Genomic DNA, 144,179 nt, shown 5'->3' with positions numbered 1-144,179 from the left:
TGACCATTATATGGTCTGACCACGAATCTGGTCCACAATTTTATAAAAACAATCCAATTCTAACATAATAACAGAATATGCAATAATAAACAATAACCAGAATCATTAACAACAATGAGTTTTTAATAATGAAAGGGTTTCAATCTTTGTAAAGATCAATAAAGTAGTTTAAAAGCTTGAATGCTGGGTAATGAAAGAATTGGATAACAAAAGAATCAATATTTCAGGGTTTCAAAGATTTGGGCTCTCAAAGCATAGGATACAATGGTTGAATGTACAAGTAATTCAGTTCAGTGTTTGGGATTTTGTTTGCATGTATTTATGGAATAGTATCGTATACTTGAGATTCGAGTTTGGGTTTACAATAGTCAATGGTTTAAAAAGAATATGGTTCATGGCTCAAGAACAATAACTGAAATCAGGGTTTCGGTTTCCGTGCTTCAAAGCACTTGCAATGTCAACAAGACTATCAAGAATTACAATATCTCGAGAAAGTTCAGAACACTTGCCTGGAATTAGCTTACTACTCTGTACTCGCTTCCAATCACAATCGTCTTACTCCTCAACTATCTGTTTCCCTTTCCTACGCCTTGCCTCTTCTGCTCACATATCATAAGCATCTATCAATTATCGACTCACAAGATTCTATTCAACGCACACTTCTATCTACCCTTCGTTTTACCCAAATCCGATTAACGGATTGAAATCTATGCAATAACCCAGTAAATGTCGAGTATATAGACCGATAGTCAAACAACATGTCACGTATAACACATAATACATCACGTAATCACTGACATATCATTTATAAAGAAGTCTCGGTCATAAATGGGCTTTCTGGTATTTAAAAATAATTTTTAAAACATTTTTCGGAATTAAAACGGGTCGTTGGATCAATTTCGGGTTAATAAACAGGGTTCGGTTGGCCAATTCTGGCTCCGAAATAATTTTAGAATAATTATCGAGCCTTGAAAATAATTTAGAATAATATTTTAAAGCTCGAAACTATTTTTCAGAATTTTTAAATCATTTTTAATAATTAAATCTAATTAAATAATTAATTAAAAATCAATTAATAATTAATTAAATCAATTAATCAATTAATTTTCGAATTAATTGACTAATTAATCAATTAAAAATTAACTGAAATTAATTAAATAATTAATTCAGATTTATTTGTGAATTAAAAATAATTTTCGAAATTAAAATAATAATTTTTAGAATTTTCAGAAATTAAAAACGAATTTTTATAATAAAAATAAATGGGAAATATGATTTTTAAACATTTTTAAAACAGGAATCCTATTTTTGCAAAGTCTGGAAACTACAGGGACCAAACTGCATCGTGTTCAAAAGTTCAGGGACCAAACTGCAATTTTTACAGTCAATCGCCGGAAAATACAGGGGTGGCCGGAGAACACGATTCCGGCCTCCTCACCTTACCACAAGCTCCAGATCACATCTACACAACACCAGGAACACAACCATGCAATCAAAACAACCTAACAATCCCTGAGTTGGCCGGAATTTGGCCGTGAAATTTCCCAGTTTCCGGTGAACATCGGAAAACTTCAAAACACAACTCCCTTCTCTACAGACCTCGTTGGTTCATGAAACTTATACGACTGGATTGCAAATTTCACAGAGAACACAATCCACTATATCACAACATCAATTTATCACAGAATAAGAAACCCCCAAATTTCAATTAAGAACATTCATACGGGTTATAAACCCTAATTTTAAAATTCGAAAATCAAACTCAAATTTGAACATGTTATTGAACTCCAAATCAGACGTATGACATATGAAAATCATCAGGAAAACAAGCTCTACAACATGCAATCATCAAATCATACAAACAATCATCCGAACAAAAATTCATATTTTTAATAAAATAAATTCGAAAATAATTAAATTTTTAGAAATTCAACCTTTGATTCTGCAGGTGTATGGATTACAGATTCTGATAGAGCTTCTCAAGACCTTCAAATCCAGTACTCGAGCTTTTCAAACAAAGATCACTAACACCTTCAAAAGTTGGTTTGATTCTCAGAAAGGTTTATGAATATATGATTTTTCTCTGTAAAATTATATATTTATCTGTCTGCAATTGATTTTGATACGAAATAAAATACGGTAAAAGGCTATTTATAATTACGGAAAATTAGTATCCCGTTGGATCATTCCGGATATAAAATGGTACGTTTATTTATAAAAACTGATCCAAACGGTATCGGTTTTCGGGATAATTATCCAAATCAGTACAACTTGTACTACGGTCTTGGTCTCAGCACCCAGTTACACGTACTACGAAGTGATAATTGGGATAGTTTAATAAAAAGCTCCCGTTTATCAAAAATACGGGTTTTATTAATTTACCGAAACGAATATTGTATCGAAAATGTTGTGTCGGGACCCGCGCAGGACAAACCGTACGCCGGATCGAAAAAGTCGAAACATGGAAAATGCTCGGAATATTACAATTAGGTTAGGAAGGAGTTCTCGGAAGAGTTTCGGGTTCCAAAAACGTAACAACGGTTGAAGTCGGTTGGTTCCCGTTTTTATAAAATAGATTTTAATTACTCGGAAAAAGATTTTAAAAATTTCATATGATTCTTATAAATCTATAAATCAACATAAAAATAATTAGGAAGATATAACAATTATCTATATTTTATTTGGGACATATAAAAATTAAAATACTCAATTAATATTATTTTTGAATATTCAAGTACATATATCACTTAACAATTAACTCACAGAATAGATACTGAACACACATATTAATTATTTAATAGTAAAATAATTACACGTTATATCCCGGATATTACAGGAACCTTTATAAATATCATGATTGTAACATAGTTCGTGATCATATAGGGCAGCGGGGCACCGAACCCTGAGGTTCAGGAGCATCAACATGAGGATGTTTTATTACATGTTGGAGATCAAATTGTGAATCCGATAGAGTACCCTAACGAGGGACCGGATGAGATTCATATTGAGAATATTGCAGTTGAGGATGTTATCCCAGAAGGGATTGCTGCTGAGGAGGATCTCGTGGAGGGTCCTGACGAGATTAAAGAGAGGACCGCTGAGGAATTGATGACCGTAGTTAGGGCGACTACCAGAGCTAGAATGGCCGCGATAGTGGCGCTAGAGGATGAAGAGTTACCAAGGGCACAAAGGATAATGAGGGCAGAAGGAGTGGGGCCTTCCATGACACCAATTATACCAATATCAGACCCTCTTCCAGAGGTTCCTGTAGACATCCATGAGGCTCCACCAAATCTTGTTCCCTCCCCTGTACAGAGCCCATCACCAACTGAGGAAATGCCACCTTTATCTCCTGCACCATTGTCACCTGATACCGTGCTTGGTTATCCATTTGGATCTCCTGGGTCTGCACCACCTGCACCCCATGGACTGCTAGATGCTACCACTCAGGCTTCTCTTATCGCCGATTATCATATGACTTTGGGTGGCCTGTCTGAGGCCCGTAATGTTAGGAGTGATCTATTGGATCGACTTACTGCATCAAGGATTAAGGGCGGGGTACTTCCGGCAGGATTAGCTTATAGCATGGAAAGGATTGAGGCTACCATCCGAATTACAGCTAGAGGCCATCTTGAGGGTCAGATTGATCCAACTCTACTTGCGACTATCTTAGACCTCATCACCGCTTTAATGGAGCAGGTTAGGGATGTCGTGCGTGCCCGCATTTCTTGATCCATAATAGTGTGCAGAGTCTGAGCAATCAAACAAGAATTACATGCAGCACCACTTTTGGAGGATTAGCCTAAGTTATGAATGATTAGTGTTTAATGACTAGATGATTATCTGTGGTAGTACTTTTGGGATAGAAGCGATCAGGCCAAATGATGTAATTCTCTTTCATGTGTTCAGTTGTTGTACCCTCGAACAAATGGTTATGTATATATTCGTTCCTTTCAGTTCAGATCAGTTTGTTTGTGATAAGTTCATATTGTTAATTGCACTATTAACACTTAAGAGTGTCATGAAGTTTATAGAACTTGAGAATTCATAATTTACGATCATGTAAGGACTGAACGAGGGAAAGACTTAAGCAAAGTAAGTAAGACAAATATCAAGAGATTCTCAAAAAAAAAAATTCTCTCAAGCATTATGCCTCCACGAAGAGTAAGATTTGGGGCAAACCTTGAATGTGATAATCAGGGAGGTCGCAATTAAGATATAAGGGACCCGGAACATAATGAAGTGGAAAATGAGGATTTTAAATATAGGATGACCCCGATTACGGGGAGTAGGAAGAAATATTTTAGACTGAGAAAACATAAGTCGAGCAAGGAAGGGAGCACCAAGACGGTACTCCTATACGAAAATTCATGGACCTGTCTAATAGAACTTAGAATTTTAACCCCCCCCCCAAAAACCACCCTGAGGAAACAATGTAGTGGGAAATTCTTTTAGGACCTTTAAGTCGCTAAGCTCTCAGTTTTCCAAGAAACAAGTTGACCCAATCGAGGCAAGAGCCTGGCTAAAGGAAATAGAGGAATGGTTTTATATTCTAAATGATTGATGAAGCACAAAAGACTGTTTTGTCACTTACCTTCCTAAGAGAGAGGCCACCCGCTGGTGGAAGGCTAAGGAAGACAGAGAGGTAGTGTAAAAGCTTTAGAGCCAGAAAAAAGGGGGACAAGTAAGATGAATTATTAATCTAAGTTGTAAAAGTTGTAAAGATTCGTTCTGAGGACAAGAATCCCAGAACGATGTGATGTTTGAAGTCAATGATTAGTGGGTTCATGAAATGATTGTAAGAGAAAGGAAAATAAAGAGAAGCTGAAGTGGGAAAAAATAAAAAGGCAATACAGTTTGAGGAATGATAAGGGAGTTGGGTATGAGGAAACCCTAAAGACTCGTAGCAATAGAAATAAAAAAGTATGTAATCGTCAGGATGAGGGTGATTCACTATGAGTTAAAGTTGGTTGAAGGCATAAGAGATACATATATTTTATCCCCTGTAAGTTGGGAGGATTCGAGGAAACCTTGAGATAGTTTGAAGGATAAATAATGAGACGTGGATAGACTGAGGAGACAAGAAGGTAAGAAATTAGGAAAATTGAGTGAAGGAAGTGACCTTCAAGAATGTGAAGTGTAAGACCGGTGGCATGATACCCAGAAAGGGAGACGCCAGGTATGAAAGATATCCCAATATCGAGATGACTGTTGAGATAAACAACAAAATTAAATGAGGAATTATTAAGAAGAAGTTCACGTTGAACACGACCAATATCTTCCAGAACATCCTTGTTATCGTTACCAAATTAGGCAAGAAAAGCAGATAACTGTTGTTATCTTTTGAAGGCCATATTGATTGGCCTTATTTTGAATACAGATGTTATTGTAAAATTAGGCATATACTATCGAGGTGGGAATGATTGAATAAGACACCCTTATCAGGGATATATGACTTGATTTATCCATGGAAGGATGCATGTACCTTTTTAAAGGTGGACTTAAGGATAGAACATTTGTAACTTAAAATGAATCCTAGGGGAATGCATAAAGGTTGGCATTTCACCCTTAATAGGGATAGTATGAGTTTTCACAGTATGAATTGGAAAGGATTAAGGTAACAACAACCTTTAAGGATCAGTGGAGAAATTTTTCAGAAGTACATAGACAATGGTTCTAGTATTAGTAAATGGTATTTTGATATGCCCTGTATCTAGGGAATACAGGAGGAACGATTTAAGGATAACCTTAGAGGTTTTATAAGGAGGAAGGTAATATTCAAAGTTCTGAAGAATAGAAATTTTGATAAAGGAAATATGACGTAATTGTAATAATGCCAGGTGGGCACGTATTGAACCATAAGAAAATATAGATCGACCCAATGAGGGTCGAGATTGGTGACAACGAGAAGTACCGAAGATAAGAGATGTTCAAAGTATGATCGAGAGTCAATCGTGACAATGTTCACATTCAAAGACCGAGGAAATAAATTATGGGAAAATTATGATATATTTTTTTTCTCACCAAAGCTTAAGGGAGAGCATTCCCACATAAGCAATAATTTGAAATGAGGTAGAAAATTTAGTTGAAGGTGGTTAAAATGACATTGATTATGAGGAACTATTACTATTAGGAAAAGCCAATGAGGTGGCCGACACTTTGAGTGTAAGAAGACAATTACCGGCGCTCGTGCTAGAGGAATACAGTGACGATGGTTAAAGCCGTGAAGGTTGTATTATGGTTTGAAATATTGACATTCCTTCTGATGATTGTGCGATACTCAACCGCAATAGTAGTTTGGTAACGATTTAATTCATGTAATCGCTGTGAGCGGGCTATCTATCTTAGAAGGTCATATCTTGAGAATAAGCCAGGACCATGTTTCAAAAAGGACTAAATGAACCTTTGAGCTTCATGTCTCCTAATATAGACATATGATTAAAAATGGTATTAACCTGCTATCGTTGCTTTTATTGAAACTCTTCAGCAATTTTATCTGCTTCATGTCATATGTACGCCAAGTTCAGGAGTGTTCTTCATGAATCATGGAATGGCGATTATGTTTCCTCTCTAGAAGATTTCGGTACGGCAGGAATGGACTCCGTATGATTAACTATTAAGATCCAAGGAAAATGAATGACTATAGTAGGTCTGTGGTGGACTATAGTAATGCATTAACGATTCCTTGAATAATGAGGCGATAACAACCGTGAGAGTTGTATAGGAATGGATGTTGAGATTGAGTACCACTAATCAGGTTGTGGTGATATATAATTCATCATTGATAGACTAATTAAGTCGATTATCTACTTATGATATAATTATTCCTTCTTATTGATAAAGAGTAGTATTACTATACAAAGAAGGTTGTGGTATAGCAATGGATTCTAGTAGCGATGATGTCTAGAATGAAATCCCAGATTCGATTTTCGGTATCAAGGTAGTTTCAAAGGTGATTGTTTATAAGCTCGAGCAAGAGCATGGGTCCATAGAATGATGGACGGAATAATAAAAATATTTAGGAATGTGAAATGCGATGCTATAATACTTGATGCTGATATATATACGTATATGTTTTGTTCTCCTATTACAAACCTCTATAGCTCAGAGGTAGATTCCAAGCCAGATATTTTGTGGCAGTATTTTTATATATATACAATTTTCTTCAGTTCGTTCTTTTCTCTTCTTTTCATTTCATGTAAGCTGAGAAGAAAAACCCTTCCAGAAGGGGAGGTATTGTTGAATGACTATCTATCTGTCTGATAGAAGCCTAGTAGGATACCACATGTTATTTAATTGCTTGTCAAGTACTAAAGGCTGGCCACCTTCTGTACTAACTTATGCAATAGAACAAGTGTTCATGATCATAGTGATCTCTCAACAAATTCCTTTACTTCTATATGAGTGATCAACCTTTGGAAAATAGAAGCAGCCGAAAAAGAGTAGTAAGAGTATGGTGGTATTCGGAATGGAAACGCATTCGTGATACTAAGGTTGACGCATTTATTAAAAGGTTATAAAACTCTAGTGAGTAAAAGTATATATAGAATAGTATTATGTACGGAAGATAGTAACGCTTACGAACAAGAAAAGAAGGAGTATTGAGAAGCAAAAGCTATAGTACTAGAAGCTATGATGAGAGTCTGTGCAATAGACTTGAAAGAATTTGGAATGATCATTTATCGTGAATTGAATTTTCATATGACAATAGATCGTATGTCAGTATCGGGATGTCTCCTTATGAGATCCTTGAGGGAACACAATGTCGATCTCCCTTATGTTAGGATGAAGTTGTAGAGCGCAAGATGCTCGGACCCGCAGTAGTCCAAGGCACCAGGGATATAATAGATCTAATCAGAGGACGGATGGTAGTAGCCCAAGATGGACATAATAAGTATGTTGATTTGACACGAAAGGACAAAGAATAGGAAGTAGGGGACCTAGTGCTGTTATAGGTATTCCCTTGGAAAGGATGGATGAGGTTCGGAAAGAAAGAAAAGCTAAGCCCACGAATTGTTGGACCCTTGGATATATTAAGACGTATTGGGAAGTAAGCATATGAGCTAGCCCTACCCCCGAATATGTAGCAAGTTAATAACATGTTCCACGTATCAATGTTAAGGAAGTGTAATCCGGATGCTAGACAAATAGGGGCATATGAGCGCATAGACATGCAACCAGGAAATGTTATAGATCGAAAAGGAACAAGTGCTTAGGAGAAGGGTTACCAAACTAGTCAAAGTTTGGTGGTGGAACCACAATATGGGAAAATTTACTGGATAGTTAGAAAGTGCAATGCTAAGAGAGTCTCCCTATTCATTTTCTATCTGATTCCGGGGCGGAATCCTTTTAAGGAGGGGAGACTGTAATAACCCCAATTTTTGGAATTTTTGAAACCCTGATGAATAGTAACTTTTGCTGATGATGCTGATTAAGGAAAATTATCAGACCACACTATATAGGAGTACTGTTATGGAAATTCTAAGATCGTATTAGTATTCCATAAAGTAAATAAGTGTATGTAAAGATCGTCAGAATCCAAATTCGAACACTTTGATTTTTCCCGAAAATCCACCAGATACCGAAAGAATTGAGTATAAGGTAACATGATTAAAAGGATTTAAATTCAAGGATTATAAGAGAGGATCATAAAAGGAATATAAAATATTGAGAAAGAATTAAGGGAACCCAAGTAATAAGATCCCGGGTATGATCCCTCAAACGATAAACGAGAATGAAAGTTAAGAAAACCGTATAACAGATAAGTAGTCATTAGCCAAGTAATTAGGGGTTAATCAAAGAGGCTAGTGGGTGATGATGTCATCACACCAATAAGAAGAAGACAAGTGTAAGAAGATCACATAAGAAAGATGATATAGGCATGGTGACATAAGCATGACAAATGGAGGGATTGGTTGGTTGATTGTGAGCCATTCATTTTTTGCCATGGTAAAAAGTTAATTAACAAACAAAATAATATCAACCAAGCCAAGCAAATCATAACACAAAACTTGACTTTTCATTTCAAGAAAGCAAGCTCTCGGCCCTTTCTCTTTTTCAATGAGAAAAAAAATCAATTTCCAAGATCCAAGCTTTGATAATTTGTGAGGTAATTATCCAAGGTTCCTTATGCATAGATATAGCTATCCTATGAATCTAAGCTTCCATTTCCTTCACAATCTCTTTCAATAAATCATTGAAGAAGAGAGTGAATAGTGTTTTCAAGAACTTGAAACTTTTGATCTTGTGTTTTTGTTTAGATATAGCTTTTGTAAGGATTTTCAAGGGTTGTTTCAAGCTCCTTAGTACTCCTACTCACCAAGGAAGGTATAATCTTATAACCTAGCCTTACTTTTTAATGTTTAGAGCTTGTTATATTTGGTATAGTTCATGAGAAGTATGATTCTTGTATATTTAGAGTTTGGTTGGATTTGTAATGAGTTTGAGTTGTAAATCTTGGATTATTTGTTAATGAACTTAAGTATAACTTTTAGTTCATGTTTGGGGGTAGTATAAATTGGAAATCTTGAGATTTTGGTGCTGTTGTAGTACTCCTACTCACCAAGGAAGGTATGAATGGAGTTTGTTGTAATGTTGACTGTGGGTTGATTTGTGGATTGATTGGAGTAGTTTAAAATTTGGTATTCACGTAAACATAGCCGTCGTAATGCCCGATTTACCTTAGACTGTTTTTGTTCTTAACTTCAGGACCCGTGAACTCACTGTTAGATTCTTACCATTTCCATGTTTAGATAGTTCATATTATGATCTTCATTTTGATATGTGGTTCACTTGAATCCGATGCACGGTTTAGGAGAAACAACCGTTTTAAGTAACGGCATTTCGCGAACGAACTATTACGCTTCGCCTTACTTTAAAATCTTGGTTAAGGCCCTTAAATGACTAATTGGAGTATAAAATAATTATGTAAAGTGGATTAGGCAGTTGGTAGAGTACTCGCGAAAGAATCACCTTAAAATTCTTAATGGTTAATTTATTAAAAATGGTGGAGCCGAGGGTACTCGAGCGACTTACGTGAATCGTTAAGGGTATAAGCGACCATAAGAGAACGTTAGAGTCTAATTGGTTAAAGTCTAGATTCTTAAGCGACTTTGGTTTAATTCCAACTTATATGTTGTTTATAGGTTACCAGACTCGTCCCAGGCCTTTTACCACCCCCAGTCGCTCAGGCATGTTTTCTACCCGTTATACTGTTGTTGTGATGTAAATATATGTATGTGCATTATCTTGGGATAAGTGCATGATTGTTATTAGCAAATTTTACGATATATTGGAGCATGTTGATATGGTATATATGCATGTCTGTTTCGTAATCTTGATATCTAATTGTTGTTTCAAATGCTTATAAGTTGCATAATACCTATGCTAGAGATAAGCAGTAGTTGCGTATACCCTTAGTATAGGGGACCCAAAGGTGAACATTTTCTAAAACCGGGAGTCGATGTTCCCGAGTATATTATATATATTTATATATATAGATATAGTTTTCAAAACTATTATTCGAATAAGGTTTATTCGATAACTTTATTTTAATTAATGAATATTAGTTTGAATATTTATTCGAGTACTTATGACTCCGCTTATTTTATTAATGAATATTATTTTGAATATTCATTTGAGGACTTATGACTCCGCTTATTTTATTTTATGAATATTATTTTGAATATTCATTCGAGTACTTATGACTCCGCTTATTTTATTTTATGACTATTATTTTGAATATTCATTTGACAACTTATGACTCCGCTTATTTTTACTAAATAATATTCTTTATTTTACTAAAGAATAATGTTTCGATAATCAAACTTATTTTCGATTATTCAAATAAAGATCGTACTTTCGTATAAGTATATCTTTGGTTATTTATTATTCATTTCAAGTATAAGTTTTAAAACTTCTACTTCAATCATTTTTACAAGGATTATCCTTTATGGGAATATTATTTAAATAATAATATTCAGATATTTTCTAACATATCGGGACTGATTTATTTATATTAAATCAGCATTACTCCAAACATTCTTAAAAATGTTTTTGAGTCTTCAAAATGATTTTAAAAGTTAGAGCGGATCCCAAAACTCGTTTTCAAATTTAAGATCTTCCTTTCGAAGGGGATTTAAATACTCGGTTAAAAATCTGAGGGATCCGGCTCTGTGGTGTATTTTATATTCGCAACGAGGTTGCTCTTTTGAGAAAACATTTTGATTACTTGCCCAACGTTCGGGAAGTAAGTCCATCTATTTGAGTCGGCATAAGCAACATGGGCTCAATGGGCGTCCATAAAAGTGTAAGTGGCTCAGTGGGAGTCCATCGATGCGTAAGTGGCTGAGTGGTAGTCCATCATAGGTCCTAATGCGGCCAGGGTGATGACCAGTGGGAAATTCTTCCATCTACTAGTAGAAAAGGTTAATTATTGGTATCTTTGCCTGATCAGCAAGATAACAGGTTTATGCCAAGGTTTTCTTTTTCCAAATTCATTGGATATTGCAACTCTGTTCATACTTTTCATGACAGAGGTTTCCAGGGAATGTATGAGATATATATATAGGTGTATATATATATATCGGGACTTAAATGAAGTATTTCATAACTTCATTTCTTTTGAATGATATTTCAAAGGTTGAATCTATTCAAATCTTATCTTGTAGTCTCATCTATGTGATGAACTTTTGAAACTGATTATAGCTTGAACGGTGGTAGTTTGAGTAGTATTCGGAAAAGATATAAGTACATTGGAGTATCTTGTAACTTCATCGTTTCAACTTATATCTAGTAAATGATTATCTTATGCATGACAAATATTTTCAGAAAATTTTGAGACAAGGTTAGATATATGAGATCACCTTGCAACGATATTTTTATACAGTTATAAACTTGAACTCTGTGTATATTATGCATGGAAGAGGAATTCCAAGATTTTGAAAAGTATATGTACATATATACTGAATATTTTGCGAGTTGGTCGCGTTAAGATATCAAACTTGGTTCATTTCTTCTTGACCAAGACTTTCATGAGTACTATGAGAATGCTCATATATTGTTAATTATTATACATATTATTTCGGTGGGCTTGTTGCTCACCCTTGCTTTCTTCTTTCATCACACAACTACAGATAGAAAAGATGAACAGGACCAAGCTCCCAATTCGCAAGCAGTTAGGAAACGTTCCACAGTTTTCTGGAGGCGTTGATGTCGCAGTAGCTGAGGTAGGAATTACCAATAGGCTAGGCTTTCAACTTTTGATGCTCCAGACTTATGTATCTATATGAACTGTAATAATGGCAAGGAAATGTAAATTTATTCAGAAACCCTTTCGAGGTATAACGACTTATAATTGTGGAATGAACTGACTTGTGTTATTTTTGGCATTCATCTCTGAGACTATAACTTGTGGTGTGTGTGTGTGTATATTGTGGGGTCACAGTACGCAGTAGTCGATTGTTTATTAAGATTAAGTGTTATTAAGGTAAATGGAACTTGTGACAACCCGGATCCCCGACCCCGGATTTGGGGGTGTTACAGATCTCATCAGGATTTGTCACCTGAGTAGATATTCGAGAAGGAAAAGGAAAGCAGGAATTCAAGGCGGTGAAGGACTTTGTCTAAGAAGCAATCATACATGGATAGGTTTCCTTATTGTAATAGAATATGATTTCTTATTGATTGTGTAATTGTGCTTTATATAAAGCACAGATTAGGTTCATGCTATAAGCATTGCGAACATTGTTATATTATTCGCATAACCTAGAATCTTTCAAGGATATATGTTCATCCTTTTGAGAGAGTATGTTTGTAATCAGTTTTAATCTATTAATATAAAAATTGTTGATTCTATTGAAGCTTTGTCGAATTAGCTGCATAAACTGTATTCACCCCCCTCTACAGTTAATTACGGACCTAACATTATTTATTTAATTAATCAAGTCATACTTAATTAATATTATAAATAATTCGAATAACTTTAATTTAATTTAAATTCACTTTAAATTAAATAATCTTTTAAGCATTCTTTGTGAATAATTTATTCAAAGAAGAAAGTGATTGAGAAGAAAGCTACTGCTACAAACTATAATTACAAAATCTGAACACGATTGAGAAGAACTTCTCATTTTTTAGAACCCCAATTTACTTTATGCCCCTAACTAATAGAAACCTAAGTTACTTCAAACCTCTAATTACGAGAACCCAAATGAACTCCAAGGTCTGAAGCATTTTGTTCAAGATTGTGAGATTGTTTTGTGTTTTAAGAGGGTTTGAGATTTTGTTCGATGAAGAGGGTTTGAGAGTGTCTTTACTGAAGTCCCGATTTAGTGAAGAGAATGGCGTGAATAAATAGTGTAGTGAAAAGGGGGTAAGGGATGAGATTTGTGTTTGTTCTGAGATTTTTAATTTTTTAGATTTTTAGCTAGTCTAAATAAATAAAGGCGGGTTAATTTTCATTTTCTGGCCGCCCAAAAGTTTTAGTCAAAGTTCGACCTGCCAGGAAATTTTATAAATTGCCGCCTAAATTTTTTTAATATTAGTAACATATTTTGAAACATCAATTGCAACAGTATAATTTACGTTACAACAGAAGCTTAATCTTGTCTAAGGTAGCACTAGATAACATCAATGGCAACACAAATAATAATGTTGCCTTATATCCAGTTTTAGTCATTTAAGGTAACATTTTTACTTGTAACACAAAAAAGTGGTTTTAGAGCCCATATATTGTGTAGTGTACCCGAAATACACTTTTATGATTACCCGGTCAAAGGTAACTTTTAATGTATTCAAAGTACATTAATTATCTTACAAAAGGATAATGATTTCAAGTCCAAGGACCGTTACATTATTATCACAGTGAGAATTACTTATGACACAACAAACATGTAGAATCTTACATTGAGTCTATCCAACACCATGTATATTTATATATGCCTGTCTTTTTGATTTTGGTATCACTATACCTATGATCAATGAGATGTGATCATCAGTGAACAAACACACCAGTCTTAATCCATTATTATTGCCCCTTAATAATATTTGACTAGGGACCTTTAAGAATATTGATACTATTTTCATAATCTCATTTCGAAGTCACATACTTTGAGATATATAATTCATATCATATTTCAAGGATATTTATTAATCTAACATTTATATTGTAGTAAATTCAGACATAATAAATTATAAAGGGAATAATCAATAGAACATAAATATTAATAATCCAAATATCCTAAAATAAATAATTATAGTGTTGTCTCTAGGGCACAAACACTGACAATCTCTCACTTGCACTAGAGCCAATCACCCATGTATCTAATACTCATAGAACTAGTATGACCATCATGCTTCTGTTGTGACAAAGTCTTAATCAGTAGCTCTGCAACATTATCATTACTATGCACTTTACATATATATCTCTTTGATCATTAATCTCATTAATAAGGTGATATCTCCTAAGCACATGCCCAAACAGTATCCTTGGCTGTATCGAAAACATCAATATATTCAGCTTCTATTATAGAATCATCAATGTTTTTGCTGTGAACTATTCTAGCTAATATCACTTATATTTAGACAAAACACAAATCAGACATAGGAACATAATCATCCTTATATGTCCAAAAATTAGGTTCAGAAACTAGCATCAGTGTAACCCTTTACAACTAGTTCCCTATCTTCTCTATACATCAAAAATAAATCTTTAGTTCTTATTAAGTACTTAAGAATATTCTTGACAACTATCCAGTGACCTTCACCTGGATTAGAATGGTATCTACTCGTCATGCTCAAAGCATACGAAATATCAGGACATATACATATCATTGCACACATTATAGATCCAATTGCTGAAGCATATGGAACTTTCTCAAACGGCCCTTATCATCTAATGATTTAGGGGAATATTAACCCTTGAGAACACTATCCCATGAGACATCAAAACATATTCTTTCTTTGCCTCCTGTATCCTAAAATGATGCAATAATTTATTAATGTATGTACTCTGACTAGGTCGATTAATCTCTTCAATCTATCTCTATAAATCTTGATCTCTAATATATAGGTAGCATTGCCTAAGTCTTTCATCGAGAAACTATTTTTCAACCACGTCTTAATAGCCTGTAGAGAAGCTATGTCATTTCTTATTTGTTATATGTCATCTACATATAATATTAGGAATATCACATGGCTCTCACTACCCTTCTTGTAACAACATGATTCATCTTCATTTTGAATAAAGCCAAAGTGTTTGTTCGTTTCATCAAAATGAATATTCCATCTCCTTGAGGCTTGCTTCAATCTATAAATAGATAGAAGCAACTTATAGACCATCTTAGCAGACTTTGGATCGACAAAACCCCTAGGTTGTATCATATATACATATTCTTCAAGGCTCCCATAAAATAAAGCGGTTATGACATCCATTTACCAAATCTCATAGTCAAAGTAAGCATTTATTAGTAGAAAAATCATTATGGACTTGACCATTACAACTGGTGAAAAAGTCTCATCATAGTCCATATTGTCACATCCCGAAAATAAAACTAACAGATAACAACTGATAAATATAAAGTCATTACAAACTGATGTTTACAATATAATCCAAGATCGCAAAGGTTCAATGTATGAACAGTCCAACACCATAACTATTATAACTTTTACATAACTATCGGTCCTCACACAGACGCCAATTATACTACCTGAGCACTCACATAAGCCTCGGCATCTTCACCAGTAGACTTACGAGCAGTCTTCTTGAATCTAACCATACTTGCTAGCTGAAATAACATGAATAAATAGCAAGAAGTGAGCCAAATGCTCAGCAAGATATATTATAAGACATAATTTAACAACATAGCAATTCATAAATCAAAATTGGGGGTGGATGGCATCATTATTCAAGTCAAATCATTTATAAACGTAATCATTGCTCAAATATCATTTTATGACGCTACGGATTATAGCCGATGATCAGCCGCGAAGTAATCCCGAACTTCGCTGGGTTCTAACAAATTTTAATTGGGATCCCTAGGTAATTTTAAGCCTAATATAATAAGTGTGAAATGGACTTATGTCTTAGTCCAATCCACCAATCTCAAGAATTTTTTTTTATTTGAAGAGCAATTATCTTTTATAAAACTGATGCCAGAGAGAAATTACGAGAATTCTAAATGATAGAACTTCAATTATCAATCAAGGATTGGAGTTATGGAACTCTTATCAGAATTGAATTATCTGCTCACTAGCAGGGTCATCAAAGATGAATATCAATTGTTTATCAACCAAGGAAGAAAGTATTAAATTTTGAGTGTAGTACAAGGCATATATCCAATTACAAAGTTTGGCTATGATAATAAAGAGTAATGAAGTAGTATGAAGTTGGATTATTGATATCTAAGGAATCAAGAGTATAGGGATATAGTATCAAATCAATAGGGGTTTATGATCATGGAAATTGATATATTGGAGCTTACAAAGGTATTTTGATATGGTACGAGCAATCAAGCTATAACAAATATACGTACTAAGTCCAGTTGGGGCAAAATGTAGATAAGCGAATGATCTTTATTAGTGCATAAATAAACTTGGAACAATCACAATAATCAAAGGCATAGAACAACAGTTGCAATAACTCAATTTAAGATTTTGGTGCTCGCATCAATATCTCATGGTGATAACAATATTAATAACTTCTAGCTAGCATACTATCATTGTTCAAAAAGAATAGTTCGGAATACTTGCATAAAATAAGTTTGACAAGGGAGGGACACTTGCATAGAATTAGCTATAAAGGGGAGGTGCACTTGCAATATATCTTAAGAAAGGTTTATAATAAACTTGTAACATATCACAAGAAGGTTCAAGGACACTTGCCTTAAATAAGGCTTTATCTAGAACTCGACTTGGCTTAGGAGCAACCGAGAGCACTACTCGACCCTGATGGCAAGCTTCCTATCTTCACTTGATCCTACATAATAATAATAACTCTCATTATCTCATTATCTCACTATCCCAACTAATTTAGTTTACAACTGATAATGAAATTATTCTTACAGTCTTACTATCTCACTACCGTAGTAAGCTCCTGCTAGCTCGATCCAACTCAATCCGGAATCCTAGCTCGTACATTGAACTGGGAAACCCCGCTATTAACCGTATCCTTCTTAACTGTATAATACATAAAAAGATTCACATGAGTGAGCTAACTAGCTCAGCAAGTCAAAATAACAATAACTGAGGTTAATCAATGATCAAATGAGATGATTCAGAGGAATCAAGTTTCTTGTTAAACAATCATTAAAATTGGATATTCATTTTTAATTTTAAAAAAAAAACAAGGTTAGGTTGTTGATCAGTCACGCACTAACCCCGAGCAAGGCACACGGCTCTGCTCTATAAACTGGATCCAAGGCACACATTGGCCTAATTCGACCACGAATCTGGTCTGACCACGAATCTGGTCTGACCACGAATCTGGTCCATATAAAGAACACTATCCAATTCTAAAGTAATTCAATATGAACAACAATATAACTTAGTAAAACAAGATCATAATCAACAGTGATGAAACATTTGTATAAAGGTATGATGCATTTCATGAGTATCACAAGGGTGTATCAAGGTATGCATAAGAAATGGCCTTCAGCCTATAAGAGAATCGGGTGTTAGATCAACAATGATTTTACAAGGTTTAGTTCTTTGATGTCACAAGGTATGGTTGAGTATAAAAGTTTCTGTATTTTCAAACAATTTTGTTCCAATGTTTGGTATAGGATGGGTATATATTTGTGGAGTACTATCGTATTTGTGTGGTTTAGTATCTGGTAAACCAAGAAGAAATGGTCCGCAAAGTGTAAGGCTTACAGCTCAAAAATCAAATGATGTGGCTCAGGTGCAAGGTTGAAGGATTCAAAGTACTTACAATATAAAACAGAGCTATTCTGAATACTTAACAATATGTAATGAGAAAATTTAGAAATATTTGCATTATATCTCGAAAAAGGTTTAGAAGTACTTGCCTTATCACAATCGATTCCAACTTCACTTGTACTTGTCTAATGACTTTATTCAACAACCACTCGTCTACTTTTCTATGCCTTGCTTCTATTCACTGATCACCTGCTATATTTTCTACGCATCGATTCCACTTTCTGATCACATGCTTTCCTTTTCTACGCCTTGTCTACTCTGATAGGCATCATAAGTATCCATCAATATTCATCTCACATTATTGTAATCGTCACATGAACGTCATAAGGTTTCATCTACCCTTCGTTCCACCCAAATCCGATTTACGGATTAAGAGCTATGCTAAAACAAGTAAACACTGATCACATAGACCGACAGTCAAACAAATAAGTTACATATAGCACAGAGCACGTCAAACAATCAATGAAATTTCATTTATAAGGAAGTCTCGGGCCATAAACAGGCTTTCGGGTATTTAATATGATTTTTAAAACATTTTTCGGAGTTAAAACGGTTCGTTGGATCAATTTTAAAACAATAAATAGGGTTCTGTTGGCCAAATCTGGCTTCAAAATAATTTTATAATAATTATCGAGCCTTGAAAATAATTTAAAACAATATTTTAAAGCTCGAAACTATTTTTCGAAATTTTTAAATCATTTATAAATAATTAAATCTGATTAAATAATTAATTAAAATCAATTAATAATTAATTAAATCAATTAATCAATTATTTTCAAATTAATTGACCAATTAATCAATTAATTATTAACTAAAATTAATTAACTAATTAATTCAGATTTATTTTTGAATTAAAAATAATTTTTGGAATTAAAATAATAATTTTTGGAATTTTCAGTAATTAAAAACGAATTTTTATAATTAAAATAAATAGAAAATATGATTTTTAAATACTTTATAAACAGGAATAAAAAATATGCAAAGTCTGGAAACCTGGTGGGCTAAACTGTTTCGTTTTTAAAACTACAGGGCTAAACTGCAATTTTTACACACCTCACCGGAAAATTCCGCTATCTCGCCGGAGAACTCGATTCCGGCATCCTCACACCACCATCACCTCCAGATCACAACTACAGCTCACAAGGAACACAAGCATGTATTCAAATCATTCTAAAAACCCCTGAGTTGGCCGGAAATTGGCCGCGAAGTTCGCCGGTTTCCGGTGAACTCGAAGAAACTTCAAATGACAACTCCCTTCGAACCAGGGATCGTTTGTTAACATACTATACACCAATCGATTGCAAATTTCAAGGGGAACAAAACCCACCCATCTAGAACATCTGTTAATCCCTAAATAAGAAACCCCCAAATTTAATCAAGAACATTCATACGGGTTACAAACCCTAATTTCAAAATTCGAAAATCAAACTCAATTTTGAACATGTTATTGAACTCCAAATCAGTCATATGACATATCAAAATCATCAGGAAGAAAAGTTCTACAACATACAAGCATCAAATCATTCAAACAATCATCCGAACAAAAATTCATATTTTTAATCAAAATAATTCGAAATTAATAAAAATTATAGAAAAATACCCTTTGATTATGCAGTTGTAAGGCTTATTGATTCTGATAGAACACCTCAATACCTTCGTTTTGAGTACTCAAGCTTTCCTATCGGAATCCGGTAATGCCTTGAAATTGCAGTTTGATTCTCAAAAGTTTATATGAATATAAGTATTTTCTCTGTAAAATTATATAATTTACTGGCTGCAAATGATTTTCTGTACGAAATAAAATACGGTAAAGGCTATTTATAATTATGGAAAATTATTATCCCGTTGGATCATTCCGGATATAAAATAGTACGTTTATTTATAAAAACGGATCCAAACGGTACCGGTTTTCGAGATAATTATCCAAATCTGTACAATTTGTACTGCGGTCTTGGTCTCAGCGTCTGGTTACACATATTACGAGGTGATAATTATAATAGTTTAATAAAAAGATCTTGTTTATCAAAAATACGAGTTTTATTGATTTACCGAAACTAATATTGTATCGAAAATATTGCGTCGGGACCCGCACAGGACAAAACGTACGCCGAATCGAAAAAGTCAAAACATGGAAAATGCTCAGAATATTACAATTAGGTTAGGAAGGAGTTCTCGGAGGAGTTTTGGGTTATAAAAACGTAAAAACGGTTGAGGTCGGCTGGTTCCCGATTATATATAATAGTTTGTAATTACTCGGAAAAAGAAATTATAAAATCCATAAATGTCCAATAAAATCATAAATCATCATAAAAATAAATAGGAAGATATGACAATTATCTATATTTTATTTTGGACATATAAAAATTAAAATACTCAAATTATATCATATTTACATATCCAAACACTGATACCACTTCATAGATAATTACCAAAATTCATATAATAATCACATAATATTTATTATTAACAAAAATAATTACACGTCATATCCCGGATATTACATCCTTCCCCCCTTAAAAGGATTCTGTCCTCAGAATCACTTAAGCAATAACTCAGGGCAGTACTTCACATATATCACTTTCTGAACCTTAGGTTATCCTTTCAAACCTTTGGTTTCCACAACAATCTTACTAACTTTATAACTTTCTTTCTTAATACTTTCTCTTTCTTTTCTACAGTCTCCATTGAATTCTCAATATAGGACAATTTTGCCTGAAGTTCTATCGGCTCACATCCTATCGCATGTCTAAAATTCTATACCGTACTTTTCTAACCTTATCACATAGAAACATTATGAATATGCTACCCATGCTGGGTAACGCTAATTCGTATGCTATTTTACCGATACATTTTGAAATTTCAAAAGGTCCAACGTATCTCGGACTCAACTTTCTTTTCTCTTCTGATCCTGGATGATCCCTTTTCACGGTAACACTGCTAACAATATTAAATCTTCTTCTTAAATTATGTACTCTTTTTAGCTTGATCTACACATTTTCTATAACAATCCTACGTGGCACTTATCCTTTTCTCAATAATCTCAATAGCTTCCTTTATCTGTTGTAGCAACTCTAGTCCAAATATTTCACGTTTGCCAACTTCATCTCATATACTGGTGATCGACATTTACGTTCATAAAGAGTTTCGTATGGCGGCATCCTACTACTGGCACGATAGCTGTTGTTGTTGTAAGCAATTTCTACTAAGGCAAATGCTCGCCTTAATTTCCTTTTGAAATCAATGGCATAAACACATAACATGTCCTCATTGTTTGGATCATTTTCTCGCTCTTGGCCGTCAGTCTGGGGATGATAAGCTGTACTCATGTTTGACTTGGTGCCTAACATTCCGGAAGACCTTTTGTAAAATCCTGAATTGAATCGTGGATCCTGACTTTATACAATAGACGCAGGGACCCCATAACAAATTACTACTTCCTTCAAATACATGCGAATCAACTTATCCAATGAATATCTTTTATTAATAGGCAATAAATGAGTAGATTAAGCGAACTCGTTCACCATAACTTAATTAGAATCGTGGTTTGCTTTCGTCCTTGGTAATCTGACTATAAAATCCAAAATAATATACTCCTATTTCCATTTTGTATTTATAATGGTTTCCATAATCCACTAGGCCTCTGACACTTTCCTTATTTATTTAATATGCCTAACATCTCCTGATCCGTTGAGAAATTTCCTTTAGGATCTCATTCCTTAATTCTGCCACTTGTAGCATCCAAGTTTTGAAAGAAATTTGAGGATACCGTGATCATTCTTTTAAGTGCATAAATTTCCTCTCATTAAACTGTTAATATTGTGATCCATTATCTTCTCTTACTAACTATTAACATCCTGATCCATCATCTTCTTTTGATATTGTTTTATCCTCTCTTAACAACTTCAACTGAAAGGTCATACTATCCATTCTTGCTCCTTTTGGATCATGAACCCTGACTTCCAATTTCAGCTTCTAAAATTCCATAGATAATCCTTCTGGTTCAGTCTCCATGTTCGTTTTCTCCTTTTTGCTTATCGCTTACCACTACATTTGCTCTTCCTCGTGAATACACACTTCAAACTCTTATGGTCCGTATGTATCTCACATCTTTTTCCATACATATAATGTTTCCCAATCTTTCAAAGCGAATATTATTATTGCTGCTAATTCCCAATTATGAGTAGGGTACTTCTGCTCATAGGGTTTCAGTTGTCTGGATGCATATGCAATAACTTTATTGTGCTGCATCAACACACATCCTATTCCCCTATGAAAAGTATCAGTACAACCTACCAACTCTCCTTGATACTTTCAAAATGATAAAATAGGTGTTGTAACCATTCTTTCCTTTAACTCCACAAACCTTTCTTCACACTTTACCATTTCATATAAGCTTCTCGCTATTCCTAGTAAAATTCATCAAAGGTATTGCAATTTTCAAGAACCCTTGAACAAATTTCCGATAAAACCGGCCAATAATAAAACTTCTTACTTTTGTTGGTGCTTTTGGTCTTTCTTTATTCAAAATAACTTTAATTTCTTCTGGATTCCCTTTTGGTCTTCTTCTCACTGACTATTTATGCTAAGAATTATACTCCCTGCCATTAAAGCCTTCACCTTGTAAAATTTTCATACCACTTCTTTCTTTTTTGACTTCCCAGCTATCATTAAATAATTTGCATGGTTCTCCTTTGACCTTAAGTAACACAAATACATCTTATCCAGATCCTCCTTCAAGATTCTGCTCATCAAATTTAAATATTACTGGTATATCAGTTCATCCAAATAACATTACTAGAATTTTATAACAACAATACTTAGTTCTAAAAATTATCTTTGATATGTCCATAGGTTCAACCTTCAATTGGTAATATACCCAGTCTTAAATCAATCTTATAAAAATACTTTGCTTATTTCATTTGATCAAACAAATCATTGGTTCGAGGTAACAAATATCTGCTCTTCAGAGTAAACTTGTTGAGCTTTCGCTAGTCGACACATAATCTCATACTTTCATCTTTCTTATTAACCAATTATATCGGTGCACTTTAGGGGGTACGCTAGGTCCAGTTGCTTTCTCTTCTAATTATCTCCTGTATTTGCTCTGGTAACTCCTTTATTTTGTCTAGTGCCATTCTATGCGGGGCTTTGGACACTGGTTTCATTTCAGATGCTAAGTCAATTATAAACTCACTTTCTCTATCTGAAGGAAATATTGGTAACTCGTCTGGAAACATATCTTGAAACTATAAAATCTTCAAGTTCTGTGTGCTCCTGACTTTTATTTATAATCACCATAGCGCTTACATCTTGGTCACTATAACCTTTTTAACTTAAATCATTGTTAACAAGTTCTTTACCTTTCTTCGTCCTCTAAACCTCATCATATTCTCATTTGGCATCTTCAGAATTATCTTCTATCACGATGGTCTATCTGGGCATCACTCTTAAATAGTTAATCCATTTCTTAGAATAATGTCCAATCCTCTTATCTCAAATGATATCAATTCTTCACAACTTATTGCCAGAAATCTCAATTCTGCCGTTGGTACTTACTTATTTAATAATTACACATTCTTGACTTGCTAGTCCTTTAGTCATAATCTTATCAATTCAACAGGGTAATTCATCTTATCAACAAAACCTTGAGAGATAAATGATCAAGTTGATCCCACATCCTTCCATACTTTAACGCATAAGGTATCCGCAATAATCATTCCCATCATCACATCTGTATTCTGGATAACATATTTCACAGACAAATCGTAAACTCTCGTTCTTGGAGACGTATTCCTTATTGAAGTAGATTCCCTTGACTCTTAGTGCATCCCTGGCTAGGGCCAGTGATTTGTAATCCTTGCCATATGCCCTTGTTTCCTTTTCGTGCATGAAAGGTAGATGGAACTTTGCCCGCTTGGTTCATAATACGTTGGCTTTTATTTGAAAACCCCTTGCAAAGAATGACTGTACGACGAAACAACTAGAAGGATTCACAATTTTAATAAACTTAGAGTTGAAAAGAAAGAAGTAATCATTTGAATATGAATGAGACAACCAGATTGGTACTTAAGATGGCCAGTCTTTCATACCATATGGCATACAGCACATGATTAGGTGGCGTCCCACCTGACTCTTCTTCATTCCGACAAAGCGTCTCACCATAACACTGTTTATCCCAATCAGAGAGTAAGACTTGAGGGGAACAATTAAACTTGAAAGGAATGCAATATCCTCCTTTTTGATTTCATCAGAAAGAATTTATTAAGAAAAGAAGTTCATACATTTCTAGGAATTAAAAAGGAATATACGCTGTATTATTGAGGACCAGAATGATACTATTGGTTACCATCCACATTTCACTTGTATTCATCTTTCGAGCTTGTTCGATCATATCCCAATTATGTCATATAACAACTTTAGAAGGTACGCTGGCATGCCTTCGCAAACTAAGTATTATGGTAAATTCTTACTTGTTAAGTCATGCATCTGTAACATCGTATCTACACGTATAATACTTTAACAATTCGATCATAATGGCGTTCTTATCAGATAACCTCGAGTATCCTTTTTTTTTAATTTAGAATAACCATGAATCATTTAACATAACGATCCTTTTGTTAATAATATTCTTCTTTTAGAAAAGTCTGGAAATCTTCCCAATCTTCTTCGCCCATGCTCAGGCTTCCGTTAAATCAATGAATTCCTTGAACTCTGATAGTCCCAGTAATTGGATGAATAGGTACTCCGTACGCTGATTCTGTTGTTAATCTTATCAAACAATACGTGTACCTCCCTGTTAGGAATAATCAACTTCTTCATAATCGCGGGTTACTTCGTTCTCTAAATTAGCAATACTAAGTCTGAAACAGTATACTTCCAAGTAATCCGAGTCTTTTAACAAACAAGAAACTCAAGTAGTAACTTGACAACCAAGGTTTAAAACTTATTTTATTCTAAAAAGGCTTTTAGAAAATTTTGTAAAGGAAAATCTTTTTCGAAAACTTGTTTAAAAAAATATTGAAAATCACACATCTGGTTGTCCTTACTATATGAGTTGGTTGTTTTCCTTCTTATAACTAGATACCAAGTTAAAGAAACGATCACACAAAGGTCCATTCACTTCCATTTATCTCCTCTCCTTCATTGGGTCTATTACCTTCCTTAATCGATGAAAACTTCAGCTGTCGTTGTATATTATCTTATTCGTAGCTTCATTTCAAAGCTTCCATACTGGTAGTACTCCCATCATCTTTGCAGTCATTAAGTAGGATAGGTCTATCCAACAGCCAACAAATCTATTTCATAGAACAAAGTTTGCTTATATCACGTACCATCATCATCTAATTCTACAAAAATTCCAGATCTGTACTTTTCTCTCTAATTCTTTCAAAATTGCTCTAGTCCATCACACAAGCTAATCACGGTTGGTCTATTCACTAGTGGCTCCATTTAATCTGGTAACAACTATCCTCCGAAACACGTGAATCTTCTTTCTAAACTCCTTCTCACCTTTATTAATATCTCATGTACTTACCATTTACTGTAGCTATCGCATCCCATCTCATAAATACTATTGTTCCATAAGACAGGTTTTTAAACTGAGGGTATAGAACATGGTGTAGAGTAAACTGAAAAGATACATTCATAGTTGAATGTACATAAGAACAAGAATAAGCAAATGGAGGTTCTTGAATAGGTAGTCTCATATCAAGAGGTGTTAGAATAGCGTAGAATAACTTGGAGAGGCGCAACTGTCATAACAGAAGGTAATACCATTAATACCGATGGAAGAACAAAGTGTAAATCAAATCTGGAAGAAGATGACGATCCTCAAACGGAAGGCTCCAAACGATCAGATGATACAGGGAAACCAGGATCTGCCATTGTCATTGTCTGGAAATCACGTCGTAAGCTAAAAATCATGAATCGCAACATGAACCGTGCTGGAGACCTACTATACAGTCGCACTCAACCTCACGATGACTTATCTTTCTATTTCCTATTCATAATCCTAACCCTCTACCCAATCCCGACAATCTAGGCTTGTTTCAGTGACTTATAACCTGTAGCTCTGATACCAACCTGTGGCGCCCTCCAAACCTGGGTCAGAAGTTTGGGGTCCATAACACATACACAATATATAAACCTGTATATGGAATATTCTTTGCAATAACCCTGCTTTACATAACCATGGATCGCAACAGGTTAAAGTATGAAAACAAGCCACAACCTTAACTTTTATTACAACGTACCAAATCCCAATTAATTTAATTTACAACTGATAATGAAATTATTTTTACAATCTTACTATCGCACTACTATAGTAAGCTCCAGCTAGCTCGATCCAACTCAATTTGGAATCCTAGCTCGTACATTAAACTGGGAAACCCCGCTATCAATCGTATTCTTCTTAACTGTAGAATACATAAAAAGATTCGCAAGAGTGAGCTAACTAGCTCAGCAAGTCACAATAACAATAACTGAGGTTAATCAATGATCAAACGAGATGATTCAGAGGAATCAAGTTTCTTGTTAAACAATCATTAGAATTAGATATTCATTTTTAATTTTAAAAAAAAAACAAGGTTAGGCTGCTGATCAGTCACGCACTAACCCCGAGCAAGGCACACGGCTCTGCTCTATAAACTGGATCCAAGGCACACATTGGCTTAATTTGACCACGAATCTGGTCTGACTACGAATCTGGTCCATATAAAAAAAACTATCCAATTCTAAATTAATTCAATATGAACAACAATATAACTTAATAAAACAAGATCATAATCAACAGTGATGAAACATTTGTATAAAGGTATGATGCATTTCATGAGTATCACAAGGGTGTATCAAGGTATGCATAAGAAATAGCCTTCAGCCTGTAAGAGAATTGGGTGTTAGATGAACAATGATTTTACAAGGTTTAGTTCTTTGATGTCACAAGGTATGGTTGAGTATAAAAGTTTCTGTATATTCAAACAATTTTGTTCCAATGTTTGGTATATGATGGGTATATATTTGTGGAGTACTATCGTATTTGTGTGGTTTAGTATCTGGTAAACCAGCAAGAAATGGTTCTCAAAGAGTAAGGCTTATAGCTCAAAAATCAAATGATGTGGCTCAGGTTCAAGGCGGAAGGATTCAAAGTACTTACAATATGAAATAGAACTATTTTGATTACTTAACAATATGATATGAGAAATTTAGAAATATTTGCATTATATCTCGAAAAAGGTTTAGAAGTACTTGCCTTATCACAATCGATTCCAACTTCACTTGTACTTGTCTAATGACTTTATTCAACAACCACTCATCTACTTTTCTATGCCTTGCTTATATTCACTGATCACCTGCTGTATTTTCTACGCATCGATTCCACTTTCTGATCACTTGCTTCCCTTTTCTACGCCTTGTCTACTCTGCTAGGCATCATAAGTTGAAGGGTTTTTAGCATATAAACGCAACAAAAACGTAAATTTAAATCTTAAAAAAAAACCGAAACCCTCCGCAGGATCCATGTGAAAAATAATATTTAATTTGTAGTTCAGTATGTTTACCTTAAGAAGCTTTACGTTAATGGAAAGATGGAGGTCTTTAATAGCGATCCAAGAATGATGAACGGAAATCCCTAGTAGCTGCTCCTCAAGTGTGAAGCACTCCACCGGTATCCACCAAGAGTACAATGTGATGGAGGAGGAAGAGATTGAGAGAATTAGTTGCCTTCCTCTTGTTCTACTTTAGAATTAGGGTTAATTATTTGGGTTTAAGGCAAATAGGGTTTATAATAGTATATTTATAGGCAAAATTTTCAGCGGAAAATTTTCCATAAAATATTATTATTATTAACCCTTTAAATGATTATTCTTATTAACCAATTAACTAACAATTAAAACACCTTTTAATCATTAATCCCTTTTCTAAACACTTTAGAAAAATAATTCTCTCACTTGATTTAATTTCTAAAATTAAATTCTTAATTAATAATATTAAGAATTAATTAAATCTCATTTAACCAATTATTAAATCTGCTAATTAATTATTTATTTCACAAATAAATAATTACCAGCCATTATTAATTAATTCCTCCACCATTAAATCATTCTCTTTTATGGTGTGACCCTGTAGGTTCAATATTAAGCTGGTAGTAGAAATAAATAATAATAAAACTATTTTATCTTTATTTATATAAATTCTCTAATTCATTAAATATGATTAATTAATAAATTAATCATATGTATTCTACATCGTGAGGAATACTTCTCAGCATATCGTGACTATCCAGATAATACGAATTCACTACTTAGAATATCAAGAACCTACTCAGTGAGTAGTTACCGTACAATCAATTCCTTCTACCCTGCAATGTCATGATTAAATACAAGGCATGAAACTTGTGTCAAGCCTATCTTATTTAATCATTTACTTTCCCATTCACTATGCTTAGTTCTATTTAATGTAAATTAGAAACTCCTTTCTAATTTCATTCACTCTGGCCAGAGCTTCCTGAACTAGCAGAAGTGGATCAGCATTGAACATTCTCTTCCTTCACTGGAAGGGGTAGATCCTTTATTGATCATACACTATCTTCGTGTACAAATTCCTATACCCAGTAGAGCCCTTATAATTATCTCTGGAGACTAAGAACTAAACCAAAACATAGTTCAGTGTACACAAGATGACTATGATAACCTCAAGTCTAAGGATACTTGTATAACTATCACTATGTTAACAATTGCTGACACGTGAGTGAACTCCATCAGTTGTTCAGCTGTGTGAGTCATGTTCAGTGAATTTATTCTATAATAAGCACCTACATACTAGCTATAGTGTCACCACACAAATGTCTATGATAACAGACATCCTTCATAATGAAGCAAGCATAGTATGTACCGATCTTTGCGGATTACTAATTACCAGTTAGTAATCCTACGACCAGGAAATATTTAAGTTTAGAGTTATCATTAGGTCTCATTATTATGATCTCATCATAATCCATAAAAAGCTTTACTCTAAACTATGGTATATCTTATTTAAACACTTAAATAGATAAAGTCCGCAATAAAACCAAAACAAGTCTTTTATTAATATCAATGAAATCAAAACAGATTACATAAAAGTTATTCCTAAATCATCATACATGATTGGACTTAGGACACATCTCTTTCATAAGTATCTATCAATATTCATCTCACATTATTCTAATCGTCACATGAACGTCATAAGGTTTCATCTACCCTTCGTTCCACCCAAATCTAATTTACGGAATAAAAGTTATGATAAAACAAGTAAACACTGATCACATAGACCGACAGTCAAACAAATAAGTTACATATAGCACATAGCACGTTAAACAATCACTGAAATTTCATTTATAAGGAAGTCTCGGGCCATAAACAGCCTTTCGGGTATTTAATATGATTTTTAAAACATTTTTCGGAGTCAAAACGTTTCGTTGGATCAATTTTAAAACAATAAACAGGTTTCGGTTGGCCAAATCAGGCTTCAAAATAATTTTATAATAATTATCGAGCCTTGAAAATAATTTAAAATAATATTTTAAAGTTCGAAACTATTTTTCAGAATTTTTAAATCATTTATAAATAATTAAATCTAATTAAACAATTAATTAAAATTAATTAATAATTAATTAAATCAATTAATCAATTATTTTTGAATTAATTGACCAATTAATCAATTAATTATTAACTAAAATTAATTAACTAATTAATTCAGATTTATTTTTGAATTAAAAATAATTTTTGGAATTAAAATAATAATTTTTGGAATTTTCAGTAATTAAAAACGAATTTTTATAATTAAAATAAATAGAAAATATGATTTTTAAATACTTTATAAACAGGAATAAAAAATATGCAAACTCTAGAAACCTGGGGGACTAAACTGTTTCGTTTTTAAAACTATAGGGGCAAAACTGCAATTTTAACACCCCTCGCCGGAAAATTCCCCTGTCTCGCTGGAGAACTCGATTCCGGCATCCTCACACCACCATCACCTCTAGATCACAACTACAGCTCACAAGGAACACAACCATGTATTTAAATCATTTTAATAACCCCTGAGCTGGCCGGAAATTGGCCGGGAAGTTCGCCTGTTTCCGGTGAACTCAAAGAAACTTCAAATGACAACTCCCTTCGAACCAGGGATCGTTTGTTAACATACTATACACCAATCGATTGCCAATTTCAAGGGGAACAAAACCCACCCATTTAGAACATCTGTTAATCCCTAAATAAGAAACCCCCAAATTCAATCAAGAACATTCATACGGGTTACAAACCCTAATTTGAAAATTCGAAAATCAAACTCAATTTTGAACATGTTATTGAACTCCAAATCAGTCATATGACATATCAAAATCATCAGGAAGAAAAGTTCTACAACATACAAGCATCAAATCATTCAAACAATCATCCGAATAAAAATTCATATTTTTAATCAAAATAATTTGAAATTAATAAAAATTATAGAAAAATACCCTTTGATTCTACAGTTGTAAGGCTTATTGATTCTGATAGAATGTGGCGCCCTCCAAACCCGGGTCAGAAGTTTGGGGTCCACACACACACCTTATTTATAACCTGCTTATAACAATAATAAAGATAATAATAATATATGCAGTAACCCTACTTACCAACCACCACGGACCGCAACAGGTTAAAGTATGCACACAAGCCACACACACTAATATATTACAAACCGTTCAAATCCCAACTATTTCAAACTCAAACTGAGTATTAAACATTATTACAAACTTTTACAAACTTAAATTATCCCAAAAGAAGCCTACTAGCTCAACTTTCTCAACCTGAACCCCTAGCTCTCGCGCTAGACTGGGGATCCTCGCTACCAACTGGTTCCTTTTTAACTGGAAAGAATATAAACAACATCGCATAAATGAGCTAACTAGCTCAGCAAGTCACAATGACAAAACTGAGAATAATGATCATCAGGTGAATATGATTATGATATCAAGTGAACAATGGATTATGATTTAGAATTGGATATTATACTTTTAATTTAAAAACCAAGGTTAGGCTGCTGATCAGTCACACACTAACCCCGAGCAAGGCACACAGCATTGCTCTAACTACTGGATCCAAGGCACATATTGGCCTAACTTGACCATTATATGGTCTGACCACGAATCTGGTCCACAATTTTATAAAAACAATCCAATTCTAACATAATAACAGAATATGCAATAATAAACAATAACCAGAATCATTAACAACAATGAGTGTTTAACATTGAAAGGGTTTCAATCCTTGTAAGGATCAATAAGGTAATTTAAAAGCTTGGGTGCTGGGTAATGAAAGAATTGGATAACAAAGAAATCAACATTTCAGGGTTTCAAAGATTTGGGCTTTCAATGCATAGGATACAATGATTGAATGTACAAGTAATTCAGTTCAGTGTTTGGGATTTTGTTTGCATGTATTTGTGGAGTAGTATCGTATACTTGAGGTTCGTGTTTGGGTATACAGCAATCAATGGTCTAGAAAGAATAAGGTTCATGGCTCAAGAACAATAACTGGAATCAGGATTTAGGTTTCAGTGCTTCAAAGCACTTGCAATATCAACAAGACTATCACGTATTACAATATTTCGAGAAAGTTCGGAATACTTGCCTGATATTAGCTTACTAGACTGCACTCGCTTCCAATCACAACCGTCTTACTCCTTAACTCTCTGTTTCCCTTTCCTACGTCTTGCCTCTTCTGCTCACATATCATAAGCATCTATCAATAATTTACTCATGGAATTCTATTCAACACATACTTCTATCTACCCTTCGTTTTACCCAAATTCGATTAACGGATTGAAAGTTATGCAATAATCAAGTAAACACCGAATATATAGACTGATAGTCAATTAACATGTCACATATAGCACATAATACATCACGTAATCAATGATATATTATTTATAAAGAAGTCTCGGGTCATAAATAGGCTTTCTGGTATTTAAAATGATTTTTAAAACATTTTTCGGAATTAAAACGGGTCATTGGATCAATTTCGGGTTAATAAAAGCGTTCGGTTGGCCAATTCCGGCTCCGAAATAATTTTAGAATAATTATCGAGCCTTGGAAATAATTTAGAATAATATTTTAAAGCTCGAAACTATTTTTCAGAATTTTTAAATCATTTTTAAATAATTAAATCTAATTAAATAATTAATTAAAATCAACTAATAATTAATTAAATCAATTAATCAATTAATTTTCGAATTAATTGACCAATTAATCAATTAGAAATTAACTGAAATTAATTAACTAATTAATTTAGATTTATTTGTGAATTAAAAATAATTTTCAAAATTAAAATAATAATTTTTAGAATTTTCATAAATTAAAAATGAATTTTTATAATAAAAATAAATAAGAAATATGATTTTTAAACATTTTTAAAACAGAAATCCAATTTTTGCAAAGTCTGGAAACTACAGGGACCAAACTGCATCGTTTTCAAAACTATAGGTACTAAACTGTAATGTTCCAGGGGGTCGCCGGAAAACAGTCGGGGATGGCCGGAGAACACGTTCCAGGGATGCTCAGGCCACCATCACCTCCAGATCACATCTACACAACACCAGGAACACAACCATGCAATCAATTCATCCTAACAATCCCTGAGTTGGCCGGAATTTGGCCGTGAAATTTTCCAGTTTCCGGCGAACATCGGAAAACTTCAAAACACAACTCCCTTCTCTACAGACCTCGTTGGTTCATGAAACTTATACGACTAAATTGCAAATTTCACAGAGAACACAACCCACTATAACACAACATCAATCTATCACATAATAAGAAACCCCCAAATTTCAATTAAAAACATTCATACGGGTTATAACCCTAATTTTAAAATTCGAAAATCAAACTCAAATTTGAACATGTTATTGAACTCCAAATCAGACGTAAGGCATATGAAAATCATCAGGAAAACAAGCTCTATAATATGCAATCATCAAATCATACAAACAATCATCCGAACAAATAAATTTTTAGAAAAATAATCTTGATTTCTGCAGGTGTATGGATTACAGAATCTGGTAGAGCTCTTCAAGACCTTCAGATTGGTTACTCGAGCTTTCCAAACCGAATTCAATAACACCTCCAAATGCTTGTTTGATTCTTAGAACAGTTTTAGGAAATTAGGGTTTTTCTCTGAAAATTATATAATTATCTGTCTGCAAATGATTTTGATACGAAATAAATTACGGTAAAAGGCTATTTATAATTACGGAAAATTAGTATCCCGTTGGATAATTCCGGATATAAAACGGTACGTTTATTTGTAAAAACTGATCCAAACGGTATCGGTTTTCAGGATAATTATCCAAATCTGTACAATTTGTACTGCGGTCTTGGTCTCAGCGCCTGGTTACACGTATTACGAAGTGATAATTGTGATAGTTTAATAAAAAGCTCCCGTTTATCGAAAATACGGGTTTTAATATTTTACCGAAACGAATATTGTATCGAAAATGTTGCGTCGGGACCCGCGCAGGACAAACCGTACGCCGGATCGAAAAAGTCGAAACATGGAATATGCTCAGAATATTACAATTAGGTTAGGAAGGAGTTCTCGAAAGAGTTTCGGGTTCCAAAAACGTAACAACGGTTGACGTCGGTTGGTTCCCGTTTTTATAAAATAGATTTTAATTACCCGGAAAAAGATTTTAGAAATTTCATATGATTCTTATAAATCCATAAACCAACATAAAAATAATTAGGAAGATATGACAATTATCTATATTTTATTTTGGACATATAAAAATTAAAATACTCAATTAATATTTTTTTTTGAATATTCAAGTACAGATAACACTTAACAATTAACTCACAGAATAGATACTGAACACACATAATAATTATATAATAGCAAAAATAATTACACGATATATCCCGGATATTACATCCTTCCCCCCTTAAAAGGATTCTGTCCTCAGAATCTCTAAGAAAACAAATGAGGGTACTTTTCTCTCATATCACTTTCTAACTCCCAGGTTGACTCTTCAACCTTTGGGTTTCTCCACAATACTCTTACTAACTTTACCACTTTATTTCTCAATACTTTCTCTCTTTCCTCTAGAATCTCTATCAGACTCTCTACATATGATAAATCTGCTTGAAGTTCTATTGGCTCATATTCTATTACATGCCTGGAGTCTGGATTATATTTCTTAAGCATTGATATGTGAAAAACATTGTGAATGTGCTCCATGTGCGGAGGTAACGCCAACTCGTAAGCTACTTTGCCAATACGCTTTAGGATTTCAAAAGGTCCGACATATCTTGGGTTTAGCTTCCCTTTCTTCCCAAACCTCGTTAGTCCTTTCCACGGTGATACTTTCAATAATACCAAGCTTCCTTCTTCAAATTCCATGTCTTTTCTTGACTGGTCTGCATATTTCCTTTGACGATCTTGTGCGGCTATTAATCTTTTCTGGATAATTTCAACAACTTCCTTTGTCTGCTGCACCAATTCGGGTCCGAGTATTTTGCGTTCTCCTACTTCGTCCCAATATACTGGAGATCTATATTTACGTCCATAAAGGGCTTCATAAGGTGGCATCCCAATGCTGGCGTGATAACTGTTGTTATAGGCAAACTCTACCAGGGGTAAATGCTCGTCCCAACTTCCTTTAAAATCAATAGCACAAACACGTAGCATGTCCTCGATTGTCTGGATTGTTCTTTCACTTTGGCCATCCGTTTAGGGGTGATAGGCCGTACTCATATTCAATCTTGTTCCCAAACATTCTTGAAAACTCTTCCAGAATCTTGACTTAAATCTTGGATCTCGATCAGATACAATAGACACTGGAACTCCATGACGAACTACGATCTCTTTCAAGTACATATGAACTAACTTGTCGAGCGAAAATCTTTCATTTATAGGCAGAAAATGAGCTGACTTGGTAAGTCTATCTACTATAACCCAAATGTCATCATGATTAGCCCTTGTCCTTGGTAATCCAACTATGAAATCCATGGTAATATATTCCCACTTCCACTCTGGAATCTCCAATGGTTGTAGCAATCCGCTTGGTCTCTGATGCTCTGTTTTAACTCTCTGACAGGTATAGCATTTGCTAACCCATTCCGCAATTTCCCTCTTCATATCTGGCCACCAATAATTCTTCTTTAAATCTCTGTACATTTTGGTACTCCCTGGATGGATGGAATATCTTGAACTATGTGCCTCTTGTAAAATTTCATTTTTCAGCTCCGTTACTGGTGGAATCCAATTTCTTAAAGAAAACCTAAGAATACCTTGATCATCTTGTTGCGTGCATAATTCCTCACCTACCAAACTATTTATATCTTGATCCATTACCTCTTTCTGGCATTTATTTATTTTCTCCAATAACTCCGGTTGGAAAATCATACTGTACACTTTTGCTTCCTCAGGCTTGTAAATTCTAATCTCCAATTCCAATTTTTGAAATTCTTTATATATCTCTTCAGGTACGGATAACACATTTAACCTTTCCTTCTGACTTAACGCATCTGCTACAACGTTCGCCTTACCGGGATGATAATTAATCGAGCAATCATAATCCTTGATCAATTCTAACCATCTCCTTTGTCTCATATTAAGTTCCTTCTGGGTAAATATATATTTCAAACTTTTGTGATCCGTGAAAATCTCACATTTTTCTCCATACAAATAATGTCTCCAAATCTTCAAAGCAAATACTATGGCTGCTAACTCCAAATCATGAGTAGGGTTCTTCTGTTCGTGTGGTTTCAATTTCCTTGATGCATATGCAATCACCTTGTCGTGCTGTATAAGAACACATCATAATCCTTTGTAAGAAGCATCGCTATAAATTATGAAATTCCCTTGATCGCCTGGAAGTGACAAAACAGGTGCTGTGATTAATCTCCGCTTCAATTCCTGAAAACTTTCTTCGCACTTGTCATTCCATATAAACTTTTCATTCTTTCGTGTAAGCTTTGTCAATGGTGTTGCAATTCTTGAGAAATTCTGAACGAATCGTCGATAATATCCTGCCAATTCCAAGAAACTTCTTACCTCAGTGGGTGTTCTCGGTCTTTCCCAATTCGTAATTGCCTCGATCTTTGCCGGGTCCACTTTGATCCCTTCATTACTGACTATGTGTCCTAAGAACTGAACTTCCTATATCCAAAACTCACACTTCGACAATTTAGCATATAACTTCTTTTTCATTAAAATCTCCAAAGCTGTCCTTAAATGTTCCGCATGATCCTCCTCCGTCTTTGAATAGATCAAAATATCGTCTATAAATACTATAACAAACTTGTCCAAATATTCCTTGAAAATTCTGTTCATCAGGTCCATAAACGCTGCTGGGGCGTTGATCAATCCAAAAGACATTACTAGAAATTCATAATGCCCATATCTTGTTCTGAAAGTTGTCTTTGGTATATCTTCTGGTTTGATCTTCAGTTGATGATATCCCGATCTTAAATCGATCTTGGAGAAATACTTGGCTCCCTTCAATTGGTCAAACAAATCATCAATTCTGGGTAACGGATACTTATTCTTGATTGTCAACTTGTTGAGCTCCCTATAGTCGATGCACAGTCTCATGCTTCCATCTTTCTTCTTGACAAATAATACTGGTGCACCCCACAGGGATACGTTGGGTCTGATTACTTCTTTCTCTAACAGCTCTTGTAATTGCTTTGCTAACTCTTTCATCTCAACGGGCGCCATTCTATACGGGGCCTTGGACACTGGTTCGGTTCCAGGTGCTAAGTCGATTGCAAATTCAATTTCTCTATCTGGAGGAAGTCCTGGTAACTCATCGGGAAACACGTCTGGAAATTCCTTCACAACTGGAATATCTTCAAGTTTTGCTGGCTCCTGACTTCTGTCGATCACATATGCTACGAAATGCTCACATCCTTGTCGTAGTAACTTATTGGCTTGAATTATCGTTAAGTACTTCTTTACCTGCTTCTGTCCCTTGAACGTTACTATTCTTTCGTCTGGCGTTTTTACCATTACTTTCTTATTTCGACAATCTATCTGAGCATCATGCTTGGATAACCAATCCATTCCTAATATAACGTCAAATTCTCCTAACTTAAATGGTATCAAATCTACCCAAAACTTACTACCAGAAATCTCAATCTCACAATTCCCACAAACTTGGTTAACAGTTACACGTTCTTGATTTGCTAATTCCACAGTCATTATTTCATTTAAATACCCAACTGGATAATTTAACTTACTAACAAAATCTTGTGAAACAAACGATCGAGTTGCTCCCGAATCTATTAACACTTTGGCACATAAAGAATTCACATTAAGCGTACCTGCCACGACATCCGCATCCTGGATCGCATCCTTCACCGACATGTCAAAAACTCTAGCCCTCGGAGTCTCATTCACTGTTGGGGTAGATCCCATAATCCTCAATGCATTACTGACTGGGGCTGGTGTCTTGCAATCCCTGACCATATGTCCTGGCTTCCCATATTTAAAGCATGTAAATCCAATGACTGGAACCTTCACTGCTGGATTTCGGATAGGCTGATCCTTATTTGTTGGCTCTCTTGCTGGCTGATTTCGGCACTCCCTCGAGTAGTGCCCTTTCTGGTTGCATTTAAAACATACCACATTCAACTAGTTACAAACTCCTCCATGCTTCTTTCCACATACTTGACAATCTGGAAAAGTTAATCTCAATTGATTCGGCTGATTCACATTAGCTGGACGATTGCCCTGGCCTCCGTCTCCTGCATTTTGTCTCCTGAAATTAAAATTTCTTCCTGGCTGAAACTTGCCCTTCTTAAAATTTGGAAACTTCCCTGTTTGTGACTGACCCTCACTTCCCTCAACTTTCCTTTTCTTGCTTTCCTTTTCTTTCTGGAACATCTCACTCTCTGTCTCTGCGATCATAGCTTTCTGTACAACCCCGACATAGGTATCCAATTCAAAAATAGCTACCTTCCCTCTGATCCATGGCTTCAAGCCTTGCTGGAATCTCTTAGCTTTCTTTCTATCAGTATCAACATACGATGGCACATACCTTGACAATTTCTCAAACTTCCCCTCATAATCTGTTACCGACATGTTCCCTTGCTTTAATTCTAAAAACTTCAGCTCCATTTGATCCTGAAGTAACTGAGGAAAATACTTTTCTAAAAACAATTCCTTAAACCTTTCCCAAGTAATAACATCTGTGCTTTCCAATGTCTTCACCATCTCCCACCAATAGGTGGCCTCATTCTTCAGATAGTAACTTGTAAATTCAACCTTCTGCTCCTCTTTCACTTTTACCAAGGCAAATGCCTTCTCTATTTCCTTTAACCACACATTTGCTTCAATTGGTTCTAAGGAACCCTTGAATTCTGGTGGGTTTACTGCCTGAAAAGTTTTGAAAGTTACCTGGGGATTGGTCTGTCTCTGCTGTTGTTGTGCCAGGTGAACTGTTTGTTGGGCCAAGATTTGAAGAATCTGGGCTATTGCTGGGTCCATGGGTCCTGGGTTCACATTCTGGTTTGTATCATCTTGGTTGTTATTGTTGTTGTTGTTGGTTTCTTTATTCTGGGGGTTGGTGCGGGTATTTCTTCTGGGAGGCATTTTCTGTAAAGAATCAATCAATTTATTTAGCTTTTGAATCAAATCTTTGTATAAAAGAAAAGTTTTGTAAAACAGGAATATCTCTTTTTGAAAACAGTTGTAACTAAGTAAATTGCATGCTTCTTTACAGAATATAAACAGTTATGGAAAACAGGGTACATGGTATCACAGGGTATACTGGTGCAATAAATAAGGTAAAGTAAAACAGGTGCGATAAAGTAAATGACAGTGTTGGAAAGGAAAAAGGTACTGATATATATAGATCAAAAGTTTTAGGTAGTACAAGCGTAAAGACGCTTCGAAAGTAAAAGCAAAAAGGGTACAATAACCTACTCACTAGTCAACATCGCTAGTCTATAAATACAACTCAAAAGTCTACTGATACACACTACATACTACTGTACATACTACATAATCATAACAACACTGCTCAGCATCTCCATCTCAGAATCTCTAACTCAGCTCCAAGGAAACTCTGGTCCTGCCAGCCTCTCAAAGTCCTCCGTCACCTCAGTAGCCCAGCCCAACAGTGCATCAGGGCCTCTGCCAGGTAGTGTAGTTCCATGTAGCCTAGCCTCAAGAACCCTCCGTGTCACATGAATCTCCTCTCGAAGCTCCCTCACACCACGATCAACATCTGTAGTCCTGATGATATGCTATAACTCTCTAATCTGAGCCAACAAGGAATCACGCTCCAATAGAAGAGCCTCATACCGGTAATAAGGAACTGGGGGCAATGTAGACTGGAATGGGGCACTCGCTACTGAATGCCCAGTGGAATCTGAATCAGCTGGTGGGGGTCCTCTGACAGGTGGCCTCATGCCTGGAGGTGGAATAGCCTGCAATGGTACGGGCTGCAATACCGGTGGAGGTAGAATAGCCAATGCTGGTGGAATAACAGGACGTGGATCCGATGCTGGTGCTCCAACTGAAGGCTCTGAGTGATCAGCTGATACGGGAATAAAAGAGTCGGCCATCTCTGCTATCTGAAATTTTATCATAATATAAGAATCTCATACCATGACGCAAACTATACTAATACCGGTTATACCATAACACTCAACCTCTCGACGTTCTATCATCCTATACCTTACTTCTAATCCTATCCCTCTACCCATTCCCGTCAACCTAGGCTTGTGTCAGTGACTTATAACCTGTAGCTCTGATACCAAACCTGTGGCGCCCTCCAAACCCGGGTCAGAAGTTTGGGGTCCACACATACACCTTATTTATAACCTGCTTATAACAATAATAAAGATAATAATAATATATGCAGTGACCCTACTTACCAACCACCACGGACCGTAACAGGTTAAAGTATGCACACAAGCCACACACACTAATATATTACAAACCGTTCAAATCCCAACTATTTCAAACTCAAACTGAGTATTAAACATTATTACAAACTTTTACAAACTTAAATTATCCCAAAAGAAGCCTACTAGCTCAGCTTTCTCAACCTGAACCCCTAGCTCTCGCGCTGGACTGGGGATCCTCGCTACCAACTGGTTCCTTTTTAACTGGAAAGAATATAAACAACATCGCACAAATGAGCTAACTAGCTCAGCAAGTCACAATGACAAAACTGAGAATAATGATCATCAGGTGAATATGATTATGATATCAAGTGAATAATGGATATGATTTAGAATTGGATATTATACTTTAAATTTAAAAACCAAGGTTAGGCTGCTGATCAGTCACACATTAACCCCGAGCAAGGCACACAACATTGCTCTAACTACTGGATCCAAGGCACACATTGGCCTAACTTGACCATTATATGGTCTGACCACGAATTTGGTCCACAATTTTATAAAAACAATCCAATTCTAACATAATAACAGAATATGCAATAATAAACAATAACCAGAATCATTAACAACAATGAGTGTTTAACATTGAAAGGGTTTCAATCCTTGTAAGGATCAATAAGGTAATTTAAAAGCTTGGGTGCTGGGTAATGAAAGAATTGGATAACAAAGAAATCAACATTTCAGGGTTTCAAAGATTTGGGCTTTCAATGCATAGGATACAATGATTGAATGTACAAGTAATTCAGTTCAGTGTTCGGGATTTTGTTTGCATGTATTTGTGGAGTAGTATCGTATACTTGAGGTTCGTGTTTGGGTATACAACAATCAATGGTCTAGAAAGAATAAGGTTCATGGCTCAAGAACAATAACTGGAATCAGGGTTTAGGTTTCAGTGCTTCAAAGCACTTGCAATATCAACAAGACTATCACGTATTACAATATTTCGAGAAAGTTCGGAATACTTGCCTGATATTAGCTTACTACACTGCACTCGCTTCCAATCACAACCGTCTTACTCCTTAACTCTCTGTTTCCCTTTCCTACGTCTTGCCTCTTCTGCTCACATATCATAAGCATCTATCAATAATTTACTCATGGAATTCTATTCAACACATACTTCTATCTACCCTTCATTTTACCCAATTCCGATTAACGGATTGAAAGTTATGAAATAATCAAGTAAACACTGAATATATAGACTGATAGTCAATTAACAAGTCACATATAGCACATAATACATCACGTAATCAATGATATATTATTTATAAAGAAGTCTCGGGTCATAAATAGGCTTTCTGGTATTTAAAATGATTTTTAAAACATTTTTCGGAATAAAAACGGGTCGTTGGATCAATTTCGGGTTAATAAACAGGGTTCGGTTGGCCAATTCTGGCTCCGAAATAATTTTAGAATAATTATCGAGCCTAGGAAATAATTTAGAATAATATTTTAAAGCTCGAAACTATTTTTCAGAATTTTTAAATCATTTTTAAATAATTAAATCTAATTAAATAATTAATTAAAATCAACTAATAATTAATTAAATCAATTAATCAATTAATTTTCAAATTAATTGACCAATTAATCAATTAGAAATTAACTGAAATTAATTAACTAATTAATTTAGATTTATTTGTGAATTAAAAATAATTTTCAGAATTAAAATAATAATTTTTAGAATTTTCAGAAATTAAAAATGAATTTTTATAATAAAAATAAATAAGAAATATGATTTTTAAACATTTTTAAAACAGAAATCCAATTTTTGCAAAGTCTGGAAACTACAAGGACCAAACTGCATCGTTTTCAAAACTATAGGTACTAAACTGTAATTTTCCAAGGGGTCGCCGGAAAACAGACGGGGATGGCCGGAGAACACGTTCCAGGGATGCTCAGGCCACCATCACCTCCAGATCACATCTACACAACACCAGGAACACAACCATGCAATCAATTCATCCTAACAATCCCTGAGTTGGCCGGAATTTGGCCGTGAAATTTTCCAGTTTCCGGCGAACATCGGAAAACTTCAAAACACAACTCCCTTCTCTACAGACCTCGTTGGTTCATGAAACTTATATGACTAGATTGCAAATTTCACAGAGAACACAACCCACTGTAACACAACATCAATCTATCACAGAATAAGAAACCCCTAAATTTCAATTAAGAACATTCATACGAGTTATAAACCCTAATTTTAAAATTCGAAAATCAAACTCAAATTTGAACATGTTATTGAACTCAAAATCAGACGTATGACATATGAAAATCATCAGGAAAATAAGTTCTACAACATGCAATCATCAAATCATACAAACAATCATCCGAACAAAAATTCTTATTTTTATTAAAATAAATTCGAAAATAAATAATTTTTTAGAAAAATAACCTTGATTTCTGCAGGTGTATGGATTACAGAATCTGGTAGAGCTCTTCAAGACCTTCAGATTGGTTACTCGAGCTTTCCAAACCGAATTCAATAACACCTCCAAATGCTTGTTTGATTCTTAGAACAGTTTTAGGAAATTAGGGTTTTTCTCTGAAAATTATATAATTATCTGTCTGCAAATGATTTTGATATGAAATAAATTACGGTAAAAGGCTATTTATAATTACGAAAAATTAGTATCCCTTTGGATCATTCCGGATATAAAATGGTACGTTTATTTGTAAAAACTGATCCAAACGGTATCGGTTTTCGGGATAATTATCCAAATCAGTATAATTTGTACTGTGGTCTTGGTCTCAGCGCCTGGTTACACGTATTACGAAGTGATAATTGTGATAGTTTAATTAAAAGCTCCCGTTTATCGAAAATACGGGTTTTATTGATTTACCGAAACGACTATTGTATCGAAAATGTTGCGTCGGGACCCGCGCAGGACAAACCGTACGCCAGATCGAAAAAGTCGAAACATGGAATATGCTCGGAATATTATAATTGGGTTAGGAAGGAGTTCTCGAAATGAGTTTCGGGTTCCAAAAACGTAACAACGGTTGACGTCGGTTGGTTCCCGTTTTTATAAAATAGATTTTAATTACCCGGAAAAAGATTTTAGAAATTTCATATGATTCTTATAAATCCATAAACCAACATAAAAATAATTAGGAAGATATAACAATTATCTATATTTTATTTTGGACATATAAAAATTAAAATACTCAATTAATATTTTTTTTTTGAATATTCAAGTACAGATAACACTTAACAATTAACTCACAGAATAGATACTGAACACACATAATAATTATATAATAGCAAAAATAATTACACGATATATCCCTAGATATTACATAGAACACCTCAAGACCTTCGTTTTGAGTACTCGAGCTTTACAATCGGAATCTGGTAACGTCTTGAAATTGTAGTTTGATTCTCAGAAGTTTATATGAATATAAGTATTTTCATCTCTAAAATTATATAATTTACTGGCTGCAAATGATTTTCTGTACGAAATAAAATACGGTAAAGGCTATTTATAATTACGGGAAATTAGTATCCCGTTGGATCATTCCGAATATAAAATAGTATGTTTATTTATAAAAACGGATCCAAATGGTACCGATTTTCGAGATAATTATCCAAATATGTACAATTTGTACTGCGGTCTTGGTCTTAGCGCCTGGTTACACGTATTACGAGGTGATAATTATAATAGTTTAATAAAAAGATCATGTTTATAAAAAATACGAGTTTTATTGATTTACCGAAATGAATATTGTATCGAAAATAATACGACGGGACCCGCACAGGACAAACCGTACGCCGAATCGAAAAAGTCAAAACATGGAAAATGCTCAGAATATTACAATTAGATTATGAAGGAGTTCTCGGAAGAGTTTCGGGTTATAAAAACGTAAAAATGGTTGAGGTCGGCTGGTTCCCGATTATATAAAATAGTTTGTAATTACTCGGAAAAAGAATTTATAAAATCCATAAATGTCCAATAAAATCATAAATCATCATAAAAATAAATAGGAAGATATGAAAATTATCTATATTTTATTTTGGACATATAAAAATTAAAATACTCAAATTACATCATATTTACATATCCAAACACAGATACCACTTCAAAGATAATTACCAAAGTTCATATAATAATCACATAATATTTATTATTAACAAAAATAATTACACGTCATATCCCGGATATTACAGCCTCCCTGGGCCTACCTTCAAATTTGACACAAATCTGCTTGGTGACTTAAAAACTGCCTTATTTTTTAACTCACTTTTAATTATTGATTCTAACTCTAAGACAATATATTTCGAATTGAAAACCTTCGCTAGACTTCCTAGTATTAGTACTAATCAAGGTCTAATGAGGTCCTACACATAACACCACTTTATGACCTCCAAACTACATTAAACCTAAATTGTCCCCTGTTCCAGCAGATTTAGTGTTTTCGTGTGTGCACCTCACTAAATGGTAAGTTTTCTTAAATATATTGCTTCTGGACTCAAATATATATCAAGTCCCAACTCTCTAGGAGCTTCGGTCCTACCAAGGCCTAAGAAATGCCCATGCAAAACTCACCTACAACAGGTGCGCAAATCTGGAAAATCAAAATGTCTTACTCTAACCCTTCCACCTTAACTTTCACTTTAAAACCAAGTACTCAACCTTTAACCAAGCAACCCTACTGCACTAATACCCTCAACTAATGCCTCAACAAATATGGAGATCATTCATACCCTAATGCACCTTCATGCAAATAATTTACCAAAAATAATTCAAGTGAACCATCAACAAGATTTTGACTAAGCAAGAGAGATAATTTCTTACCAAATTTGACTTTTAGCACTTAACCAACAATAATAATCATGCATACTAACTCAACTTAACTAATTTAAGAAAAATAACGTGGTAACTACTCCTATTATGCACAAACAAATTCGAAATTTAAGAGTTTAACCATACATGCATGCTTTCGAATATAATGGCAAAAATATCATGGTTTTCCATCGAAATCTCATCCTAAAACTAACATGCAAGATTAGAATTAGCTATATCAAGAATGATCACTAACATGCAAAGAGTTTTATCAAGTTTCCTTTACACAAATACATATTACTAGCACATAAGTAATGTAACTCATGGAGAAACATTGGATTCACAATAATCAAAGGTTTTCTCTTTGAGTTTGAACAAAAACACCACATGCAACCATAAATCATCAACTTTTAAACATAAGAATCTTTGGAAAGTGTAGTAAACTAATCATAGAAGTGGAATTACACTAAAAGAAAGTGGAAAATTGAATGAAAAATGGAAGGGAAAGTGGGGGGCTTCGGCCGAGAGGATGAAGGAGGAGGAGGGAGAAGAGAGAAAAAAATGAGTGGAGTGTGGTGTGTTTGAGTGTTGGTTTAGTTTTGATCATTTTATTCTATCTTTACCCACATGCAAATGTGAGTGGGCTATGCAATTACCAAACTCTCCCTCTTCTTTTAGGAAATAAAGTTTGCATGCAAGGGTATCTAGGTAATTTGGCTAGTGTAGAAGTAGTTAGTGGGGTTAGAAATTCTTATTTCGCTCTTATCTTTGAATTGTGGGTTTACTGCATGCATGGGTAATGGAGTAATTTGCTAATTAATAATCAAATTAATAACAAGAATAAATTTTATAAATAAAAATATGAATCCATTAATTACAAGAGTGGTATCATAAAATAGCTTAGAATTTTAGAAATTATGTAAAATCACTTTTGAAATTTTTTGATAAAAATATTTTTAAAATGATTTTTCTCAAAATAAGGAATACACTCTAATAATCACATAAAAGAGCAAATAATACATTTCTTGCTTTCAAAATTCTTAAATAATTTAACACAATTATTATGCACCAATACAATTACACAAGCACATATCCATATAATTTTATAAATGACTCAATTATAATTATAGAATACTCAGTTAAAGATTAAATGGAATATCTGTCATAACATATACCATGAATTTGTATGAAACCTTTTGCTACTAGTCGCACCTTATAGGTCTGTACTTAACCATCCATGTCAGTTTTCTTTTTGAAAACCCACTTGCACCCTATAGGTTTTACCCCTTCGAGTAGATAAACTAAATTCGATACATTATTTTGATACATGGATTCTATCTCAGATTTCATGGCCTCCAATCTCTCGGAGTCTGGACTGTTCATAGCATCTTGGTAGGTGAGAGACTCATAATTATCTGTAAGCATCACATCACCATCTTGAGTCAAGAGAAATCCATATTTTTTCTCGGGCTCATGATGAATCTTACTTGATCTATGAACATCCTATATTTCCTGAACATGATTACTTTCAATATTTTGATGTACATCCTGATCTTGTTCCAACTCTAGTTCAAAATTATCATGTGGTTCTCGATCTTCACCGAGATATATTGTCCTCCCACTAATTTTCTTAGAAAGTAGTTCTCCCTCAAGAAATACAGTGCTTCGAGCAACAAACACTTTGTTCTTGGAACGATTATAAAAACTATACCATTTAGTCTCACCTGGGTATCCCACAAAATAACATATATCTAATTTTGGCCCAAGCTTGTCAGAGGATAAACGATTCACAAACGCTTCACATCCCCAAGTTTTCATAAATGACATGATATGACATTTATCTGTCTAAATCTCATATAGAGTCTTTTGAACCACTTTTGTTGAAACTCAGTTAAGTGTATATGTGGTCGTTTCAAGAGCATAACCCCATAAACTAATTGGAAGATCCAATTCACTCATCATTGATCTCACCATGTCCGACAAGGTACAATTTCTTATCTCATAATCTCTATTACATTAAGGTGTTCCAAAAGGAGTAAGTTGTGATACAATATCACACTCCTTCAAGAAACTCTTGAATTTGAGGCTTAAGTATTCTCCTCCACGATCTGATCATAGAAATTTTATACTTTCTCCTATTTGCTTTTCAACTTCAGCCTTATATTCTTTGAACATATCAAAAGAATAGGGTTTGTTCTTCAAAAGATATACATATCCATATCTACTGAAGTCATCAGTAAATGTTATGAAGTAGTAAAATCCACCCCTTGCCATCGTCCATATTGGACCGCATACATCACTATGTATAAATCCTAATCATTCGATGGCCCTTTTACCTTATCAGGTAAAAGAAACTTTCATCATTTTGCAAATGAAACAAGCTTTGCATCTTCTGTATGATTCAAAATCAAACATATCCAAGTATCCATCTATATGTAACTCATAAATGCATTTCTCGTTAATAAGGCTTAAACAATAATGGTAGATGTAATGTTTGATTTGAGTCATTGCAGAACATATAAATTGTTAACTAATTGTGCAACACTATAACCCTTATCATTGAAATAGAATAAACAACTGTTGTTTATTTAATGAAGATGAAAAACCTTTCTTGTCTTGACAAGAAATTGATATAACGTCTCTACTAAAGGCATGCACATATTAACAATTTACCAAGTTCTCAAATTCACCTTATAGGAAAAATTAGGTATCGAATTCCTTCAACTAGAGCAATAACTTTTGCTCCAATTCTAACCCGATACATGAAGATTGACCATTGATGGTCTTCTTCGTTCGATCTTCCAAATAAGCACGACAGTTTAACTTTTAACCATCTGGTTATTAACATATAAGTGATAATTGTCCTTTTTAGCAACACCGCTAATAGGCTTCAAAATCCCCCTTGGGATTGGCCTGTGGTTTGGAACTGAATAAAATCAAATATTAACCTTGCCTGTCCACTTTCCTTTTCCATTTGCATTCCATGTGTAAACCATCAATATGGACGTAGTTCATGCCTTTACCGTATTGTTTTCATCAGTTCTAAACATGTCTCACAACTCAATGGGTGCTTTGTCTATATCATTCATTTTGTTCATAACAAACTGAGAATATAATTTGTTCAAAGATTTCTTGATCAAATCAAGCCGAGTCTCTAGAACAATCTTGAAACCCCAAATATCAAGGTACATATACCTATCATCTTTAGAACATTCGGTCTAACCGAATCTCGTTCTCCCATTTATGCAAATTTATAGTGTCTTATTATTGTCAAATCTTTCTTGACGAACCTATCCTTCAAACATCCTTTAAAGGTGTTCAATCACATCATAAGTATTAATATGCTCCTGTTGCTTCTAAAGCTCGGCACTCATAATTGCAAGCATGAGACATGAAACATCAGTTGCATAATCAATTTACTTTAGGTAAGCATTTTGTTTAGCACATGTTTCATTCTCAGCTAAAAAATAAGAGAGGGGTTCGAGTGACATCCTTGAACCTGAGGACAATCCTCAAGTTCCCATGTCAATCGAGGAAATTATTTCATGTCAGCTTGTCTTGATAAGGATCTATTATATAAATAAGTTATTTGTGTTATTTGTCATTTAATATCTACAATATTAAAGTACATAAAATGAATTATTTTACAAATGATCATTAAATTATGTTCACGTGATTATTCATATATATATTTCCATAATATATATCTCCCACTTTTTTATCAAATCAATAGCTCTAACTATTAATTCATAAAAAATATCTTATATATCCTTTCTAGTGAGCCAAGATCCATATTTCACCATGCGTTAGGTCAGCTTTGACTTTTCTCCTAAAACATGATTATTTAGGTAGACAACATTTTTCAATTATATCAACTATATAACTCTTGGATAGCTTGGTGGAAAAACATTTGTTCATATTTATATAATAAATCTCTCCAAACTCTATGCCTCTAAGTTCACAATCCTATTATGGTGACTTAGTTAAGTCAAATGCAATAGTAAAAAAGTATCAATATACTTCAACACATCTCCCACGATAGATGGTAGTACTTCCCTTTGGCGAACCCACTCCTTACTGATCTAGGGATTAACGAATTAGACTCATTGGAAGGCTTCTGATCAACTTAATATTAAATCTAGGGTTTTGTTAATTTTAAAACGATCATGATCCCATCATAAAGAGATTTTTCTTGAATAACATACTTTAAATCAATATTTATCAATGGTTTGATTTCTAGGTAGTGAGGGAGTCATAACGGTCTCGTTTAAAACCCACAACCTTACGAGTTCAATGAACCCGCTTTTGACAAAATTGCCCCATGTCGGAAATAAAGAAGATTAGTATTTTATTCCGTGTTTCATAAACATGAGAATCTCATAATTATTTTTTCATTTTAAAATCTTGAATCTTTACAGATTTTATCTTTTTTAGAAAACATGGCATGGGTGTCGTATCTAATACATACATCATTAATCTAATTAACCATGCATCATTAAACTACTCTACAAATACATTCATCGTATGAGTGTATATATGTAAAGTGCAATAAAGTAAACGTGGTTGGTTATGGCTTCATCCAATGTGATCTTCATCAAGCTAATGATAAAGATTTAGGTCAATCTAAGATGGAAAATAAATATAAGATAATTTTTACATGTCTTCTTTCTCGAATTGTCTCTTCCTTGTATTGCTTCTTTGGATGACCTCCATGTGAGATTACCATTCCTTGATATTTAATCTTCATGTCTACATGTATATTACAAGAATGAAATATAAAAACTAATCTAATGAACTTACAAGAAGAACTCGAGTTACATTAGAGATTTAATAATTACAAGATCAAATGACATGCAAGCCGTATTAAAAAAAAAAACAAAACCATTAAACTGTGTTTATAAGCCATAACTATCCATCATTCTCAATTAACACATAAGAACATGTTGGAACACATAATATGATCTTAACATATCATACACATCATGATCTAATCATAAAAATCAAATACGTCAAAATTCAGAAAATTCAAAATTAATTCTGATAACATTAATTCTAGCATGCATATTCACCTTCATAGCCACATATTTCAATTTAGAACCAAGGGTCACACAATTGTGTTCAAACTCCTTTTGCGTTAAATCAACACACAAATAAGCACAAATAATAAAGCGCCTAATTACTCCTTATAAGCACTCAAACAAGAAGAAAAATTGAGAGTACCCGACAAAATGTCGAATCGAGCAAGAAGAAATCCCCAAATTACTCCTTATAAAATCCTAATTTACTTTAAGAAGAAAGTGATTGATAAGAAAGCTACTGTTACAAACCATAATTACAAGATCTTAACCTGATTGAGAAAAAATCCCCAATTTCTAGAACCCAAATTTACTTTATGCCCCTAACTACTAGAACCCTAAGTTACTTCAAGCCCCTAATTATGAGAACCCAACTGAACTCCAAGGTCAGAAGCATTTTGTTCGACATTGTGAGATTGTTTTGTGTTTTAAGAGGGTTTGAGATTTTTTTCGAAGAAGAGGGTTTGAGAGTGTCTTTACTGAAGTCCCGATTTAGTGAAGAGAATGGAGTGAACAAATAGTGTAGTGAACAGGGAGTAAAGGATGAGATTTGTGTTTGTTTTGAGATTTTTTAATTTTCAGTTTCTGCCCGCCCAAAAGTTTTGGTCAAAGTTTGACCTGCCAGGAAATTTTGCAGATTGCCACCTAAATTTTCAATTTTAGTAACATTTTTCAAACATCAATTACAACACTATAATTCACGTTACAACTGAAACTTAATCTTGTCTAAGGTAACACTGGATAACATCAATGGCAAGACAAAAAATTGTATTTCCTTATATCCATTTTTAGTCATGTAAGGTAACATTTTTACTTGTGACACAAAAAAAGTGTTGTCAGAGGCCATATATGGTGTAGTGTACCCGAAATACACTTTTATCATTACCTATTCAAAGGTAACTTTTAATGTAATCAAAGTACATTATTGCTCTTATAAAAGGATTATGATTTCAAGTCTAAGGACCGTTACATCATTATCATAGTGAGAACTACTTATGACACACCATACATGTAGAATCTCACATTGGGTCTGTCCAGCATCATGTACATTTTACATCTTCCTGTATTTGTGACTTTAGTGTCACTATACCTATGATCATTGAGATTTATCATCTATCAACAAACACACCATTCTTAATACATTATTATTTCCCCTTAATAATAATACTCGAATAGGGACCTTTAGAAATATTGATATTATTCTCATAATCTCATTTCTAAGTCATATACTTAGAGATATAGGATTCATAACACATTCCAAAGATATTTATTAATCTAACATTTATATCGCACTAAATTAAGACATAATAAATTATAAAGAGAATAATCGATAAAACATAAACATTAATAATCCAAATATCTTAAACTAAAACATTATAATATTGTCTCTAGGGTACAAACACTAACAGTTGGTTCTATAGAATTACTAACTGTTCAGATAAGTGCCTTGAGACTTAATTATACCAAAATAATGCACGAGAAGTTCAAATGCATATTTGGAAGCCAAACACTCTAGCCACAGTTACACAGACTGATTAAATTGACTCTAAGGTCATGCACGTGTGGATATTTCGATGGTGATATTTATTACTATTATATATATATTGTTATTTTCAGTCGTTGAAAGCTTGAGCATTTAAGCATATTGAACATTGGTTTATATCCAAAGATTATCCGCCTCTGAGCGAGTGAAGTTACGTTTTTGATATTGGGATGAAGTTAATATGCACATTTACTCATCCTACATAGAGATCATTGACGTCCTATAATGTTACCAAATGCATCAGGAAAGTGCTATTAATTTGGTGGCTATCATAATGGGGTGTAGTTTTTATCATCATCAAAAATCCCTTGATTATGCATCATATTATTTTCCCCAGAGTCCTTCTGAATCCAAGAAAATATATGAAATGACCTGGTAACTGATATTAGACACAATATCACTTCTGATGTCTACTATGTTATAATTACATATCTATACTGTTTCCTCCATTTTTTCGGGAAGTAGGCGGGAGAAGGCATGGCGATTAATAGTAGTTTATGGTCATTATTTCAATTAAATACATTATATTGATCTACTCCCTTAGTGTTCATGACGGTAGGAGACTCAATAATCTTATGTTTAGATAGTATGTATTAAATTATCTTATGCTCTCTTGCAAATATTGATGAAAATCAGCTTTATTGAGAAGTTTACTAGTTCAGCGATGCTTTCAATATTCGAAAAAGGGAGGATTGTGAGGGGCCTTGAGGAGTGACATCCAAAGGCCCACTAGTTTTAGTTGGGTATCGCATGATGGTGGGGCTTGAAATATTTCCTCTAATAAGTTGTTTTTGCATTGACGAGCATATACATCTCCGAGCAATAACTCATCCGTTCATGTTCGAAAAATTGAAAGAAAAGAACATTCTTGATATATCAGAATATGATTTTGTAAGAGTTATAGGTTATGGGTGTTGTTCATGTATCATCAACAAACTTTTATAGACTTGTGTATCTAAATTCCCATGAACTACAGTAGACCTTTCTCCTGAAGGAAACTATGCATGCATGAAGATTAAGATGGGAACGGTAACATTCGTATATGATACTATGTCTTAGTCTGATTTACTAACATGTTGTACTCTGACTTAAATATTCAATTATTTATGATGTAAAAATTGTTGTATCTTAAAAAATTGGGTTTATCACAAAAAATTTCACCGAAAATACACAGAAACTCTCAAAGTACAAAAATGTATTTCCGCACCATTGAAAAATGGCTTTTGTACGCATCACCCTATTTCCGGTTCTCGGAGAAAAAATCATCATATCGGGGGTCAAGAAGAGGGGTAATTACGAAATGTATGTGTTAATATGTACAAATATGCATACTTTAAGGGCTAGTCTGTTTTTTCTACAGCTTCTTCTCCTTTTTTTTCTTTCTCAAATAATGAAGACTTCTTTAGTCATTGCATCAATTAAGGCTATAGTCCTTTTTGAAAAGTTATTTTATGTTATGGTTTACTACTAGTAAAACTGAATTAAGGTTATAGGCCTCTCATTTCAGCAATTTCTTTGGTCATTCCACATGAAGAAGCAAGTGGACAGTACCCTCCGTCTACTGATTTAGCAGATAATTAAGCTATCAGACGGGGCTGACGTTCTTGATTGTCATGTTCAAATGACGAAGGATGGAACACCATTTTATTTAGGCTTTATAAACCCTTTATTTAAAGATGGAACACAACAGCTGCTGAAACTTTCATTAACCTAAAATAAAACATTCCAGAACTTCAAAATGTTAACATATCTTATGGCCGTAGCTTTTAACTTTTATTAGCACATTGTACACTCATAATAGTTATGTTTTTAAAAAAATATTATAGCCGTGATATCAAAGTCTCATCAAAATGCATCATTGTCGAAATCCTAGAATAAAATGTTAGAAATTATTTATTAATTTTTAGCTTTGAATTAGGGGTCAAACATAAAAATTTAGTTAGATTTCGATGTTAATAACTTCAACAACTTAATAGTCAAAATCTATAGCATATAATTCATGGTCCACCACCTTATTAATTTCCCCCATAGTATCTATAATGAGCTTGTTAATTTTCTCTAACTCCATCTTTCATAAGGCATTCTACCGAGTATTAAAGAAGAAATTGGATGTGATAGATGCTATTGTCGAAGACTTGAGCAAAGATGGTTATAATTATCAAACATGAAAGTCATGATTCAGACTTCAACAAATGTGGTTCTTATGAAACTGAAGGAGTTGAAAGACAACTATGAATTTCTTTATGAGATTGAGGACGAAATCAGCGACATTCAACACCTTAAATCCGTAAATTCCTCACTAGTGCTACAAAGGTTATATCAAAGATGTAGGCATTCAAGCTACATGTCTATGTAAAGCTTTTCCAGAATGAGTTCACGACTCAAGCATGGGACTTCAAAGCTGATCTATATGTGGAACTGAACCAATTTCCTGTTGGTTATGAAGTTAATGCAACTGAACCTGTATTATACATGTTATTCCCAAGGAACTAACAATGAGATTTATAGAAGGGGGTTGAATGTAAATCTCAAAATTTTTTCAAGTTTTGAGCAGTTTCAAAGGCTATGTGTTTTGATGAACAAGTGTGTGTGAATTGCTTTGAGCTAATACAGACAGATATATATTCAAACACAAATGTAAAGAACACAAAATACTTAAAAACTTTTCTGGTGGATTTGTTGTTCCACCAGAGATGTGTTATTTCAGAAAATCTGTGATTCAAAGAATTGATCACAGTTGGGTTCTAGTACAAACTAGATGATTTTCTCTCAATGTTTTTCTAAACAGCTCTGGAAAATTCACACTCTAATTACTAGCTGCAACTTGGTTTATATATCACCAAGTTTACAAGTGAAGACAAAAATATAAAATATAATTAAAAAGATTCGTCACATGTTTCTTCTTCATTTCTCTGTCCAATGCAATCTAGGATAATCTGTGAATCTTTGAATACTTCCTTGTTTGCACCAGAATGGAAATGCTGCATTTTCTTGATTCCCCCAAGAGGCTGCCACATCCCAATTGTCTCTATCAACCCATGTGCCTCTGTCAGCTTATGAATTGTCACTCTCAACTGCTATTGAACTTAGCATCTGTTGAAACTTTCATCCGGTGATGGCTTTATCTGTTGATGTATTAGCAGTTGAAGCTTTATCCATTGATGCACTCATCCGTTGATGGATGTTATCCGTTGAAGCTTTAGAGACATCCGTTGAAGCTTTGTTTCTTATCCGTTGAAGACCTTTAACTTATCAGTTGATACTACTTCACTTATACAAAATTACAAGGCATGAAATATTTATAGTTAGCCCTCCTATTTGCATATCCACTAGTAGTCAACATGACTAATAATTTCCCACAACATCTAAGAATTATAACTTGGATACAGAAACTGAAATGTGCTGTAATACTAAACTTATTTCTAAGTAGAGCTACTCCATCAACGGATAGCCAGAATGGTCTTATCCGTTGAGGCTACAAACACCAGATTTCTACTTAAGTGTTTTGTTTAACCTATCATCAAACTAATACACATATTCCTAACAATCTCCCCCTATTTATGTCTACTAGAATTGTAGGCATAAATTTGGGTTTAACTTGATGATAACAAAACACTTAACAAATATATGAATTGAAATCAAGTAGAAATTCAAAAGTGCTGCAAAAGTGTATGTACTGAGTTAGAATTGAAGGATTACATTATTTCCAATGATGCTCCTTTAGGCTGAGCAGATTACATTCTTTTCCTTTGATCCCTTGTTTTCTTCCCTAGCCTCCTGTTATTTTCCTCTACTTGGAGTTGAAGTTGTCTGTAGAATTCAGCTTCATCTTCTTTACTGATGTCCAACTTAGATTGCATGTCCTTGAGAGTTTCATTACTGGAAATTTTAAGCTGGTCTTCAAGTCTGAAGAATCTTCTGACTCCTTTATTGTCTCTGAACTCCATCATCCAATGAGGTGATTTGTGAATTGTAAATCCATGCTCAGGGATGAGTAATGTTCTAGGCAAGGAATTGGGCTCCCACCAAGTTTTCCTTATGCTGGCAATCTTGTTGAGAATCTCAGTTTTGGAAATCCTGGTAAAGCCATAATCCCTTTTGATAGCTGAGTAGACTCTAACCAAGGTAGAATAGCCTTCATCCAGAATTCTGTAAAGGGGCCAAGTCCTTTCCCCATTTCCTTTGTACTTGAACACTAATCTTTCTGATAGCTGTCTGTAGGCATCTATTCCCCTTACTTCCTCCACCTCATCCAGGTAGAGTTCAATGTATGTCTGTTCCTTTATGTCACAAATGTGAACATAATCATCCTTTGAGGCTTGTGGCTTAGGCTTGGGTTTCTGAGTGAATTTTATTGAGGTTAGGGGAGGTGTTGATTTGGTTTTTCTTTTCTGTTTCTTTGGTGGTGGAGAAGTATTTAAGAAGGTGGGCAATTTGATGGTGTCCCAATCAATGGGTTCCTCCTTAGGAATGATTATTTCACCATGGATATTTAAATAGGGATCAGGCACAATGGGTTCAGGAATAAAAGGTAGTGGTTTAGATTTAGATTGAGTTTCTTCAGTGTCATCTCCACTCTTCCTTTTTACATTGGCCTTCTTTCTGTTCCCTTTCTGCCATTCCTTTCTTTCTTCTACACTCTCACCTACCTCATTCCCCATATCCACATTTTTGCTTTCAATCTTGTTTTTTTCACTCTTATCTTCAATCTTCTCCCTTTCTTCAGTCTGACTTGACTCTACCTGTTTTTTAAGCTTTGCTTGTGCTCTTTTGTCAGCCTTCAGCTTTTTAGCTTCTTCCTTCAGCCTTTTGGTCTCTTCCCTCTTGGCTTTTGAGAATTTGGGATGTCCTTGCATCACACAGATACTCTTTCCCTCTCTATAAATGATATCCATATTCATTCTTTCCACTACATCATTGGTCTCTTTGTGCTTTATGATACTGCCACCCAGAACTTTGTCTTCATCAGGCTTTGGAAGAGGAAAGTCCACTTCTTTCAATTGAGCAAAGTTAAGGGGATTCTTTGTAGAGTCCTTGTTAAGTCTAGTGTTGGGCTTGAGTACCACAGGCTTGAAGTTCTTGAAGGAAGTTTCTCCAACCATATTCCTCCTTACTGGCTTGTATTCCCTAGTGATTGGCTCAACCTTTGTGCTATGCTTCACAGATAAGGATTTTGTTGTTGTAGAGCCAAACACTTGTTGCATCCTTTCATCAATTCTTCTCATTTGCTCTTTGACCTGCATCTCAACTGCTGCTTGCTGGATTAGATCAATTCCATCAAGCTTTCCTTTGATCTGAAGTGTTGGAGAAGTGGTGATGGCAGGAACTAGCACTTTGGATATTTGAATGTTGGTAGATGGCTCTCCTTCCCTTTCCCCTTTATTCTCCTCCTTTTTGTTATCATCAAGGAGAGGGGTCAAGCCTTGTGCTTTTTCCAGCTACATGAGTAGACTTGTTTGAGACTGTTGATTCTGAATAATGGTGACCACAGAGTTTTCAATGACTTGAACTCTGTCTTCCAACTTGGCCAGCCTCTTTTCAGCATCTGATTCTCTTCTCAATCTCAGTAACAAGTCATGCATGGTACCATAGGGCATGACTAAATCCAGCTTCTCAGAATTGTAGGACTTCAAGTCAGCTATATCCTTCTTGAGTTCATCCACACTTAGATTCTGTCTTAGTTGCTGTAGCTTCATGAGATGTAGAGAATCTAGGTGGGCTTGAAGAATAGCCTTGGTACCAGCATCTGAAGTTTCCTAAAGGGCCTTTTGAATAGCCATAACTTGTCTAACCAAGGAGACACTGAACTGTCCTGGTGTAGATTCCTTAGTCAATGCCCAGTCAGGTAGATTTGGAACTGAACTAGGGCCTGCATCTCCCCCTAAGTTCATGCTTCCATCAAATGAGACAGAGTCATCATCATTAGAATTTACTCCAAATTCTCCAGATGGTTCACCAGCTTGAGAAGGTATCCTATTGAAAGCAGCTTTATCCCTTTGTAGAGATTCTGAAGTATGTACTAGGTTCAAAGTCTGTTCTGCCTCCACATTGCCCTGAGCAGCCAACAGTTGATAGGCTGACACAGGGTGAGTAAAAGTGTCAGCATCCAAGGAAATGTTATCATTTACAGCTTTGTAATGTTGCTGAAATTGTCTTTCCTTTTCAACATCATCCACAATCATTGACCCACTAGAAATGGCTGGATCCACCCTTATACCTTCTGTACCTGCTTTTCTCTCAATTTCTCTATATTCTTGCATCAGGGGCTCCCCTTGGCTCACACACCTCACACCCTCACCCTCACCTACTAAGGTGGCACTCCTCTCACTTTCTTTTGCCATGCTGGAAGAAATAGCATACATATTTAGACTCTCAAGCTCTCCTTTTTCCTGGGCGCAACCCAACCTCTCACTCAAATTTTCACTCCCTTCCCTCAATCCTATAAGTGATTGTACAGTAACCATGTCTTCTACACTTGGAATTGATTCAGTTATTTGTGTAGAGACTATCAACGGATACGGAGTATCCGTTGAAGTAGGAACTGATGGTATCAACGGATAACTATTGTTAAGCTTATTCGTCGAAGAACAAGCACTTGTCAACAGATGAGTAATATCCGTTGATGAAGGAAAAGAAGTAGAAATTGAAAGGGACATGATTGTTGAATCTGTGTGGATTGATTTTAATTTAGGAGACACATATTCTTCAACCAAGTCTGAAAGAATTGGCTGATGATCCAATAAATCATCTAATAGATGATGATCACCAGTATTTGAGTGGGGCTCCTCCCTGAGTTGTAAAGAGGGAGAATCAGGAATTGATGTGAAAATCATGTCCACATCCAGAGATAGTGATGGAGAATTTGGTGATTGATGTGTGTCAATTTTGAGAGAATGGGACTGTGACTCCACATTTGTTGGAGTCACATCAAGCTGAATTTGAGAAGGCATTGATACAGGTAGGTGTATCTGTGTAGTGTGTGCACCCTGTGTGGAAATTAAGGTTTTAACTTTCTTTCTTCTTGTAAAGGCTTTTACAGGTGAGTGTTGGTTTCAGTGTCCCTCCCACTTTTGTTCTGTGTCCCTGGTTGGGGACTATTTTCAATATTTGCACCCTTTTGAGAGGATGCAACTAGGGATGAGTTTGAATCATTTTCAACCACCACAGTCTTTTGAGAAACTGTGGCTTGGCTAGCTGAGGTACCACTCACCCCTCCTACCTTATACAGGGTGGTTTCTTGATGTTCACCCCTCCCCTCACCACTCACACCCTGTTCACTCTCCTCAGGGTTGATGGTAGTTATTACAACTGTTGTCTTTTGAGAAACAACAGAGGTGGCTTTCTTTGACTTTGTTCTTGAAACTTTAGGTTTGGTGGCTTTGGTAGGAATCTGTAGGGACAAAGGCACAGGTTCCATGGCCACACTTGAAGGCAAAGAAATAATGGGGTTGGAAGTAGTAGGAGTTGAAGAAGTATTTACGTCACTTACTTGAGGTGCATTCATTATTGGCAAATATACCAATGACACCTGACTGTTGAGGTTAATTCTCAAAAGGTCTGCAAGGACCCTTTTCTCTTGTGCCCAACACTTGAGTTTATTACTCTCATTGTTTATGACCAAACCTTAAGCAACATGATTAGCCAATAACATAAAGAATCTAGCATAGTAGATGTTATGAGGTCTATTAACTTTGTTACCTAACCTGGAACCTAATTCTAGCATGACATAGTTGCTAAAATTAAAGTACCTATTAGAAACTAGCATATAGAGCATATTAACAAGAGATGAAGTTATGGCATCAAAATTACTAATTTTCCCAGAGAAAACCTTGATAAAGGCATCACCAAGAAAACTCCATTCTTTCCTAAGGCCTTTTCTTCTAATGCTCCCTAAACTAGCAGAATCAAAAGAATAGCCTATGGAATCTAACATACAAGATACATCATTATCAGTGTGTGGTGTCATGGCATTGTTCTCAGGTAATTTAAAACAAGACTGTATATCATCACAATTAATACAGTAATCTTTACCTTTGAGAGAGAAAGTGATGGTCATATCTGTGGGATTGAACTCTGCAGTTGTCCAAATCTCCTCAATTACCTCACAGTAATTTGTTGGGGCTTCCAGCATTGTATAGCTTAGTTTGCAGTTTTTGATGAAGTCCATCATCTTGTGATAATCTGAGTGGGCTTCATTTTTTTCCACCAAAGCTACGAAATTGTTCTTCTCATAGACAAATCCAGACTGGGACATTATCTTTACTACTGGTGCCATTGTAGTGAGTAGAGGTTGCAGAGAAAAGTTGAGAGTTTTGGGAGAGAAAGAGAGTAAAAGCTTTTGAAAGATTGCAAGAAAGCGTAAAGTGAAAATTAGAATTCAAAAGGCTTTTATACTTTCTCGAATTAAAATGTAAGGAGAATGATTAAATAATACTTTTAAGTAAATTACAGCTGTTTGAGAATAAAGAAAACTGTATGAATTCTAAAACTGCCTTTAATACAAATACATACAACTGTGTATATATATATGTATCAACGGTTAAGTAAAAGAATCAACGGTTGTGACTTACTTAAAACAACTGATGTGACACTTCAACGGATAAGGTAAATGGTTATCCGTTGAAGATTAACACTGTTTTATCCGTTGAAGGATAAAATTACCAGAAATGTATGTGTCTTTCAACGGATAATGGACATTCGTTGATAGAACAATTTTGGCTTTCAACGGATAGGGAATATCCACTGATAGAATAAACTTTACTTAAAGCCAACTTTGTTCTTGTAGCAAATTTATTTCAGGCTTCAAAGCAGATTATAATAAGGACATGAATTTATGAATAATTAAGCATACCTAGCTCACTTACTAATCTTGTGAATGTTGATTCATCAATTGGCTTGGTAAATATGTCTGCTCTCCAATCATGCTCATTTCATATTTACTTTGCATTAACTTAGCAAACTTTTTACAAAGCTTATCATCTGTAGAGCCAAATATAATATCATCTACATAGATTTGAACAAGTATTGTAGAGCCATTAACATTTCTAAAGAAAAGAGTTTTATCAACAGTACCTCTTGTGAAGTGATTATCTAGAAGAAATTTTGACAAAGTCTCATACCAGGCTCTAGGTGCTTGCTTTAGTCCATAGAGTGCTTTCAATAGATAATACACATAGTCTGAAAAATTTGGATCTTCAAATCCTGGAGGTTGGCTTACATAAACTTCTTCCTTCAATTCTCCATTCACAAATGCACTCTTGACATCCATTTGATACACTTTGAAATTGGCATGGGCTGCATAGGCTAGAAAGATTTTGATGGCTTCAAGTCTTGCAACTGGAGCAAATGTCTCATCAAAATCTATTCCCTCTTGTTGAGAATAGCCCTTGGCAACCAATCTGGCTTTATTCCTTATGAAAATGCCATTTTCATCCATTTTGTTTCTGAATACCCATTTTGTATCAATAGAGCTCTTGTTCTTTGGCTTGGGTACCAGCTTCCATACCTTGTTCCTCTCAAATTGGTTTAGTTCCTCTTGCATTGCTAAAATCCAATATGGATCCAATAGAGCTTCTTCCACTCTCTTAGGTTCCTCCTGTGATAGAAAACTACTATATAGACATTCATCTTGAGTAGCCCTTCTAGTTTGCACTATAGATTTTGCATGACCAATGATCAATTCAAAAGGGTGATTATTGGTCCATTTCCTTTGAGGTGGTAGATTAGCTCTAGATGAGATTGCCTCAGTATTGTCATGATGTGAGATTGAGTGTTGATTGGCTAAAACTCCCCCTGAGTTATTGATCCTTTGAAAGGAACTGGGAGTTCTATCAACTGATGAAGTGAATTGATTATCCGTTGACAGACTATGATCAACGGATGCTTCATTATGTACTTCAACGGATGATGCATTTTGTCTTTCAACGGATGCTACATTACTTCTTTCAATGAATGCTGAATTATGACTTTCAACTGATGCAGCACTTTGTGCATTATCCAAAGGCAGATTTTGAATTCTTTTCGAGGTGCCTTCTCCATCATTCTCATCTTCACTATCATCACAATATATCTCAATGTTATCAAATTTGAGTCCTTCATGATGTCCCTCATCTGTTAGTCCATCAATCTTTGTATCATCAAACACAATATGCACAGATTCCATGACAATGTTGGTTCTTAGATTGTAGACCCTATATGATTTTCCAGCAGAATAACCAACAAATATTCCTTCATCAGCCTTTGCATCAAACTTCCCTTTGTGATCAGGTTGATTCCTTATAATGTAGCATTTGCAACCAAAGACATGAAGAAAGTTTAAAGTTGGTTTTCTTCTCTTGAACAATTGATAGGGAGTCATGCCTTTTGCCTGATTGATTAGAGAAATATTTTGAGTGTAACATGCACAGTTAACAACCTCAGCCCAAAAGTATGTTGGGAGTTTTGACTCTTCAAGCATTGTTCTTGCAGCTTCAATTAGTGATCTGTTCTTTCTTTCCACCACACCATTCTGTTATGGAGTCCTTGGAGCTGAGAACTCATGCATGATCCCATTTTCTTCACAGAACAACCTCATGGTAGAATTCCTGAACTCAGTTCCATTGTCACTCCTGATATTCCTTACTTTGAAATCTGGATGATTGTTGACTTGCTTGATATGATTGATGATGATTTCACTAGCTTCATCCTTTGATCCAAGAAAGTAGGTCCATGAAAACTTTGAGAAATCATCTACAATCACTAGGCAATATCTTTTCCTTGAAATTGACAATACATTGACTGGTCCAAAAAGATCCATGTGTAGCAGTTGTAATGGTTCATCAATTGTTGATTCAAGCTTCTTACTGAATGATGCTCTCTTTTGCTTTCCTTTCTGACAAGCATCACACAGTCCATCCTTTGAGAATTCCACTAGAGGCATTCCTCTAACTAAGTCCTTTTTTACTAGATCATTCATTGTCTTGAAATTCAAATGAAACAGCTTCTTGTGCCATAGCCAACTTTCATCTGGACTTGCTTTGCTGAGAAGACAAGTAATTGATTCTGCATTTGTAGAGTTGAAGTCAACCAAGTACACATTTCCTTTTCTAACTCCAGTTAGAACCACTTTGTTGTCCTTCTTACTTGTGATAACACAGGCTTCAGAATTGAAGGAAACAGTATTCCTTCTGTCACATAGTTGACTGATCCTCAATAGATTGTGTTTGAGACCATCAACTAATGCAACTTCATCAATGATGATATTTTCTTTTGAAATCAAGCCATATCCCATAGTGAACCCTTGCTGTCATCTCCAAAGGTTATGCTAGGGCCAGCTCTCTCCTTGAACTCTGTGAGCAGGGTGAAATCTCCTGTCATGTGCCTTGAACAACCACTGTCCAAGTACCATAGATTCCTTCTTTTTCCCTGAACATAACAAAATCAATCTAGTCGATTTTGGTACCCAAGATTCCTTGGGTCCAACCTTGTTACTCTTTTTCCTAGACTTCATACCTCCTGCATCTTTTGACTTTGGTAACTTTGGGTCAACCTTGGTCTCAGATATAGTTGGTTGAAGTGTAGGGTTAGTTACAGAATCATTTAGCACATTTGGTTGAATATGATGAGGCATAGATTGTGCAAACATATTATTCCACATAGGCATGTTGTATGGCATTTGAGGCATACTGAATGCAGCAAAATAAGGATTATTAACATATGGCATGTTTGCAAAATGTGCATGACGATTCTGTTGAGACACAATAGGCATAACATGCAGAGGTGACATAGACATGTTAGGCATGGAAGAACTTAAAGGCATGGGAGCATTCTTAACTGACTTGCAGTTTCTTAGATAGATGATTAACACTTTTGCAATGCACACAACTTTTTCTAGGAGCATATTTATCAGGTGTGTAGTTGTTATGTTTGTTAATCCCTACCTTCCCATTTCTATTTGATTTTCTTTTAGTTTCCTTTTTATCCTCAACCATCTTAAGCCTATTTTTCAACTAATCTAAAGTCATGTGTCCTATATTCACCTTACTGGCATCTTTGGATGTGCTAGCTTCTTCTTTGACAAAGTTCTTGGATGTTGAACCAAACTTTTTATTGAGATTTTTCAAATTGTTCTTTTTAGAATCACTTGCCTGTTTTAGTTGATGAGCCTTCAACGGATGCTCCTTTTCTTCCTTCAATGGATAACTTTCATCATCCGTTGATTACACATCCGTTGATAATCCATCAATTAATTCTACTTCCTTTTTGTTTTTCTTCCAGGCATCTCACAGAGTGATTCAATTCCCCGAACCTTGACAATCTGAGCACTAACATCCCTAGATGTTATCCAGGCCTTGATTACCTCTTGCTCACGTTCTAGTTGTCTAGAAAGAATTTCTACTTTCTTAACAGATTCTTCTAGTTCACTTTCAACAGTTAAGCATTTGATTTTAATCATTTCAAGATCAATTACCTTACCCTCTAACACAGCATTCCTATCACTTAAAAACAAATTATTCTCTTTGATTCTTGTGTTTTCTTTAGCTAGTGATTTAAGGGAAACACGCAAATGATATAATTCATTGGACATACCATTTATGGCTTCATTGCATTCAATCTTAGAAGGCTGAGAGAGGTCAGTAGTAATTACCTGGTTGCTTGATGAACTAGTTTCATTTTCATCAAAATTAGCCATCAGGGCTAGGTTGACATATTCCATATCATCATCTTCATTGGCTCCATCTGCTGCCCAATCATCTTGAGTCAGAAAGGCTCTTTCCTTTTGTTTGAGCAAATCGAAATATTTCTTTTTGTAATCAACTTGCTCAAATTTCTTCTTATCAGAGGTTGGCTTTCTGCATTCATTTGCAAAGTATCCACTTATGCCACAGTTATAACATTTGAACTTAGATTTGTCCACCATGTTCTTGTTTGACTTAGTGAATTTAGCATTTTTTTTAAATTTCATCTTTGCAAACCTCCTGGACAGAAAGGCCAGATGTTCATCAACATCATCAGAGTCATCTTGACTGGAATTATCTTCAACCTCAGCTACTTGCTCATTTCCCTTACTTGATTCTGATTTGCTTGTGCCAATTTTGAGACTTGGCATTGTCTTTTCTTCATTCCTGGCTTCAGTCTTCTCATTGTCAGCTACAAGTGCAACTGATCCACCTTTTCTCTTTCCCTTTTCTAACAGCTCATCTTGCTCCATCTCAAGTTCATAGGTCTTCAAAATTTCATATAATCTTTCAAGTGTGAAGTCCTTATAATCTTGAGAGTTCCTTAGTGAAACAGTCATAGGCTTCCATTCCTTTGGTAGAGACCTCAGAAATTTTAAGTTGGAGTCCTTGACTTGGTACACTCTGCCATACAACTTCAATCCATTCAACTGTTTCTGAAATATATTGAAGGTATCATTCAGTGATTCTCCTTCTTCAAAGTGAAAGTATTCATACTGTTGAATGAGAAGTTGCATTTTGCTTTCTCTAACTTGTTCAGTACCTTCACAGATAAGTTGCACAGTATCCCAAATTTCCTTAGCAGTTTGGTTGTTAATGACATTATCAAACATATCTTGATCTAAACCATTGAACAGAATGTTCATGGCTTTCTTGTCCTTGTGAACCTCTTCAATATCTTCACCAGTCCATTCTGCTTTTGGCTTGGGAATAGACTGTCCAACAGCAACTGTGGCAGTTGCAGCTGTGGCCACCTTGTGAGGGATGTGAGAACCATTTTCAATGCAGTTGATGTAGCTTTCATCTTGAGAGAGAAGATGTAGATGCATCTTCACTTTCCAGTGATGATAATTATCTCTTTCCAGGATTAAAATCTTTACACCAATATCCTTCTTACTCATGATGTTAGTAGAATAGATCTTTAAACTCTTTGTAAGTTAAGAGCTGGCTCTGATACCAATTGTTATTTCCAAGTAACTAACAATGAGATTTACAGAAGGGGGGTTGAATGTAAATCTCAAAACTTTTTCAAGTTTTGAGCAGTTTCAAAGGCTATGTGTTTTGATGAACAAGTGTGTGTGAATTGCTTTGAGCTAATGCAGATAGATATATATTCAAACACAAATGTAAAGAACACAAAAGACTTAAAAACTTTTCTGGTGGATTTGTTGTTCCACCAGAGATGTGTTATTTCAGAAAATCTGTGATTCAAAGAATTGATCACAGCTGCGTTCTAGTATAAACTAGATGATTTTCTCTCAATGTTTTTCTAAACAGCTCTGGAAAATTCACACTCTAATTACTAGCTGCAACTTGGTTTATATATCACCAAGTTTACAAGTGAAGACAAAAATATAAAATGTAATTGAAAAGATTCTTCACATGTTTCTTCTTCATTTCTCTATCCAATGCAATCTAGGATAATCTGTGAATCTTTGAATACTTCCTTGTTTGCACCAGAATGGAAATGCTGTATTTTCTTGATTCCTCCATGAGGCTGCCACATTCGAATTGTCTCTGTCAACCCATGTGCCTCTGTCAGCTTATGAATTGTCACTCTCAACTGCTATTGAACTTAGCATCCGTTGAAGCTTTCATCCGTTGATGGCTTTATCCGTTGATGCATTAGCAGTTGAAGCTTTATCCGTTGATGCACTCATCCGTTGATGGATGTTATCCGTTGAAGCTTTAGAGACATCCGTTGAAGCTTTGTTTCTTATCCGTTGAAGACCTTTAACTTATCAGTTGATACTACTTCACTTATACAAAATTACAAGGCATGAAATATTTACAGTTAGCCCTCCTATTTGCATATCCACTAGTAGTCAACATGACTAATAATTTCCCACAACATCTAAGAATTATAACTTGGATACAGAAATTGAAATGTGCTGCAATACTAAACTTATTTCTAAGTAATGCTACTCTATCAACAGATAGCCAGAATGGTCTTATCCGTTGATGCTACAAACACCAGATTTCTACTTAAGTGTTTTGTTTAACTTATCATCAAACTAATACACATATTCCTAACAATACACTACAAATACGTTCCATTATAAAAAAGAGCAATTGTAACAGCCCACACTTCTCGGACTATTAACTCTAAATCAAATCCAATATAAATAAAAATTTTAATCCAAAATTCAATTACAAAGGTACCTATTACAAAAGCGCAGCCAACGGAAGTCCAAAAGTCAAAATACCACAATTCTAAGTCCTCGAAACTCCAATAATGTCCAACTCGAATTTTAGACGAAACCTGGAAATTGTAAGTAAAGAGCTATACAGCCTGTCAAGAAACCAATCGATTCAACTAGTTGGACAAGTACACATATAACAAAATACGATGATCTATATGATATGATATACGAAATAAACGCTTTCGAAATACATTCTTATTTGATACTACGATACACATAGCACATAAAAAACAATAATTCAAAATCCATAATCCATGCCACGACCACAACAACCCGGTGATAACGGCTCTAAATTTTTAGAAAAGTGTCACTACAATCCGGTGATTACGGTCCTAAGTCTTTATTCGATATTTTCACAAACCATGGAACAAATCAGAGATCTAAAATTATCATTTAGATACCACACATATACACATTACATATATTATAACACATAATACTTTTCAAATATTCAATCATCACTTAGCCAAAATTTTGATAATTAAATATACACACATAACACATAATTTTGAAAACACTGGCTAGATCGATCGAAAACATACCTCAAATACTATATAATGTACTCTTTTTGACCCTCTAAATGATGTTATCTTGGAAAACACAAAACATGAAAATTATAGAGAATGAAAATACCTTTCAAAACGGTCTAAAACCAAAAAATTCAGACTTACGATAAATTTTCTACGAATTTTACAAGATTGCTGATTTGTAAGTATAAAGCCCTACAAATTTTGTTATTAAAGACGGCGAAAACGAATAGGATGTATTTATAAACTTATAAAAACCTATTTCTTAACCTACAAGTTATCTATATTAAAATCCAATCCACATTTTAGGCCCATTACTCTAATATAAATTTGAAATCATAATCCTTATTCAATTTTAATCTTTTTTTTTCTATTATTCCTTTCATATATTATTCTAAACATTATGGGATATTACAATAATGAACATTAGAATAAAATATTTTTGCTGAATGTGTTAATGTGTAAAATTGGGCATATTTCAGTGGCTAAGTTATAAGAATAAATAGGAAAATTACTTTTTTACCCTCAGCGATACAGCTAAAAAAATTTCTAAACAGAAAAGTGTCGAGATGTACAAAAACCAAACTTTATTGGCCCGAAGATACGTGTTTGAATTTTGAGGGTTCCTATGTATTTTTGGTGAAACTTTAAGGGTCAAAGTGTGATAAACCCTGATAAATTAGACTATACTTTAAGCAATTAAGCATTTACTCTCAAGGGCCAGGAATACAAGTTATTTTGGCCAGAGCAGTCGAAGACTCGGAGTTCATCAGGATGGCTGCTAGGTTTGGAGACAAAATAATACCATTTGGTGTTGTTGAAGAAGATGATGTTTCTTAAGTAAGCTGAGGCCGTTTCAGAATCCAGTTATATAAGATTTTAATCATGTTAATATGTGAATTATTTTAAAACAAATGACTGCCTTTCTGAAACTTGATTCTTTTGATGGCTTTAGATATTTTTTTTCAAAATTTCATCTCCATTGTAACCAAACTTAATCTGAGAAACTTTATTTTGCTGATGTAGATTACGTTATTATTAGGAAAATGTGTCTACTACATGTTCAAAGGAATGAGAACTCTATATGTTAAAATACTAGTTTTGTATTAAGTTAAAATTAATGAAATATATCATTTGGTAGCTTCACTATCTGATATGCAACCATTAGTATTTAGGGATGTCAAATCTTCAATAGATTATGTATGAGATTTGTATTGAATTCAGTTCTCTATTCCGAACTAGAGATTGTGATGAATGCCAACATTTTATGCTAATGCAGTTGCTTCTTAACTATGATGACCAACTCTAAGATTCGCTTTCTTCAGTCATATTATAAGAAATTCAACGAGTCTTTTATAAAGTTGAGGTACGTTGTTCATCTGTTAGATATTATGTTCTTTTATTTTTTTTGATTGATAATAGTATACATTTTCATATCTTGGAACTATAAGTGGCACAATATATTTAGTCATAGTAGTTCTTACTTATACAATTTCCTGTCAACCTAAACAGTGTTCTTTCTCTCTAGTATTGGTGAAGGCAGAGAGCTTAATATGAATATAGGCTCAGGAAGACCAACGGTGGAAGCTGGATTCTAGGAGACTCGGGGTTAAGGAAATTAATCACTAATTTGAAGGTTAGTAAAGGTTTAAAACAATTCTACTGGTTTTTGAAGACTAATCAGGAATAGAGATTTTTTATTTATAATTGAATTCAAAGGCTTGTTGGGAATGGAGCCTATATCAGTCCCCTAGTTCTGCACTGAGAAAAATATAAAGCACCCAGGAAAATCACATTTCTCAATTAAACAAAGGCAGAAGTTGACTTAAATTAATGGCATGTTAAACTAAAAATTTGGATGTAATATTCTTATTATGTATATTTCTGTGTTTCATATATGGACCATCTAAGTAAATATATCATATGTCCATTGTCTATAAATAAATAGTGAAGAAGATTAATAAGAAACTTATTTGCAAAAATTAGTTTTAGGATAAATTGCTAAATTTACATAATAATCGAGGTTAATTCATTGTGTTATTTTTAAATTGTGCTGCTGCGAGGAAATACTAGTTAATAACTTAATAGTAATTTGTTCATAAAGTTTGATTCATTGTCTTATTTTTTTCATGGTTGTTCACTAAAAAATCATATTCTTGAGATTACAGGGCTGACAGCTCAGGAGAGATTGCAATGCAAGAACTGCACCGTTTGATATTACTACCAAAAATTGCAGGCTGTTTCCACTATTTATCTGGAAAGCCAATTGAAACAGAAGGTAACATTACCAAAAAAAACTCATCTAACCTCCCCCCAATATTCTACTTTGCATCATGTTTTTTTAATCCGGGGGCATGTAATATGATCAATGAGCTTTCCTAGTCCACTCTGTAGTTATTTACACTCCTACCAAGTCCTCAATTTATTTTAATCTAATTGGGAAAAAGAAAAGATAATATGAGCTATGATATCAAAACCTCTGTTAAGGTCTAAATGGTTAGCAGCCTGTATACTCAATAATGTAGATATTATCAGATCATAGCAAGTCTCATTTTCTTTTCCTTTTGTGTTAATTAAAACTGAGTGGTTATAGCAAGGTCATTTTGTTTTTATTTTGTATTTCTTTATATACAAGTTTGATAAGCTGACCGGATTTGTGTTGCATGGAAAAATTATTTTTAGTTCCGAGAACGTGGTTTTCATAAAAAATAAATAAATTAGAATCTAATATTATTTTATTAAGGTTTATATATATGTTCATTCTTTCAAATTCAAATAAGTTTACTTTGGCCCAACTGTTCAAATGTAATCACACTTGAGCGCTTGTTGTTTGTCATGATTAGTTTAGTATGAGTTACTTGGATTATCAGATATCGAATTACAAACATCATTAGTACTTGATCTCTAAACCAATAGTAGAGAGTAACGTTGTCATAATCTTAATAAAGACTGTCAATTTATGATTTAGATTTCATGTTTATATCGTCTCACCTGTAGCTAATGCTTATGTTTTAGACTGCCTGTTTATATTGTGTGTGACTAAAGTAGAACACCCAGTTTTCAGTCTAATATACATTGTATTTGGAGTGCAAAATAAGTGTACTATGTTAGTAATATAGTACTCCTGATCGCTTACATTTTCTCTATTCTGCATTGTTGTAGGGAGGAAGCAAGAACTAAGAACTAGAGAAAAATCAAATGAACTATATCGAGAAGTGAAATCCGAGGTTGAGAATTGTCTTGCATATCTGAAGGAGAAATGAGAAAATGACCCATATAGGATGTTGAAAATAAATAAACTTTATTTTAGATTATGTCTGTTCACTTGAAATAATTGTTCAGTTATAAGGTTTGATTAAATTCAGGGCATGAGAAGAATTGCGTTAGAAGAGGAAACAAAGGTCTTGTTTTTAGTGTTATTAATGTTCCTACTATAGAATCCACGATATATATGTCTTGCTTGCTCTATAATAGGTTGAACAAAAAAACACTATGTATCAGGATTTTAGCATATTATGTTTGTTTTATGCCAATAGAGTGGCATCAGAGCCTCGTTAATAAAGATGAGTTATTTTTTTTTGTTCTAAAACTCATAAAGGAGAATTATGGACATTGGTGTCTTCGGATGAAAGCATTGCTAGGGTCATAGGAGGCATGGGAAGTTGTTGACAAAGGATATGAAGAACCTGAATCTGAAACCGGTTTAAATAAAAATCAGAGAAATGCTTTGGTGAAAGCTCGAAAACAAGATCAGCATGCTCTTTCGATCATACATATGGGCTTGGATGAAGCCATGTTTAAGAAAGTTGCATCGGCAACAACAACAAAGGAAGCATAGGGAATTCTGTAGAATAATTTCAAGGGAATTGATAAAGTAAAAAAGGTTTGTTTTCAAACCTTACGTGGTAAATTCGAAACGTTGCACATGAAGGAAACTGAATCAGTCCAGGATTACTTCACTCGAGTTTCTGCCGTAGTCAATCAAATGAAGTAGTATGGGGAGACGATTGTTGATGTTCGTATCAATGAAAAGATACTCTGATCATTGAATAAAAAGTTACAGCTTGTTGGTATTTCTATTGAAGAGTCAAATAATCTGGAAACTATGATCGTTGATCAACTCATGGGATCCTTGCAAGCATATGCAGAAAGACTAATGAATAAAGAAGAGTCAGATTCTTATGCCCTTAAAACTAAGGTGTCTATGGAAGAAAATGAGAAAGGACAATAACAATTTCAAGGTAGAGGACAAAATCATGAATGAGGAAGAGTTCGAGGCAGAGGGAGGGATTCTGGTCGTGGTCATGGACGTGGACGGTCTACAAAAATACAGACTTATAATAATGAAAGAAGGATAAACTATTCAAGAGGATGTGGGCATCATGGAACTGCAAGAGGTGGAGATATATATCATGATAAATCAAAAATTAAATGTTATTCTTGCCAGAAATATGGCCATTATGCAAACAAATGTAGAAGTTCCTGCAACAAAAATGATGAGCCTGCAAATTATGTTGAAACAAAAGAAGATGATGAACTGTTGTTGTTGATGGCAACTGATGGAGATAAAAATAGAAAAGCGTGGTATCTTAATTCAGGTGTTGCAAATCATATGAGCGGAAACAAAGAGTTGTTCTCAATGTTCAAAAAATCGGTGATGGGGAACATTGTATTCGGAGATAACACTAAAGCGCCAATCAAAGTCAAAGGTGACGTGCTTATTCGTTCAAAGTCAGGAAATCATGTTTCAATTTCAGGAGTTTATTATGTGCCTAATCTCAAAACAAATTTTTTGAGTTTGGGAAAATTTTTAGAGATGGGTTATGATATTCACATGAGAGATAAATATCTCACTTTGAGAGATGGCTCAAATATGCTGACTGCAAGATTTCTAATGGAGAACAATAGAATTTTTATGCTTAATATCGGAGTTGATCATCCAAGATGCCTGTAAATATGTGTTGAAGATACTTCCTGGCTTTGGCATTTACGACTTGGGCATCTCAATTTTGGAAGTCTTAAGATGCTGTACATGAAAATATGGTATACGGATTGCCAAAAATAAATCACCCTAATCAGTTGTGTGAAGGATGTCTTTACGGTAAACAAGCTAGAAGGAGTTTTCCATAAAATGCGAGTTTTAGAGCAACAATGCCATTAGAACATGTTCATGCTGATGTGTACGGACCGATCAGACCATCTTCACATTGTAAAGCAAATTTTTTTTGTTGTTCATTGATGATTTTTCTCGCAAGACTTGGGTCTATTTTTTGAAGACAAAAGATGAAGTGTTTGAAGCTCTTAAAATTTTTAAAGCTTTAGTTGAAAAAGAAAGTGGTTGTTTCATAAAAACATTAAGAACTGATCGTGGTGGAGAGTTCACTTTAAGTGAATTTAATCAATTTTGCATGGAAAATGGAATCCGTTATTTTCTCACTATTCCAAAAACACTGCAACAGAACGGTGTAGTGGAGCGGAAAAATAGAACCATTTTAAACATGATTCGGAGCATGCTTAAAAGTAATAATATGCCAAAAGAATTTTGGGATGAGGCTGTAGCATCTGCTATATATCTATCAAATCTCTCTACATCAAAAAGTGTTCATGGTATGACTCCACAATAGGCATAGAGCAATAAAAAGCCCACCGTCTCATATTTGAGTGTTTTTGGAAGCATCGCCTATGTACATGTTCCTAATGAAAAAAGATCAAAACTTGAAGCCAAAAGTGAAAAGTTTGTCTTTATTGGCTATGATTATCATACAAAAGGTCACAAGTTTTATATTCCTCCTAATGGAAAAATTATTATTAGTAGAGATGTTGAATTTGATGAAAGTAGATCTTGGGATTGGAATGTTTTGCAAGATGAAGAGTATACTATTTCTTCTCAACTAGGGGTAGAAACGATTGAAAGAGAAGATGTAAATACTCCGCCTCACTCCCCTAGTGGTTCTCAATTATCAAATACTGAATCTTCAGAAGGGCCACATCATACAAGAAGGATTTCAGATTTGTATAATGAAGCAAATGTGGTGGACAACCCAAGTTTCTATATAGATGATAATCCAAGTTGTTTTAGCTTGTTCGCTCAGACCGAGCCGTTGAATTTTGAAAATGCAGTTGCTGATCTAAAGTGGAAATATGCAATAAATGAGGAAATTAAGGCTATCAAAAGGAATGATACCTGGGAGCTCACAACACTTCCTGAAGGACACAAAGCGATTGGGGTGAAATGGATCTACAAAATAAAGAAGAACGAACAGGGAGAAGTAAAAAAATACAAAGTGAGGCTCGTTGCGAAAGGATATAGTAAGAAACTTGGAATCGACTATGAAGAGGTATTTGCCCCTGTTGCGCGTTTGGAAACCATTCGCTTAATTATTTCCTTGGCAGCTTAGAATAACTAAAATATTTTTCAAATGGATGTGAAATCAGCCTTTCTTAATAGATACCTAAAAGAAGAAATATATATAAAACAGTCTCCTGGATGTTGAGCATGCGATTAAAGTTTTAAAATTAAAGAAGACGTTGTATGGTCTGAAACAAGTACCCAGAACGTGGTACAACAGAATTGACAAATATTTTAGAGACCGTGGTTTTGTGAGATGTCCACATGCACATGTTTCATATGTCAAAAGTGATAAAAGTGGAGGTTTTATGCTCGTATATTTATATGTATATGATTTAATCTTTATGGGAAATAATGCACAATTGATTGATGAATTCAAGAAGGCCATGGCACTAGAATTTGAGATGACTGAGCTTGGTCTTATGTCCTATTACTTGGGAATGGAAGTGAAGTAAAATGAAAATTAGATTTTTATTTCTCAAAGAAGTTATACAGAGAAAATCTTAAAAGTTTCAGGATGGAGAATTGCAAGCCGATAAACACACCAATTTCCCGTGGAACTAAACTAACAAAGTTTGATGAGGTTACAAAAATTAATCCATCACTTTATAGAAGCCTTATTGGAAGTCTAAGATATCTCAAATGTACAAGGCCTGATATTTTTTATGGTGTTGTGAAAGACATATGTCATAGCCTATTTGTTTATTCGAGGATTTAACTCAACTCAAATAAGGATGTAACAAGTAAATAGTGGTTCTATCGTCAGAGAGATCTCTCAAAGTAACATATGTCAAAGGATTAAGTAACATTGTTCGTCTACAGACTTGAGAACTTAATTCACTGGAAGAAGCTCAAGAAATTGATCAAGCCTCAGTGATATAAATCAAGATTGTGGATTTAATCAAGTGACAGAGATCTTGTCAGGGTATTAATTAATTACAAGGATTTAGTCTGAAGAATATCAAGAGTATCAAAGTCAAGGCATGAAGAAACGTCACGGAAGTTAGTCAGTCATGAACCAGATAGTACATCGAGTGTCAACATTGAATTGGTGGAATTGATTCATAATTGACAGTGATTTTCAGAAGATTTTCAGAAGAATGGTTGCTGCTCAAGATTAGTATTAATTCTTTATTAATTAATTAAGTCGTATAATTTAATTAAGAGAATAAATTAAATCTGCAAAGATTAATTTATTGATTAATTGAATTAATTGATTAATTAATTCAGAATTATTATTTGATTAAAATCTGTTTTAATCCAGCAAGACTATCTTTTGTATTAGCAAGACAATCGGTATGACAATCAATAGTCATACCGAAAGTCATGCTAGTTCATTTAGATTATCTTGCCGAAAGTTCTATCAGTTCAATGGATAGTCCTACCGAAAGTCCTACCAGTTAAAAGGATTGTCATGCTAAGCAGAAAGGATTGTCTTGCCAGTGAAATCAAGGATTGATTTAATATAAAAGAACTGAATCTGATTTTAAAAGAGAAGCAGTACATTGAATATCAAACACAGAAGAACACAGAACAAAAGAAAACTGCAGAGAACTTATTACAAATTCTCAGATCGTTTATTTCTAGTATTTATTGTTAAATCTAATCCACTAGAAATCCTTTTCTTGTTCTTGTGTAACTATCTAGCGGATCAAAATCCCTAGAACTTAATCTCAAATTACATTTAGCATTTGATCCTTTTTATTACAAAAATAGAAAAAGTTCATGTCGAATTTATTCTAGATTTAGAATAATTTATTTGAGATTAATCCCTTGTAAATGATACCGTTGTTGTAACACCTTTCAAGTTTAATAATAGTTTTATTTAACTTGAATTTTGTTTTACTTTTTTATTCCGCATTTTATTCGATTAAACGGTATTGTTTGTATTCAACCCCCCTTCTACAAACATATTGAGACCTAACATGTTGGACTTGTTAGTAGGTATATGGAAGCACCTACAATTGCTTCTGAGATAAAGTCCTTCACCGCCTTGAGTTCCTGTTTCCTTTTCCTTATTGAAGATAAACTGATGTAACAAATACTGATTTCATCATCCGTCGGTATCCTTATCCATCGTTTATCAACATCCGTCGATGTCATCATCATCCGTTGATGTAAGTTCTGATATAAACTTCTGATAGTTTCTGCTTGATATCATTAATTGCTCCTAAAAATCTCCCCCAACTTGTTCATTATGGAAATATGGACAAGTTCCAATTGATGATGTCAAAACTATCTAAATGCAGGAATCAAGTATGCATATTCAATCTTGCTTTAGTGAATATCATACTTTACTCTTTATCATGAACTGCTTCTTTAACTTGAGCAATGTCGGAGGTTAATTCCAGTTCTTCAGCTCAGAATGCTTAAAAAATCTTTCTTCTTCATGATTTCTTCTTCTTTACATTTTTCTTCAGTATCATAAGCTTGTACTACTGTATAGATTGGATCTATCAGTGTTTGAGATTTAGTTTCCTTAGATACTGTTTTCTTCTTCTCAGCAGCTTTGGCTTTAGACTTTGAAATCTTTGACTTCTCTCCTATCTTCTCTTTTCCTTTAAGCTTCATGTCAGAAGTTACAGTAACTTGTGATCTGAGATCTTCTACCTGACTGATTTCTATTATAACTATACCTCTGGTTGGTCTATTAGAAGGATCATCTTCATAAAGTACTTGAGAAATAACAGCAATATCAACATTTGCTGTCTTCATGGAATTCTTGAAGTCTTCCTCCATTTGCCTTAGTTGTTCAAGATCAACTCCAGGATTTTCTTTTGCAAATATTCTTATACTCACCTCAGAGTCAAATAATTGAATCTTTGGATCCTTGTAAAACAGAGTTGTCTTTCTTTCTTTAACTTTCAGAGTTTGAAGAAATTGACTTGCTTCAGCACCAGCTTCTATCTCCATAATGCCTTGGTCTTCATCAGTAACAATTGTGACTTGTGAAGAATTTTGCATTTTTGTATTCACAGTTAAATATTCTACTCTTCTTTCATTCCTCTTACTTTCTCCCCCTTGTCTAGACTGAAATCGAGTTATTAATTTTGATGAACCACTAACTCCAACTAGCTCTTCACCTTTTCTTCTTTTACTATCCTTCTGTCCCACCTTATTACCTCCATCAGGATTTTTGTCATCAGTACTTGTCAATGTCAGCTGCTTGTATTTAGATTTAACAATTTTCTCCCCCTTTTTGGCATCATCACCAAGCAGTAGAGAAAGAATCAGCTCCATTGAATTATGTACTTCTGTAAGTTAAGAAGACATCTGAGCTTGTTTAGCTTCAAATCTAGTTTGACTGGCTTCAATTTCAGTTTGCCTGAAAACTATTGGTGAAATTTGTTTCTGAATTTCCTGATGAGTAGTCAGCCTTGAAGCAATCAATGATTCTTTAATCTGATTGATTTAAGTAGTAGTTACTTCATGAGATGTGTGTAAGGATCTGGCAACTAAAGTTGATGCTTTCAGATGATTCAGCATATCAGGATTTGTAATCTTCTGTTCTATTGTTTCCAAATGTGAAAAAGCTTGAGTTCTGGAAATAGGATATGTATCATCTTTCCAATGAGCATTCCAGAGATTATCAAAATAATCCTTTTCTTTCGTAGCATCTAACTCTTTCAGTTTCTGTTGTCTCACATGCATAGGCGTATCTTCAGGGAAGAAAAGATCATCCTCACGATCTATAATAGCAGTAGAAATATTAGCTTCTTCACTATCATTAGATTCTTCAACAACAACCGGATTTTGCACTAATTGCTGAACTTCATCACCAGCTTCAACATATAGAATAGGATTAGAAATTTGTGCAGTATGTGATCCAGTAGCTTCAGAAGCTTCCACACCTTCAGCAGTTAACTCCACATCTTTAAGTATTATATATAAATGAATTGGAGCTTCGAGATTAACTTCTAGAACCTCAGTTCTTGTAACATGTTTTGGTGATTCTGAAATAGATGAAACTTTATGAATGGACTGTTGTGCTACTACATCTTCAGCAACAACAGGGATTTCCTCAAATGATGGAAGAGTAGAGTAAATTGACTATTTTTCAACAAAAACAGGGCTTATCTCATTTGGTGGAATAGTAAAATGTATGGACTACAAGAAAGTATCAGTACTTAGACTTGCAGGGAGATTAATAGCCCTTGGTACAACAGAGTTTTCTTGATGTTCAACAGACTGTTGTTCAATATTTGTTTCTTTAGTACTCTGAGCACCTGCAAACATATAGGAAATAAAACTTAATTTCTCTATTCTTTTAAAGTAGTCTCACTACTCCTCATACCACACATCTCATGACTTTCAATAGTCAGAGTTTCCTCACAAGGATTACTAAATCCTATCTCTCATCTACCTCTCCTTTTTCCAGGAAGGATCCTGCATCTCTTAAATTATGTTTTTCTCTCAATCTTTTCACATATCTCACTGAAAAAGGCTCAGAAAGATTATCCTACAGAAATAAGATGTGGCTAAAGAAGGGTGATATATGGTCATACAACTAGAGGTAGTCCTTAAACAAGATCTAGAAGTAATCATGCCAACAGGATTTATATCATGAAAAATATAATAAATGCTGAAAGAACTAGATCAATATTTAGAATAAATGTTGATAAAGTAATAACAATATGTATACCTTATGAATACATAATTAATCTCACAGTTAATACTGTGCTTATGACAGTTGTTGTTCATCAATAATGAGAACCTCCATTTGAATTGGAGAGGATTTGATCAGGTTACTGTCATGTACCATTATCTCAAACCTTATTTTTCTTGCAAAGAACTAACACTTGAATGTGTTTAATGAAAGCTATCATAGACTCTTCAGTAAAAACTGATGAAACCTCTGTGTCTCTGTTAGTATCATTAAGATCTACCTCAGCAAGTAGTCTCTAACCAACTAAATGTTATTTCTGAGTAGTGAACACAATTCAAGAATTCTGTCACTTGAGTTTTGGAAACATTTGAGAAAAGAATTCAAGTGTTTCAATTGTTAGAAGAAATTTAAGATTTAAGATGTGTAATGTTAAGAAATGAGTGTTAACAACTTTCTTGATGAGAAAAAGATAGTTTCAAAGATTTTAAATAAAATGTAACACTCAAAGATAATAATCCTTATTGATTGAGAATTAAATCTTTCATAAATTCCTTCTTTAACAACAATTACCTCCTGCAGTGTGCTCAATCTGTACTGAAGTGATCACATGAACTTAAACAGAGATTAGTTTATTCACATGCACTATTAAAAACATCTGAAGTTTAGCATGCAGTACTGATTTGGATATAATATTTAAAAGCATTCAAACATACACAAGATAATAAACAAGTAATCTCTTAGATAGAAAAGAAGATAACAATATTTCATTCAACATGAAGAAGATGAATAAAAAGTAGAATCATAAAATAGTCCTAACACAAGCTAGAAACTATTCCGAGAAACTATCCCATCTTCAACTTTTTCAGAGATTCTTGCTTCTTCATGGCTCGGCGGTGATAAATCCTACTCATTGTGTTTGCAAGAGAGATGATATTCTCTTGTAGCTTAAGAGTTGCTTGACGAGCACGTTCCACCAGTTCAGCACAGAGTTCTTCTTTAAAAAAAACTTCTGCGGTTAAGAAATGCAGTTCCAACTGATCATCCCAAGAAATATGATTATAGACTGAAATTAGAACTTCAGTTGGGTGGTAGACTTCACCACCAATACGAACCTTAAGTTCATAGGGATCAAAGTACATCTTTTCATCACTAGGATTAAAGATCGGTAGATAGCATCCACCGCTGCGTGTGTAAAACTGGGGTTGAACCATTTTTGATGAGTAAGGTTGTAAAAATAGTATTGAGAAGATGATGCGTTGAGTATAAAAAAGACAGTGAGAAGTTTTGAAAGTGGAGGGTTGTATTTATAGAAAAGAAGTTAGAAACTGAAGAGACTCTTTGATTAACCATGTAATAATTGACCATAATACAAATACACGATTACACGTATCTAGGTAAACAAAAAGTAATCGCTCTCTTCAGATTCCTATTCTCAATGTAATTACTCAAGTATTACAAGATACTTGCATCAGTAGCTAACCCATTTAAATAATTAAAGATATTCCACTATCTCACTGTATAATTAAAAATACTGCTTAACCATTTATTCCGACTAAATTCAGAATAATCAATGAAGTATAATAATAAATCATGTTTTGATCATTATCAGTATTTTAATTACGAATATCATGACTTATTAGTCAAAAATGGGTTGACCAATATCAGAATTTATCAACTACTGACAGAGCCTATTAGTCAAAATAAGTTTAACTAATAACAGAACATGTAAGCATAACTTGTAGTTCAACATGCAGTTTTCACATAAAATCATTTAGCACAATTTTCATGTTATCATGACATCAATATTTAACACAAGAATCAGTATCTAACAAGTACTGACAAATAATAAGATACCATGCTTCAATAATATTAGCAGACTTAATTATCAGAGTTTAAGAATTGTCCTGAAATTATTCCCAATTCATTCACCAATCTTGTGAATGTAGCTTCACAGAGAGGCTTGGTGAATATATCTGCAATTTGTTGATATGTTGGAACAAAGACTAATTCCACTATACCAGCTTCCACATGTTCTCTTATGGAATGGTACCTGATATCGATTTGCATAGTCATTGAATATTGCACTGGATTTCCTGTCATTGCAATAGAACTTTGATTATCACAATATATAGGAATAGAAGAATAGTCTAACCCATAATCCAGTAATTGATTCTTCATCCATAGAATCTGAGCATAACAGCTTTTTTGCAGCAATGTATTCTGCTTCTTCAGTTGATGTGGAAATTGACTTTTGTTTCTTTCTGTACCAAGAAACCAATCTGCTACCCAGAAATTGGCAGCTTTCCAGAAGTGCTTTACCTGTCTATTTTGCATCCTGCAAAATCAACATCTAAATATCCAATTAGCTTAAAGTCTGAATCTCTAGGATACCATAATCCCATATTCATGGTGACTTTGAGATACTTAAAAATTCTTTTCACAGCTAATAGATGAGGTTCTCTAGGATCAGCTTGGAACCTTGCACAGAGACAGGTAGCAGACATGATATCAGGTCTACTAGCATTCAGATATAGGAGTGAGTCAATCATATCTTTGCAATTAGTTATATGTACTGAAGAACCAGTATTTAAATCTAACTTGGCTGCAAAGGCCCTGGGAGTTGATGCAGTTGAGCAATCTTATATTCCAAATCTTTTGAGTAAATTCCTGGTGTATTTGGATTTATTTATGAAGATTCCTTCATTAGTCTGTTTAACTTGTAACCCGAGAAAGTAACTCAGTTCTCCCATCATACTCATTTGATACCTGGACTGCATTAACTTTACAATTCTCTCACATAGTTTATCATTAGTAGATCCAAAAATGATATCATCAACATATATTTGTACTAATAACAAGTCCTTACCATGGTATCTATAAAAGAGAGTTTTGTCAATTGTACCTCTTGTGTAACCACTCTCTAGCAGAAATAGAGCAAGTGTTTCATACCAGGCCATTGGAGCTTGCTTCAGTCCATAGAGTGCTTTATCCAGTAAGTAGACATGATTTGGATACCTTGGATCAATGAACCTTGGAGGCTGTTCAACATAAACTTCCTCTTCAGAGTTCTCCATTTTGGAATGCACTCTTTGTTGGGTTTCGAGCACATAAACGCAACGGAAACAGTAATTAAAAATGTAAATATCAGAATTTTCGAAACCCACCGCAAGATCCATGCAAAAAATAGATATTGCTTTACAAATTGGTTGACTAATGGAGATCCAAAGCTTTTTTAATTACCACGCATCCCGCTCTCACGATCTACGCTCTATCGGTATCCACACGAATGCTTGAACTCAAGGATTGGATGTGTACTAGCACAAACTCGTTTCTTCTTGCTCTCTCCATCTTCTCTCTTGGTGGCTAGGGTTTTAGTAAAAGTCTTGCACACCAAAAAATCAGCCACACAAGAGATATTATATAGAGAGTAGAAAAATGAATTATAACTCTTAACTAATTAGGATTTATTTTTAATTTGAAATTCCTATTTGTAATATAATTAAGTCTCACTTAATTATTTAACAAATAAATTTCATAATTATGTTATATATTGAATTCTCAATGATCAGAAGAAGCTCAGGATCTGGCTGTTCGGGTGGCATCAGTATCTGATGTATCGTCAGGATTTGATACATCATCAGTATTTGGATGTCATCAGTATTTGAAGCCAGTCTGCTTAAAGGATTTGTCCTATTCCTTGTAATGTGGAGCATATATCTTTTACGTCTGAGTTATAGGACTTTATCTATTTAGTTGAAGATATGTATGAGTTTCAGTTAGCATTTGATAATGCATATCTTAGATTAATTTGTTGTAGCTGTGTAGTATATAAACACAGTTTAGGTCATCACTTAGTGTATCTGTCAAGCCCCAAACATTTACAAAAGACAATATACGAGTAATTATATTAGTTAACAAAAGGAAGTAAATACATCTGAATCCAAGATCTTACAGTTTAGGGTTTGGAACAGCCCAACACTATTAACTAATACAACCTGATTTTAATATCGAGTCCTCACACACAAAATCACTAACTACCTGAGCTCGAACATACGAATCGGCATCACAAGTCTTACGCGCTGTCTACTTGAATCTAACCATATCTGCTAGCTGAAATATCAGGGTAAGCAAGTAGTGAGCCAAACGCTCAACAGGCGCTATAATATACATAAACAAGAATAAAATATTAACAATGGAATTGAAAGATTCAACAATATAGTATCAAGAGATAAATTTCCTGATGATGGAATCTTTTATTGGAATAAAACCATTCAAAACCATTTCCTTATCAAAAACCATTTTATGACGCTACAGGATTATAGTCAGTGATCAGCCGCGAAGTAATCCCGAACCTCGCTGGGTTCCAGAACATTAATGGGATCCCTAGGAAACTTTTAAGCCTACAAATTAAGAGCGGAAAGGACTTGCGTTTCAGTCTAGATCCACTATCTAAAGAAAATATTTGTCCCCCTTTGGGATTGGAAATCCAAATTTTAACTTTTTATTTTAAAAAAAACTGATGCCAAGTGACGGTTAATTTCTTAAACAGTGAGCATCTTTATCATGGGTTCTAGATCAACTTTGAAGCACAGGGAATAGGTCCACTAAATTTCAAGGCCATGATCAACTAGACTATACTTTATCAAGGGAATTGCAAGGTTTCTATTCACAAGGAATTTGACAATGAGATTTAGCAGGGTTATCGGATAGTATAAAGGAATTAGGTCAAACTAGGTTCAAGGTAATGGTTTCAGATAAGACATAGGTAATGAAATATAAAGAAGGTTAGCATCATTTCAAAGTATAACAGGGTATCATGTTTTAGGGGTAAAAATAGAGTTATCAAGCAATCATGAACGACTTTTAAGGGATAGCTGACTCTTAGGTATCAAGATAAGCTTACTGAGTATAACTTGCACAGGGTTCCACATCACAATTACTTGGTATATTAGCTTGGTATGACTTTTGAATTACTTGCATAGAAATCTCCAAGCAAAGTTAAACTACTTGCAATAGATACTTGAGGGTTCATGACATTTGCATATAATACGAAAGATAGATTTGAAACCACTTGGATCATATATATCAAGGTGAATTAGAATACTCGCATCATATATAAAGCTTGGCCTAACACTATCTTGCAGTATAAACAAAAAGGTAAGTTGAAACACTTACCTTGAGAAAGGCTTGACTTAACCTGGCAGGTGGGAGCAACCGGAGCTTCACTCAACTTTAATGGAAAGTTTACCCTCATCTCGAGAGCCTACACAAAATAATAATATCCTCATTATAATATATACTCACTAACTCAACCTAATTATAAATCGAAATTACGCACATTGGCACTTAGGCCTATATACACATAAACACTTATATTTACCTTATAAGCATAATAGTTCATATAGCCACTCATGTTCACATAGCACATTTAAGTACATAATAATATATCCATACATACTATATTGCATCACTAGGCTTGGATGATCTCACTCCACTTACTCAAGTCACTTAGTTATGCTAAACTAGCCAAAACTCTTAATATCATCCCCATAACTCGAAGTGCCTTTTCTAAACCATAAAGTTCTTATGGACCCTGTCTTAGGCCTTACACCCTACTGACCTCATACTACCTTACAACTATGGTGGTCAACCTAGGCCTCACTCATAAGTGCCCTAAAACTAAAGGTTAAGTGATTTTGCTCATTATAGTGATTTCAGGGTGACACCATTGGGTTTATGAGTAGAATTGACACCCTTACACTTTAAGTTTACCTCTCAAACTTCTACACTAGACTCTTATGACCATAAGGCAGCTCTCAAACTTGGTGTTGCTCAAGGGCCTAGCTTGGGCCTACCTGGGCCTAAGCTTAAAGTCCAATGTTCCCCTGTTTTCTGGACATAAAAGTGTCCTGATTTGCACTAACTTATGACACATGATTCTAACTCAATTATTATGAACTATGGTTGTAAGAACTCCTCTAACACTCCCTCTAACTAGGGCTAACCAAGTCCTAGTGAGGGCCTACCCATGACATGGTCAAAACTCCTCATTTCTATGTTGCAACAAAATTATCCATTGCTGGACAGATTCTAAATTTTGATGTGTGCACCTCACTAAATGGTTGGGTTTCTCTAATTTATGACTTCTAGACTCAATTATACCCCAAGTCTTAACTCCCCGTGGCTTGGGCCTAACAATGCCTAAGAAATGTCCCATTCAAAATTCAACACATAACCCACATGCAAATCTGGAAAATTTACTTCTATAAGACTCTAAAATAAGGCCTCAACCAATAATGGAGATCATCCATGCCCTATAGTACCAACATGCAAAATAAAACTTAACATGCAACTCAAGATGATCACTAAATCAAGTTCGACTAAACAAGAGGGTTATTAGCTCATAAATTTGACTTAAAATACTTAACTACTTTAAAATATCATTCAAACTACCTTTTAACAACTAAGACCAAGCATAATATCAGGGAAACAATTTGTTTTAAGCACATATAAGGTCGAATTTAACACCAACTAAGCATGCATGTACATTTTCGAAAAGAAGAGCATATATAACATGATTATACTTAAAAATAATGCCCTATCTCTAACATGCAAAGTAGAATATGACTTTACAACTAAATATCAGTAGCATGCAAAGGTTTTAAAAGAGTTTTATTCATGTAAACACTTAGTTTATGCACATAAAAAGTATATCTCATAGAGAACTCTTTAATCCACATGAATTAAGAGTTTCACATAAAAATTTAAGATATGCAAGCATTAAACTTCATCTCCTAAGCATGGAACTTCTTGTAAAGTGTATATTATATGAACGGGTAATGGAATTACACTAGAATGGAAATGATTTGATGAAGAAAATTTGAAGGGAATGGGGGAAGGAGTTTCGGCCGAATGAAGAAAAAGAGAGGGGGAGGAGAGAAAATTTGAGAGTGAAAATGATGAGCTTGAGTGGAGTGTGGTTTTGGGTTAACTCCTCTCTTTATGGTTCATCATGCACTAATTCAATAGTGGAATTTGGAATGTACTAAAGTGCCCTTCTCCAATAACCAAGCAAAAGTGCATGCAAGGGTAGTTTAGTCTTTTGGTGGATAGAAGAAGGTTAGTGGGGTATGAATTTTCTCTTATGCCCTTTAAATTGAATTGGAGGGTATTTGCATGCATGGGAAACTAAGTAATTTGCAATTTAAAAATCAACTAATTTATATAAAATAATTTTTATAAATATAAATGCACCTCCATAAATCACAAAATAAATATTATAAAGTAGCTTATGATTTTAGAAATTTAATGATATAAAATTTGAAAATTTATTGTTAAAAGATTTTTAAAATCGATTTTTCATATAAAATGAAGTACTTTTGATTATCATTTAAATATACTAAATGATAAGATTTTCTTTTCAAAATTTTTTTTATATAAACTAATACATCAAACACTTAGTTTATAGGCACTCAGTCATATAGATCATCCACATTTGTAATTCTACATAATTTAAATTTTAATTATAAACAAATAATTATATATAGATAGGGTTTAGAAATACCGGTCGTAACAGTGTCGATCTCGAGTATCATTCGACCTAGCAGTTCTCAAGAATATCAGTATTTCTTGAGAGGATTTTGTAACAGTTTTTATCAGAAATATAAAAAGCTGTTATATTTTATTACTTATTCGAAACATTTATACAATTATATCCAACCCACCTTAAACAATTGTATCTTCACTGGGCAACAATTGGTATCAGAGCCCACTGATAAATTTACAATCAGAAACGATCTAAACATGTCTCTGAACAAGTATGAAAGCATTAAAATTCCCATTTCTGAAAAAGGTTGAATATCCAACATGGAAGGTAAAGATGCTCATGCACCTGGGAGCTACAGATCCAGATTATCTCGATGTAATAAATGATGGACCTTTCATGCCATCAAAATTGGTGCATGTAACTCCCACTGTTGCTGAACATTATCAGCTGAAGGAGAAGACTGAGTGGACACCAGAAGAGAAAGTAGTTGTGCTGAAAGATGTAAAGGTAAGAAACATTTTGCATAACAGTCTTGATTCTGTGATGTCAAACAGGGTTATAGCCTACAAGACTGCCAAAGAGATCTGGGATGCTCTTGAAACTCAATGTCAAGGAACCATGGCCATCAAGAAGAACAGAAGGGTTGTTCTGATTCAAGAATATGAACACTTTGAGGCCAAGCCTGATGAAAGTCTCACTGACATCTATGACAGATTTCTGACCCTGCTCAACAATCTGTCTTTGGTGGGAAAGGTGTTTGATCGAGATGATTCAAATACCAAGTTTTTGAGAGCTTTGAGTGGAGAATGGGAGACTCGGACTTCAATCATACGACATCAGTATGATTCGGAAGTAATTACTCTGGATGAAGTCTATGGCATGCTGAGAACTCATGATTTAGAGGTTCAGCAAAGGAGAGGGAGGAAAAGCAACAAAGGGAAATTTGTTGCTTTGAAAGTAAATGATAAAGCTTCAAAAGAAAAGTCTGTTGGAGTTGTAAGAAAGAAGAACAATTTGCCAGAATTAGATACTGATGATTCATCATCAAATCCTGATGATGATACCGATTCTGAAACTGATGAGAACATGACAGATTCTGATGTCATGCAAATGGCCGCATTGCTGGTTAAGGGCTTCAAGATGATGCAATTCAGAAAGTCTAAGAATAACAGAAGCTTCTAGAAGAAGTTCACTGGAGGTGAAAGGAAGTCAACTGGGAGAAAAGATGGAAAGGAAAAGTTAGATAGCACAAAGATCAAGTGTTACATCTGTGACGAACCTTGTCACTTTGCCTCAGAGTGAAAGAAAACAAAGCATGATAAAGGAAAGAACAAAGCCCTGATCACTTTAAGAAAGAATTGGATGGACTCTTCTGATTCTGAAAATGATGGCATATGATATGCACTAATGGGTGGCTTTGATGATACTACTTCCTCTGAATCTAAGGTACAAACTCATTTCTTCTCTTTTGATACTGAGAATATCTGCATTGAAATATATTCTTAAATCTTTGTAATTTTAAGAATAAGACTCTAAAACATGATAGACTTATAACTGAAATTGAGATCTTGAAATCTAGGGATGAACAGTTACAGTCTGACTTAATAAATCAGATAAAAATGAAGAAAGAATTTGAGAGAGCTAAACATACAGTAAAAATTCTTGAGGCTAGATACAGTATTTTAGAAAAAGATCTAGAAAATAAATGAAAAACCCTTAAAGCCTGGAATGATTCAGGAAAAAAGGTTCATGAGATAATCTCAAAGAAAAACTGGAAAGAATGCTAGGCTATAAAGATGGAGTGAGGATGTTGATACTGAAAATAAAATTACCCTTAAAACTTCTGTTAAGTTTATCTCTTCAGAAGATGATGAACCCAAATCCACTTTTGAAAAGGGTTCAACATCAGTATCACAAGAAAAACAGGTAAGTGATAAAACTCAAAGAAAGAAAAGCAAGGAAACCATTAAGTCTGTTAAGAAAGAAAAGAATATAGGACTTTTGTTAGCAAGACAATTGAAAAAGAAATTATCTGAGGTTACTAACAAACCTCAAGTAAAAAGTCCTAAAAGAAACAGGAATGGTAAGCAAGGTATTTATAAGGATTCAAATTACAAGGTTGTTCCCTATGCTCCTAGAAAAACTTGTTTTAACTGTGGACATACTAATCATCTTGCTATTGATTGCAGGAGGAATAAGAAAATGAAAACGGATATTCCTGAGTCTAATGTTAGGGGTAGATCAGTATTTTATAAACCACAAAATCTTTGTTTTCATTGTGGTAGTAGCTGGCATTCAATTTATACTTGTAGTTCTTATCACAAGTTGTATCACAATTATTATGAACCTTTGCCTAAGTTTAATAAAGTTGCTTGTGTAGTTAATTCTGTTGATTTTCCTAAATCTGCTTCTGACAGGACAAATCCTGACAAAGGAAAAACTGTCAAAAGTACTCCTGACACACAAAGGCTTAAGTTGTCCAAAAAGAGGGCCCAACAAGTGTGGGTCCTTAAAAGTTCTTCTAATTAATTATTCTTCTGATTGCAGGGTAATAAGAAAAAGACACTTGTCTTGGATAGTGGATGTTCAAGGACATATGACTGGAAATAAATCCCTGCTGTCAGAATTTGAGAAAAAGGCTGGCCCAGATGTATCTTATGGAGATGGAAATATATGACACACTCTGGGATATGGAAACTTGATAATTGGAAAGGTAGCAATAGAGAATGTAGCTCTGGTGGATGGACTGAAGCATAATCTTCTGAGCATCAGTCAAATCACTGACAGAGGTTATCATGTTGTATTCTATGACTCACACTGTGAAGTTGTTCATAACAAGTCAAAAAAATTGTCATGATAGGATACATACATGGTAACATTTATGAAGCAAGGCTATATGAAAGTCTTGAAAAGGAAGCTACTTGCCTTATATCTAAGGCATCAGTAGATGAGAGCTGGAACTGACATAAGAAGCTCTCACATCTCAACTTTAATTCAATCAATGAGCTTGCCAAGAAGGAGCTTGTAAGAGGATTTCCAAGCATGCTATACTCATATGATGGTCTTTGTGATGCTTGCCAAAAGTCTAAACAAAGAAGAGTATCTTTCAAAAGCAAATGTAACACCCCCAGATCCGGGGTTGGGGATCCGGGTCGTCACGGTCTTTCTTTCCACAATATCACTTCACTTAATTAACAATAAATAACCTCATGCTGTGACCCCACACTAACACACACCACAACCCGTTATAGTCTCAGAGATGAAATTGAAATAAGTACAAGTCTTTGAATCCACAATTTAAAAGTTATTACAACCCAAAAATGATTACTTGATAAGTTTACAATTAATTGCCATTATCTGCCACAAGTTATAATTATACAAAATTGATTCCCAAAAGTAGAAGGTCTGATCTATAAATAGATCTACCTTTGCAGCTATAGCAGCTATGATCTCAACGGGAAGGCGCGGGGCGCTTCCCATGCTCTTGCGTTGGGTCTGCTGGAGTCTGGCCATCTTTCCTAACTGTTGTTATGTGATGAAGAAATAAAGCAAGAGTGAGCATTACAGCTCGCAAGATAATATATAGTGTAAACAATAACGCAAACATCTACATGGATAACTTGCTGGAAACCTTTATCAGGTGAAAGATAATTACTTATGGGATATAAGAAAAAACAAGGGATGAAGTTATCAAATACTTCACTATACTTATATCATTTATAAAGCTACTTGAACTACCACTGTTCAAAGTATTATAGGTTTCAAAAGGTCCTCCCATAGATGAGACCACAAGTTAAGACTTGAATAGATTCAATCTTTAAAATATTATTGAATGAAATAAAGTTACGAGATACTTTATTTAGTCCCGATATATATCCACATATATATCTCTTAAACATTTCCTGGAACCTCTGTTATGTACAATATGAACAGAGTTTGTAACATCCAATGAATTTTGGAAAGGAAAAGAATTTTGGCATAAACCCGATATCTTGCTGATTAGGCAAAGATACCAATAAGTAACCTTTTCTACTAGTAGATGGATGAATCCCCCACCGGTCATCACCCTGGCCACATAAGGACCTTGTGCTGGACCGCCACCCGGCCTCTTACGCGTTGATGGACTGCCACCCAACCACTTACACTTTGATAGACCGTACCCCGGACTGTCGCTTATGCCGACTCAATTAGATGGGCTTACTTCCCAAACGTTGGGTAAGTAATAAATTCATTTGTCAAAATAACAACCTCGTTGTGAATATAATATACACCACAGAGCCGGATCCCTCAGGTTTTGAGCGAGTATTTAAATCCCCTTTGAAAGGAGGATCTTAAATATAAAAGAATGAGTTTTAGGATCCGCCCTAACTTTTAGAAATCATTTTAAAGACTCGAAAACATTTTTAAGAATGTTTGGAGTACTGCTGATTTATTAAAATAAATAAGTCCCGATATATTAGAAATATCTGAATATTATTATTTAAATAATATTCTCATAAATATAATCCTTATAAAAATATTCGAAGTAGAAGTTTTAAAACTCATACTTGAAATGGATATTAAATAACCAAAGATATACTTTTATGAAAGTACTATCTTTATTTGAATAATCGAAAATAAGTTTGATTATCGAACATTATTCTTTAATAAAATAAAGAATATTATTAAATAATAAGCGGAGTAATAATACCTCGAATGAATATTATAAATAATATTCATTAAATAAAATAAACGGAGTCATACATCCTCAAATGAATATCCAATTAATAATTCCTTTAACAAATCAACAAGATTCAACATTCATTTCACCACCATTCCAACCCAAACTCTAAACCAACAAGCATTAAGCTACTCTATTACCATAACAACCAAAATCATCCTAATATACAAAGTAAAGCTAGGGTTTGGAGATGATATACCTTCCTTGAAGTGATGTGAGTAGCTAGGAAGCCTTAATAAGCCTTGAGATGTCTTAGGGATGCTTGGATCTTAAAGGAAAACAAGAAAAAATCAAGTTAAAAATCTTGAAATCACTATTCATTATCTTCTTCATTGATTTCTTGAAGAAGACTGTGAATGATTTGGAGGCTTAAACTCATAGGATAGCCATAACTATGCATAAAGAGTACTAGAGAATTATCTTACCAATTTAGGAAGCTTGGAACTTGAATTTAGAAAATTCTTATCTTTGAAATGGGAAAAAGCCGAGAGCAATGTTCTTGGTGAAGAGAAATAAAAATTTTATTTTGATGAAATGATTTTTTTTGGCTTGGTGGATGTAGTTTTGTTTGGATTTTTGTTTAATTACCTTATTAACCTTGTCTTTGTGTGGTTATAAACCAACCACACCTCCTCCCTCCCTATGTCATGCTTACATCACCTTATTGTGTCATCATCTCTTACTTGCCCTCTCCTTATTGGTTGGATGACCTCATCATCCCTAACCTCCTTGATTAACTTCCTTATTGTTTGCCTAATGACCGCTGGTCTGTTATACGGTTCATTTAACTTTCGTTTCCGTTTATCATTTGAGGGATCATACCCGGGATCTTATTACTTGGGTTTCCTTAACCTCTCTCAATACATTATATTCCTTTTATGATCCTCTCTTATAATCCTTTAATTTAAATCCTTTTTATCCCGTTACCTTATACTCAATTCTTTCCGTATCTAGTGGATTTCCGGGGAAAAATCAAAGTGTTCGGAATTGGATTCTGACGATCTTTACATACACTTATATACCATATAGAGTACTAATAAAATCTCAGAATATCCATAACAGAACCCCTACATAGTGGGGCATGAAAAGTTTTCTTATTCAGCAATATCAGCAATAACACTATACATAAGGGTTACAAAAAGTTCAAAATTTTGGGGGTTATTACAGTCTTCCCTCCTTAAAAGGATTCCGTCCCGGAATCAAGTAGAAAACAAATGGGGGTACTTTTCTAGCATTGCGCTCTCTAGTTCCCAAGTTGATTCTTCCACATTATGATTCTGCCATAGCACTCTGACTACCTTGATCACTTTGTTCCGAAGCACCTATTCCTTCTTATCCATAATCTTTACTGATTTCTCCACGTAAGTCAGATCTGGTTGCATATCCACATGCTCGTACTCCACTATGTGTCTGGCATCCCAATGATACTTCCTTAGCATTGACACATGGAACACATTATGAACTTGTTGTAGGTTCGGGGGTAAGGCTAGCTCGTAAGCCAACTTCCCAATCCGTCTTAGTATCTCAAAAGGTCCAATGTATCTAGGGCTTAGTTTTCCTTTCTTTCTGAATCTCATTAACCCCTTCCAAGGGGATACTTTTAGTAGTACTAAGTCCCCTACTTCATACTCCTTATCCTTTCGGGCTAGGTCTGCATATTTCTTCTGTCTGTCTTGGGCTGCTACAAGCCGCCCTCTGATAAGATCCACTATGTCTTTGGTCCTTTGGACCACTTCGGGTCCGAGCATCTTTCGCTCCCCTACTTCATCCCAGAATAAGGGAGATCGACACCTTCTTCCGTACAGGGCCTCATAAGGTGGCATTCCGATGCTAGCATGAAAGCTATTGTTATAAGAAAACTCGATCAACGGCAAGTGATCATCCCAACTTCCTTTAAAGTCTATTGCACAGACTCTCAACATATCCTCTAGTGTCTGGATGGTCCTTTCACTCTGCCCATCCATCTGGGGATGGTACGCGGTACTCATATTTAACTTGGTCCCCGCACATTCTTGAAAGCTCCTCCAAAATCTGGAGTTGAATCTGGGGTCTCGGTCTGAGACAATGGACGCTGGGACTCCATGTCGCGTCACTATCTCCTTAAGGTAAATGTCCACCAGTCTATCGACTGTGTATCTCTCATTGATAGGAATGAAATGAGCTGACTTTGTCAGTCGGTCTATAATTACCCATATGGCGTCATGATTGGCTTTCGTCCTTGGCAAGCCTACAACAAAATCCATCGCTATCTGTTCCCATTTCCACTCGGGAATCTCCAGGGGTCGTAAAAGTCCACTGGGTCTCTGGTGCTCTGCCTTTACTCTTTGGCAAGTCAAATATTTGCTTACCCATTCTGCTACGTCCCTCTTCATGTTGGGCCACCAGTAATACTCCTTCAAATCCCTATACATCTTGGTGCTTCCCGGGTGAATGGAATACCTTGAACTATGGCTTTCATCCAAAATCTCATCTTTAAGCTCTTGAACGTTCGGAACCCAAATCCGGTAGGAGTACCTCATTATCCCTTTATCATCTTTCTCAGTATGGATCTCCTCTCCAGTCATTGACTCTCTGCCTTCATTCATTATTTTCTCTTGGCACAATCTGATCTTTTCCAATAACTCTGGTTGCATTGAGATCTCAAAAAGCTTTTCAGTTCCGGTTCCGGTTACCTTTACTTCTATTTCCATTCTCTCAAAATCCCTTATCAATTCTTCCGAAGTCGTTATCATTCTGAGTCTTTCCTTTCTACTAAGGGCAGCAGCCACCATATTGGCTTTCCCCGGATGATAGAGAATCTTACAATCATAGTCCTTGATTAGCTCTAACCATCTCCTCTGGCGCATGTTGAGCTCTTTCTGCGTAAATATGTACTTGAGGCTCTTATGGTCTGTGAAAATCTCGCACTTCTCTCCATACAAGTAGTGCCTCCAAATTTTTAAGGCAAAAACTATTGCCGGTAGCTCAAGATCATGGGTAGGATATCTAATCTCGTATTCCTTCAGTTGTCTTGATGCATACGCAATCACTTTACCGTGCTGTATAAGCACACACCCTAATCCTTTGTGTGACGCGTCACTATATATCACAAAATCTCCTCTTCCGTCTGGCAATGCCAACACCGGGGCCGTTACCAACCTTTTCTTTAATTCCTGAAAACTGTTCTCGCATTTCTCCGTCCATTCAAACTTCTCTGTCTTACGAGTAAGTCGTGTCAAAGGGGTTGCGATCTTTGCAAAGTCCTGTACAAATCGACGATAGTAGCCGGCCAATCCTATGAAACTCCTTACCTCTGTTGGTGTGGTTGGCCTTTCCCAATTTGAGACCGCCTCTATCTGGGAGGGGTCGACGAATACTCCTTCTTTATTGATCACATGTCCTAAAAACTGTACTTCATTCTGCCAGAATTCACACTTCGAGAATTTGGCATATAATTGTTCCTCTCTGAGTATACCTAGAGCTATCCTCAAATGCTCTGCATGTTTTGCCTCAGTCCTTGAGTAGATTAAGATATCATCGATAAAAACTATCACACACTTGTCCAAGTACTTCTTAAATACTCTGTTCATTAAATCCATGAAAGCCGCCGGGGCGTTGGTTAATCCAAAGGACATTACCAAGAACTCATAATGCCCATACCTGGTACGGAACGTTGTCTTGGGAATATCTTCAACTTTAATCTTTAGTTGGTGATACCCAGTTCTCAGGTCAATCTTGGAAAAATAAATAGCATCCTTTAGCTGGTCGAACAGATCGTCTATTCTAGGTAACGGGTACCTGTTCTTTATGGTTAGCTTGTTCAACTCTCGATAGTCGATGCACAGCCTCATGCTCTCATCTTTCTTCTTAACAAATAAAACCGGTGCTCCCCATAGAGACACACTGGGTCTTATCATACCCTTATCCAAAAGTTCCTGCATTTGGATAGCTAATTCCTTCATTTCTAACAGGGCTAAACGGTAAGGTGCTTTTGAAACTGGCACCATCCGTGGGGCCAACTCAATCGCAAATTCAATCACTCTATCGGGTGGTAATCCCGGAAGGTCTTGTGGGAATACATCTTCAAATTCGTTGACTACTGGAATATCTTGTAAGTTGGGCACCTCCTTTTGCGTGTCTACCACATAGGCTAGGTAAGCCTCATTTCCTTTTTGTAGCATCCTTCTGGCCTGGGCCATTGTCAAAAATTTCTGCGTCTGCCTCTTTCCCCTAAATATGACTTCTTTCTTTCCTAGAATATTCAACTTAACTCTCTTCCCTTTACAGTCTATCTGAGCATCATTGCTAGATAGCCAGTTCATTCCCAAAATTATATCAAATTCCCCTAACTTAAAAAGAATCAGATCAACACTGAAAGATTGTTCCCCTATGCCTAACTCACAGGCGGGGTGAATCAGATTAACAAGAATAACTTCATGGTGGACTATTTCTACTTGTAAGGGCTCTATCAAGGGTTCAGCTTTAAGTCTTAATTTACGCGCAAAGTCTCTTGATATAAAAGATTTAGTTGCTCCTGAATCAAATAAAACGTTTGCACTGACTGAATTTAGAGAAAGGGTACCTGTTATCACATCTGAATCTTTCATAGAATCCTGGACTGTCATGTTGAAAGTCCTTGCAGTAGGTGGCTTATTAGAAGCAGCCATGCTTGCTCCCGAAGCTGCTGGTTTGTTCATTGGGCATTCCCTCTTCCAATGACCCGGGCGTCCACACTGATGACAAGTGGTGGTTGGGCGGGTAATGGGGGTTGGCGAAGTGCACTTGTCCGAATAGTGACCCTCTCGACCACACTTGAAGCAGATTACCGGCTTTCCTTTACACTCCCCAGAATGCATCCTTCCACAAGTGTTACAGGCTGGCAATGGGGGTCGAGACTGGTTGGAATAGGACATTCTTGACTTCTGGCCGCTCTGGCTCACATTCACGCTCATTGGCCGCTTAAACCCAGTGTTCTTTCCCGGTAGGGACACTGCTCCTCGATTAAATCTAGTTGGGAAGCTCCTTCCTGCGGAACCCCCACCCATGCTCATACTTTTCCTCTTTATTCCCTTCTTCTCTCTTTCCTTCTGCATCTATTCACTTCCGGCTTCTACAATTGTTGCCTTTTGCACCAGAGTGGCATAATCCGTAAGCTCAAGGATTGCCACCCTATTCTGAATCCACGGTTTCAGTCCCTGCTGAAACCTCCTAGCTTTCTTTTCCTCGATGCTCACAAACTCCGGCACAAACCTTGATAACTCAGTAAATTTCGCTTCGTACTATGCTACAGATAAGTTATTCTGCTTTAGCTCCAAGAACTTGAGCTCCATCTGGTTTTCCATAAACCTCGGGAAATACTTCCCCAGAAACAACTGACTGAACCTCTCCCAGGTTATGATAGCATCTGTCTCTATGTTTTTCTTGGCCTCCCACCAGTAGTTGGCCTCTCCTTTCAGAAGGTAGGTAGCAAATACAGTCTTCTGTGCCTCATCGGTACTCAAAATCTCAAAGGATTTCTCCATTTCCTTCAACCATGCCCTTGCCTCAACTGGGTCGGCTGATTCGTGGAACTCAGGGGGCTTAAGGGACTTAAAAGCCCTGAAAGAGTTTGCCACAGCATTGTTATTTCCTTGAGGGGGTGGGTTGGGTTGACGTTCCAAGTTCTGCCTTAGTAGTTGCATGAACTGGCTTATGGGATCCATGCCTGGGTTTGGTACTGGTTGCTCAACCTCAGTTTCTCCTTCTTCAGCCTCTATCTCAAATCCCTCAACATCATATGTTTCATCTTCCTCTTCATACAGGGAGTCATCTTGTTCAACATAATCCTCGTCTTCCTCTTCACTGTGTTCCTGGTTCCTATCGTCCTGGTTATGGCTTCCCTGGTCCTCAGATCCAGGGTTCGCCCTAGTTCCAATCTTTCTTGGAGGCATGATACTGATAATAATAAAAAAAATATATTGGGAAAAATCAACGTTAGGTCACAATCATACTCAATATTGTGCCTTGCACAGCTCTATAATGGGGAGAATGTATCTCGTAATTCTATTATTTTTATGGAAGTTCTAATAAGAAGTGCAGTAATAATAATGATAAAAACAGTGATCTCGTCACTAAGGAACTGAACCGAAAGGAAACAAATATATACATAATGCGAGAAATACAGAGTTTGATCTGGTCAAAAGTACAACAGTGCTACAGCCATCTGTCCCAAAAGTGATACACAAGAGTCTATCTGTCTAGTCAGAAAAAGGGATGCTATATACAAGTCAACTATCTCGGAAAATTGGCTCTTACTAAGGCCTCGACTAACTAGACAACTAGACTATCCCATCGTCAATCTTGAATCACACACTGGAGCGGGTCAGCTCCCATACCCTTTCCATCGCACGACGGAAGATATAGTCGGCCTGCCGCCTGGAGATCCTACCATGCCTGTCCCCCTGGAGCGATCTGAGTCTCGCTCAGGACGTGAGCTCTATCCCCGTCAGATCCCTCCTCAAGGATCGGGGTATAGCAGCCCTGGTCTCATAAGCTCGGGTACGCTTACCCGCCCTCTCCGCATCCAACTCCCTCCTGGCCTCATCCAGCCGGGCCTCAGCAACAGCCAATCGGGTCCTCAGTACATCCTGAACATAGTCGCGGGCTAACAAAGACTGCCTATCGGGCAGGGTCGAGAGGTGGTGAATCCGGAGCCGCTGGGGGTGCCTCCTCGGTCTGCCTAGGCTCGGGAGTATCAGTCTCAGAGCTGTCATCATAAGTGCTCCAGGATGGTAGTGGAGGGGCAGGAGCTCTGACCACTGGGAGTGTGGGTAAAGGGGTACCAGTGTACACTACCATAGGTCCAACACGCTCCTCAGCTACTGGGACCTCATCCGGGTCCTCCTCATCTGAAATAGTAATGACCTCTGTCTCTAACTCCTCTGAGGGGTCCTCCTCATCCTCCTCCATCTCAGGCTCCTCCTGATCCTCGACATCTAGCAGTGCCTCATCATGCTCACGCTCGAACATCTCAGGGTCCTCTATCTCATGCGCCTACACATTAAACGAGCTAAGTTACTATCATGATAATTATAAGGGTTCCCGTAAGGGTTTTAACCTGTCAGTGCTACTTTAAGTAGTCCGACCATGAACTTGGCAAGAGTTCTTATTATCTTTGTGAGTTTGTTATTATATCGTCGCATCATCTCTGAGGTTTATAACGCCTGGCTCTGATACCATTTCTGTAACACCCCCAGATCCGGGGTCGGGGATCCGGGTCATCACGGTCTTTCTTTCCACAATATCACTTCACTTAATTAACAATAAATAACCTCATGTTGTGACCCCATACTAACACACACCACAACCCGTTATAGTCTCAGAGATGAAATTGAAATAAGTACAAGTCCTTGAATCCACAATTTAAAAGTTATTACAACCCAAAAATGATTACTTGATAAGTTTACAATTAATTGCCATTATCTGCCACAAGTTATAATTATACATAATTGATTCCCAAAAGTAGAAGGTCTGATCTACAAATAGATCTACCTTTGCAGCTATAACAGCTATGATCTCAACGGGAAGGCGCGGGGCGCTTCTCACACTCTTGCGCTGGGTCTGCTGGAGTCTGGCCATCTTTCCTAACTGTTGTTGTGTGATGAAGAAATAAAGCAAGAGTGAGCATTACAGCTCGCAAGATAATATATAGTGTAAACAATAACGCAAACATCTACATGGATAACTTGTTGGAAACCTTTATCAGGTGAAAGATAATTACTTACTGGATATAAGCAAAAACAAGGGATGAAGTTATCAAATACTTCACTATACTTATATCATTTATAAAGCTACTTGAACTACCACTGTTCAAAGTATTATAGGTTTCAAAAGGTCCTCCCATAGATGAGACCACAAGTTAAGACTTGAATAGATTCAATCTTTAAAATATTATTGAATGAAATAAAGTTACGAGATACTTTATTTAGTCCCGATATATCCACATATATATCTCTTAAACATTTCCTGGAACCTCTGTTATGTACAGTATGAACAGAGTTTGTAACATCCAATGAATTTTGGAAAGGAAAAGAATTTTGGCATAAACCCGATATCTTGCTGATCAGACAAAGATACCAATAAGTAACCTTTTCTACTAGTAGATGGATGAATCCCCCACCGGTCATCACCCTGGCCACATAAGGACCTTGTGCTGGACCGCCACCCGGCCTCTTACACGTTGATGGACTGCCACCCAGCCACTGACACTTTGATAGACTGTACCCCGGCCTGTCGCTTATGCCGACTCAATTAGATGGGCTTACTTCCCGAACATTGGGTAAGTAATCAATTTATTTGTCAAAATAACAACCTCGTTGTGAATATAATATACACCACGGAGCCGGATCCCTCAGGTTTTGAGCGAGTATTTAAATCCCCTTTGAAAGGAGGATCTTAAATATAAAAGAATGAGTTTCGGGATCCGCCCTAACTTTTAGAAATCATTTTGAAGACTCGAAAACATTTTTAAGAATGTTTGGAGTACTGCTGATTTATTAAAATAAATCAGTCCCGATATATTAGAAATATCTGAATATTATTATTTAAATAATATTCTCATAAAGATAATCCTTATAAAAATATTCGAAGTAGAAGTTTTAAAACTCATACTTGAAATGGATATTAAATAACCAAAGATATACTTATATGAAAGTACTATCTTTATTTGAATAATCGAAAATAAGTTTGATTATCGAACATTATTCTTTAATAAAATAAAGAATATTATTAAATAATAAGCGGAGTCATAATACCTCGAATGAATATTATAAATAATATTCATTAAATAAAATAAACGGAGACATACATCCTTAAATGAATATCCAATTAATAATCATTAAATAGAATAAACAGAGTCATAAGTCCTCGAATGAATATTCAAATAATATTCATTAAATAAAATAAAGTTATCGAATAAACCTTATTCGATCAATAGTTTTGAAAACTATATCCATATATATATATATAAATATATATATATATATATAATATACTCGGGAGCATCGACTCCCGGTTTAGAAAAATGTTCACCTTCGGGTCCCCTATACTAAGGGTATACACAATTACTGCTTATCTCTAGCATAGGTATTATGCAACTTATAAGCATTTGAATCAACAATTAGATATCAAGATTACAAAACAGACATGCATATATACCATATCAGCATGCTCCAATATATCGCAAAATTTGCTAATAACAATCATGCACTTATCACAAAATATTGCATATATATATATTTACATCACAACAACAGTATAACGGGTAGAAAACTTGCCTGAGCGACTGGGGGTTATGAATGGCTCGGGACGAGTCTGGTAACCTATAAACAACATGTGAGTTGGAATTAAACCAAAGTCACTTGTAAATCTATACTTTAACCAAATTAGACTCTAACGCTCGTTTTGCGCTTACTGATTCTCTTAAGTCACTCGAGTACCCTCGGCTCCACCATTTTTAATAAATTAACCATTACGAGTTTTAAGGCGATTCTTTCGCGAGTGTCTTACTAACTGCCTAACACACTTAACATAATTGTTTCATACACTAATTAACCCTTTTTAGGTCTTTAACCTATGTTTCAAAGTAAGGCGAGGGGTAATGTTTCGTTCGCGAAACGTCGTTACTTAAAACGGCCGTTTCTCTTAAACCGTATATCGGAATCAAACGAACCACATATCAAAACGAAGCTCGTAACATGAACTATCTAAACATGGCAATGGTCAAAACCTAGCAGGGAGTTCTAGGGTCCTAATGTTATGAACAAAAGCAGTCTAAAGTAAATCGGACATTACGACGGCTATGTTTACGCGATTTCCCAATTTTATACCATTCCAATTCAACCACCAATCAATCCCAATTCATTCATACAACCAACATCCATCCAAAACACACTACAACAGTCCCAATACCTCAAGTTCTTCCAATTTATGTTGTTCTCATCATGAATTTAAACTATACTTAATTCCTTTAACAAATCAACAAGATTCAACATTCATTTCACCACCATTCCAACCCAAACTCTAAACCAACAAGCATTAAGCTACTCTATTACCATAACAACCAAAATCATCCTAATATACAAAGTAAAGCTAGGGTTTGGAGATGATATACCTTCCTTGAAGTGATGTGAGTAGCTAGGAAGCCTTAAGAAGCCTTGAGATGTCTTAGGGATGCTTGGATCTTAAAGGAAAACAAGAAAAAATCAAGTTAAAAATCTTGAAATCAATATTCATTATCTTCTTCATTGATTTCTTGAAGAAGATTATGAATGATTTGGAGGCTTAAACTCAGAGAATAGCCATAACTATGCATAAGGAGTACTAGAGAATTATCTTACCAATTTAGGAAGGTTGGAACTTGAATTATTAAAGTTCTTATCTTTGAAATGGGAAAAAGCCGAGAGCAATGTTCTTGGTGAAGAGAAATAAAATTTTTGTTTTGATGAAATGATTTGTTTTGGCTTGGTGGATGTAGTTTTGTTTGGATTTTTGGTTAATTACCTTATTAACCTTGTCTTTGTGTGGTTATAAACCAACCACACCTCCTCCCTCCCTATGTCATGCTTACATCACCTTATTGTGTCATCATCTCTTACTTGCCCTCTCCTTATTGGTTGGATGACCTCATCATCCCTTACCTCCTTGATTAACTTCCTAATTGTTTGCCTAATGACCGCTGATCTATTATACGGTTCGCTTAACTTTCGTTTTCGTTTATCGTTTGAGGGATCATACCCGGGATCTTATTACTTGGGTTTCCTTAACCTTCCTCAATACATTATATTCCTTTTATGATCCACTCTTATAATTCTTTAATTTAAATCCTTTTTATCCCGTTACCTTATACTCAATTCTTTCCGTATCTAGTGGATTTCTGGGAAAAATCAAAGTGTTCGGAATTGGATTCTGACGATCTTTACATACACTTATATACCATATAGAGTACTAATAAAATCTCAGAATATCCATAACAGAACCCCTACATAGTGGGGCATGAAAAGTTTTCTCATTCAGCAATATCAGCAAAAACACTATTCATAAGGGTTACAAAAAGTTCAAAATTTTGGGGGTTATTACAGCAAAGCTGAATTCTCCATTTCTGAGCCATATCACATGTTACATCAGGATCTCTTTGGACCAGTGAGCATAATGTCCATCAACAAGAAAAGGTACACACTTGTAATTATTGATGATTTCACTAGATATACATGGGTTTATTTTCTACACAGGAAGGATGAAACTCCAGAAATTCTTCTGGACCACATAAGGCAAATTGAAAATGGATCCACTCATAAAGTGAAAATTCTGAGAAGTGATAATGGCACTGAATTTAAGAACTCAAAAATGGAGGAATTCTGCAAGTACAAAGGCATAGAACAATAATTCTCACCTCCGGGTACACCTCAGCAAAATGGTGTTGTTGAGAGGAAGAACAAACCTTGATTGAAGCTGGCAGAACTCTGCTAGAAGAAGCAAAACTACCCACTTACTTTTGGGCTGAAGCAGTAAACACAACATGTTATACTCAGAATATCACTCTGATAAATAGACATGGTGTTACTCCTTATCAAATGGTAAAAGAAAATAAGCCCAGTCTCAAACATCTTCATGTATTTGGATGTAAGTGCTTTGTTTTGAGAACTCATACTGATCAACTTGGAAAGTTTGAATCAAAGGATGATGAAGAAATCTTTGTTGGATACTCACCATCAAAAGCATACAGAGTATTTAATCTGAGAACATACACCATAGTAGTCTCCATAAATGTATCTTTTAATGATAAGAAGATTCCTGGTTTTGAAGAAGACTCATGAAAGCTTAATCTTTGCAAATGAAAGTGCATTGTTGGAATCTGGATCAAACTCTAATGAACTGTCAAATCCTGACGATCCAAATCCTGACACTCCTTCTTATTCTGAAGATGATCATTGTACTAACGAATCCTGCACATATTGAGGGGGAGCAACTGCAAGGTTCAACTGATGGTACTAACACTGAAGAATCATCTCAAGATTCATCTCAATCTAATCTCTCAGAATCTAATGTTGATTCAACATTAGATGAACATGATTCAAGTCCCAATATTTCATCAGGAGATAACACAACAGATTCAGGGGAGCCTCAAATGCATTTGATGAGGCATATATTTCAGGGGGAGCATCTAGCTCCAAAAGGACACTTCTCAGTGCCAGAAAATGGACTAAGGATCATACTCCTTATCTGATCATTGGAAATCCTGATGATGGTGTAAAGACAAGAAGTGCAACTCAGAATGAATGTTTATATCATAATCTACTTTCAAAAGAAGAACCAAAGAAAGTAGAAGATGCACTTAAGGATGCAGATTGGATCATGGCTATACAAGAAGAATTAAATGAGTTCAAAAGAAATAAAGTATGGAAGCTGGTGCCTAGACCTAAGAACAGGTCAATTACATGCACAAAGTCGGACTTTAGAAACAAGACTGATTCTGATGGAACAATCATCAGAAACAAGGCAAGGTTGGTGGCTAAAGGATAGTCCCAATATGAAGGTATTGACTATGATAAGACATTTGCTCCTGTTGCTAGGCTTGAAGCAATCAGAATCTTCTTGGCATATGTTGCTCACAAGAAGTTCAAAGTCTTCCAGATGGATGTCAAAAGTGCATTTCTCAATGGAGAACTTGAAGAGGAAGTCTATGTTGAATAACCACCAGGATTTGTGACATCCGGACTATATTTACAGACTTGATAAAGCACTCTATGGACTGTAGCAAGCATCTAGAGCATGGTATGAAACTCTTGCTCAGTTTCTACTTGAAAGTGGATTCAAAAGAGGTACAATAGATAACCTTATTTTATCTGAATAAAGGTAAAGATTTGCTTTTAGTCCAAATTTATATGGATGATATCATTTTTGGATCAACTAATCAAATACTGTATGATAAGTTTTCAAAGTTGATGCAATCAAGATATCAAATGACTATGATGGGAGAGATGAGCTACTTCCTAGGCTTGCAGATTAAACAGACTGATAATGGCAATAATATCCATCAGTCCAAGTACGCAAGAAATCTACTAAAGAGGTTTAATATGCAAGATAGTGCAACTGCAAGTACTCCTATGGCAACTGCTACAAAACTTGATCCCAATGAAGGTACAACAGTTGATGTCACAACTTACAGAGGTATGATTGGTTCTCTGTTATACCTAACTGCTAGCAGGCCAGGCATTATGTTTGCCAGTTGTTTGTGTGCAAGATTTCAGGCAAATCCAAGGGAGCCATCTTATTGCAATAAAGAGAATTTTCAGATACCTCAAGGGTACTGTCTCACTTGGACTTTGGTATGCAAGAGAAGCTGATTTTGCATTATGTAGTTATTCAGATGCTGATTTTGCTGGATGCAAAATAGACAGGAAGAGTACATCAGAAAGCTGTCAGTTCTTGGGAGGCAGATTAGTCTCATGGTTCAGCAAGAAGCAGAAATCCATTTCTACCTCAACTGCTGAGGCTGGATATATTGTAGCTGGAAGTTGTTGTGCTCAGTTGTTATGGATGAGGAATCATCTTATGGACTATGGATTATCATTTTCAAAAATTCCTATCTATTGTGATAATCAAAGTGATATTGCCATGAAAGGAAATCCGGTGCAACACTCTCTTACAAAACACATCAGTATCAGATAACACTTCATAAGGGAGCATGTCATGGAAGGAACCATAGAACTTCATTTTGTTCCTACTGATCAGCAGCTGGCTGATATCTTCACAAAGCCATTACCTGAAGCAACATTTACAAAGCTTGTGAATGAACATGGTATGGTTAATTGGGACAAGTAAATTTATTTCAATTTATATTTGATCAAATCCTGATGTATACTGATCAAATTCTGATATGTCCTAAATGCTTTGTTTTTCGATATTAAGCCAAAAATATTTAATGTATTTCATTTTTATATGCATGATAAATTAAGAAAATTTATATGCTAAATGTACATGTATGAATAAATATATCATTGTCATCATTACACATCAGTCTAGGGAGACGCGCCTTCAAAAGACATCTTTTGGTTAATTCATTAAGTTAACTCTTCACTTAATAATTGGTCAATCTTTTAGTCTCTTGATATTCCTTCACTATCTCTCTCAGTTATTTAAATGATCTCCCATCCTTAAGTCATTTTACCTCCTCTCATACTCAAACACATCTCTTCACTTGTGCTTCTCACATACAATGGCGAATTCAAGCTGGATTTACTGCTACGGCACAAGTAGTGTAACAATTTTTTGAAATGGAATCCAAACTCAATATCCCATCAACAACATTCCAAACAACATCTGGATTCAACTTCCAAATGTCATCAAAAATGATCTTCTGTTTTTCCAAAGAGAATTTCATCTCCACAATCTTAAACAGCAGGAAAAAATCATTCGTCTTGTTGTTCTCTTTGTTGAAAGTAGGAAGAAGAATTAAGCATCCTCCATCCATTTCTCTTCATCATAAACTTTTTCAGGCTTCTTAGACCAAGGTTGTTGACGTTCACCATCTTAGACTAGGACTATCTTGTAATCTTTTGCATGTAATCTACAAATTTCATGAAATGTACTCTTCTAAAATATTAATGAACTTTCTTTTGATTGCAAATTTAGTCTATGCTTATCTCGTATTGTATGCATGTGAATGTTCTTCTTGAAGCCTGTTAATCTTCACATCATCTACTTACATTATATTTCTTGATGATTGTTTTGATTAAAATTGTGGTTTGCTAATAATTTGTGCTATCTTGATAATCAACTGTTGAATTCGAATCGACATATCCTGAGATTATCAAATCCTAATAGAAAAAGGTTTCAAATACTGACGACAGGTCAGCATGTTTTAATTCAGAATATTAGTGTTAATTAATCTCTGAGTAAGTTTTATTGCTACAATTAAGTGTCTCACTTAATTAATGATTAATGGTGGATTATCTAATAAACAAATTTCTACAGTTGTGTCTTGACATATCTGTATGTATTTTTCTTTACTTCCGTAATTTACTCCATCCGTCGAATTCTATTACTCAGTAATTATTCCATGTTCGAAGTCAAATTCACTAAGTTACCTTCTTCATACAAGTGTGTTATACCTATTTCTGAATAGTGAAGCTATATAACCAGAAGAAATTATGTGACACAATTCATCATACACATAGTTTAACTATGCACATCTCACAGTTACTCTCTCACAAGCTATTCACATCATGACATCGTCTGAAGTTTCACCACTCTTCAGTCCAACCACAATCATTCATGGAAATACATTTAGAACTAACAATTACCTAGCTCTGCTTACACATCAGTAGCTACCATCATCTTTTCATGATATTCAGGATTTTCTACTTTAATGTCCAATTGGGTATGCCCTTACAAATCCTGTTAAGGTGTCATACATGGCTATCATGCAGGTCTGGAATACAGTTGTGGTAAATTCAACTAACACTGTCTTCTTCTTTGAATATAAGGGCCAAAGATATGAAGTTGATGCCGATATTCTGCTTCAAGCCTTGAGATTGCATGCCCTGGATGGCGCTCCTGATACTCATACCACTGAGCAGCTGTTTGATATGCTAAGGACTTTAGGGTATAAAGGAGAAATCACAACCATTGGAAAACTGGCCAGGACTAAACTGAAAAGAGAGTCGAATTTTTTCTTTGACTGCATCAGTAGGTGTTTCTTGAATAAGACAATAAACTTTGATGCTCTTCCATCCACTTCTCTGAGAATTGGGCTCTTCTTTACTCTGGTAATTCTGATTATGGTAACACTATATTACAGTTCATAATTGCTAGGAGAGCAGATGCTTCGGGAGTAATAGGGTATACTAGATTTTTACAACTGATTTCCAATTTTGTATGCCCTAATGCTATGTTTGATGATGATGAATTACTCCCTATTTTTCAAATTTCTGAAAAAACAATCACTGATCATATTAAAAGGGATGGAAAGAACAAATTTTCAGGACCACCCTTTATTTCCCAGAGAGGTCAGGAAATTTTTGTTAAGAAATAGACCTACTCTTGTACAAGTGCCTGCAAATCCTGATGCTGGCACCTCTGTCACAATTCCTGATGCTGAGAATCAAGAAATCACCCATCTTGTTTCTAACCCAAGCATTTCTTCTTCCAAACAGCAAACACACCAAGCCTCTAAATTAGCCTCCTCTGTTGTCTCTCAAAAGACATCAGTTGTAACAAAGAAAAGGTTGTTTAAGAAATCCGTCACATCTGGACAGAAAGCTAAACAAGCCTCACTGAGTGAGAGTGAGAAGAAAGAAGACTGCTTTCCAATCAGGAAAAGAAGACCGATCATATAAAATAATTCTGACTCAGATAATCAGATGTCAATAGGTTCCTTATCAAAAATGAAGAAATCCATTAATCAATATCCTCATGACTTGATTGACACTACTGGAACCAAGGAGCCAACTATTGATGCTAGTGCGCTGCTTGACAAGCTTTCAGTAATTGAAGCAACTGCTGAACACAAGAAAAATTCAAGGAGTCAGTTGAAAAGAAAAAGTGAAGAAGTAGTTGGATACATCAGAAAGAAGAAGAAGACTCAGCCTCTTTCCAAGGATGTCAGTACACATGAACCTAAGTCTCAAAGGGATTTAGCAACTGTAACACACCAGTCACACAAGAACCATCTTCTCAAAGAGAGATGCAGACACTGAGGCTGCACAGATTATTGTTAATATTGCTCATAGTGATCTTCTTGATGACTCTGTTCAACTACTACAGGAAAAGCAAACTCATCAGGAGATACTGTCAATGGTGGATGCAATCATAAACGATCCTTTATTTGAGAAGAGCACACAAGAACCTTCACCAAGCATTGCTGAAGCAGCTCACATGTCTCTGACTCCACAAGAACCATCAGTTCAAAGTACTATTACTGGTCTTTCACCTTCTCCTGACAGATCAAATCCTGATGTTACAACAACTCCTATTGAGAGTCTTCCTTCAACTGCACTAGCTAAAATTGATGATCCCTTACTGATTGCTAGTTTGCAAAAGCATCCTGATGTGCTGTTTGTTCCTCCACTTTCATCACTTCCACTTGAGGACTCACCTTTAGGTATTGCTAACTTCTCATATATTCTCATGTTTGTATGATTATAAATAGTCTCTTCTTTGAGGTTACCTCTATTTATATGACAAGCATACAACTCTTCTCAGCCATCTCTTTTTTCTTTGCTAAAGGTGTGATTGAGCCTTTCTGTGAGACTGTGTGAAAATATCAGATTATAAAAAAAATTGAGTGGCAGTCTCCTGTACTAGCAAAAGGAGAGGTAGCTTTGAGACAAGAATCTTATGAGTTTTTCTTTACTTATAAAGTTTTTTCTGTGAGAATAATCATTCTCTTAAAGAATCTGCAAATTCTTCCTGACTCTGCAAATTTTTCTGATGGCTTGTCTGATTCTAATAATGATATTGATGAAGATGATTCTGATTCAGCTCCGCTTAAGTCTGCAATTAATTCATCTAAAAAGTCCAATGTTGGTTCTTCTTCGCAATTCAATGATAATCCTTCTTATTACAATGTTGATGCTGAGCATTTTAGAAAGACGGAATGGGATTATAAATGGAGACTTGTAAATTCTTCTATCTCGTCTGCTGTTGGCCTGCAACATATTCATCGTGCCTATGATGAAATTCAAACTCCTGATCTGAAGTTGAATCTTAAGGCCTCAACCATTTCTGTTAAAGGAATTCACTCTAATCTTGATGAAATGAAGAAGTCTCATGCTGCTATAAAGGAGAAAAATGATGGATTTTTGCTTCACACACCTACCTCAGCTGAATTCAAAAGTGTGAAAAATACTATCATAGATGTTGTTGAATATCAATACAACATGGCTTCTATAATTTCCTCTTTAGAAGAAAAGGTCTATTCTATAGGTGACAAACTAGATGCTCTATTTTCTCTTTTTACAAATACTGATGTCAAAAAGGGGGAGAAGATAGTTGCTACAAAATGTACACCAGATTCTATTCAGATAAAGGATAAAGACTACTGATGATGATGGTGATAAGAATAATCCAGTTACAGATGTTCAAATTGCTTCTACTGCTCAACAACTTTAACATTCCAAGAAGAATGATCATTCAGGACAAAGGAAGTCTACTAGTGTTTATAAAGCCAAGCACAAGGCTACTGCTGGTGCTCCTGAGGATGATGATATTACAATCTCTAATTTAGCAGATGCTAAAGGGTTGTTCTTTCCTTATAGGCATCAAGAAACAGGTGAAGAGATTGTCTTGTATTAAAAAGACAAGAAGTTTGAGCAAAAGAATGCTAGGAGTGCTCTTGGGTATATAACTAAAGAATTTCCTGATCTAACACCTGAAGAAGCGGTTATACAACAAAAGGAGCTTTTGGCTCAAATTGAAGCTGAAGCTAACACTTCTAAGGGAAGAAGAAAAAGATGTGGTAGATCTGCAAGAGCAAGAGGAAGAGGAAGAGGAAGAGGAAGAGGAGGAAGAACTTCTAAACCAAGTCAAGTGACTGTATTTAATTCTACTTTTCTGAATTTTCGATCCAGAGAAGGGTATGTTCCTGTACAAGGACATGAAGGACATGAAGAAAATGAAGAAGTTCAAAAGCCAGAAGAGTTGATTATACCAAGGAAGAAAAGATCAGCCACTGACATTGATCAAGCTGATACAGCAAATCAGAATGTAACTCCTGATGCAGACACAAATCCTGAGGTAAAAGCAGATCCTGATGCTATGAACCTGATAATTGATTTTGACTATGATGAAAAGGTGATCAAAGCATTAAATGATTCAGCACTTACTCTAGTAGTCACTCTTCATACTTCAGAGGTTGATGAAAAAGAAAAGGTTAATAGGAGGAAAGTTGATCAAGCATGCAAGGAATATCTGCAGAGAGTTTTAAAATCAAAGGGAGAGCTATCGCATAAAACAAAAGGGAAGATTAGTGATCTGTCTATAAGTTATGCTCCTCTCAGCATGAAGGATAGAAGATGGAAAGATATTCATACATTTGATTATCCTAAAGAGTTCAAGCATGTTGAATTTATGTCAGTTGGGTTAAGAGATTCTATTTCAGAACATGAAGATATTGATAAATCCATCAAGAAACTTTCTTGGGTGGAATATAATGAGAAACTGAAAACTTATCAAATCTCAAACCAGAGGAGGCATTGGTCATTCTAATATGGAAATTTTAAGATCTGATCTGCTAGATACAAATACTCTGACAGATAATTTTGGTGAAAGAATTTCTCCTTCACATCTTGAGAAAGTTGAAGCTATGAATATTGTTCATAGAAAGATAAATGATAATGATGTCAGAGAAGAGTTTATGTACTTTTTCAGGAATGGTAAAGTAAAGAGCTTTACATTGCAGCAACTCTTAATGAAGACTGTGATAGAATTGAAATACATTCACTATCTTCTTGGAATTGAGAACAGTGTCACCAGAAACTGGTCTTGTATGATACTTGAAGTCATCAGAAGAAGAGTCATGACAAAAGATGATAAATACAATGGTGATTATGTTCCTGAGTACAGAACTTATACTGGTCAAGAAATGCAGATGAAAAATGGAGCTGCAGTACTACAAGTTTTTCTCAACAGTCCTCAGTTATCCTTCAGTCCTGATCATGAAGATGTCAGTTTAAGCTACATGCTGATTGGTAATCTTGAGATAAGCAAAAGCTCAATTTCTAAGTTGAGATCAGCTATCTATCAGCTTGGAGAAGATACTAAGGAGAAGAGAGAGTTGAAGAAAAGGCTTGTTAAAGTCCTACTGAGACAAGGAGGAAGAAAGATTGAAAAACTTTCTGGGAACAACTGTCAGTTATCTGAAGATACTGAAGTAAGCTTTACTCCTTGTATATTTTGTAGATTGGTTTTGGCATCATTGAGAATGGAATTTGTGCTTCATTACATTAAGCATATATTGGGGGAGATTGTTATATATTGAATTCTCAATGATCAGAAGAAGCTCAGGATCTGGCTGTTCGGGTGGCATCAGTATCTGATGTATCGTTAGGATTTGATACATCATTAGCATTTGGATGTCATCAGTATTTGAAGCCAGTCTGCTTAAAGGATTTGTTCTATTCCTTGTAATGTGGAGCAGATATCTTTTACATCTGAGTTATAGGACTTTATTTATTCAGTTGAAGATATGTATAAGTTTCAGTTAGCTTTTGATAATGCATATTTTAGATTGATTTGTTGTAGCTGTGTAGTATATAAACACAGTTTAGGTCATCACTTAGTGTATCGATCTCGAGTATCATTCGACCTATCAGCTCTCAAGAATATCAGTATTTCTTGAGAGGATTTTGTAACAGTTTTTATCAGAAATATAAAAAGATGTTATATTTTATTACTTGTTCGAAACATTTATACAATTGTATTCAACCCCCCTAAATAATTGTATCTTCACTGGGCAACAAATTAATATTAGTAAATTTGAATATCATTATTTATCTAATTAATTAAGTCAAACTTAATTAATATTATAAATAATTCAAATTACTTTAATTTAATTTAAATCCAATTTAAATTAAATAATCCTTCAAGTATTCTTTGTGTGTGACCCTATAGGTTATTATTACATTGGCAATGAATTTTAAATCTAATTTAAAATCGTAAACAATGAGCGGCATCTAGTAATACATTATTGCTACCCAAGTAATAATAATTGAATCGGTGATTGATTAAACCTTTCGTGAATAATGTACAATGTAATATAATCCCTTTAACCATATATTATAGAATAAACTAGAGGCATGTAATGTGTCATTCCTCATCAATGTTTAATCCAGGTTTCCTTGATCAATGAGTGGACTATCATATCAAATCAATATATGAGCGTGGCCACGCATTTCATAGTCTAGCTCACACAAGAGGCCTATAATATCACTCCTAAAATAGGAGGGTTAAATCCCATCTAGATCATTCATATTTCTCATACGATTCATAATATACCCAATGTCCACTTTTATCATTACTCGGTCAAGGATAACTTTTAATCGAATCAATGTATATTAATTCTCGTATAGAAATATAATGACTTCAGGTTTAAGGACCATTACATCATTATCACTGTGAGAATTACTTATGACACAACAGACATGTGAATCTCAAATTGGGTCTGTCCAGCACCATGTACATATACATTTGTCTGTGTTTTTTGTCTTTAATATCATCATACCTATGATCAATGAGATGTGATCATCAGTCAACAAACACACCAGTCTTAATGCATTATTATTGTCCCTTAGTAATAATACTCGACTTGGGACCGTTAGGAATATTGTACTAATCTCATAATCTCATTTCTAAGTCACGTACTTAGAGATGTAGAATTGCATATCATATTCCAAGGACATTTATTAATCTAACATTTATATCGCAGTAAATTAAGAATTAATAGATTATAAAGGGAATAATCGATAGAACATAAACATTAATAATCCTAATGTCTTAAACTAAAACATCATAGTGTTGTCTCTAGGGCACAAACACTAACAATCTCCCACTTGCACTAGAGCCAATCACCCATGTATCTAATACTCATGGAACTAGTATGACCATCATGCTTCTGCTACAACAAAGCCTTAGTCAGTGGGTCTGCAACACTATCATTACTATGCACTTTACATTTACATCTCATTGATCATTAATCTCATTAATAAGGTGATATCGCCTAAGGACATGCCTAAATAGTCTCTTTGGTTGTTTCAAAAGTGTCAATATATTTGGCTTCCATTATAGAATCATCAAGGTTCTTGCTGTGAACCATTCCAGCTAACATAACTTATATTTAGACAAAACACAAACCATACATAGACACATAATCATCTTTGTCTATCCAGAAATTAGGTTAAGAAACTAGTATCAGTGTAACCCTTTATAACCAGTTCCCTATCTTCTCCATACACCAAAAATAAATTTTTAGTCCTCTTTAAGTACTTAAGAATATTCTTGAAAATTATCCAGTGATCCTCACCTGGATTAGACTGGTATCTGCTCGTGATGCTCAAAGCATATGAAACATCAGAATAAATACATATCATTGTACACATTATAGATCCAATTGCTAAAGCATATGGAGCTTTATCGAACTGCCCTTATCATCTAATGATTTAGGAGGAAGTTATCTTTTGAGATCACTATCCTATGAGACATCGAAACATATCCTTTCTTTATCCCCTGCATCCTAAAATGATGCAATATTTTATCAATGTATGTACTCCGACTAGGTCGATTAATCTTTTCAATCTATCTCTATAGATCTTAATCCTTAATATATAGGTAGCATCACCTAAGTCTTTTACCGAGAAATTATTTCTCAACCAAGTCTTAACAGCCAGTAGAGAAGGTATGACATTCCTTATTTGTTATATGTCATCTACATATAATACTAGGAATGTCACATGGCTCCCACGAACTTTCTTGCAAACATAGGGTTCATCTTGTTTTGAATAAAGCCAAACACTTTGACCATTTTATCAAAATGAATATTCATTCTCCTTGAGGCTTGCTTCAATCTATAAATAGATAGAAGCAATTACAAACTATCTTAGCAAACTTTGGATCGACAAAACCCTCAGGTTGTATCATATATACATCCTTCTCCAAGGCTCCCATATAAGAAAGCAGTTTTGACATCCATTTGCCAAATCTCATAATCAAAGTAAGCAACTATTGCTAACAAAATCCTGATGGACTTGACCATAGCAACTGGTAAAAAAGTCTCATCATAGTCTATACCATAAATTTGTTTGAAACCTTTTTCCACTAGTCGCACCTTATAGGTCTGTACTTTACCATCCATGTCAGTTTTCTTCATGAAAACCCACTTGCACCCTATAGGTTTTACCCCTTCGAGTGGATCAACTAAAATCAATACTTTATTTTGATACATGGATTCCATCTCAGATTTCATGGCCTTCGGCCATCTCTCGGAGTCTGGACGATTCATAGCATCTTGGTAGGTGAGGTGCTTTATCATTATCCGCAAGCATCACATCACCATTTTGAGTCAAAAGAAATCCATAATTTCTCCTGGACTCATGGTGAATCCTACTAGATCTACGAATAACCTGTGTTTCCTGAACAGGATTACTTTCAACATTTTGATGTACATTCTGATCTTATTCCAACTTTGGTTCAATGTTATCATGTGGTTCTCGTTCTTCATTGAGATGTATTGTCCTCCCACTGATTTTCTTAGAAATTAGTTCTCCCTCAAGAAATACAGCGGCTTGAGCAATAAACACTTTGTTTTCGGAAGGATTATAGAAACTATACCCTAGTATCACTTGGGTATCCCATGAAATAGCATCTATCTAATTTTGGTCCAAGCTAGTTAGAGGCTAAACATTTTACAAATGCTTCACAGTCCCCAAATTTTCATAAATGACATGCTATGACGTTTATCAGTCCATATCTCATATGGAGTCTTTTGAACCGCTTTAGTCAGAATTTTGTTAAGTGTATATGCATCCGTTTCTAGAGCATAACCCCAAACACTGAATGGATGATCCGCTTGACTCATCATCGATCGCACTATATCCAACAAGGTACGATTTCTCCTCTCAGAATCTCTATTCCATTGAGGTGTTCCAGAAGGAGTAATTTATGATACACTATCACACTCCTTCAAGAAACTCTTGAAATTGAGGTTTAAGTATTCTCCTCCACGATCTGATTGTAAAACTTTTATACTTTTCCGTTGTTTTCTTTTCTACTTCAGGCCTTATATTCTTTGAACATTTCAAAAGAATCGGATTTATTCTTCATAAGAACCACATATCCATATCTACTGAAATCATCAGTAAATGTTATGAAGTAGTATAAGCCCCCCTTCCATCATACGCATTCGACCACATATATCATTATGTATAAGTCATAATCGTTCGGTGGCCTTTTCACCTGATCAGGTAAAAGAAGCTTTAGTCATTTTTCCAATGAGACAAAGTTCGCATTTTCCATATGATTCAAAATCAAACTTATCCAAGTATTCATCTATATGTAACTCAAAAATGCATTTCTTATTAATATGGCTTAACGACAATGCTAGAGGTAATATTTGATTTAAGTCAACTTAGAACATATAAATTTTTAACTAATTGTGCAACATTATAAGTCTTATCATTGAAATTAAATAAACAACTATTGTTTACTTAATTAAAATGAAAACCTTTCTTGTCCTGAAAAGAAATTGACTTAATGTATCCGCTAAAGGCAGGCACGTAATAACAATTTATCAAGTTCTCAACTAAAGCAGCAACTTTTGCTCCAATTCTAACCCTATAACTGAAGTTTGACCATTGCTAGTCTTCTTCTTTAGATCTTCCAAATAAGATCAAATCTTCACCACTATTAGGCTTCAAAAGGCCTTTGGGATTGGACTTTGGTTTGGTACCGAATAAGATCAAATCTTCACCTTACCTGTCCACTTTCCTTTCCCATTTGCATTCCATTTATACATCATCAATATGGACGTAATTCATGCCTTTACCGTGTTATTTTCAGCAGTTCTAAACATGCTTAACAACTCAGTGAGTGTTCTGTCTATCTCAATCCTTTTGTTCTTAACAAACTGAGAATATAAGTTGTTCAAAGATCGTTTGATCAAATCAAGCTGAGTACTCTACACCATTTTTGAAACCCAAAATAGCAAGGTACATATGCCTATCACCTTTAGAACATGTGGTCCAACCGGATATGATTCTCCCATTAATGCAAAAGTATGGTGCCTTATTATTGTCAAATCTTTCTGACGAGCCTATCCTTCAAACTATCCTTTGAAGGTGCTCAATCAGATTATAATGTTAGGTCACACAACACTGTAGAAGGGGGTTGAATACAGTGTTTTTACAATCAAATCGATTTAACAAAAGTATGTAACAAAGATCAAGTATATTCAATAAACTCTGTTACAATATGAACTACTGTTCTCTCTCAGTGATGAACAAATATCACTAAGAGATGCTAGGTTACAATGTATAAACTTCTCGATAATGATAACACATATAGTGTAAACCCTATGTCTCTGTTTATATGGTACATAGTTACAAGATAACTTCTAATTGATATGGAATATAATTCTATCTCCTAAAATATATCAATCAGATATCTTCTACAAGTCTTCCTAGTCTTCAAACTCTTTCCATGCATATCTTCTTTTATTTTAGTCTCGATCTTCTACTGTAAATCAGCTTCCTTCATTATATGAAAGTCTTCCCGCACTTAAGTTCTGATATGACCTTAAGTTCTGATATTAAGTTCTGACTTCCAGTAAGTCCTGATTTCTGTAAGTCCTGATATGTCCTGTTTGTTAAGATCTGAAAAACTAAACATGAATCATATATGACATCTCAAATATATCTAACACATAAGCATCATTATGCTCTTATTTCTTCTAAAGCTCAGCACTCATAATTACAAGCATGAGACATGAAACATAAGTTGCATAATTAATTTACTTCTGGTGAGCATTTTGTTCTGCACATATTTTATTCTCAGCTAGAAGAAATAAGGGAGGGGTTTGAGTGACATCTTTGAACCCGAGGACAATCCTCAAGTTCCCATGTCAATCGAGGAAATTATTTCATGCTTCTCAAGGACTATTACATAGAGAAATTATTTATGTTATTTTTCATTTGATATCTACAATATTAAAGTGCATAAAATGACTTAATCTACAGATGATCATTAAATTATGTTCAAGTGATTATTCATATATATATTCACAATATATATCTCCCACTATTTTTATCAAATCAATAGCCCTAACTATTAATTCGGAAAAAATATCTTCTATATCCTTTCTAGTGAGCCAAGATCCATATTTCACCATGTGTTAGGTCAGCTTTGGCTTTCCTCCTAAAACATGATTATTTAGGTAGACAACATTTTTCAATTATATCAACTATATAACTCTTGGATAGCTTTGTGGAACAACATTTGTTCATATTTATCTAATAAATCTCGCCAAACTCTATGCATCTAAGTTCACAATCCTATTGTGATAACTTAGTTAAGTCAAACGCAATAGTCAAAAAGTATCAATATACTTTAAGACATCTCCCACGATAGATAGGAGTACTTCGATTTGGCGAACCCACTCCTGGTCGATCTAGGGGTTAACGCATCGGACTCATTGGAAGGCATCTTATCAACTTAATATTAACTTTAGGGTTTTGTTAATTTTAAAACGATCATGATCCCATCATAAAGAAATTCCCAATTTTTCCTTGAATAAAATACTTCAAATCAATATCCGTCAATGGTTTGATTTCCAGGTAGTGAGGGAGTCACAACGGTCTCGCTTAAAACCCACAACCTTACAAGTTCAATGAACTCGCTTTTGACAAAATCGCCCCATATCAGAAACAAATAAAATTTGTATTTTATCCGGTGTTTCATAAACACGAGAATCTCATAATCATTTGTTCATTTTAAAATCTTGAATCGTTACAGATTTTATCTTGTTTAGCAAGCATGGCATGGGTGTCGTATCGAATACATACATTCTTAATCTAATTAAGCATGCACGTTATAAACTACTCTACACATACATTCATCATATGCGCATATATATGTAAAGTGTAATAAATAAATGTGGTTGGTTATGGCTTCATCCTATGTGATCTTTATCAAGCTAATGACAAAGATCTGGGTCAATCTAAGGTGGAAAATAGATACAGGCTAACTATTAGATGTCTTCTTTCTTGTATTGCATCCTTGGATGGCCTCCATGTGGGATTACCCTTGATCTTCAAATCTTCATATCTTCACGAATGTAACGCCTGGGAAATTTACGTCTGTATTATATCATATTTATAATAATTATGTGTGTTAATGTGTCATTTATGTGGAATTAACTATCAAACCCTAATTGCTATATGTTATGTGCATTCTGTGTCGTCCAGGCATTTTTAAGGTATTTTCCGAGTAGTTTATTTCTCATTTATAGTTTTCATTTCAAACGTTTTACGACCCGAACCATGATTTTAAAGCAGATATTTCAAATAAAATAATAGGCCTTATTTTTCATCAAACGGCTTTTACCATCGCATTATTTTGAACATCTAGACATTTTATAAATTTTCTTGTTTTGATTTTCGACATTCTGTGTGAAAAATAATCCGTAGTTTTTCGAAAAATAATCCGTAGTTTTTGATTTTCGATTTCTAGGGTTTATGTTCGAATTAGGGCTTTTTTATTCTAGGGTTATTATGATGTTTTGATGATTGATATAGTTTCCTGATGTGATTTACAGTCGATTCATGGTATTTAATTGATCAAACGATACCTAGATAGCAAAGTTCGATTATTAGGATTTATACCGAATTTTCAAATTACAACTCGATTATTTTTAGGGCACATCATCAGTAGAGAGGGCATTCAAGTCGATCCAGCGAAGATTGAAGCTGTGTTGAGTTAGGAAAGGCCAAAGACACCGATAGATGTTCGAAGTTTCTTGGGATTGGCAGGATATTATAGAAGATTTTTCAAAGATTTTATGAAAATAGCAACGCCACTAACCAAGTTAACTCGGAAGAGTGAAAAGTTCGTATGGGATGACAAATATGAAGAAAGTTTCCAAGAGCTGAAGAATCGGTTAGTAACCGCACCAGTACTCGTATTGCCAGACGAGCATGGAAATTTTGTCATTTACAGCGATGTTTCATACCGCGGATTAGGATGTGTATATGCTTCGAGACAGCTAAAACCTCATGAACAAAAATATCCTACGCATGACCTGGAACTAGCGATCGTATTTGAATTAAAACTTTGGAGACACTATCTCTACGATGAAAAATGCGAAATCTACACGGATCATAAAAGTCTGAAGTACATATTTACGCAGAAGGAATTGAACATGAGACAACGCCGATGGCTAGGAATTGATTAAAGATTACGATGTTACAATCAATTATCATCCAGGGAAAGCAAATATTGTGGCAGATGCTCTGAGCAGGAAAGAAAAATTGAATCTGTTAACTTCATGTGAAGAATTAGCCAAGGAATTTGACAAGTTGGAAATCAAAATTTGTGTACCCAATGAATCTACTGAGGCTATCTACGCCATGACTTTTCAACCATAATTACTAGAGAAGATTCGCTGCTGTCAAGAAGAAGTGATGAGTCAAGATGACGACTTAACGGGAGAAGAAATCACAACTCAGAAGGATAATGAAGGAACCCTACATTTTGCATCAAGAATCTAGATCCCCAACGTGGCAGAACTGAAAGAAGAAATATTGCGAGATACGCACAGTTCGAAATATTTCATTTATCCAGGAAGTACAAAAATAGTATCGTGATCTGAAGGAAAACTTTTGGTGGCCAAATATGAAGAAGGAAGATAGCGGAATGGGTAAGTAAATGCTACACATGCCAGCGAGTTAAAGCGGAACATCAACAGTTCGAGCGGATTACTGCAACCATTAGATATTCCAGAATGTAAATGGGAAAATCTAGCGATGGATTTTGTGGTAGGACTACCAAGGACTAAAGCAAATCATGATGTGATATGGGTAATCATTGACAGACTAATGAAGTCGGCACATTTTCTACCAATTAATGAAAGATTTTCGCTCGACAAGCTAGTGCACTTGTATCTCAAGGAAATTGTGATGCGACATGAAGTTCCGATATCAATCGTGTCTGATCGAGATCCCCGTTTCAATTCAAGATTTTGGAGATAATTTCAAGAATGCCTTGAAATTAATTAAACATGAGTACCACTTATCATCCGCAAACCAATGGGCAAAGTGAAAGAACTATCCAAATAATTGAAGACATTCTACGAGTTTATGCAATTGATTTCGAAGGCAGTTGGGATGAGCATTTATCTTTGGTTGAATTTTCTTACAACAACAGCTATCATGCAAGCATTGAAATGCCACCGTACGAAGCGTTATATGGAAGAAAATGTAGATCACCAGTTTATTGGGATGAAGTTGGAGAACGCAAGGTTTTGGGTCCAGAACTAATCCAACAGACTAAAGAAAAGATAGAACTTATTCCAAAACGATTGGATGCAGCACAAAACAGGCAACGCAAATATGCAGATCAAGCAAAGAAGGATATGGACTACCAGGAAGGAGAGCACGTGTTACTCAAAATATCTCCATGGAAAGGATTAACCAGATTTGGCAACAAGGGTAAATTGAAACTACGATACGTCGGACCGTTTGAAATTTTGAAGAAAGTGGGGAAAGTTGCGTATGAATTAGCTTTACTGCCTCATCTGCAACATATTCACAATATATTTCACGTGTCGATGCTTAAGCGATATAATTATGACTCTAGGCATGTAATAGAATATGAACCGGTAGATATGCAACCTGATTTGTCTTTTGTAGAACAACCGATAAAAATTTTAGATCGGCGAGAGAAAGTGTTGAGAAATAAGTCCGTGTTTTTAGTGCGAGTATTGTGGAGAAACCCTATGGTTGAAGAATCAACCTGGGAAATTGAGAGTGAAATGTTAAAAAAATATCCTCATTTATTTTCGTAGCGAGATTCTGAGGACAGAATCATATTAAGGGGGGAAGGATGTAACGCCTGGGAAATTTACATTTGTATTATATTACATTTATAATAAATTATGTGTGTTAATATGTCATTTATGTGAAATTAACTGTCAAACCCTAATTGCTATATGTTATGTGCATTATGTGTCGTCCAGGCATTTTTAAGGTATTTTTCGGGTATTTTATTTCTCATTTATAGTTTTCATTTCAAACGTTTTACGACCCGAACCATGATTTTAAAGCAGATATTTTAAATAAAATAATGGGCTTTATTTTTCATCAAACGGCTTTCACCATCACATTATTCTGAACATCTAGAAATTTTATAAATTTTCTCGGTTTGTGAAAAATGACTTTTCTGGGCCCCATTGGGTGTTAAAACCCCCACAAAAATCACATTTTTATTTTTATAAAATTATAGGACTTTCATTTATACCATTTCTTTGTATTTTTGTATTATTCACAATTTTTGGTAAATTTTGACATATATATTGTATATATAATATATATATAAATTAAATTTTAATACTCAAAAATTATAAAATTAAGGGCCTATTAATTTTAAAAAGTGTAGAATTACGGCCTTAATTTTATTTAGGAGTATTCATTTAACTACTATAAATAGCCTAATTTTATTTAATTATTATTATTTAAGTAATTAAAAATCAGAAAATTACAAAATTCTCTGCAAATCGGGTCGGGAAGAACAGGGTCGGGTCGAGAATTCAAGCCGTGATTTTGAGCAGATTACAGCATCAAATCAAGTGATTCCAGTAACCAAATCGAAGGTTTTCATCTGTACTTTCTGGTTCTAGCATCAATTTCATGTTTAAATCCGTAGTTTTTGATTTTCGATTTCTAGGGTTTATGTTCGAATTAGAGATTTTTTATTCTAGGGTTATTATGATGTTTTGATGATTGATATAGTTTCCTGATGTGATTTACAGTCGATTCATGGTATTTAATTGATCAAACGATACCTAGATAACAAAGTTCGATTATTAGGGTTTATACCGAATTTTCAAATTACAACTCGATTATTTCTGTGAATATTTGGTTCCCTGATATGTTAGGGGTTAGATTGTATGTGTTCTTAGCTTCGATTTGCACTATTAAACGTTAAGTTTTATGTACAAATGAATGATTTGGATTTTTGGACGGAGTTTATGTCGATTTTGATCGGAAAAGATGAACCAGGGATGATTCCGGGATGTTTTGATCGTGGTTAGACTCCTGTGTTAATTTGTAATGGAAAGCACTCAAAAACAGCACCAAACAGTATTGATTTGGGACTATTTTGGACTCACCGGAATCCGGTGAAGTCGCTGATTTCTAGGAAAAATCCGATCATATTCTTCATGACCCGGATTGTGACCCGGTTGACCCGTTCGTCAACCCGGTTTTGATCTCTTTCTGTCAGATTCTGGTTTCTGACAAATGTTTCTGGATTTAATTTTTATTTTTATTTTTATTAATTTTAAAAATCAGTTTTATTTATTTTATAAATTGATTAATTAATTATTTAATTAATTAATTTTTATTATAAATAATTCTGAAATATTTTCTAAAAATCAGATTTAATAATTTTCTCAATTATTTATTATTTATTTATTACTTATTTATTATTTATTAATTATTTAAAAATGATTAAATATTTTGATAATTAATCAAATAATTTTCAATAAATCATAATAAATTTATTTTAATTCCAAAAATTATAGAAAAATCATTTTTAATTCTGATTTTTCTTAAATAATGATTTAAAAATTATTTTAAGGTTTGAAAATTAGTAATAATTATATTTATTCAATAATAAATTGAATTATTCATATTTAATTGATATAAATTAGACATTTAGTCTGATTCGAGCGAAACGAAGCCCTTTGACTCAGAAAAATGAATTATTTTCATTAAAAATAATATTAAGACCTAATTTCTTATAGAAATTAGTTGACTTTGTTATTTGCTTGATTATAGTTGAATTGCGTGTCGAGACGTATCTGAAAAAAAATCCGAAAAATGGGAAACGAGTCAGATAAAGATCAGTTGAGCGGTCAGTGAGTCAATTATAGTTGAATTGCATGTCGAGACGTGTCTGAAAAAAAATCCAAAAAATGGGAAACGAGTCAGATAAAGATCAGTTGAGCGGTCAGTGAGTCAATTTTGATTCTAAAAATTATTTTAACTATAAAAATGATTTTGTGCTTATGTGCTTATGTGTATTATGTGGTTAATCGAGTCTTACTTGCTAATATATAATATATGAGTCAGTCATAAGCTTATTGGTAGACAATAGGAATGTTATGAAGTCGATTCAAGACGCAATTGAAGTACGAAATGACTAAACCAGTCTATTCTCTAACAGAACCTAAGCCAGCAAGGCAGGTTGAGTCGGTGATAGACGAAGGTGACATATTTGTAGTGAGTCACGCAGAAGGCAAGTTTTTCCCCTATTCTAATTTCAGAATAGTGATATTTCTTCAGAAGCTTATCACGCTTGCACTCTTTTGATTCTTGTTCATAAACACTGATACACACTTGCTATTCTCTTATTCATATTTCATTTCGATTCTTGATTTCTTCGTTTCCTTGGATTCCTGATTCATATTCCATTTGTTACTCACTTATATTGATATATTCTGGTGATTAGAATATATCAAAGCTACCGATTGTTTCGGATGCTGTGTGATGGACTGGATAATGATATTTTGGGGATTAAGTGTGTCTTAATCCTAAGGACCGAACATGACCGGTGCCTTGAGATGGGCCGTAGTGCCTGGGTACCCGACTGGATCTATATATGGAGATATAGATCTGCATTATATTCTGACTGATCAGCAGGATATAGATGCGAACTTGTGTCCAGTTTAGTTCATTTGTGCTCGCCAGTAATGGCCTTCTTTCTATTTTCATAGGGTTATATCTTTGCAGATATACCCGGGTTACCGATTCATTTAAACTGCTTTAACACTGTTTTTATTTTGTGAACTTGTTGAGCAATTTTTGGCTCACCCTTTTTGTTGTTATCCACCTTATTGTTTTCAGTTAAGAATGAATATGAAACCCATCAGGACTCGAGTGGTGTTAGGTCACACACACTGTAGAAGGGGGTTGAATACATTATATACTACACTCGAACCGAATTAAGAACACAAGTATGAAACACAGAATAATCTTATTAATAAAACAGTATTACAATGGAACCGTTCTCTCTCAGTGATGAACAAATATCACGAGAGCTTCTAGGGTTACAATGAATAATATTCTCGATTAAGATAACACATATAGTATAAACCCTATGTTGTGTTTATATACCACACAGTTACAAGATAATCTTCTAATTAATATCGAATATGATTCTGTATCCTAAAATATATCAACTAGTTATCTTTTCCTCCAAGTTTTCTATTCTTCATAGAATTCTTCTTCATGCATATCTCTTCTTGTTTTACTCTTGATCTTCTTTCCTTTCAATCAGCCGCCTTCCTTATCTGAATGTCTTCTTAAGTCCTGATATTATCTCCTTATAAATATCTTCTGATATCTTAAGTTCTGATAACTTAAGTTCTGATATCTTAAGTTCTGACTTCAGTATAAGTACTGATTTCCAGTTAAGTCCTGATATATCCTGTTATTCAAGATCTAAATACTAAACACAAATTATTATTAGATATGACATCACAAATATATCTAACAATCTCTCCCAACTTATAAATTAGCATAATATGCAAGTTCAATAGATATTTGATGTTGTCAAAAACATTAAGTACAAATGCATATAAGAATTTGACTAGATAACTACAACTCACAGTCCTTGTAGCTTTTACCATCCTTAAAGTCTAATATAAGCTTTAGCTTGTATATCCTTCAGAACTTAACAGTTGTAGTTCTTGACTTGGCTTCAGTGTGTGATCTCTTTAATGTCAGGAGTTGTTCTGAGATAGTTCTTCAACAGAGTTCTCTCAGCATATTCAAGTTCATTTTGCATCCTCCTTTTTGCATCTTTAAGTTCAGCTATATCTTCTCCTGTCTAAAAGATAGCAGCCCTGAGATCATTTATTTTTGCTTTCCTTATCTCCTGATCCAGTCTGATGACATAGGCTTTATCAGACTCTAGATTGAATTCAAGACCCTTAATACCAAGAAATGTAGTGATTTTGGCAGTATTAGGCTTCATCTCAACTATATCACCATTGTGAGCTCTGTACTTAGGATAGTATGGTCTGTCAGACTTTACAGAGTAAAGTTTCTTTTGCCTTTGAATATTAGATTTTAAGTAACTGGAAACACCATCTGTTGATATGTTCTTCACTTGAAGTAGAAATAGCACATGTTGTAATTCTTCAAAGTACTTCAAACGAATAGCATTCTTTCTAATCTCGAATACCCTCTCATATGTCATAAAATATAACATGATATCTTCTTTCAATATAGAATGGTAGACCATTTGTACAACCCCAGTTGATTCAATCTTTCAGGAGTTGTTCCTACTCCTGGTTCACTCAAAGAAGTAGGATCAGAGGTAGTATTATTTACTTTCTTTTCTTTAGAACTACTCAATCCTGATTTGTCTCTAGCTTTCTTTCCTCTAATAACTCTTGCTTCAAAACCACTTGATGTAGTCTTTAAAGGTTGAGTAGATTGTTGAGCTTTAGTAAATCCAGGTAGTAGAATTTTTGAAGGTTTAACATGAGCAATGTCAGAGGTTTCCTTTCCTTTATCTTCTAATATCAAGACAACTTGAGCGCTGTCAGAGGTTGCTTGCTTCCTTGTAATATCATAATTTATAAAGTCCTGATCTTGAACAACATGAGCTCTGTCAGAGGTTGTTTGAATATTCTTCTTCTTCGTCAAAATCAGACTAGTATCTTCATCAAAATTTACTTGTTCATCCATGGTTGGCAGATAGATTTTTACAGAATCATCAACTTTAGCTTTGCCCTTGAACCTTGGATCTACCTCTATTTGTGATTTGGCTTTGAATTCAAATTTGGTTGCCTCAGAGTTTGTCTTCTCTTTAATCACAATGCCCTTAGACTTTGGAGGTTTCTTTGCAGTAATAGAAGCTTTAGACTTGGATTTGACATTTTCTGCTTTAAGTCTGACTTCTTCTTTCTTCAAACTTTCAAAGTCCATTCCTGGATTGTCTTTGAGAAATAGTCTTTTTGAAATTTCTTTATCCAGCTTCTGTAACTTGGGGTCTTGATAGTAAACTGTTATTTCCTTCCCCTTGAGCTTCAGTGTCTGCATAAACTTCTGTGATTCTTGACTCTCACCCTGTATCAGAACATCAGGCTTCGTCAGAACTTGCTTATCAGAACTTTTTCTTCTATCAGCATCAGAACTTGATCTCTGTGTAGAAGTTCCTACTTTCCTAGATGAAGAGCCTTTTCCTTGACCATGACCTCTACCCCTTTCATTCATGTCTTGCTGAATCAGTGTTTCTTGAATTTTGTTCACCTTGGCTTGAGTTATTGAATGTTGACCTTGAAAGTGCCTGGTACTCAATGCAGTAACTCTGAGCTGTGCTTTGAAGTCATCATTCACCAGCATCTCATCAGCTTTAGCCAGGTGCTCATGAAGAATATTTGCATTAGGAACAAAATCAACTTTGTTCCACTCCTTGATCCATTGTTTTCCTCTTGGAGTTTCACTCAAAGGTACTGGTGCATCCTCTCTAAAAAAGTTCTTGATTAAATCATCTTTGCCTAGAACTTGTTGAGGTGCATGTCCTGAAGGACCAGCTACATCAGCATATAGATTTGTAGCAGCTTCACCAGTAGTGTCAGCATTTACAGCATCAGAACTTACAGAGCCTGCAGATGTAGCTTCCTTTGATAAAATGATAGTGTGTGAGGCTATAGAGGTTTCAAAATCATCCTCTAAGTTCTGATCAACATCCAAATTCTGATGCTCACCTAATATCTGATCTTCATCATCTAGATTTAGAAGAGGTGTTGTTGGAATATCTGCATTGAAATCATCATCTAAAATTGGTGTTGTTGGTGGAGTATGTTAAAGAATGGTTGGAGCTTCCAAGTACAGAACCTCAGGCACATTCAAGTTGTGAATATCTATTTCAGCACTTGTACCTTGGATTATCAGCATGTACTGGAGAGTGAATAGGAGACACAGGAGGTGTAGACACTCTGTCTTGAGTAGTGTCTGGCTCTTAAATTGGAGATTATGGAGGTGTAGATTCAGTGGCTTCAACAAATTCTGGTTGTGTAGATGGAAGGGATTCAATCACAATTGGCTCCTTTGGGATCAGAGATTCCTGATCCCCTTCCTTAGCTGCTACTTCCACATCCTCTGAATCTGACTCAACTATGTCCTTGTTAGCTCTTTCTTTCTTCAATCTCTTCAAGGGTGGAGAGACTTTGGGAGCTTTGTCATCAGAATTTATCTTTCTAATCCTTTTGAGGGGCCTGGAACTCCCAGTTTCCTTTGTTTTCTGAGGAGACACTTCCTCAGCTGCTTTAACAACAGGTTCTGATGGTTGAACCTGTGCCTCATCATCAGAATCATCTCTCAGAATCATCTTCCTTCTCTTTTGTTGTGTCTGAGGTACAATCTTTGTCCTCTTTGCTCTAGAAAAAGAAGGCTTCACTGGAATATGTGTGGATGGTTGATTGGCATGATCTGATGTGAGTGGTTGTTGAGTGACAGGAGTAGGTGCTGATGGTTATTGTGTGTTGGTGGGTTGGAAATCAGGATATAAAGTTGTATAGGTTTATGGATCAGCATTTACCAAGACTTGTTTTACTGATTGAGGGATTTGTAAAGGTCTCAAAACCCTCTTCTTGGTATTAGAGTTTAACAGGTCATTAAAGGCCCTTTTTGCAAGCTTAAAAGGTGAAATTGAGTCACTGGCTAGTTGGGGTTCATCAACATAACAAAAACTATATATAAGCTAACAGAATCTAGCAAAATATACTACATTCCTATCTTCTATCATCATATCCCCTATAAAACCTAGCACAACACTTGCATAATCAAAATGAGTTTAATTTATAAGATTATACCCGATTTGCTGACTCAGAATAGGAATAGCATCAAAGTTGGAGCATTTATTTGCGAATGCCTTGGTGATGCAGTCAAAGAAATAACTCCATTCTTTTCTGATATGTGATCTTTTCAATTGACCTAGCTTTCCCAAGCTTTGCTCATAGCCCAAATTGGCCATAAGCTGCTGTAAAATAGGCTCCTCCACTGTTGAGAATGTACAGGCTTCAGGTAAATCGAGAGCTTTACGAACAGTCGATTTAGTAACCACATACTCGACATCTCCTGATGTGAAAATTATGCTTGGAGAACCAGCAGCACCATCATCATCATATAACCCAGTTCACCAGAACGTCAGCACTTGTTTGCCGGAAATAGATTGAGGTTGTCAGAGCATACCCAATCTCACTATGAGTTAAGAAATCTTGTACAAAATGAAGTTCCGAAGGAGCTTCACTCTTAGTGAGAATGGCAGCATAGTTGTTGGGGACGAACTTTGCTCCATTAAAGATTATATCCTTGGGTGACATTGAAAATAGGTGAGAAGTTAGAATGCCTGAAAAGTGTTTGATAAAATGTCTGTATAGTAAACCGTCAGAAAATATGAGAGAATAAGAAAGAGAGAGAGAGAGAGAGAGAGAGAGAGAGAGAGTAAATAGAATATAAATGTAAATAAAAGATTTGAAAATCTTTTATCTCTTTTAGTTAGAAACCCCATGTGACAATAGTTATTGAGAAGTGGAACAGACGTTACACCTGTCAGGCATGCAGTAGTTAAGACAAAAGTTAATGGGCACGGGAAATAAGATATGATTACTATGCACATGCAGTTTTTTTTAAAGAAAACTGTTCCCAGTAAACAAATGATTATTACTGTCTTTATCTCACATAAACCAATATTCTGATAAAATATAACCGTTCAAGTATTGACCTAAAAATAAATCAAGGAAATAAATACTGCCACGTCAGCATCAGAACTTGATTATTATCAGAATTTAAAAGTCATCAGAATATGTCTCCTTAACTCAAAAAGTGAATGTGTATTTATGTAATTCTTCACACAAATACTGATATAGTTTCCTCAGAACTTAATCATTAGAACTTCCATCAGAACTTGTCCTCAGAATTTATGCAACTGACACTTAAACTGTTCATCTAAAACAACATTGATCACCACAGTAATTTTCATCATTCATATGGAGTGTAAGTGTGTGCTTTAAGCTAAATATCAGACAAAGAGTAAAGTCTGATTCACTTCAGTACATCTTAGAAATAAGGCATAACTAAGAACTTTGCTCAAAATCTATCATTAGTCTGAAGTCTACTATAGAATGAGTTCATGCATGAGTCCATCTCAACTGTTTTGTGCTCATTTTATGCATCTTTTGAAATTCCTTTTTATAGTGGCTTCTCAGCGTAAGTGAGTCATGACTGCTTATCAGAATTTATGATGTTATCAGAGTATTTCTCCAGTAATCAGAGAATGTGAAAAGTCACCAAGAAAATTTTTATTTTGCTTTTCTAATGCACATTACTTAGTACCAGCAATGCACTTGGGTCTTCCCTTCCACATATATTTTTCTCTCGATCTCAAAGGAGTACCTGATATTTATTTCTTTTCTTTTCTTTTTCTTTTGATAAGTGAGGCTTATCAGTACTTAGTACATCCATAAGATTTACCAAGATCAGAACTTAACATATAAGAAGCACTATTCTAGTATTTGACTTAGTAATAAGATACACAAAGTAAACCTAACCAATCTCAATATCAGAATTTGCTTGTGTTAAAAGATTTCCACAAAAACAATTACTTCAAACATGGGATCTTTAGTATAATAAAGACTACTAGGTCAGCATCTAGCACAGTTATCCTTATTGGATTGAATGGTCACAGAAACATTCATATCACTATCAGAGTTTTGAAATTCATATCAGACAACAATCAGCGCCTAAGTAGATTTCAATTTAAGCACAGATTTCATAAAGATAGTAGTATCTGTAAATACTGATCATAAAGTCTGATGTACCAGAACATAAACTAAGCAGATTTAGAGAAAGAACCTGAAACCATTCCAAGTTCATTTACCAATCTTGTAAAAGTAGCTTCATATAGTGGTTTTGTGAAGATATATGCTAGTTATTGATCTGTTGGAACAAAATGCAATTCCACTGTACCTTCCATCACATGTTCCCTTATGAAGTGGTACCTAATGTCGATGTGCTTTGTCATTGAGTGTTGAACTAGATTACCTGTCATAGCAATAGCACTTTGATTATCACAGTAAATAGGCATTTTAGAAAATTCTAACCTATAATCCAGTAATTGATTCTTCATCCAAAGAATCTGTGCACAACAGCTTTCTGCAGCAATGTACTTTACCTCTGCAGTTGATGTGGTGATTGACTTTTATTTCTTGCTAAACCAAGAAACTAATCTGCCTCCAAGAAATTGGCAGCTTCCACTTGTGCTTTTCCTGTCAATTTTGTACCCTGTAAAATCTGCATCTGAGTAACCTATTAGCTTAAAGTCTGATTCCCTAGGATACCACAATCCCAGATCAGCTGTACCCTTAAGGTACTTGAAAATTCATTTCACAGCTGTTAAGTGAGGTTCTCTTGGATCTGCTTGAAATCTTGCACAAAGACAGGTAGCATACATGATATCAGGTCTACTTGCAGTTAGATAAAGTAGTGAGCCAATCATACCTTTGTAATCAGTAATATCTACTGATGTACTAGTATCCTTATCCAATTTTGTTGCAATGGTCATAGGAGTGGATGCACTTGAACAGTCTTGCATTCCAAATTTCTTCAACAAATTTCTGGTGTAGTTAGATTGACAAATAAAAGTTCCTTCTTCATTCTGCTTGACTTGAAGGCCCAGAAAATAACTAAGTTCTCCCATCATACTCATTTGATATCTTGACTGAATTAGCTTGGAAAACCTTTTACAAAGTCTGTCATTTGGAGAACCAAAAATGATATCATCAACATATATCTGCACCAGAAGTAAGTCATTTCCATGGTTGAGATAGAATAAAGTTTTGTCAATTGTCCCTCTGTTAAATCCACTTTCCAGAAAAAACTAAGCTAATGTCTCATACCATGCTCTTGGAGCTTGCTTAAGGCCAGAAAGTGTTTTATCAAGTTTGTAGACATAATGAGGAAATTTTGACTCTACAAAACCTGGAGGTTGTTCAACATATACTTCTTCTTCCAATTCTCCATTAAAAAAAGCACTTTTTACATCCATTTGAAAGACTATAAACTTTTTGTGAGCAGCATAAGCCAGAAATATCCTTATGGCTTCCAATCTAGTAACTGGTGCAAATGTTTCATCATAATCAATTCCCTCATGTTGAGAATATCCTCTTGCAACCAGCCTTGCTTTATTCCTTGTAATTATACCATCACTATCAGTTTTATTTCTGAACACCCATTTTCTACCAACAACTGATTCATTTTATAATTCCCTCATGTTCTTTGGTCTTGGCACTAGGGTCCAGACTTTATTTCTTTCAAATTCATTTAACTCATCCTGCATTGCTTGTACCCAATCAGCATCTTGAAGAGCTTCTTCCACTTTCTTTGGTTCAGCCTGAGAAAGAAAATAATGATAGAGACATTCATTTGATGTTGTTGTTCTAGTTCTAATACCTGCTTCAGGATCTCCAATAATCAAGTCAGGTGTATGTGCTTTAGTTCACTTCCTTGTAGATGGAAGGTGATCTCTAGAACTGGATGCTCCCCTATGATTCATGCTTTCTGCATCAATATTTTCTGATGCTCCCCCTAAAATTATGCTCTCTGAGTTGGATTCTTCAGAATTTGAGTTTCCAGAATTATCAGAACCTGGCCCATCAGAACTTGATGAATCAGAATTTGAATTTCCAGAATTATCAGAACTTGGCCCATCAGAACTTGACGAATCAGAACTTGAAGAGCCTGTTCTAGGTTCTGATGCTTCTTGAGATGTAATTGGATCTTCAGTATGCTACCCTTGCACAGGTGCATTTTCCTTTGGCGTAGTCCCCACAGTTTCAATAACATCAGAGTTTAACCCATCAGAATGTGCAGTATCAGGATTTAGACTATCAGAATTTACAGAATCAGAATTTAAAACTTCATTCTCAAATCTCAGCTGACCATGATCTTTGAAATCTTCAAGTCCAGTAATCTTCTTATCATCAAAAGAGACATTGATAGATTCCATGATAACCCTTGTTCTTAAATTATAGACTCTGATGGCTTTTGTGGAAAGTGGATATCCAACAAAAATTCCTTCATCAGCTTTTAGATCAAATTTGGATAGCTGTTCAGGATGAGTCTTAAGAACAAAATACTTGCATCCAAATACATGAAAGTACTTCAGATTTGACTTCTTTTTCTTCAGCATCTCATATGGTATCTTTCCATGCTTGTCGATAAGTGTTGCATTCTGAGTAAAACAAGCAGTCTGCACAGCTTCAGCCCAAAAGTAGGTTGGTAACTTTGCTTCATCAAGCATAGTTCGTGCAGCTTCAATAAGAATTCTATTATTTCTTTCAACAACTACATTTTGTTGTGGAGTTCCAGGAGCAGAGAATTCCTGCTTTATTCCATGGTCTTTGCAGAACTCTTCCATAATTATATTCTTGAACTCAGTGCCATTATCACTTCTTATGATTTTCACAGAGTCTTTGACCAACTTATCCAGTTGTTTGACATGATCAATCAAGATAGATGCAGTTTCACTTTTTGTGTGTAAGAAATACACCCATGTGTATCTGGTAAACTCATCTACTATAACCATAGCATATTTCTTCTTTGCAATAGACATGACATTCACTGGACCAAATAGATCAACATGTAGTAGGTGATAAAGCTCAAGAATTGAAGATTCAGTCTTGCTCTTGAATGAAGATTTTCTTTGTTTTGCCTTTTGACATGAATCACAAAGGTCATCAGGAGCAAATACTGATTTTGACAGTCCTCTCACAAGATCTTTCTTGACTAGTTCATCTATATTGTTAAAATTTAAATGAGAGAGTTTCTTGTGCCAATCTCAGCTTTCTTCAATTGATGCTCTGCTTAACAGACAGATTGCAGAACCATCAGAACTTGTTAAAAGCTTGGCTTCATAAATGTTACCATGCCTGTATCCCATCTGAACAACTTTTCCTGTAGATTTGCTTACAACTACACAGTGTTCTTCAAAGAAATCCAAGTGATAACCTCTGTCACAGATTTGACTAACACTCAGCAAATTATCTTTAAGTCCTAAGACTAGAGCTACTTTTTCAATGATGACATTCCCAAGGTTGATATTGCCATATCCCAGAGTTTTTCCCATGTTACCATCTCCATAAGAAACTCCTAAGCCAGCTTTCTCCACAAAGTCTGATAGCAGGGCTTTATTTCCAGTCATATGTCCTGAACATCCACTGTCCTGAACTTTCTTTAAAGAAGGTTTTATTTGATAATAATCATAGTACAAAATATGATATTCCTTACATGTATAAATGGAATGCCATAAACTACCACAATGAAAACAAGGATTTTGTGGCTTAAACCTAACAGCCTGACTCTTAACTCCTGACTTAGAAGGTAAGGAGTTTATATTCTTATTCTTCCTGCAAAAAGAAGCCAGATGGTTAGAATTTCCACAGTTATAGCATTTCATTCTAGGAGCATTAGGTACAGGCATATAGTTATTGCTTTTATTCACACCTTCCTTTCCATTCCTATTTTTTCTAGGTGGCTTTACCTTGTTTACATTCTTAATCTCTTTCAGCTTATACTTAAGCTGCTTCTTCGTTATTAAGCCTATAGTTAACTTCAGCTGGTTTATCCTGTTTTAACTTATCAGAAGTTGACTCTGCCTTAACTTCTGTCTCAATATCTTTCATCTTTTCAGAATCAGACTTTACAGTTTTAGCTACAAACTTAACAGGATTTACCTTTGGCTTACTAGTCTGTTTAACAGTAATTGACTTAATTTGTTCAGTTCCTGTTTCACTTTTATCATCTCCATAACCTAAGCCCTCTTTCCAGTTTCCACTACTTAATAAATTCTGAGTTATTCTGCCAGAGTTAGTCCAAGTCCTGATAATCTCTCTTTCCTTTTCTAACTCAGTTTTTAGAGATTGATTCAATTTTAACACTTCATCTCTAACATAAAAAGCATCATCTCTTTCTTTCTGAATTTGATGGAACATAACTAACTCCTTTTCTAAATAGTCATTCCTTTTCTTAAAAGCCAGATTTTCAGAAGTTAACCTATCACAAGTTAAAGTCTGATCTCTATAGCTAATGAATATGATTTTAAGATAAGATCTCAACTTATTAATATCATCAGTATGAAAAGCATAAGTTGTTTGAGGTACCTTTAACTCAGCAGCTTCAGAACTGCTATAAGCATTTGCCATCAAGGCATAGTTCACCTCATTTTCAGAATCTGAAGTGTCTGTCCAAGCTTTTCTTCTTTATGACAAGTGCCTTGCCTTTGTCACTTTTTCCTTTCTTTCAATCAGGAGATATGTGGTCTTTCTCACCATAATTGTAGCATTTAACTTGAGTAATCTCCTCTGTCAGACTTTCCTGATTAGCCTTCAGATTTTCTGAATCCCTTCTTATCAGAACTTCCACTTTTCCTGGAAAACTTCTTTCCCCTTCTGAATTACCTGTAGGCTATCTTTGTGATACCCTTCACCATAAGAGCATACAATTTCATCATCTCATCATCAACATCCATCTCAGATAGACTTTCAGTTTCTGAATCCTCATCATCATCAGAACTTGATGAATCTGAATCAGACTTTGTGATGAGAGACTTTCCTTTGCCTTTCTTTGAGACAACCACTTTAGGGGATTCCTCCTCAGCCTTAAGAGCAACTGTTCTTGACTTTCTCCCATGCCTCTTGCTTCTTTGATCCATCTCAAGTTCATGAGTTTTGAGCATACCATAAATTTCATCAAGAGTAGTTTCATCAAGAGCATAGTTGTCTCTTATAGTAGTTGCCTTCAAATCCCAACTTTCAGGAAAAGCTAAAAGGAATTTAAGATTAGTATCTTCAAGATCATATTCCTTATCCACCAGTGACAGATCATTCAAGAGTTTGACAAATCTGTCATATAAACAAGTTAATGGCTCATCAGGTTTTGAGTCAAAGTGCTCATACTCTTGAGTGAGTATAGTCCTCCTAGTTCTTCTTAATTGCATCAGTTCCCTGGCATCTTATTTCCAAGGCATCCCATATCTCCTTTGCAGTCTTGCAGTTAATTACCCTGTTTGACATGACATTATCAATGGCACTATGCATGAAATGCCTTACCTTTGCATCCTTGGCAATAGATGAGATATCTTCAGCTATATATTCACTTTTCTCTTTTGGTACAGTCATTGCTGGCTAATCTGCAACTATAATAGAGAGCTTGGTTGGCTTATATGGTCCTTCATTAATTCTGTCAAGGTATTCTGGATCTGTAGCTTCCAGAAACATAGGCATCCTCACTTTCCATATGGGATACTCAAAAGGTTTCAGTATGGGAACCCTAATAGTCTCATATTGATTATGGATTTGAGTTTTTGGAGTTTCTTCAGTTTTGGTGGGCTTGGTTTGAGTTTGTTCTTCTTCAGACATGATTGTTTTGGATCTTTACTGTATATGTGTTAACAGATTGCTCTGATACCACTTGTTAGGTCACCCACACTGTAGAAGGGGGTTGAATACAGTGTATACTATAATCGAACCGAATTAAGAACACAAGTATGAAACACAGAATAATCTTATTAATAAAACAGTATTACAATAGAACTGTTCTCTCTCAGTGATGAACAAATATCATGAGAGCTGCTAGGGTTACAATGAATAATATTCTCGATTAAGATAACACATATAGTGTAAACCCTATGATGTGTTTATATACCACACAGTTACAAGATAATTTTCTAAGTGATATCGAATATGATTCTGTATCCTAAAATATATCAACTAGTTATCTTTTCATCCAAATCTTCTATTCTTCATAGAATTCTTCTTCATGCATATCTCTTCTTGTTTTAGTCTTGATCTTCTTTCCTTTCAATCAGCCGCCTTCCTTATCTGAATGTCTTCTTAAATCCTGATATTATCTCCTAATAAATATCTTCTGATATCTTAAGTTCTGATAACTTAAGTTTTGATATCTTAAGTTCTGACTTCAGTATAAATACTGATTTCCAGTTAAGTCCTGATTTGTCCTGTTATTCAAGATCTGAAAACTAACACAAATCATTATTAGACATAACATCAAAAATATATCTAACAAGTGGTAAAGAAGCGGGTCAAGCCTCAGGATCCTCTCATACCCAAGGTGTTGATCCCAATCCAGGAAGAAAGCTTTGAGTTGCCCGAACAGGTGGAGTGTGGATAGTTAGTGTGTGTGTTTGAATAAAAGATGAAATTAGTTTAAAACTGGTTAGACAATGGTTTGTAATAAAGAGAGTTGTAAGATTTTGAATTGGGTTTGTAATAAATTAGTTAGTGATTCTTGTTTTCATAATTCAACCTAAAAAGATCCTAGTTAGTATTAAAGGGGTTTAGAATTATTTCTTTATTATTTGTCAATCAGATTTTACAGGTTTGGTGTGTAGCTAGTAACCCCCAGACTTATACCCCGGGTCTGGAGGGCGTTACAATGTACATTACAAGAATGAAATAGAAAAACTAATCTAATGACCTTACAAGAAGAACTCGAGTTACATTTGAGATTTAAAAATTATAAGATTAAATGACATGCAAGCCGTATTTGAAAAACCAAAACCATTAACCTAAGGTCATAAGCCATAACCATCCACCATGCTCAATTAACACAAAATAACATGTTAAAATACATAATCTGATCTTAACATATCATACCCATCATGATCTAATCATAAAAATCAAATATTGAAAAAATCAGAAAATTCGAAATTAAATATGATAACATTAAATCATAGATTACAGGACCTAAACGACGTGAAACGCCTTACAGATCAGTCAATGATAGCTTTAGATATCTGTTACGCTCAGATGCTCGATTCTATATGAAATAGCGTATTCGTTCGCCAAAATCGGACACCAGACACATATTTCAGCAAATTCGCTGCATCCGATTCAGAATCGTATCAAATATGATTCTTAAAATAAAAACAAACACAAAGCATGTATATAGTAGTATATATACAAATTATATAATCATCATATGATTATACAACTCTCATGAATATCATATATTCAAAACATATATATACATACCCATATATAAACATAACAACATGTAAAACATACAAAATCACATACATAACGGTCATGGAATATTGTATACATGTTATCATCATAAAACAGGTAAACATAAAAATGAATTAAACACTTTTCGCAAGTAGCTCTGATGCCATTGTTGGGTTTCGAGCACATAAACGCAACGAAAACAGTAATTAAAAACGTAAAAATTAGAATTTTCAAAACTCACTGCAAGATCCATGCGAAAAATAGATATTTAATTCGTAGATCAGATTGTTTACCTTAAGAAGCTTTACAAATTGGTTGACTAATGGAGATCCAAAGCTTGTTCAATCACCACGTATCCCGCTCTCGTGATCTATGTTCTATCGGTATCCATACGAATGCTTGAACTCAAGGATTGGTTGTGTACTAGCACAAACCCATTCCTTCTTGCTCTCTCTCCATCTTCTCTCTTGGTGGCTACGGTTTTAGTAAAAGTCTTGCACACCAAAAAAATCAGCCACACAAGAGATATTATATAAAGAGTAGAACAACGAATTATAACTCTTAACTAATTAGGAGTTATTATTAATTCGAAATTCCTATTTGTATTATAATTAAGTCTCACTTAATTATTTAACAAATAAATTTTATAATTAATATTAGTAAATTTGAATATCATTATTTATCTAATTAATTAAGTCAAACTTAATCAATATTATAAATAATTCAAATTACTTTAATTTAATTTAAATCCAATTTAAATTAAATAATCCTTCAAGAATTCTTTGTGTGTGACCCTATAGGTTATTATTACATTGGCAACGAATTTTAAATCTAATTTAAAATCGTAAACAATGAGCGGCATCTAGTAATACATCATTGCTACCCAAGTAATAATAATTGAATCGGTGATCGATTAAACCTTTCGTGAATAATGTACATTGTAATATAATCCCTTTAACCATATATTATAGATTAAACTAGAGGCATGTAATGTGTCATCCTCATCAATGTTTAATCCAGGTTTCCTTGATCAATGAGTAGACTATCATATCAAATCAACATTTGAGCGTGGCCACGCATTTCATAGTCTAGCTCACACAAGAGGCCAATAATATCACTCCTAAAATAGGAGGGTTAAATCCCATATAGATCATCCATATTTCTCAGACGATTCATATTATACCCAATGTCCACTTTTATCATTACCCGGTCAAGAATAACTTTTAATGGAGTCAATGTATATTAATTCTCGTATAGAAATATAATGACTTCAGGTCTAAGGACCATTACATCATTATCACTGTGAGAATTACTTATGACACAACAGACATGTAAAATCTCACATTGGGTCTGTCCAGCACCATGTACATATACATCTGCCTGTGTTTTTTGAATTTAGTATGATCATACCTATGATTAATGAGATGTGATCATCAGTCAACAAACACACCAGTCTTAATGCATTATTATTATCCCTTAGTAATAATACTCGACTAGGGACCTTTAAAATATTGTACTATTCTCATAATCTCATTTCTAAGTCACATACTTAGAGATATAGAATTGTATATCATATTCCAAGGACATTTATTAATCTAACATTTATATCACAGTAAATTGAGTATTAATAAATTATAAAGGGAATAATCGATAGAACATAAACATTAATAATCCTAATGTCTTAAACTAAAACATCATATTATTGTCTCTAGGGCACAAACACTAACACTCTTCACATCCATTTGGAACACCTTAAACTTCTTGTGAGCAGCATAGACAAGAAAGATTCTAATTGCCTCAAGCCTTGCAACTGGAGCAAATGTCTCATCATAATCAATGCCTTCTTGTTGTGAGTATCCCTTTACAACCAGTCTTTCTTTATTCCTTGTAATAATGCCCTCACTGTCAGTTTTATTTCTGAACACCTACTTTGTGCCAACTACAGATCTGTTCTTTGGTCTTGTCACAAGAGTCCAGACTTTGTTCCTTTCAAATTCATTGAGCTCTTCTTGCATTGTTGTGACCCAGTCAGCATCTTGCAGAGCTTCTTCAACCTTCTTAGGTTCAGTTTGAGATAGAAAAGAATGGTAGAGACATTCATTCTAAGTGGCTTTTCTTGTTCTTACACCACTATGAGGGTTTCCAATGGTTAAGTCAGGTGTGTGTGACTTAGACCATTTTCTTGCAGATGGAAGTTGATTCCTTGAAGACGAACCTCCCCCTTGATCCATGAACTCTCTGTTATTCCTTTGATTAGTACCACTATTGTTTCTTGATGCTCCCCCTGAATCAGTGTTCCCATTGTTATCAATATTTGACTCATCATAATTTGAGGAAGATGAGTCTGATGATCTTTCGACTGATGTCTCTTAAGATGAATCACTTGTAGTGGTCTCTGGATTAGAGTCATGTTGCTCCCCCTCAGCATATGCATCAGTGTTAGAAGTATTTCCACTGTTTTGTGGAACCTCAGAGCTTTGAGTGATATCAGGACTAACTGTATCAGAGTCCGGATTTAAAAGTTCAGCATAAGGTACTTCATTTTCAAATCTCAATTTATCATGGTCATACGCATCTTCTAGATCTGTTATCTTCTTGTCATCAAAAGATACATGTATATATTTCATGACTGTTCTTGTTCTCAAATTATGAACTCTGAAGGCTTTTGTGGTCAACGGATAATCCACAAAAATTCCTTCATCAGCTTTCAGATCAAACTTGGTCAGCTGCTCCGGATGAGTTTTGAGAACAAAACACTTACAACCAAAAATATGAAAGAACTTCAAATTTGGATTCTCTCCCTTCACCATCTCAAATGGTGTTTTTACATGCTTGTTGATCAATGTTGCATTTTGTGTAAAGCAAGCAGTTTGCACAGCCTCAGCCCAGAAGTAGGTAGGAAATCTTGCTTTCTCTAGCATGGTTCTTGCAGCTTCTATTAGAGTTCTATTATTTCTTTTAATAACTCCATTTTATTGTGGAGTTCCAGGAGCAGAAAACTCTTGTTTTATCCCCTTGAGTTTGCAGAACTCTTCCATAGAGCTATTCTTGAATTTAGTTCCATTGTCAGTTCTGATGATCTTCACTTTGTATGTTGATCCTTTTTCCAGCTCCCTCACATGATCAAGAAGAATGGATGAAGATTCATCCTTGGTGTGTAGAAAATACACCCATGTGTATCTTGTATATTTATCAACAATTACGAGTGCATACCTCTTCTTGGAAATTGACATAACATTCACTGGACCAAATAGATCAACATGAAGTAGATGATATGGTTCAAGAATGGAGGATTCAGTTTTACTCTTGAAAGAAGTTTTCCTTTGCTTGGCTTTCTGGCATGAGTCACATAAACCATCAGGAGTAAAAACTGCATTGGGTAATCCTCTAACAAGATTATTCCTCACTAGTTCATTGTTATTGTTGAAGTTGAGGTGAGAAAGTTTTTTATGCCAGTTCCAGCTTTCTTCCATAGATGCTCTACTCAGTAGACAAACTTTTGAATTATCAATACTTGTGGAGACCCTGGATTCATATAAACTACCATGTCTTACACCAGTTAATGCAATCTTGCCATCAGACTTGCTGACAATTTCACAATGTTCCTCATAGAAGTTGACATGGTAACCTCTGTCACAGATTTGACTCACACTAATCAGATTATGCTTGAGTCCTGCAACTAGAGCTACATTTTTAATGATGACATTTCCAACTTTATTTTGCAATATCCCAAGATTTTTCCTAAGTTTCCATCTCCATAAGAAACACTTGGGTCAGCCTTCTCCTAAAATTCTGATAGCAGGGATTTATAACCAGTCATATTACCTGAGCATCCACTGTCCAAGACTAGAGCATTCCTCCTGTCACCCTGAAATTAGTCATTTGAATCAGTTAGTGTTTTGAAGGACCCGGACTTGCTTGGATCCTTTGGCCTTTTTAAGTTTGTTAACATATGCAGCAAAAGACTTTTTAACAGAGTTTGTGTTAACATCCTTACTATCAGTATTTATACATGCAAAAATGGATTTTGCTTTAATTAAAAAGGGTTTCAGTTTATAATAATCATAATACCAACTGTGATACTCTTTACATGTATAAATAGAATGCCATACACTACCACAATGAAAACAAGGACTCTATGGTTAATATCTAACTGTTCTATTCCTTAACTCTGATTTGGAAGGAACAACATTTATCTTTTTATTCTTCTTGCAAGAATTAAAAAGATGATTAGTACTACCACAGTTTGAACAGGTCTTTCTAGGTACATTGGGAGGGGTTACATAATTTCCATACTTATTAACACCTACCTTGCCATTCCTATTTTTCCTAGACCTTTTCCTCTTGTCTTTCATGTGAAGATCCTTCAGCTTTTGCTTAAGCTGTTTTTGAGTCATTGAACCAATATTTACTGAATTTGTGTGAACTTGTTCACTCTTATCAGTAATTAAGTTTGATCTAGGTGCTGAGGTTATACTTTCCACATGGATTGACTTAACAGTATTAGCACTAGGATTAAATTTAATGGTCTTCATTTGAACCTTGTTCAGTTTGACCTTGCTATCCATTTTTATTGGTTCTGTTATCTCAGTTTCTTTTCAACTTTTATTATCAGAATTAGATATAGCTGAATATCCTAATCCTGATCCCCAACAACCATTCTCTAGAATTTCCTGAGTTGACTTTCTTGAGTTAGTCCAAAGTTTAATGACTTCTCTTTCTTTTTCTAGCTCTTTCCCTAGATAAGCATATTTTTCTAACAATTTTTCCTTAACATAAACAACATTACCTCTTTCTTTTTAAATTTCTAGCATGGAAAGCAACACAATTTCTAGGTGATCATTCATTTTCTTTAACAGAGAGTTTTCACTCTTGATTCTATTATTCTCTAAGGTTTGATCCCTAAAACTAGCATGCAGAAACATAAGAAATAATCTTAATTCATAGATATCATCAGTATCAAAAGCAAGAGTAGTTTGAGGTACCTTTAATTGAGCACTGTCATCCTCAGCATCAGCTTTTTCCATGAGAGCATAATTGACTCCATCATCTGAATCTGATGAATCATCCTAGTTTCTCTTCCTTGAGATCAAGGCTTGTTTCTTCTCAGCTCTAGGTTTTCTGCAGCCAGCTGCAAAGTGTCCAATTCCATCACAGTTGTAACATCCTTCTTTCGACTTGTCAAGTTTTCCAGATCTAGATTCCTTCCCATCAGTATTTCTCCCGTTGTTCCTCTTATCAAAGTTTGAGGAACTGGAACCTTTTTAGAAAATCTTCTCCCTTTCCTGAAGTTCTTATAGACCATCTTTTTGAAACTTTTAACCAGTAGGGCAGCCATTTGATCCATATCTTCATTGTTGTTATGATCACTGTCAGTATCTGATTCAGTATCAGTATTTGAGTCATAATCAGAATTTGATGATTCAGTATCTGACTTTGCGATCATGGCTTTCCCTTTGGAGCAGCTTTTCTTCCTAGCTTTCTCCATTGGCTTCTCTTCAACCTTAAGTGGAACTAGTCTAGCTTTTGATCCTTTCCTCTTAATTCTTTGCTCCATCTCTAGTTCGTGAGTTTTCAGAACTCCATAGTTCTCATCTAGATGTGTGTTATCAAGTTGATAGTTATCCCTTATTGATGTGACTTTAAAGTCCCACTTTTCATGGAGAGCAAGTAGGAACTTCAGGTTTGAGTTTTCAAAATCATATTCTTTGTTGACAAGGGATAAGTCATTCAACAACTTCTGAAATATATCATAGATCTCAGTTAAGGACTCATTGTCCCTTGAGTCAAAGTGCTCATATTCTTGAGTAAGTACTGTCCTCTTGTTCTTCTTGATAGCAGTTGTACCTTGACACTTTACTTCTAAAGTATCCTATATCTCTTTTGTTATCTTACATCCAATGACTCTATTGAACATAACACTATCAAGACTGATGTGCAAGATGTGTCTAACCCTAGCATCCTTCATGATAGATGAGATATCTTCAGGAGAGTAGTCCTTCATGTCTTTGTCTATCATCTTCTTTGGTTCTTCTGCAAGCGAAACAGCTACCTTCATTGGTCTATGAGGACCATCATAGATCTTGTTCAGATATTCAGGATCTGTGGCTTTCAGGCACATGGCCATCCAGAATTTCCAGATTGGATATTTATGTATCTTTAGGATAGGCACCTTGATTGCTTCATACCTACTCATGTTGCTGCTTATCTATGATGTGGCCGGGGGTTGTGGTTTCGGATTATGTGTTTCTTCTTCTTTGTCTGACATGGTTGATTGATTTCAGATCTTAAACTGTTTGTATGTTAACAACAAGCTCTAATACCAATTTTTAGGCCCTTAATCAACTATAGAGGGGGTGAATACAGTTAATACAATCAATTCGACAAAGCTTCAACAGAATCAACAATTTTTATATTAACTGATAAAAACTTATTACTATTAGTCGCTAACCACGCGCTAATAATACACGCAAGTATACGAGTTCGCAAGTAGTATAGAATCTTTTCTAGTTCTTTCCCACAGAGACTGTATTGGTTAACTAATTATGCACGCACTTAAGTAACAATGTATGGTTATTATTCAATGCTAAGACGATAACAAATTGAGGTTGTTTATAACTAAGAATTATACTAATAAATATAACTACGAGATTAATATTGACTAAATTAATATATATGACAAATATGGGATTCTAACTTCATCAAATACTTCATTCAATAGCCTTATTGTTCTTAACTTTAGCATGCAATGGTGATGACACTAATCAGATAACACGAAACTGATAAACGCCAACTTTCGTTGCACGAGTACCATACTACCAGACATCCAAAAAAAAGATAGAAGCTGAATATACACCAATTATATTGAGACCCTATATGTCTATGGAATTTGACAACATAACAGTTTAAGCACAAGTTACCTATCTTGATTACACAGGGCAAGTAAGATGGTTAAAATTACCTACGCATCATGCATAACAAATACATGAACCTATGCTAGCATGGCAAGTTCTAAATTCTTAAATTCACTTTCGCTTCATTAAGAATTAACGCACTATCTTATAAGTTCGTGACGCTCATAAGATGAATACGCACAACCAATACTAGGATATTATACAATCACCACATAATAAGGCATAAACAGTTTAACTAAAGAAATCCATAAATAAATCCGCTAGAACCCCACGATAACGATTATCCCATAATCGGACTCATCATCAACGTGGGTTCCGATGAAAACATGATATAACAAACGCAGACTTAATAACAAATAAATAAAACCAAGTATGAAACAAGTGTAAGGTTCATAAGTAAGAAAACTAGCATCCAAATACAACTCAAAACAAAAATTCACAAGTAAAAACAAGATCTTCTTCGTCTTCGTTTAATCGTGCTAATACGGTCTTCTCATGGCTCTCCTTGATATGTCTCTGGCTTGATATATCTTGATATCTTATTAAAAATGACCTAAAGATGTTTATATAGCAGCCCCATGCAGCGTAGAATTCTTTCTCTCTGAAACCAAGTAGAAACAAGAATCTGTCATCCCGACACGGCACCGTCGCGTGCTTGATCAGCGCGGGTGCGCTGGCTTTTTGTACTTCGGGCGTGGTCGCGCACTTGATCAGCGCAGGCACGCTGGGCTTCTGTCAGAAATTATTTTCTCCATTCTTCTTGCATCTTCGATTCCGGCTTTCAACGAGCTTTTATTCCAACACCACCTGGACACCAAATTAGCACCAAAATAATGCTAATTCACCTGATTACCTAGATAATGCCTGAAATGCAAAAACACTCGAAAATACGTTAAAACACTTAACAATTTGAGCACATATGCATCAATTCAAAGCTTATTAGAGCATAATAAAGTGTCATAAATTCCACTCAACATACCCCCAAACTTGAATCGATGCTTGTCCTCAAGCATAAACAGACTCAAAGAACAAGAAATAAAAATGCATGAATGCAACTAATATCAATGTAACGATCCCCATAGAATAACTAAACCAATCAACATGCAACACCTCTGCAAATGCAATTATTCGCATAAAGATCAATCAAATCTCACAAATCAACTTACAAACTAGAGACGTGCTCGTGTGCAAATGCTTACAGATATATTATCGTAACTAGATCGACAATCATTACTCACTACTTATCAAAACAATCGCCATCTTATAAATAGAATAAAAGCTAGACTCAAAATAACTTATAACA

This window comes from Apium graveolens, chromosome 3, assembly GCF_009905375.1.
Source record: "Apium graveolens cultivar Ventura chromosome 3, ASM990537v1, whole genome shotgun sequence".
In the NCBI taxonomy this organism is placed as follows: Eukaryota; Viridiplantae; Streptophyta; class Magnoliopsida; order Apiales; family Apiaceae; genus Apium; species Apium graveolens.
Note: the sequence above shows the minus strand (reverse complement) of the source record.